Source organism: Gorilla gorilla, chromosome 22, assembly GCF_029281585.2.
Source record: "Gorilla gorilla gorilla isolate KB3781 chromosome 22, NHGRI_mGorGor1-v2.1_pri, whole genome shotgun sequence".
NCBI classification, from domain to species: domain Eukaryota; kingdom Metazoa; phylum Chordata; class Mammalia; order Primates; family Hominidae; genus Gorilla; species Gorilla gorilla.
In genome coordinates, this window is record NC_073246.2 from 25,262,739 (window position 1) to 25,406,917 (window position 144,179).

General features: G+C 34.9%; 1 long non-coding RNA gene and 2 pseudogenes across 1 annotated transcript; 1 reads left to right on the top strand and 2 right to left on the bottom strand.

Annotated features, from left to right (window-relative positions):
* Nucleotides 1-47,881: 47,881 nt before the first annotated feature.
* Nucleotides 47,882-71,982, bottom strand: LOC101126304 (uncharacterized). Its single transcript, XR_008674770.2, has 5 exons — nt 71,714-71,982; nt 58,777-58,913; nt 58,157-58,256; nt 50,177-50,332; nt 47,882-48,389 (listed from the first exon to the last, which is right to left on the bottom strand). It is a non-coding gene; the product is annotated as an uncharacterized lncRNA (long non-coding RNA).
* A 6,594-nt stretch (nt 71,983-78,576) lies between these two features.
* On the top strand, nt 78,577-79,313 carry LOC101126901 (elongation factor 1-alpha 1-like; annotated as a pseudogene).
* A 21,128-nt stretch (nt 79,314-100,441) lies between these two features.
* LOC101126537 (tubulin alpha-1A chain-like) lies at nt 100,442-101,919 on the bottom strand (annotated as a pseudogene).
* Between the last annotated feature and the right edge of the window lie 42,260 nt (nt 101,920-144,179).

The following is a 144,179-nucleotide window of genomic DNA, read 5'->3' on the forward strand; positions in this document are numbered from 1 at the left end:
CTTCATAAAATTAAAATCTGGTATTTTTTTTACTCCTATAAAAATATAAAAAGTTATTTTATCTTATTTTTAAAGAGTTGGCATGATAAATTTAAAAGCTTGAATAAAAACAAATCAATAATTTTTTTCAGTTCCATAAAATGCTGAGACAGGAATTTTTTTTTAGTTATGTTGAGATAAAAATCAAATAATAAAGAATTTAAAAAAGGTTGCAATAAAGAAAAAAAGAATGGAGAAGACCCAAGAAATGCTGACTATACATCTTGGATAGATGCCATTAGCTCTTCTATTCTCTGTTGCTCTTAAATGCTGACTGTGTAAACTGAGGAATTTGATATAGGAGAAATTATTTTAAACAGTCTTCCATTTTAACACGTGGCAAACCTATAGTATGTTTTCATGTTGAATATCTAATATAATTCTAATTATGATCATTAACCCTTATGAAATAAAAATAAATTAGATTACCATTAAAATACATTCTTTCAAAAATAACTTCTTCATACTATGTATTTTAGTAGTGCTTACTAGTTCTTTAACAGGACCTCATGGTTTAAATTTTAAAAGGTCTCAAAATTTTAATACAGTCCCAAATTTTAAATGCATTTTGAAAACAAAAGGAAAAAACATAGCTCGAATATTGGAAAGTTATGGGCTGTAAAGTTGTTTAAAAGATTCAGAAAAACAAAGATGAATTGTATATATTTATATTTACAAAAAATTTATGTTTTCTATGAATAACAAACACATATTGGTCATCAAACATAGGAGAAACCTGTACAAGGAAATCAAATTGTATCTGACGGATAAAATCAAGTTTTGGAAATCATCCATGGATCATGTGAAATTCATTAATATGTCTCCATTTCAAATGACACTTCATGTATGATACAGGCTTTATTGTCTGAAATAGTCTCATGGAGTCAACGTTATTACTAGTCTCTTAATGATCATATGAAAATTCTTCAATAATTCATTACTTTCCATTTTTAAATCAGTTTATTTGGGATATCTGTAATAAGAATTTATTCAGAAGTTGAATAAAATAAGTCTCTTTAACTCTTTACATTTGAAAAGTTCTGCAGACAGGCAATATGCAATTAGTAATAAGCATATGTTCGAGGACAGAGTTTCACCCAGAAGAAAAAAGTAGCAGCAGACAACAACAACAAAAAATTCGTATGCAAATGTATTTGCGGAGAGACACTTCACATATGAAAAAATCTTTGGGCACAGTTAAACTCTAAATATGATAATGATGATAGCAAAGATGTTCTATTTTCCTTACCATCTTTTCATTTGAATAAAATGTTCAAATTTCAGACTCATACATTTCTTCAGGCATGAGATAACTATTCTGTAAGAGGCATTGACCCCTTTATATTCTTCAGATAGTCATGTTTCTCATCAAGTAATGCTAAAAGAAGATTGTTTCTCTACTCTCTCAATTAAAATCAATAAACGTGCTTCCTGGAGGATCTTCCTTTCTAATTCTCTACCCTGCTAAAAACAGTCTATGAGAGTATAAAAACTCAGAGATTTTTTTCATCTTTTGCTGCTTACTGCTTTAACTTACCATCTTAAAAGTGTTAAAAATAACAAAAGAGAGAACTCAGAGCTTAGTCTTGGAAATAGAGGAATATTTGTGTTATTTCATATAGTTGTAATTTAGTGAGATGCCATTTTTCTCTTATTTTTTTTCCATTCATTCAAGACATATTTATGGAGAACCCTTTCACGAGGCAGGAATATATAATCACTGGGTAGTCAAAGCAACTTCAATTCTTTGATGGTCTTGCTGTCTAGATGGTAAAATAATGAAAACAGCGTAGAATTTTTGATGCAATGGCAGCAGTAGGCCATTGTAGAGACTTAAGTTCTGATTTCCATATTATCCTTTAAATATAAACAAAACTTAAGGTATAACAAATATCATTTTATATTAGATTTATTGATCAGAATTTGAGTGCCTTTTAACAACTACGAGTTCTCCATTTTCAACATGGAAACATCCATTAAGTTGTTGAGGTGTTTTTAAATATTTCTTTCCACTCATATTTTTGTTACCATGACCTCTCAACTGGATTATTTAAATTACTTCATTTTTTCCTCTAATTCACTCCTTTCGTTTCTGCCTCCGATTATTTCAATCTCACAGCTAGATTTAACATTTTAGAGCAGTGCTTTCCGATAAAATCTCTGTGATGATAAAAATGTTCTACATCTGCACTATACAATATGGTAGCCACATATTGTTATGGAGCCCTGGACATGTAGCTAAGGCAACTGAGGGCATAATTTTACTTATATTCAATTTTAATAAATGTAAAAGTAAATAGCTAATTTTGCTAGTAGCTAATATATTGAATGGCACTACTGCAGAACAAAAATCTAATTATTTCCATTCATGCTCATAAGTCTTCTAATCCTCTCAGTGTGATGTCATACTCTTCAACATGAATGAAAATCAATATCAATATTGATCTTTGCTTATTTGCTAACCTCATATATACTCCTTCTCCCTTCATTCCATGAAATCTATTGGATAGTTAGACTTAATTAGTTTAGTATATTTGACCATACACTTTTCTATCACTTAATGATGTACATGTCATTCTCTCTACGTATATGGTTCCACTTTTATCACAATAGAACTGTAGGGCCAGAAATTGGATACTGTAGAGTAGAAAAATTTCAATGATTTATGAAGATGAGAAGAAACTCACTGTATTAGTTTTCTGTGGATTACAAGCAAGTCACACATTCTGAATGTACTCAAGGAAAACTATGCTAAAGAGACTGCCAGTGAGCTACTTTAGCTCATTCTAGTTCACATTCTGCTCTCCGGTCCCAATGTTTCACAATCAAATGCAAAATATATTCACCTTATCCCCAAATTCCCAAAAGTCTTATTTTATTTCAGCATCAGTACAAGGTTAAAAATTCAATCGTCTACATCTGGTCCAGTTATATATAGATGATGCTCCTGGTTGTAATTTATTAAGTACAGCTCACGGGGTACAATTCCTCTCTATTGTGAACCTGTGAAGTAAAACAGCCAAATTGGCTACCAAAACACATCCAGCATACAATTGTGGAACAAGAATAGGATGCCAACTATAGACATTGCAGGTCAAAAGGTAAGAAATACAAGGTAAAGGAAGGGTCACTGGTCCATGACAGGTTTGAAATACAGCTGTGCTAACTCTACCTGTAGTTCCTTGATTAGATTTCAGTTCTTAGGAAAAATATTGTTCATGGCTTTCAGCTATGTTCTTTACATTTTTAGTTCCAGTCATCAAATAGTCCTTCCTTTTTTATAAAATTTAGCACGTTTATTTCTTAGTTTTATCAGTCACCTTCCTTCCAATCTGTAGAGTTTTTGGTGTCTGGAAATGTCCTTTAATTATGTATATTCTGTTTCCTTTTGGTCCAAGCTAGTGGTGTTTGTACTGAACTGAATTTCTAAGGAAGTCTATGAGTCCTCCATAGACTTCCCTGGAATTTACTCCGTTAGACAAAAAGTTATGGCCACAGATCATTCTGAGATAATTTTTCTGTACCTTGGCCTATTGCTGGGATAACTGAGGGACACCACTCTTAAATTACCTAGAGACTCTCTAATTTGATTAAGACGATCTGTAAGTCACACCCTTAATGTTTTGAAAGTCCCTTTGTGCAATTGACTACCCTGATCTTTCGATCTTTCTGAGGTTTTAGGAAAACAGTGTACAGGCATACGATCTTGCCCTCATTCTTTTCTCTAAAGTATGCTTTCCTGATAATGAGTGAATCTCTGAATTTTAATGTATTTTGCTATTTGGAGTAGCTAATAATTTCAAAATCATCCAATCCTGATCCCTTTTTTTTTTTTTTAAAGCAAGTCTTTCTTCTATTTCTTACTTCTTGCACTTTGAGCAGAAAGAAGTAATCAAGCCCCAACTTCAACATTTTGTTTGAAAATCTCCTTAGCTGTATGAACAAATTAATTACTTACAAGTTCTACTTTCCTCATAAGTGCAGGCGAAAAATTTTGTAAATATTCTGCTACTACATGGCACAGATATTTCTTCCTCCAGTTTCAATAACATGTTGATTTCCTTCCAAGCTCTCACCAGCAGCACTTTAGCATTCAGATCTCTGCTAACAGTCTGTTCATGGTGATTTAAACTTTCTCTGTCTTGCTCTTTCAGATTGTTCTAGTCTTGACCCCCTGCCTGGTCCCAAAGCCACTCTCACATTTTAGACGTCTCTTCCAGCAGCACCCTACTCTCAGATACCAACATCTGCATTACTTTTTTATTGGTTAGGAGCAAGTTCCGGGTTTTACCCACCGGAATTATACAAGGGAATTATACAAAGGTTTGATTCATCAGGGGTTACTTTAGGAAGTGTCTACCACAGCTATGTTCATGTTTGTATCAATCCCAATGAAAGACATGTTAGTGGGAATATATTTGAGAAATAGATAGTATCAAAAAATTATACTGCACATTACCATTCTCACACGTGTGAAGTACATAAACAATGAGAAGAAATTATGCTAATCTGTTCACTGGAGCACTTGATGCACAAACTAAGGATCATATAAACTCTGATGTGCTTTGCAATGTTTGATGGTAAACAGCCAATTGCTTTTTAATTTATAAAAGGATTTTATACTAATATAAAAGTAGTTTATCTTTATGGAGCTTATCAACCTTAGCAAATACTGATTTTTTTTTCTATACAATGAAGTAAAAATAAAGGGAAGAAAATGATTTCTATGTAAATGTAGAATATGTTGTAAAATATTCTTTGAGGATAAGATATTTTGAATTAAATTCAGTTATTTAAATATTCACAGAACATCTATTATGGGCCAATTACTGTGCTAAAGAAACCGTGTTGTTTGAGTTATAGCATTATCTTCTAGAATCTGATAGTCAAATCAAGGAAATGTGAAAAACTATAATATTACGAGTAAGAAAAATGTTACAAATTAGGCAAGCAAAAAATGTAGTGGGCATGGGACCAGAATTAGAAAGCAAAACACATTCTTTCTCTTCTGTAAAAAAAATTTTAAAAAAATGCTTTTTGTGGAAATAGAAACTGCCTGATATAATTAAGACCCACAGGAACTGCATGAGTACTTGAGAGAAGCAACTTCTCAGAGGTAATAAAGCTCCATTAAATCACTGACCTGAGACTTCTGAGAGGGCACTTAACAGGGAATGAGTCTATAGCATGTATCATCTATCTATCTATCTATCTATCTATCTATCTATCTATCTATCTATCTATCTATCTATCTATCTGTCTATCTATCCATCCATCCATCTATCAACTGTCATCTATCTAACGATCTATCATGTATCTATCTGTCATCTATCTATCTATCGATCTGTTATCTATGATGTGAATTGTATAATTGCTAGGTAATTGACCCCAAAAAAAATCTTCTAGAATAGACTGTCTATCTCTTCTTAAAACAAAATCAATACACGGAGAAACCATATTCTAGGTCTTATCAGCTGTACTTTTATTCGTTTGCTTATAATCCAATAGCATTTTGTTGAGCAGAAAAGCCATACAGAATCCACTCCAACTTATTGTGGTAGAGGGGAACAGGAAGAAAGAAAAGCGGAGAGGGGCCAAAATGTCAGAAAAAAGAAAATGGATGCTGAAAGTAGAAGCTTGATTTCATTCAAGTCCCAAAACAAATTTTACATTGTAAATATAAAAGCAAACAATTTCTTGACGTTAGTAAAATACCAGACAATTCAATATGTTTTTCATATATTGTTTTTTAAATATCACATTAACACTGTTTAATACATACTACTTTTATTACCCTCATTTTATAAAGAAATAAATAGAGGCTTACAGAGTTTAAATAATTTGTTAAAGGTTGTACATCAGGTAAAAGACGAAGTAGACCTTCAATTCACCCGATTTGGCTACTTAGAGCTCATTACAGAGTATATCTTTTAGATGCAGACCAAGATTAATTGGATTCTTTGTTATACTATCTCTGGAAGAGGGTCTAGAATTTTAATCGGCATCAAGATATGATTGATTCTCTGTAGTAGATAACTTTGGCTTCAAATAAAAAGCCAGAAAACAGTAGAGCTTACCAGAACCATTATCATTAAAAATGAACTTTAGCATTTACCCAAGTGCCACCCTATACTTAGAATTTACCCAAGGCCCCCCTTATACTTTAGTTCAGGGGAAAAAAGATTATTGTATTGACTACCTAAAAAAGGATATAAAAGTATAAAAATACATTTGTTTAAAACACATATTTGAAATGTATTATACTGATGTTCTAAGGGATTGTAAACTATTTTTGACACCAAAAATTTCAAATGAAATGCATGCATATATTTCTTAGAAATACAATATATATAAATCCTAAGTCTACAAGTACTATAAATACTTAAATTGAAACAAACAATGAACTTTCTGTAAAAAATAAAACCTGCTTTTAATTAGAACATTTTATTAGTGCAAAATTAATCAGAACTAAGAAAATTTTTGAGATTAAAACATATTTAATTCTATTTGACAAACATACCATTCAGGAATAATTATTTTTCTGCAGATATTCATTTATTTGTTCATTTGGGAACGATTTAGGACATACTTACATAAAAAGGTCTACCTGATCTAATCCACATTAGTCAGTTATGTAATTAGTCTTCCATTGCAAAATAGATTTTGATGTGCATACCAGGGTTTTGTCTATAATTTGTATTACATTCTTTAGCTCCAATTGAAAATAGTAATGCATATCATAAAAAGATGTATAGGCTATAAATGCATTTTTATTGTTCTCACTCCAAAAATTTTCTACTACAAATCATCAAAATATTATTGTGTTCTACTTCCGTGTATATATATATATATTATTTTTTGGTAAACATTGACAATTCAAAGCAAAACTCCCTAAGATAGTACTGTGTTATATATTTTAGAAATGATCATTTCAATTTATGGGTTAAAAATGGTGCTCTGTATCAGTAGACAGACAATTTAGCCAGATATATCATATGTCTGAGTTTGGCAACTACATGTAAATTTAAGGTTTACAATTATATGTTTTATTATTTGGTCCATAATAATATTCATATTTACACCAAGTTTTGGGTATTTTCTTCCCAGGACTTATCAATATTAATAATTCAATGCATATTTAGTTAATTGAAAGTGAATATAAACCACAGTGTTATTTTTTACTATGGTTTACAGAAATAACAAAATTGGAAAATATATAAAATGTGAAAGTTTTCTATATGAAATATATTTTGTCATAAATTACCAAATAAATACTAATACAACATTTAAGTTGAATTATTACTGGGCTAGCCCAATGTATAGCTTAGTTGTACTGACAATATGCAACTCATGATGGGCAGTTCCAGCTTTGCGGTCACTTGTATCCCATTTTCAGATATTTCCCCTCTTCCAGGACACTGTAGCACTACTGACGCCATTTAACCAATATGTATAATTATCTGCTGCAGGTGACATGGCCTTGCTTCAGAACTAGGGTATTATATTATAGAACAGCTAAGTTTGCCATAAACTTCATGCAACATCTTTTCCTACTACAGATAACTCTAATATTATGGGACGTGCTGGGTCACATGGCCCAAGAGCCAAGCCATGTGCACCGCACTGTTGACCTTCTGCTGAGCCCTTTCTTGATCTGGGTGTCAATGAAACTAACAGCCTGCCATCTGAGCAGTAGGTTGAGATGTGGAATATGCTATCTCCAGGACCTGAAAATTCCTACCAGGTGTTATGCTTTCTTAGTAAGTGGAGGTATGCAGTGCAAGTATTTTTTCTTTATTCTGCAATAAATAAACCAGCATGCTCTGGATAACTAGATTCTTGAAACTATTGAAGTGCTGGGCAAGTGAATATTTATAAGTTTATCTCCAGATTTGGGAGGAATTTCCATCTTATAAAGGTCTCTCATGTGTTTGCCACATTTTCCTTTTATGAACCAATTATAATGTCAAAAATACAATGGACCAATATAATGTTCTGTAGAATGTCCAGATGGTTTCAGATCCCTTTGGTCTATATTAAGACAGAGGGCAGAGAAATTATCATAGCCTTTCGGCTAAACTGTTACCATTTTTGTTATCTTTTTGTTACATACCGCATACACACCACAGTGTTTGGAGGCTATTAATCCGGACTAGAAGATGACACATTAGAACCTACAGCTGCAACATGGACTCGCAAGCTTAATTAATTGAAAATCTGATGGAAACAAGCAATGTTGCATGTTTAAGTCAGTTGCACATTCCCCTGGGCTGTGATATTTCTTTCAGTTTACTCTCCTGGACAGGATAGGTAAAAGGCAATTCTATAGTCTTACTCTTGGCCATGTCTACTCCACAGACCTCAAAATTATGTGATCTAATTATCAAGTTTGTCCATTGCAACTATGCATTATATATATCTATGCTATGCTATACTACATTATATTATATATTAAAGTATATCTATTATATATATGCTATATTATATAGTATATAGTATATTACACACACATATATGTATCTATACACACACACACACACACACACAGAGCCCACATTGTATATATATATTGAATATAACTTATCAAAAATGCTTGGGACCAGAAGTGTTTGTTACATTTTGGATGTTTTCAGATTTTGGAATATTTGCATATACATAATATATGCATAATGTATGTCTTGGGAATGGGATTCAAGTCTAAACACAAAATCCAGTTATGTTTTACATACACATTATACACAAAGCCTAAGTGTAATTTTATGCAATAGTTTAAATATTTTGTGCATAAAACAAAGTTTTGACTGCAACGTGTCATATGAACTCAGGTGTGGAATTTTCCATTTCTCGCACATCATGTTGGTGCTCAAAAAGTTTTGTATTTTGGAGCATTTTCGATTTGGGAGCATTTTGGATTTCAGATTTTCCATTAGAGGTGTGTGTATGTATACACGTACATATACATGTGTGCGTGTGTGCATACATACACACACAAGTACATATATAAATGTATAATTGCAATGGACAAGCTTGATAATATCCACATATCTGTATCCTATCTATAATATGTATGTGTGCATGCACATTTGAAGTGGAAAGTGTTCCCTTGTCCCCCTCTTAGGGCTTGCGATAGGGGTGTGGCTCGCTTCTTTAGTGCCCCGCTGCTGAGACCTCCAGGGTAGCACACAGATGGGCAGGCTGTGGGGCTCCCATCCCACGGCATTGTCTAGGGGTGAATGTTTGCAGCTCCTGAAAGCCCAGTGGGCGTGTGTTACTGTGTGCTCTTTTAGTTTGCTGTCTATAGGTGGCTTGTGTTAACCAGCTCAATTAGACCCTCTACCTTGTCACAAGGACAGAGGGCTTTCTGTATCCTGAGTTCTTGCCCTGTTCTACGGGAAGAATCAGATCACTCGTGGGCTTGGAGAATGAGTGCAAGGTTTTATTGAGTGGAGGTAGCTCTCAGAAGATGAGGGAGCCAGAAGGGAGATGGTTTTCCCCTGGAGTCGCGCAGCTTGGCGGCCCAGGCTCTCTCCTGACTGCCCCAGTTGTTCTGCCCTTGGTGGTCTGCCGGCGCCTGTTGGTACTTTCCTCTCCAAGTCCATCTGCCCCTGTGTTCCTCCGCCGATGTGTTCCTCTTGACGTCCAGCTGCCTGTGTGTCTGCCTGCTAGAGCCTCAGGGTTTTTATAGGCACAGGATGGGGGTGTGGCAGGCCAGGGTGGTCTTTGGAAATGCAACATTTGGCCAGGAAAACAAAAAATGCCTGTCCTCACCTGGGTCCGTGGGGGTGGAGTCCTAGCCAGGGACCATGCCCTTCTCTACCCACCACTTCCCTGGCCCCTTCCATATCATTTAAAGGAACCATGCCCTTCCCAGCACTTCCCTTCCACATCACAATTAGGGTTGGATTCATTTATAATCTGGCATCCATATGCCCCAACTCTAAAAGATGCTGTGATAACACTCAGGTTCCTCAGTATCAGTGACTATTTATACTCTACGTCTAATAGTCACTGAAAAATTTGTGTTCTTAAATGGGTTAAATGGCTTAGGATCTTTGGAGAAAAAGGGACAGACTCATTACCAAACAGATTTGACATTCTGCTGCAGGTTCCTTTCTTAGGAAGACTTGGCCTTCATCCAGTCGTGTGGTTCTGAATCTTAACACTGCGTAAACCTCAGCACCTGGACAAGGGGCTGTGACATTTTATTAGAATGACTTCCCCAGGCTCGTGATCATTCATTCTAGATTTCTTTTGTTTACAACGATTGAGCAATACCCTTTTTGGTTGCCCATTGATATTGCCCCTCAGAATAATGTTGTAATAGCCATTCCCATTGCTCTTGCTGATTATATACATACCCTCCTGTTTGCAATATTTTGTAGCCTCCCATTGCATTAATGTGTCTGCTTTTTTCTTCATGGTTAAGTATTAACATGTGGCCTCTATTACTGCAGAATTTTATCATTACTTTTCTCTTAGGAATTCCAGTTCTGTAACAGTATCTCTAATGGGCAGTCATGTCCTACAGAGGACAGCCAAGGCTGAACTTTTAAATGAGTTATTTTAATTGAGTAATAAAAAATCAGACAAAACTACACTTTATGTTTGGAAAATCACTGAGTGGGGATACAAAGAGAAAATTGAAGAGAAATATTCTTTGTGGAGAAAAATTGGAAAATGTGCCTGATGTATTTAAGAAATAGCAAAAAGGACAATGTAGCTGGCATGAACAATCAAAAGAGTAGTAGGCATTGATGCTATACATATATATATATGTATATAGGTACACAAATACATATATTTATGTACATATGTTTCTGTGCATATATAAAGATATCTTTCTGAATCCAGATGCAATATAAAATTAAAGCTCTTACAATTGCTTTCAAAGTTCAACAAGGTCTCTACAGACATAAATACATATATTAAAAAATATATATACACACACATTTCTCATACAATAAATTTGTATTTTATATATAATATTGTATATTACAAGAAATTAACATATTATTACATGTTATGTATTTATTGTATATTATTATAAATGTATATGTTCCTGATAGTATACATATTATGTAAAAATATATATACTATGAGAAAAAATATATATGTAGACATTGTGAGAGCTTGAGAGCCATTGTAGGAACTTTGATTTTATGTTACATGAAGTGTAGAACAGTTCTAGAATTTTGATAAGGTAACTAACATCACTCTTTTTAAAATACTCTTGTCTCTTATTTTGAGATTATACTGTAGGAAGTGATCTGTGGATGTATTAACGTTAATTAAGAACCCAATACAGAAATAAATGAGAAATAACAGAATGTAACTTGAATGATAACGTTGGAGTGGATGATTAATGGTCAATAGTTGATTTGATGTCAATAAAAATAATAGGAATAGTAGCTCTATCCCCAAGTTAAAAAGTCTGAGAAAAGATTGGATGAGACACAACAATTGACTCTTAGGTATGATTTTTTTTCCTTTTTTTTATGGATCCTGAATTTGAAAAACAAAACAAAACAAAAAGCAACAAAGAATATTATTGGAACAATTAGGAAAGTTGAAATATGCACTGTATGTTACATAACACCATTGAATTAAGATTCAATTTCCTGAATCAGATATTTATTTCATGGTTACATATGATGAATGCCCTTGTTCTTAGGAGATGTTTGATGAAGCATTTCACAATGAAGTGTCACGGTATCTTTAATGAATTCTTAAATGCGTCAGCAAAAAATAAATAAATAAAATGGATGAGAAGAAAAGGTCGGTACTATTTAGAAATAGAGAAAAATAGAGCAGATGAAATTCACTGGTAGATTGAATTTATGCTGCAGGAGAAACAGCATTCAAGAAAAATGATAATGTTTTCAACTGAGCAATACAGAATAAAGTTTCCATCAATAAGATGTAAAAGGATGTGGGAGGAGATAGGTGTTGAAGGAAGAACAGTACTAGTGTGGTTTTGTAAAATTTAAGTTAAAGCTGCTGATTAAACATTGAATTAGTGACAATAAGTATGTAGTTATTTTTTATTTTTTTACTTTTTAATTTTAGATTTAGGAGATACATGTGCAGTTTCTCACATGGATGCATTGTGTAATGGTACCATTTAGGCTGCTAGTATACCCGTCACCAAGTCAGTGAACACTGTTCCTAATAGGTAATTTTCAACCTGTATTCCCATCTCATACTCTCCTGCCTTTTGGAGCCCTTGGCATTTATTTTTTCCATCTTCATGTCCCTGTGAATCAATTGCTTAGGTCCCCATAATAAGTGAGAACATGTAGTATTTGATTTTCTGTTTCTAAGTTATTTCACTTAGGATAATGGCCTCCAGCTCCATCCATGTTGCTACAGAGGATATAATTTTATTCTTTTTATTGCTGTATAGTATTCTATGATGTATGTTTACCACATTTTCTTTATTTAATCAGCCGTTGATGGACACGTAGGTTGATTCCATGTCTTTGCTACTGTGAATAGTGCTGAGATTATATATGGATGTAGGTGTCTCTTTTATATAATGATTTCTTTTGGGTAGATAGTCAGTAGTGGGATTGCTGGGTTGAATGGTTGTTATACTTTTAGTTATTTAAGGAATCTTTGTAGTTACTTCTGGAAGTTTTTAGTGAAGGTAAGTGTTCACAATTAAAAACAAAGATTTGGATATCATTTACATAGTGATGTTATTTTAGCACAGGCTACATGAAACCATAAACAGCTTAGAAGAAAATGAAAACACAAGAATAAAAACTATTTCCTCAGCTATGATGGTCATTTCTAATTGTAGAAATGAGGTAATAAAAGAAAATTTATGCTCATTTCTAATATTTTAATGACAGTATATTCAACTGTCATTTGTAAAATTTTTTATAAAGCCAAATATCTCTTTCCCATAAATGGAGCAGTAGATATGAAATGATAATGAATATTTCAAAATTATTAGGGCATTCAGTCAATATTCGAAACTGAGAATAGATATATCAAAACACAAATTAACACACCTATTTTCAGTTTCACCTCACACTATTTATCTTAGAACCACAGATATTAGATATAAAATGAAAATACCCTGAGAGAATCATGGCCCCAATTCCTACTAAGCATGTGGAATGTTTGATATAACTAGTGTATTATTTCTGATTACTGTTTTGAAACTTATCAATATTAGCAAGAAAAATAGTGGAAGTCACGGTTAAATGCAATGATTACTATAAACACATATACACATGGGTAAATAGTAATGTATATAGATTATCCTATTTATAAAGTGTATCTGGTTACTAACGCTTCCCAATTAAAGATGCTAAGAAATATTTATTGAACACTCATTATAAGCTACATTTTATTCTTGATATTTTAGTTTGAAATATGTCCAAGACATGTTTTCTACCTTTGAAAATCTTACAATCTAGGATGGGAAGCACATACCTCACTAACAATATCCATATACTAAATACAGTAATAAGAATATTCAAAGTCCTACAAAAATACAAGAAGAACATTTTATTCATTAGAATCGTTTATTCATTAGAATCATACATTGCATTCAACTGTTATGTCTCATCCATTATGTAAATGAATAAGAAGGGTAAAATCCTGCCCCTGTCAGAGACCTTGTGAATATACATTTGTGAATAGTAACTTCATTTCTATTACCTTTGTGTTTTAAATTGTAGCGTTCTTTCGAGAGGAATGAATACAAGCATTGAGCAATCAGCCGAACGCATGGGTAATCCTTTAAGTTCTGAAATCAAGACTCAGGGGCGAGGGCCCTGCTGCAGTTCTATAGAACAGCAATGTGTGTACATACCACCAGTGGCTGAATGACCTAGAGGGGTTCATGTACAGTTTTCTTTGCAGAATTCTCAGAGGGTTTTCAGCAAAGTTGTAACAACTGCGTAACCCAGACCTACATCTCCCCCTTTCTAGTAGATTCAAAGAAATCTCTATAATCAGTTCCTTGAAATTGGAAGTGAGCCCACTGTGAGAAAATTGATGAATGTTTGTTTACCTGCTGGGTGTAAAAATTGAAAAATATCAACCTAAGGAAGTATTTGTTTTGATCTTGTGTTGTGCTTGATGATTATGCAGCAACTGGAAACGGGCTATAGGGCAAGAAATCAGGAGGCAGCCACACACTCAGAAGTTCAGTGCTGGCCAACAGATATTTATTTGCTGCCAAAAGATTTCTGCTCACCAGAGAGCTGGGTGGTTCCAGGATATTTATATACCCTACAGCTGCAGCATGGTTTATAACTCAAATACTGGAGAATCTCCACATCTCTGTATCTCAGGGATACAAATAGAAACATGTTAAAGGAGGATGCTTTTGGACATTATCCTTTTTAAATTATGGCTTAAGCACAAAAAATGTTACAAAAATATGTTTGGGGGTGTGACAAGGAGATTGGAGGCTACTGCACACTTATTAAGTCACGAGACTTCAAGTATTCCAGAAAGCTTCATGTTTATTATTAGCCTATTGGCGTATGTTATGAAAAAGTTACATACTCTGTTTAAATATTGTATAACTCAGTTCTATCTCATTGTTACATATTCAAACATAGAAAGGAAAGTGTCTTTCAAGAGGTCAAAGAAAACAAAACTTCAAGAGGTCAAAGAAAACAAAAAATGTTAACTTAGAAAAGTAGACTACCAATTCTAGGGCAAGAAAAGTTACAAGCTTGAGTATGCTACAGGTGGGTTTTCAATGTATATGGAAGTAGTTTCCATGTCTCAAGCAATGAAAATAAATATAATTTAAAATAGACAGAGGTTTCACATGGCAGGGAGAAATTGAGTCCATCAAAACCATAAAAAGTGCAAACAGAAGATAAAAGGAATGCATGTGTGTCTAAGAGAACTGTGCCATTCAGCAGCCACTAAAACACTACCACTTAGGAACAAGGCAGAATGGACATAGAGATTTGTTCATTGCTATGTCAGTAGCACTTAAAATAGTATGTGGCTTACGTGTTGCTAAGTACATATTTGTGGAATATTTGAATTAATGAAGAAAGATGGGATGAGTGTTTACAGAGGAACATAAAAAAGAAACATTTTAATAATATAAAAAAGCTTTGTCTATTTGAAAGTAAATTAAACTTTAATACCAAGTTGAGTCTAGGGACATGTTAGATAAGGTACTTAAAGTTTGTTCGAGGTGCTGCTGAATCCCCCATCACCATCTATCTGGACAGAGACACAGAATTCACAATTACTCTGGACCTATGTTTCCTTACCTTAGTGCAAACCATTCTATTGAACTGCTGTTTTTATAACAATATCTTCTGTTCCTCTTAAAACTTACTGTGTATTTCATTCACTTAGAGTTTGGTTAACTAACTAATTAGATATAAACCATTATCACTATGTTGATATGACTGAGATTTAAAAATGTAATTAGCTCTCCCTGGCTTATATGTCCACAAACGATTTGATATAAAGATGGATAGATGGATGATTAATGATAGATAGAAAGATAAATTGATATAGATAGATAAATGATAGATATAAACATACAAGCAGACTCAAATATTTAGGGGTCTTCAAACTTGCAAAACTGAAATGAAGAATAAAGCTATCTCCAGCCCTCTAGGAGGCTATTTAGGAATAGCTTTATTAAAAGTTATTTTCAGATATTTTTATACTGAATTTATATCCACAGACACATAAAAAGTGATACTATGCTAATATTGATAGTAATGTAAAGTTCAAATTCTTTTCAGATCATTTTTACTCTGCACAATGAGCCTAGAATAAAAGAGAAACTCCAGAGTTAAAATGGATGTAAAGTTCTAGATCATAGTAAGATTAAAATACTTTTCCTATAATAGGCCATTATGCCAAGGGAATGGTCTTACTTATTGTTGCATAAGTGTCTTGAAAAGGACTTATGGCTATATTTCCTCTAGGGATTTCATCATTTCAGATTACAAAAATTCATTAATCTCCAAAGTCCTAAATATTGTCATTTTTGTAAATAAGTACTCACAGAGCATCCCAGATACTATGTCATAGCTTGACCAGAAATTAGAAGTCGTTTATATCTTTTTATTCTTACCCATTTAGTGGATCAATGAGAAAGTTCAGTGCCAAGAGATCAGCCATGTCAACAATGGCCCTAGAGTTAAGGGGGTTTCTCTCAGAATTATAACACCTACTTTCTAAATTTGGACCAGTATCTTTTCCATTCTAATAGTGGTTTTCAAACTTCTCTAAGACCACCAGAAAAAGAAATTAGTGGGATCAGGATTCTGGAGCTTCTGAGCCCTCTGGCCCTGGTTCCGCTGGACATGTTCATTCTATCCCATATCTAGCTTTTATGATAAATTTTGCTAAGAAAAGGTTTATGTTGCTAAAATCTTCAAAAATCTTATATACTAGTAATATGGTTTGGCTGTGTCCCCACCCACAACTTATCTTGAATTGTAATTCCCATGATCCCCAAGTGTTGTAGGAAGGACCCAGTAGGAGGTAATTGAATCATGGGGGTGAGTATTTCCTGTGCTGTTCTTGTGATAGTAAATAAGTCTCATGAAATTAGATGGCTTTATAAAGGGCATTTCCCCTGCGCACACCGTCTTGCCTGCCACCATGTAAGATGTGCCTTTGCTCCTTCTTTGCCTTCCACTATAATATTGAGGCCCCTTCAGCCATGTGGAACAGTAAGTACGTTACATTAAACATCTTTCTCTTTATGAATTACCCAGTCTCAGGTATTTCTTCAGAGCAGTATGAAAATTGATTAATACAAGTAAAAAACAAATAGTAAGTAAAATGAATAGTACTTAATATAATTCCTCCTTTTAAGACAGAAAACACCCCCTCAAGATGGATGCATAGATGAAACTAAATAATATCCCTAAAAATGGTGGCAAAAGTGTTTCCTGTTAACTATTAGAGTGAATCCTGAATATTTGACTCTAAAATTCTGTTTTTCATCAGTAAAAGAGATCAGTAGATTATATCAATTGGAAAAGATTTCACGAGAAAGCACATTGGAAAATAGTCTCAGGTGGTAGTGGCAGTCCAGATGAATATAAACCAAAAACATTGTAGTTGAGCTTCCAATGCAAAGAAGAAAGTAGCTGGTAAGCAGACTCCAAGCACTGTTTAAAAATTAAGCAAGAAAGAAGGTGTGAAACAAATGAGATCCAAAGTCTGTGAATATAAATAATTTAAGTGTCATGAGAAGAAACATGTTTTGTGTGATCTAGTGTTTCACTAGGGTTATGGATAACATAGGAAATGTATCACAAATCATACTTTTTATTTCCAGATGGTTTGGATTCTGATTCCTTGTGTAAATCATTTCCAAAATCTCTAGACCAGATTCCTACACCAAACACAAGCCTACCAGTTGTTCATTTGGTCCCTCATCCTTACTTAGTGGCTAATGCAGAACTACAAAATCTATGGAAAGCATAATCTACTCTTTATGACTCGATACTCACCCAAATTGTACCCGCTTGTTATTTTCACACAAGATGAAGCACAAGGTTCTATCTCCTTTAGAAATGGTTGTTCTAATTCAAGTCCACTTGCTCATGGGATTCTATAATATCATTCATTAGCCCAGTCTCTGGACAAGGATTCAGGAATCCTAAGGGCCATCGAATATTTTAATTGTGATATTAACTCATATAACTTCAGATAATTTATCAGTTATTTTTCTTAAAATCACTTATTTTTCCTGAGTATAAAATTTCATTGAAGAATTCCACCTGCAGCCATGACAAAGTCATTCGCACTAGATTGGTTACCGTAAATGTTAACTATAAAAACATAAGAGGAAATTATTTTTAGAGATTGAACAAGTTTCACTAGATTGTACTCTTTGTCAAAAGTATCTACTTGACATGAACCCCATGGTTATTCCTCAGTAGATATGGCATTCTCCCTGTCGGTCCTTTAGAGATGAAAGCAGAGATATAAACCCCAAATGGATGACCACTTTGCTGAGTTTGGGAGGCTGCTGCAGCTGATGGAATTTGTAGGGCAGAACATGTAGGGGAGGGATAGCAGTGGGTGATATACCTAACGCTAGATGACGAGTTAGTGGGTGCAGCACACCAGCATGGCACATGTATACGTATGTAACTAACCTGCACAATGTGCACATGTACCCTAAAACTTAAAGTATAATAATTAAAAAAATAAAAATAAAAATAAAATAAGAAGATGGAGCTGCATGAAGTGATAGGGTAGGATCCCAGGCTCTTCACAGAATATATGAGGGGTTCCTGGTTAAAGTAGGAACTATATCTGCAGAGTTGGAGACTCTAAAGGGATACAGGTATGCTAAAATTTTCCTCAGCTCCATGAAAATGTTTCTTTGTAAAGGAAACACAACAGCAGGGTTACCCACAGCAGCTCCAGCACATCCCTTACACAAAGGCAGTTGAAGCAATGCATTGCTGTTGTGTCCTAGATATTTAAGAATAATCTAAGACAAATATACCAACAAGAAAAAGGAAGTAAGAATAAGCCACATAATACATGTTAAATGACTAAAGAAAATATTTACAAATAGATAGCAATGCATCAGAATTATGAGACAATATGGTTAAATGGTATTAAAATTTATGAAATAGTGCATAGAATAAACAAGAATAAATCAATTATCAGAGAACATACTTGCAATGAGAGATGTTTTCCACAACAAAAACATTCAAAAAATATAATTTTTTTTAAAAAATATGAGCTACGGAGTTGATTTTAAAGCTCTATGTAATGTTCCAGACTGAGTTAGGCAGAATTTTAACAATTACCCCAACACTCCACTCCATGGTCTATACCACCTGTCCAATGTTCTACCCTTGAATATCGATGGATCTGTGATTTAATAAGATATGGCCGCATTATATGAGAAACGTAAAGGAATTTGCAAATGTAATTGAGATTTCTAAAACAGTTGGCTTCCAGGTTTTATCAAATGGTGATTATTTGGGGTGAGGCAAACCCAGTGGGTTGGAAGAAGAAGCATATTCCCTTTGTAGCATTTTAGAGAGGGATGTGGCAAGAAATTGGGAGTGGCCTCTAGCAGCTGAGTACTTCAGTTCTATACTTAAGGGACTGCTGCCGAAAATGACTTATCTAGAAAGAGGACAGAGACTCAGACAAGATTGCAGATCTGGCCGACACTTTGATTTCAGCCTGGTGAGATCCTGAGTCAACCCTGTGCAGGTGCCTGGCCTCCTGTCAGTCAGACAGCTATCTATGGAAAATATTCCTCCCCATGATGACTCAACTATTCTGGTATCCTCATATTCTTATATCGGAGCAGATCTGCACCAAGGAGAAGCAAGGCACAATCTAATCACCATTCAAGCAAAGTTTCTATGAGAAAACAGGAAGCATGCCAGAAGCTGCACCAACAGAATATTTCCCAGTTTAACATTTTAAATATCTCCTCTACAGAATAGATTATTGGAGCTTTTTTAAAAAAACTGAGATATCCAAAAGAATCACGTTACAAAGTTCAATTTTGCTAATATTCAAATCTAGTCCTTTGTAGAAAGACATTCAAAAACTCAAGTTACACTAAAAAAAAAAATGTATCAGAGCAGAAAAACAATTTATACCTAGATGTGAAAAAATTGTAACAAAGAATTTATAAGAAAGACAGTCTTTTGGGAAAATTGAAAAATCATAGAGTCAAATAAAAATTATAAAAACGGCAAAGTAAACAAACCATGAGATATCATTTCCACAGAGCAGAATAGAAAAAATGACTACAACCTGAAAGTATATACTTTCACACATATACAATATAAGTATGTCAATCACAGCTGTTTCAAATACTGAAAAGTCAGAACAATTCCCTAATACAGGTGATTACTATAGGAGAATCATTAAACATTGGAATTAATACATTCATGGAAAGACAGGCAACTATGTGTAGACAAACTAATAGAAAAAAATTTCCCCAAACATTGTTAATTGACAAAACAAGTCACTACAAAGTAAATTAAATGTAATTCAAAATAAAACATAAAAACCAAGTCTACTATGAGTATAAATATTTTGGAACTATATAAAAATAATGAAACAGCAAATTATTCATAGTTGTTAACTCTGAAAGACAGGGGTTTTTGTTTGTTTGTTTTTGTTGCTGTTATTGTTTTTGAGACAGAGTCTCTCTCTGTCGCCCAGGCTGGAGTGCAGCTGCATGATCTCAGCTCACTGCAACCTCTGCCTCCTGGGTTCAAGAGATTCCCCCGCGTCAGCCTCCCAAGTAACTGGGACTACAGGCGCCCACCACCACGCCTGGCTAATTTCTTGTATTTTAGTCGAGACGGGGTTTCACCATGTTGGCCAGGATGGTCTCAATCTCCTGACCTCGTGATCTGCCCACCTCAGCCTCCCAAAGTGCAGAGATTACAGACGTAAGCCCCTGCGCCTGGCCAAAGATGTGTGTTTTAATTCAGAATACTTCTTGATATATGCCTGGATCTTTTTCAACAAAATGCATTCCTATGTTACTTGAGTAAATTACAAAATTAAAATAATCTAGACATTTAAATTTGAAAATGTGCTTTTCAGCCATTTTGGAGATCAAATACTGTCAAATTGACGTTCCTTTGCAAATGAAAAACAACAGTAAACTCAAATGATGTCATAATGGGTGAAATAAAGCAACGTGGCCTGACAATTGTCATCGTTAACATTTATAGTTTCTTGTAAGAGTTGTGCTTATTTACTAGATAAACAAGACATATTTAAATAAATATGAAATAAATTATGCATATTGTAATTGTTGAACTGATTTGGAGTTTTATGCCCATATTATCTATGTATTTATCTTACTGTGTTATGAATCCTCATATTGATTACAACTACTTGAAGCAGGCCAGCTTCTTTATATAGGAGGTCTGTTAGTATAGGATTCGACAGGAAAATAATTATTATTAATTAACATACAAATAAAATATCAGAGGATGAAGTATCAAATCAGAAGACACAGTACTCAGATGTCAGTTGTCAAACAAACCTGGGAGGCTGATAATCACAGTTGAATTAAACAAGGAAGAGAAGGTGAAGTAAACGTTGTTAACCACAAACCAAAAGAATGCAGTGTAGGAATCCTGCTGACCAAGAGCCCGGGGATATTGGAAGAGAAACCAAGGCATAGGAAAACTGGGCAATACGACGAAATACAATCCCCAAATCTTAAAGAGCGAGGCATAAACAAAGTCCTAGTAATCCATACCAATAGAGACAAGAAGTCCTGGCCGGGAGTGGTGGCTCATGCCTGTAATCCCAGCGCTTTGGGAGGCTGAGGCGGGAGGATCATGAGGTCAGGAGATAGAGACCATCCTGGCTAACGCGGTGAAACCCCATGTCTACTAAAAATACAAAAAAATTAGCCGGTGTGGTGGCGGGCGCCTGTAGTCTCAGCTACTCGGGAGGCTGAGGCAGGAGAACGGCGTGAACCCGGGAGGCGGAGCTTGCAGTGAGCCGAGATCGCACCACTGCACTCCAGCCTGGGCTACAGAGCAAGACTCGTAAAAAAATAAAAAAAAATAAAAAAGTCCTATGTTGTCCATGTGGCCATTAACAGCAACAGAAGACAGTGTGTTGGTCACTCATTCCAGAGCAGTTGTTATCTGTTCCGTCCTGAACTTGTGTTCGCTTCTTGTGAGGACTCTCATAGATGATAGTTGTTTGGTGGAAGGTGGCTTGCAGTAGATTTCTGTGATTTCTGGCCTTTTAATTTTTTAAACTTTTATTTTAGATTTGGGGGTACATGTGAAGGTTTGCTACATAGGTAAACACATGTCACAGGGTTTTTCTACTGTTAGGCACTGGGCTTAATACCTGGCTGATGGGATTCCTGGCCTTTTAAAGTAGAAGCAGCAGCAGCTGATATTTCCTGAGAGTTTTGATCCTTGATCACTTGTGTCTTCTCTACAACATTGCCTACCAGAGCTTGGACCTGTAGGCCTGGTTCTAAATATGCTTTAAAAAAGAGTAAAAAAGTACCCATTTCTGTTTTTTCACAAACATATACATACGCACATGTGCATGCACACACACACACACACACCCACACACGCTTAGTGGAGAGAGCAAAAGAGAGAGGGCAAAAATAATCATTAATAAATTGCATTAGTTAAAAAAAATTCTTTCTATATTCCCACAGTACAAATCGTTAAATGAGTACTGGGAATGCTTTCTCACTTGCTAACATTAAAATTATGAAGGTATTTTAGAACTTTAAGTGCAAGACATTTTAGAAAATAATTTTCAGAATTCTCCAGTATTCTCCATACATAGTAAACTCGTTAAATATATTGAGTAAATAATTGTTTCAAGATATAAATACTTATATTATTTTGTTGTTGTAGTTTTCTCTTTTTGTAAGCCTATTGATCAGAATAAAATCACCTTACATCCAGTTCTTCAAATTTTAGGATTGGGAATATTTAGTGGCGTTCCAGTGCAGCGTTGAAATGTGCGTTGAAATTTAAGCTTTCTCAAAAAGAAGGAAATAACTATTTTCTCATCTATATATATCCCTTAAGTAGGAGATACCTCATTTCAGTAGCAAATTCTGAAGAAATACTGAATGTAAAATGCTATTTGTTAAATATGGAGAAACTGGACCCTGACAGGGAAAGTCTTATTTAAAACTTCAAAAATTTCAGCAATATTGACAGTGAAAGATATGAGCTAGACAGAATGTAAAATGGTTATCAACTAAAACACTTCAGGCTGCAAGCTGTGGCTTCAGAACAAGTTCAAATTGCTTTTCAAACTCTACATTGGCTTTTACTCTATGTGCTCTCAGCGCCTCAAACTATCTGAGCATCTGATAAGAAATAGAAGCACTACGCTGGTCTGTCCTGACTCCTGTGTACAATTTTTCATCAGAGAAAATAGCAACCCATCTTGTACATCCAGATTTGTTTTCCTTCTTCCGTGTAATCAAACTCAGAAAGTCAACTAAATAAACAAATGCCTTATTTTCTTTACATATTTTTTACTTCTACATTAAAATAATACTTCTTCATTTAAAAATGTTTCCCTGATCTTTGTAAAAGATTAAAATTTTAACTAAACTATAGATCAATTGAAGCCCAAAATACAAGTAAGTAAGGATCACAGCCACCTATATTGAGGAGAAAAAGAAAATGGGTGATGCTGAATATTGCAAAGTGCAAATTGGCAGTGTACTCTCCATTATCTTTGTTAATGGGGCAACGTGGTGGCCCAGTCATCTGGGCCATCTATAGTAAGTCCTCTAATGGTTTATTTCCTTTAGCCTGTGATATATTATTTTATTTTGTTCCCGTGTATGTATTCCTTTAATTATATTTTAACACTACATTATTAAAATAAATGTGCATTCCTTGAACACACACTGGGCATTGAGGAAGAAAGTCTGTACGTGAAAGGCTGTTGAATAGAAAGTGGAGGATATTCCACCACTAAAATTTTATTATTTTAATCCAGAATACAGATAATCAACTCTTGCATAAATATAAGATAATGGCATTACTTAATTGATGCATCTGTATATTAAATGACTTTATATGAACTGAGAAGAGGTATTTTGAATCTTATAAATGCCCTTCATGGCTTTCGATGAAACTATATTAGAAAGAAGGCACATCAACTGTAGCAGAATATATTTCACATATGAACACAGAAACACATGGATAAACAAAAATAATGAATAGCTCACAGTAGTAAAAAAAAATACTATGTCTTCAAAACACTTAAGGGTATACACATAGGCAGAGAAATGGAAACAGAATCAGTAGTAGAAGTAAAGAAGAGCTAAATCACTCAGTCTTGTATGCCATTTAAGATGTGTGAACTTTACAATAAAGCAATAGAATATAGAATAAATTATAGTTCAGTTAAGAATCATCAATGAATTTTCATTCCAAATAGTCAAAGTATGATCAGTAACCCAATATTAAGATTGTCTCAAATATCTCCTCTAAACTTATTTAGTAACTGCAAATGAACTTAAAAAAGTATTAACTAAGGAATAGAGTAACTGTACAATTATTTAACTATATGATCAAAATTAAAATGACAAGTAAGACTGAGGGGATCTTGTGCCTCTGGAGGTGTTACACTAAAAGAACAAAGTATCATTTATAAAATATTGTAGCCAAAAATTAATAACAAACTTAATCACGAGAAAACATTAGAAAATCCAAAATTAAGAAAAAGAGTTTTGTTTGTGTTTTTCAAAAATGTCACACGTATGAAAGACAAATGATAAGAACACTTTTCAGATTAAAAAAATACTAAACAGAATGACAACTAAATTTAGCAAAGGATACTAGACATGAACAGGTGCTGGGATAAACAATTACTTTAAAGGACATTCTTATTATTATAAAGCAACTGACATATTTAAAATAGAACTTTCAATGATTAGACGCTAACATTGAATCAAATATACATTTACTGACTTTTAAAATTATACTGTTATAAAAGAAAATGTTATTATTCTCAGAAAATACACAGCGAAGGCTGAGGGGTGACGATCCATGATGCATGCACTCTGCTCTAAAAGTTTTCATAACAAATAATATGGAGGAGGAAAGAGAAAGAGAATGATAAAGCAACTCAAGCACAGATGTTAAAATCTTGGAGAAAACAGTATATGGAAAATTTCACAATTTCTTTGCAAAATCTCCTTAAATTTAAAATTATTTCACAATAAAATATTTTAAATATTCTGAACAACAAACATAAAAGTTTCCTTCAAAGAGTTAAAATGTTATGATTTTATTTATTTATTATTTATTTATTTATTTATTGAGAGAGAGTCTCGCTCTGTTTCCAAGCTGGAGTGCAGTGGTGCAATCTTGGCTCATTGAAACCTCCATCTTCTGGGTTCAAGTGGTTCTTCTGCCTCAGCCTCCTGAGTAGCTGGAATTACAGGTACCTGCCACCATGCCCGGTTAATTTTTGTATTTTTAGTAGAGATGTACTTTCACCATGTTGGCCGGGCTGGTCTCAAACTCCTGACCTCAGGTGATCCGCCCCCCTTGGCTTCCCAAAGTGCTGAGATTACAAGTGTGAGCCAACACGCAAGGCCAAAATGTGATTATTTTAAAATATTACCCTGGGTGTAGTGAGGAGGACAAATTAGAAGAGATTTTATCTGATTACAGGCAGACCAGTTGTGAAGGTCTAGTAGTTATGTAGGCAAGTGATGACTGTGTCTTTTCATACTTCATTGAGAGCAGTGATGGATAGAGGCAGAAGAAAGAACTTGGTGATATACAAGCAATTGAAAAAGGGGGAGGGGTGTAAAGAAGGTATTGTGTAGATGGTACAATCAATGCAGTAGGGATCCAAGAAGGAATTAGGTTAGCTAGGAATGTGAAATGCCTATAGAACTATTACATAATAATATCTAATAGCCATTTACATATACTGATTTGTAACTCAGGGGACAAATAATAGTGGAAATATAGTTTGAGGTTCATATTTTGTCACCAACAGCATGCTTTATTCTGTGATAAACATTAGAGTTTTAGCATTTGTCCATGGAAAAAGTGGGAAGCAAATGATTATGGAAGACAAACAAAAGAAGAATTTCAAGAAGGAAGAGGTATTCAGATTTGTTATAAACACGGCAAAAGTCAGGTGAGATCAATGCATTACTTTGCTAGGATTGTTGTAAAGAAGTATGACAAACTGAATTGCTTAAACAATAGAAACTTAGCATTTCACAGTTCTGGAGGCTCAATGTCCAAGATCAAGGCATTGTCAAAAGGGTTGGTTCCTTTTAAGGGGGTCAAAGAAAGCTCAGTGTCAGGTCTATCTCCTGGGCTTACTGATATCCATCTTCTTCCTTGCCTCTTCACATCCTCCTCCATCCATGGGTATTTGGGTTCAAATTTTCTCTTTCTGTAAGAACACCAGTCATGCTGGACTAGGCACCCAAACTACTCTGGTATGAACTCATCTCAAATCATTACATCTGCAATGAACTTATTTACAAATAAATTCACTCTGCAAAGTACTGGAGATTAGAACATCAACCTGTGAATTTGGGGGATACAATCCAACTCATGAAAATCAGAAATAAAATATTTTTTGGGTTGACCAAGGAGGGTGATATGGTTTGTTTCTGTGTCCCCACACAAATCTCATGTTGAATTGTGATCCTGAGTGTTGGAAGAGAGGCCTGGTGGGAGGAGATTGAATCTTGGGGGTGGTTTCTAATGGTTTAGTGCCAATCCCCTAGTGCTGTTTCATAATAGAGTTCTCATGAGATCTAGTTGTTTAAATGTGTGTAGTGCTTCCTCTTCACTCTCTCTCTACTTCTCTATCATGTGAAGATTGTGCCTGCTTCCCCTCTGCTTTCTGCCATGACTGTAAGTTTCCTGAAGCCTTCCCAGCTATGCCTCCCACCTGTGGAACTGTAAGTAAATTAAATCCTTTTTTCTTTATAAATTACCCAGTCTCAGGTAGTTCTTTATAGCAGTGTGAGAATGGATTAATGCAGAACATTGGCACCGGAGAAGTGGGCCATTGCTATGAAGATACCTGAAAATGTGGAAGCAACTTTGGAACTGGGTAATGGGCTGAGTCTGGAACAGTTTGGAGGGATCAGAAGAAGACAGGAAGATGAGGGAAAGTTTGCAACTTCTAGAGACTTGTTGAATGGCTGTGACCAAATTGCTGATAGCGATACCAACAGTGAAGTCCAGGCTGAGGTGGTCTCATATGGAAATGAGAAACTTATTGGGAACTGGAGTAAAGGTTACTCTTGCTGTGCTTTAGCAAACAGACTGGTGGCATTGTGCCTATGCTCTAAAGATCTGTGGAACTTTGAGCTAGAGAGAGATAATTTAGGGTATCTGGCAGAAGAAATTTCCAAGCAACAAAGTTTTCAGGAGGCTGCCTGGCTGCTTCTAACAATGTGTACTCATATGCATTTGCAAAGAGAGTTTCTGAAACTGGAAATTATACTTAAAAGGGAAGCAGAGCATAAAAGCTTAGAAATTTGCAGCCTGATCATGTGGTAGAAAAGAAAATCCTATTTTCAGGGGAGCGATTAAAGCTGGCTGAAAAGATTTGCAAAAGTAAAGAGGAACTGAATGTTAATAGCAAGACAATGGGGAAAATGCCTCCAAAGCATTTCAGAGACCTTCCTGGCAGCCCCTCCCATCACAGGCCTAAAGGACTAGGAGAGAAAAATGGTTTTGTGGGGGCAGGCCCAGGGCCCTACTGCTCTATGCATCCTCAGGACACGCCACCTTGCATTCCAGTGACTCCATCTCTAGCCATGCCTTAGCTTGAGCCAAGGTACAGCTCAGGCTGTTGCTTCAGGGGTGCATACCCCAAGACTTGGTGGCTTCCATGTGGTGTTGGGCCTGCAGGTGCACAGAAGGCAAGAGTTGAGGTTTGGGAGCCTCTGCCTAGATTTCAGAGTTTGTATGGAAATACCTGAATGTCAAAGCAGAAGTCTGCTACAGGAGAAAAGCCATCATGAAGAATCTCTACCTGGGCAGTAAAAAGGGGAAATGTGGGACCGTAGCCCCCACACAGAGTCCCACTAGGGCACTGCCTAGTGGAGCTGTGCAAAGAGGACCACCATACTGTAGACTCCAGAATGGTAGATCCACTGACAGCTTGCACCATACTCCTGGAAAAACCATAGACACTCAATGCCAGCCTCTGAGAGCTGCCACGGTGGCTGTACCCTACAGAGCCACTGGGGCAGAGCTGTCCAAGGTCTTGGGAGCCTGCCTCTTCCATCCTTCCATCATCGTGGCCTGCATGTGAGACATGGAGTCAAAGGAGGTTATTCTGGAGCTTTAAAATGTAATGACTGCCCTGCTGGGTTTCGGACTTGCATGGGGCCTGTGACCCCTTTGGTTTGGCCAACGTCTCCCTTGTGGAATGGGAGTATTTACCCAATGCCTGTATCTCCATTTTGTCTTGGAAGTAACTAAGTTGTTTTTTATTTTATAGGCTCATAGGTGCAAGGGTCTTGCCTTGTCTCAGATGAGACTTTGGACAGTGGACCTTTGAGGTAATGCTGGAATGACTGAAGACAGTGGGGGATGGTTTGGAAAATGTGGTTGTGTTTTGAAATGTGAGGTGAGCATGAGATTTGGGAGGGCCCAAAGGTGGAATGATATGGTTTGACTCTGTGTCCCCACCCACATCTCACATTGAATTATGATTCTGAGTGTTGGAATTGGGGCCTGGTGGGAGGCGATTGGATCATGTGTGTGGTTTCTAATGGTTTAGCACCATCCCCCTAGTGCTGTCTTCTAACAGAGTTCTTACAAGATCTGGTTATTTAAACCATATAGTACTTTACTCTTCTCTCTCTCTCTCTCTCTTTCTCTCTTTTCTCTGCCATGCGAAGATTGTGCTTGCTTTTCCTTTGCTTTCTGTCATGATTGTAAGTTTTCTGGGGCCTCCCCAGCCATGCAGAACCATGAACCAATTAATCTTCTTTTCTTTATAAATTACCAAGTCTCAGGTAGTTATTTATAGCAATATGAGAACGGACTAATACAGAGGGCTTAACTGAAGTTCAAGTAAGAAGTTAACTGCATGTTAAGAGAAGCAATGAGGAAACACCAGCTATCAGGGTTGAGAAGAAAAAGTGAGGTGAGGGAATGAGGGCTACCAGCCATGCGGTGAGTTCCAGAAGTATGGCTGCTGTGGAAAAGACAAAGACCTAGAGAAACTTAATTTTTAAATTATGGAATGTAAAAGTAAAACAGAAGCTTGAATTCTTAAATTTCAGAATTTTCTTAAATTCTGAAAAGAAGCTTAAATTCTAAAAGAAGTCTCTAAGGCCAAATTATGAAAAACAGATAGTGAAGGTATTAAAAGAAAAAGAAATTTATAAGAAATTGGTTATCCATGAGCCCATGGGACTCAGAGAAGTCCAGGACCACCAATCCCATAGTAACAAGGAGATAGGGATAACAAATAACTTGTATCTTTACATATCTGTAGGTATTTTAAGTGAAAAAATGGGACATTATTTTGCAAACAATTCACATGTAAATAACATTGCTATGCATATAAATTATATAGATGTTATTATATTTTTATTATTATGGATAGCACTATAACATCTTGTATTATTAGGTACACTTTGTAATTCTTACTGGGAAATAACCAGTTTAGAGAATGAGTTATTTTTCTGGAGTCTGAATAGTAAAAGAAAATTTGATGCAATGTGTTGGATCACGTCCAAAGCTAGATATCAGTAAATTTTATCATAGATTTTGCCCTTGCATTGGATAATTCAGTTTTCTTATTTCTGAAATGCATAAACTAACCCCACCTTTATTAGGTGCATATAATCCTATGTAAATCAAACAAGATTAAGAAGACTTGTAATTCTGCATTCAAAAGTTAAAAGTATCTAATCCCAGCACTTTGTGAGGCTGAGGCGGGTGGATCACGAGGTCAGGAGATCGAGACCATCCTGGCTAACACGGTGAAACCCCGTCTCTATTAAAAAAAACATGCAAAAACTATTAGCCGGGCATGGTGGTGGGCACCTGCACTGCCAGCTACTCGGGAGGCTGAGGCAGGAGAATGGCGTGAACCCTGGAGGTAGAGATTGCAGTGAGCCAAGATGTCGCCACTGCACTCCAGGCTGCGCGACAGAGCGAGACTCAGTCTCAAAAAACAAAAAACAAAAACAAACAAAAAAGTTAAAAGTATCTCTAAAAGGTACTTTCAAAATCTATTTTTATTGTTCCATAATGAAAATAAAATGCATTTTCAAAAAATTTGGTCATAAACTTTTCACAATATAATACTAGCTATATTCTTTCTGTATTTCCTTTACAACAGAAAACTTTCTCTGGGATATGGATACCTCACACTTTTTCGTTGAGCATCAACATGAGTTTTTCTAACCACAGATTTCTAGATACATACCTGATACCCTGAAGTTCACAAGAAATCGGCAATCATTAATGATCCAGCTAAAGTAAGTGATTAAATTCCTATGGGAAAATATAACTTTTTTAAAACTTAAATTTAGTTAGCTGAAAAATGTCAAGCACAATTAAAATTGACATTTTATTTTATTGAGTATCACATATTTTAATGAGCTTGGGTCCTAAAATGGTTTTATCATCTCCTCTAGTTCTTTAATTCTGGCATTCACATTTATCTAGAACACAAATCAACAAGCATGATCAAAGCAAAACAAAACTCTGCACTTGTTACTCAGATCAGCTAAACAAATATGGTAAAGTAATCGATTTGAGATTTGCAAAAACTAAGTTCTTTGAGGTAGGTAAAATTTTAAATCTGTTTACTAAAAGGATCATGTGTGGAGAATAATCTATTTTGTTTTTTCTAAACATCTTCTATTATTTTTATTATTACTATAATCATATTTTAGTTTGGCACGCCCTGGCCTCCTTGCTGTCAACCACAGAAACCAAATATTAAATGCAACCTATTACCCTAAATAGGCAACCTAATATTATTATTATTATTATTACCATGATTATATTTTAGTTTAGCATTCCCTGGCCTCCTTGCTGTCAACCACAGAAACTAAATATTAAACTCAACCTATTACCCTAAATGGACAGCCTATTATACCTAAATACAGCCTAAATTACCTCTACATGCTTTTGAAGAGTCCATAATGTTGCTAGTTGTTATCTTTAATATCTTACAACAAAATAGTGAAGATAAAAATCTCAATGAATGTTCTTCATTTCACCCTCACCTGCTTTTGCTGGGACCTGGTTGTCCCCAATTCCTCACTCCCATAATTTTTACATTTTTGTCAGCTATTCCTTTATTTTAAACAGTATACTCAGGATTCATCCTTAAGAAAACATATAATTTCCCGAGCTCACATCTTCTGGTAAAGATACAGATCTACCTCTCATTTTCCCTTTTAGACTCTGCAGGTCTCTACAGTCATGGCTTTAAGGATTATCAATGCCTCCTAATAGTCACATCCTATATTCTAAACACTGATATTCCTCTAATGTCCTGTGCCATTAATCACATTATACAGCCCCTTCCATTTTATCCTCAGAACAGGGTTTCAGATAACCTAGATTCTCCTTTCTGACTCCTGTACTATCTAATCACAAGTCTCAGGACATATCAGTTAGTGACTTTTGTCTTCAATTTTCTCAGTAGTGAATTGAAGGATAGGTTTCATTTCTCATTCCTCTTGGGCAACAAAGTTACATAATGGGAAAATTACTGACACTGGAGCCACTCTGAAGTGGGTACAAATTCTTTCAGACAATTTATTACTATGTGAACATGATGAATTTACAGAATCACTCAGAAGCTGAGATTTCTCACTTATGGTAAAAGAATATCAATTCTTCAGATTTTGCAGCATACACTTTCTACTGTTGTGCTATGAGGCAAAAATAAAAGACCAGAAAGTTTTATAATCTTAATCTTAATCTCTTAGACGAGCATCATCTAACCATAACTGTGCATTAGGCCTTTATTTTCAGCTGAGAGCTTGATCACCCAGGATGTCCAGTGTAGTAGACACACCAGAGTTTATCAATATCCGTTTGTCCTTTTCTCCAGGCACGAAAAAGTTATACATGCTGCCCTCCTTGTGTAGGAAAGGGTCATGTGGCTAATTTGAACAAGCAATTGTAAATGCAAGCAACATACATTACTCACAGTTAGAAGAACTAAACTGCCAGTATGAGAGTCTCCAGCATTTTGTGTGGGTGTGTGCTGTCCAGAAAAGGCAGTACCAGATGACACATGGTTATGGCAAGGTGCAGCCTTTCTAATTTGATTCCTAAGTTGTCCTGTCGAACACAATTGCTTGGAGAATGGCTCAACTTTCTGTGAACTTTCTATGAGAAACAGAGAGAGAGAAATCCTTGTATTAAGGCAAGATTGAAACTCGCACACACACACAAAAATTCTAAGATATTCATTTTATTCAGTCAGCAGGATGCTGCCCCATTATTAGCAGCAGATTTTGGAGAATCTCAGTACCAAACACCTATTGAAATGTAATTTGAAAAATGTCTTAAAACTAGAGAAACAATAATATTTCAAAAATAAAATGATTGTATTTCTAAAGCGAATGTTATTGTTTGCCATTATTCTCTCAGGCATCATATTCAGATAAAGACACAAACATTTGCATTCCTTAGCCAACTTCCCACTATGATCCCAGGACCTCCTCCCTCCAAGACCTTTCTAAGTGTGCTGTCTTCTTCTCTCTCTCAGGTACAAAATGGTATTTTTAAGTAAACAACACTGAGTTTTTAACCACTTAGTTCTACTTTGTGTACTCAAAGAGTTAATTGCCCCATAAACATGATTTATATAATAAAATGCAGTGTAGAGTTACTGGAGGTGGTTGAAGGAGTGAAAGTGTTTAAAATTATCTTTAAAAACTCTTCACATGGTATTGGGCTCAACAGTGTACAGATCACATTAGAGGGAAGTGATCTATATGTTTTGACAATGTATGATATAAATCATGCTCTGTTATAAAAGCTGTGCCTTAAACGATTAATGTTGTCTAAAAAATGGTACTTGTGACTTTCTTGTTTAATACTGTTCAAAGTACCAACAGTAAGATCTACACTTCTAACTAGAGCATTTAGAGGCAAGTAAGTCCAGTTGGCTAATCTAACTCGGTTCATTTCCTGAGTTGTTTACTGGGTTTCAGCAACACAGATCCTTCTTCATGACCTCAAAGTTTCGTTTATATCTTTCTTCCAGCTTATCAAACATACCGTTTAACTTCCAAGGAAACACTTTTCCATCTCCTTCCCTTTGATTTTTCTCTCCTGATTCTTCAAAATAACTTCCGGCCTCTAATTGTATTGCATTTTCCTATAGAAACTAACATTGCTTCACTGTCCAGACCAGTCTCTTTAGTTTTTTTATACAGGTCTTATTTTAATTGTTTGTTTTTTCACTTGTTTCTTTGGAATTTTTATTTCCAGACAAGAATGTAAACTGCATGAAGGCAAGCATCACGTAAAAATAACTCCTTCTTGATTTTCCAAATCCCAAGGTGCTATTTGATATATAGCAGTAACTCAATAAGTATCTTTTGATTTGATGAATAAATGAGAAAAGTTAACATAAAATGTACAACAGTAATAATACTGTGGAGATAGTCTTCTAAGATAGGCTTCTGTGATTTTCACCTCCTAGGATTCATGAACTTGTGTATTTACCACTCTCTTTCAAGCTGGCTGCACCTATTGAGTTGCTTCTAATGAATAGAATATGGCAAAAATGATGGTGTTTTACTTCCATGCTTAAGCTATACATATATATATATATAGTTTATCTAAATACAGTGTTTATACATAAAATGTAGATGTATTGTTTTGTATACACACACATATATATACACACAATATACAAATATGTATCTATAGTGTGTATATATACATACACAATATACAAAACAATATATAAATGCTCTGACATAACAGTATGTCAGCACAGTGTGTGTGTGTGTGTGTGTGTGTGTATACACAGGACTGACAAACTCTTTTGCTGTTTTGTTGAAGCAAACTTTCATGTTAAAACAAGCTGCTCATGTAACATAAATAAGGCTGACCTATGTTCAGCAGCCAAAAATATTACAAATATTATTAAAAAATCAAAACTCTGATGTCCTCAGTCCAACACCTCCTGAGTAAGTAAATCCTGCCAACAGACACTTGGGCGAACTTAGGAGTTACTTCCTCCCTATTTGCACCTTCAGATGCAACCCCAGCCCTGACCCCCACCTTGATTGCAGCCTTGAAACAGAGGACACAGCTAAGCCACAACTGGTCTCACAACCTACAGAAACTCTGAGATAATAAAAGTGCATTATTTTTAGTCTTTACATTTTTGGATATTATTCTGTGCTGTTTTAGGTAACAGATAGATTTTGGCTGTTGGAGAGTCTGCAAGGGAGCAAGTTTGACTATTATGAAGAAGAAAACATTACAGTAGAAAAGGTATAGAAAGAAAAATAAAGATTGGAGAAGATGAATCTGTGCAAAAAAGGCCAGGTAATTTTTGCTTGTAATTATCCATTCCCTATGTCATGCAGCTTTATATTTCTTGAACTTAAGATCAGTAACATTTTCTAGTCTGTGACACATAAATTTCTGCTTTCTTGAGCTAGTCTTGCTAGGTTATTATTTATTAAAATCAAATTTAAAAATTACTAAAACAACGGGCATCATTATACAATTGAAAAAACAGGCAATGTTTAAGTAACTAATTAAGGGAAAGAATATAAAACGTGGGTACTGAGGATGTGTGATCCTTGACGGTTAAGATATAAGTTTGGAGAAATTCAGAAGCAGAAGATGTATTTAAGGGGAAAAAAGAAGCATGATAGCGAACACATGAAATTTAGAGTGACGAGGGAGTGGTTCTTGGTGAGGAGACAAGGAAGTGAGTCTAATTATTTAACTTACAGGATAAATAAAATCAATGCAGTGGTAATTTGGTTGATTAAGCATCATTTTCCATTTTAATGTTCTATGTATCTCAAATTATCTATGTATTAGTTAGACTCATTTGCATGAATGGGAAGAAATCTCAAAATGACTTAGCTTAAAAATAAAGGAACAAGAACTTTCTAAGACATTGAACTTAGTATCAAACAATTTTACTAAAATGAAGCTGAGAGACAGAAGTGGGCATCAGGGACACTGTAACTCGAGGCTTGAGTAATCAGAACCGTATCTCACGCATCGTCTCTCTGAGTTTCTTCTCATATTAGTTTGATGTTAACTGCAGACGTTCTCCATGGGGTAGGAAATGCATCTACCAACAAGATTATAATTTTGTATCCCATACCTTCTGACATTGCTAGTAAGAATATTATGTACTCAAACTCAAGTCAAAATGCCATGACAGACACATATTGACCCAGACTGAGGTATATATATATATATATATATATATATATATATATATATATACACACACACATATATAACATAAATATATAACATATTTATAATCATATAAGTATATAACATATTTATAATCATATAAGTATATAACATATTGATAATCATATAAGTATCTAACATATTGATAATCATATAAGTATCTAACATATTGATAATCATATAAGTATCTAACATATTGATAATCATATAAGTATCTAACATATTGATAATCATATAAGTATCTAACATATTGATAATCATATAAGTATCTAACATATTGATAATCATATAAGTATCTAACATATTGATAATCATATAAGTATCTAACATATTGATAATCATATAAGTATCTAATATATTGATAATCATATAAGTATCTAATATATTGATAATCATATAAATATCTAATATATTTATAATTATATAACTATGTAAATATATAATATATTTATAATTCTATAATTCTATAAATATATTATATATTTATATTATTATTATAAATATATTATAAATATTTTATATTATAAATATATTATAATTATTTATATTTATATAAATATAATTATATTATATATTATATATATAATTATATTATAAATATATAATATATTTATATAAGTATAAATATATAATATATTTATATAAGTATAAATATATAATATATTTATATAAGTATAAATATATAATATATTTATATAAGTATAAATATATAATATATTTATATAAGTATAAATATATAATATATTTATATAAGTATAAATATATAATATATTTATATAAGTATAAATATATAATATATTTATATAAGTATAAATATATAATATATTTATATAAGTATAATAATACTTTTATATTATATTATATATAATATATATATAATAATAATAAATATATATTATATATTTATACTTATATAAATATATTATATATTTATACTTATATAAATATATTATATATTTATACTTATATAAATATATTATATATTTATACTTATATAAATATATTATATATTTATACTTATATAAATATATTATATATTTATACTTATATAAATATATTATATATTTATACTTATATAAATATATTATATATTTATACTTATATAAATATATTATATATTTATACTTATATAAATATATTATATATTTATACTTATATAAATATATTATATATTTATAATTATATAAATATATTATATATTTAAGATTATATAATATATTATATATTTATGATTATATAAATGTATTATATATTTATGATTATATAAATATATTATATATTTATAATTATATAAATAATATATTTATAATTACATAAATATATTATATATTTATAATTACATAAATGTATTATATATTTATAATTATATAAATGTATTATATATTTATAATTATATAAATGTATTATATAATTATATAAATATATCTAATATATATTTATAATTATATAAATATATCTAATATACGTTTATAATTATATAGATATATCTAATATATGTTTATAATTATATAGATATATCTAATATATGTTTATAATTATATAGATATATCTAATATATATTTATAATTATATAGATATATCTAATATATGTTTATAATTATATAGATATATCTAATATATGTTTATAATTATATAGATATATCTAATATATATTTATAATTATACAGATATATCTAATATATATTTATAATTATATAGATATATCTAATATATATTTATAATTATATAGATATATCTAATATATATTTATAATTATATAAATGTATCTAATATATTTATAATTATGTAAATGTATCTAATATATATTTATATTTATAGAAATATATAATACATATAATTATATAAATATATATAATATATATATTTTTTGAGACAGAGTCTCACTCTATCACTAGGCTGGAGTGCAGTGGTGATCTCGGCTCACGGCAACCTCTGCCTCCCAGGTTCAAGTGATTCTCCTGCCTCAGCCTACTGAGTAGCTGGGACTACAGCCTCACGCCACCATGCCCAGCTAATTTTTGTATTTTTACTAGAGATGGGGTTTCACCATGTTGGCCAGGATGGTCTCTATCTCTTGACCTCGTGATCCACCCGCCTTGGCCTCCCAAAGTGCTGGGATTACAGGAGTGAGACACCACGCCTGGCCGGTTTACATATTTTGACCAGTTAGCTGTCCCATTATGTGAACACAACACTGGTGATGGCCATGTGGACTGAGGACATAAGAGTTCATACAAATGGGGAATTCTGTGTTAGAAATAACACTAAAAGCATAGGCAACAAAAGGTAAAACATAGATGAATTGGACTTTATCAGACTTTCATGTTTCAAAAAACACTATCAAGAAGGTGAAAAGACAACCTATACAATAGAAGAAAATATTTGTAAATCATATTAGACTCATATATGCACTTTGGGAGAGAGAGCCAGGCAGGAAGGCTGCTTGAGGCCAGGAGTTAAGAGACCATCCTGGGCAACATAGTGAGACCCTGTCTCTAAAAAAAAAAATAAAAAAAAAAAAATTTGAAAACCACATTGTCATTTAGTGACTTAATATGACAAATGTATGCTTATTTTTTTTGTAGCACTCCTTTTCATTTTCAGTTATACCCTCTCATTAATGTTAAATTGTATTATTACCTAACTTAATAATTAAGACTGAAGTTATGCACACTTATTGGCAATTAATATTGTATATCAAGCCACAGGTGTGCTTGGAAAAATATATATTGCTTTCAAATTCATAAGTAATATGTCTTATATTTTCAGGTGCTCTAGTTTTAGCTTACGCTTTTATTGTTGAACATGTGTCAACAAATACCTAGTAAGAATATACTTAAATTTTCTAGTTATCCAATTTTGAAATTATTGTTTATTTCATCTCATTACTCTAAATATAGAGTAAAAACAAAATACACAGCGTCGCATTAAACAGTTCTAAGAAATAACTATCATTTTGATTTGCTTCTTTTTTTCCCTTAGGATAAAACAAAAGGACAATTTATATCTTGAATTGCCCTCAAAATAATCTTAATCTGAGAAGTAAAATGATTAAATGTTTAAAGAAAAACAAAAAGTATTATACAGAATATTTAATTTGACTTGATAAACACTATGAAGAACATTCATATACTTTAATAAGTAATGCTTATTTATTTGGAGAATATAAAATAATCAGTGGTATTAGTACGAGAATTTCAATGGACATCAAAAATCTGACAAAATGTTTATCCTCTTTTGTGAGGTAAACAACCAAATGTATTTTAAGAATCTGAGAAAAACGAATGGAACCTGTGTAAAATGGCTTATGAATTGGTCTTGTACATTAAATGCCACCCAATTGCTTGCACTGCTCATTCCAAAGGCATTGAAGAGTTTCATTCCTATCAGAAATAATAGAAGTTGTTGTAGCCAGGGAGGAAAATGAAACCCCAGATGACTGAGTCGGCTGCAGAATGAAAGTTACAATCTGATTCTTCTTATTGTTTTCCTAGAAAGAAATTGGTACAGGTAACTGGCATACCAGAAATTTCTAGAAAAAGTTGGATATTTGGAGTGAAAATATATAAATGAGTGCAACTCATGATTATTTGGAGAGGAAAATAAACTATTACAAAAAATTGCAATTAAATAAATGCATATTATACATATCACAGCCTTATATTTTTGGTTCTTTATTCTTACGCTCCATACATAAAATGTTTTAAGATGCAGAAATAATTATTACATTACTTTTTATTTAATTACATATTGTTTTTCAGTAAGATACAAATATAATCCTATTTTTGTTATCAAGCTATTTAAAATGTGTTTTTTGTTTTGCTTTTTAGTTTCCTCCTCTGACAAAATTAAACACTGTGGGGAAAGAAGTAGTTGTTCTCCATTTTTCCCTTGTGCTTAGATATGGTGCTGGGCATATATTTCTTTCCAGTTAACAGGATGAGAAATTGTTATGGCAGTGACAACTTTTTATTTTGTGACCAAAAATTACCTACCAACAGAAAGCTATACTGTGTCCCTAAATTATAATTTATTTGAGGAATAGGAGGATGTTGGTATGAAGAGAAATTCTAATTAGTGAATGTAATTGAATGTGATTAATCTATATTAATTTCAGCATCCAGAATAAGCTATTGTTTAATTAACTTCTTATACATATAAGTTAAATTTTATTACATCAATTGTAATTACAAAAATATACATATAAATAACTACATAGGAATAAATTGCAATCAAAACAAAGTTTTTTTTTTCAAAAATGTCTTTTATGAGTCACAGAAAGTCAAGACAAGCCAGTAGGATTTAAATAAAGTCTCATGTCGAAATTTTTATAAATTGACATACAGAAAGGTTGTGTCTCATCACTGGTATGCTAGTAAAATTTAACTGTCTTTCTGAGGAAACAAAACCTATTATTGTAATGTTTGCTGATTTTGTGATACAACTATTTCCACTGTTGACAATTTCAAACTCGCAACATGGCACCACTGATAAGGGAGTTGGGAAAGAATGTCCATGGTAGTCTCTTGTAAGCCAATGCACGCCAGTAGCTCCATCATTATTTTATTATGATGAAATGATAGCAATTGATTCAATTAGAGATTAGCTACATAGAGTTACTAAATACAAGATAACCACAAAGTAGAATAAGAATAAATCTCTGATGACCCAAGCATAACACTAATACATAGAAAATCAGAAACACAGTATCAATGTTAATTAATTCCAAAGATCACTCAGAAAACAAAGTGTCACTCACAGGCTTTGATTCCCAATTATATACAGATAACTGGAGCTCAGTGTACAATTATATGTAAAGTTGGGTACAACAATTAAATAGTCCGCTGTGTACAAATAAAATACATCATCAAAATTAACTGAAGATTAGTTAGAAAAATAAGTATATTAGCAGAGTTTGAAAACACTGAACAAGCTTCAGAAATTATCTCTCAAAAATGGTCAATGTTTTTAAAATTATAAAAAATAGATTATTAAGTTTCAAAGTGTAGAAATGAATGACCGCCATGATCTTTCATTATCTGACCCTTTCCTTCCTGTCCAGACTCTCCCCTAGCAGACTCCCTTACGACGCCTCTAGCCATGTACCATCTTGGCTCTGCCATATACCCTCCTGTCTCATCTTACAATGTGTCAAATTCTGCTCTGCCATGTACCCTCCTGGCTCTTCTTACAATGTGTTGACTTCCTTTGAATTTCAGCAACTTGAGCCTTCTTGCAGTTGTTACCAAAATACCAGGAGTTCAGTCTAGGTCCTGCTGTTCACTGCACAGAAAACCAATGACTGAGAGGATGAGCATTGCCAAAAAAGAAGGCTTTAATCAGGTGATGCAGCTGAGGAGATGAGAGATCAGTCTAGAACCCATCTTCCTGAGTGAATACAATTAGGGGTTTATATAGCAGGGAAGAAATGTAACTGTGTGGGGAACGTAGGGAGGATAAGGAACAATCATGATGAATGAGGGTCCGGGCATCTTATCATCTGAATGCAATAATCTGGTTAGTTTCAGGTTTTCGTATACTTTTTTAGAGGCCTTTGGGATCCTTTCCTGGGGAAGGAACTCAGATAAAAGAAACGTAAGTTTCAAGCTTAAAGCCCAGAAGGGTCAATTTCTATGTTCATCCAACAGAAATGTGTATGAAAAAACTGGGTGGGTTTAATAGTGTTTTGGTATCCACACTTCTATCATTGAGACACTATTCACCTTCTCTAACACCTCACCTATATTAATGTACTCCAAAGCACTTATTTTTCTGAAATTGTATTATTTACTTTTTGGGCAGATATTCATAATGTGTCACTTAATACATCGTAAGTTCCATGAAAGCAAGTGAATTAGTTTTTATTATTATTATTATTATTGTTGTTTAAGGAACTATTACAAACAGTGGCTTAAAACAATGAAAATTTATTATCTCAGTTTCCTTGAGTAAGGATTCTGGGCGGGGTTCTCTGCTTATAGTCTCAACCAAGCTAAAATAAAAATGTCAGCCGAGCTATGATCTCATCAGAGAGTCTAAGCATTCAGTTGTAAGCTCACTGTGTTTTAGCAGAATCCACTTCCTTATGTTAGTGAATGAACCAAACATAGGTCGGCCTCCGTGGTCCAGCAAAGCGAAATACTGACATCCAAACTGCACCACAACAATCAGGCATTTATTGCAGGGCACCAAGCAAGGACAATCAGGCAGCTCATGTTTAAGACCCAGACTCCCGGCTGGCTTACAAGCAAGGGTTTTCAAAGCCGGGGGAAATTTTCAGGAGTGCAGAAGTTACAGTCTAAATTAATACATGGAGTTTATACATTGGTTTGGCCTAAGAAAAGGTGTGATATATTGAAGCAGAAGCTTACAGGTCTTAGGCAAATTTGAAGATTTTCTGATTTGCAATTGGTTAATGAAAAGAAGCTTTGTTTAAAAATTTGGGGTCAGCAGAAAAAGGGTTAGCTCTGGCTTGTGGATGTGACTTCCTCCAGGCCCCTCAGGAAGAACAGTAGAAAAAAGAATTGTGATCAGAGCTCAATCCTCAATTCTCCCTTACCTGAGGTCTACATGCCAACAGGTCTTTTTGTTGGGGGGTCCAGGTTTCTGAAAAACAATTCAAGGGCATATGTTAAGATATTATCTTTAGTTTCTATAAGGAAATAACCTCCCATGATTCTAACTTCTTTGCTATTTTTTTTTTTTTTTTTTTTGAGACAGAGTCTTGCTCTTCTTGCCCAGGCTGGAGTGCAATGGCACCACCTCGGCTCACTGCAACCTCCACCTCTTGGGTTCAAGCAATTCTCCTGCCTCAGCCTTCCGAGTAGCTGGGATTACAAGTGCCCACCACCACTCTCAGCTAATTTTTGAATTTTTAGTAGAGACGGGGTTTCACCATGTTGGCCAGGCTGGTCTCAAACTCCTGATCTCAGGTGATTCACCTGCCTCAGCCTCCCAAAGTACTGGGATTACAGGCGTGAGCCACTGTGCCTGGCATGCTTTGCTATTTTTTAAGCTACTATTCCTCTATGTTTATCAAGTTGCTCATTTACTTTGCAGAGCTAGCTAGATGCCTGGAATTTCCCTTGATGGAACTAAAGATTTTTCTTTATTTTCTTGCTGGGGGGACTGCAGCCCCCAAGAGAGTTTTTTGCTCCATATCACTTGCAGTTAAAGGACAGTGGTTCCTGGTTTCTCATTAGTTGTCAACTGGAGCCATACTCAGATCCTGGAGCCCACTCACCATTCTGTGCAACAAGGCGCTCTCCAGAGGTGGGACTTTGCTTCAAGGCCAGGTGGATACTCTCTGTAGTCTGCTAATACAGAATCTTATACAGTCATGCATTGCTTAACTTAATGATGAGGATATGGTCTGAGAAATGCATTGTTAGGTGATTTTATGATGCAAAAATTGTAGAGTATACTCAAACAAATTTAGATGGGCTAACATACTATGCACCTAGGCTATATGGTAGAGCTTATTGCTTGTAAGTTACTGTATTAAATACTGTTACTGTATTGAATACTGCAGACAATTGTAACACCGTGGTAAGTATTTGTATATCTAAACACAGAAAAGGTACAATAAAAATATGGTATTATAATCTTAAAGGACCACCATTGTATATGTGGTCAATGTCTGACCAAAATGTTGTTATGCTGTGCATGACTGTACAAGGTAATGTAATCATTGAATTGACCATCTGTAATATAATTAAACTATATTTGCTTTGTCTCTGATTCCTGGCAAAGAGATCCTAAAACCCTTGGAATTTCCTGAGTGAGAACAGTATGTTTTGCATGTTAATGAGATGACTCTTTGGAATAAGGGCTAGATAACTTCAGGATGGGGGCTGGAGTCATCAGTTCATCAATGTGAAAAACCAACCCAGAGATTAGAGGGTTAGAAATTGTTTTCTTTTTGTTTTGTTTTGTTTTGTCCTCTTCTCGCTCTCTCTTTTATATATATATATTTTTTTATTTTTTAGTCAAATGGAGTCTCTCTCTGTTTTCCAGGCAGGAGTGCAATGCTGCAATCATAGCTCACTGTAGCTTCAAACTTCTCAGCTCAGGTGATCCTCCTACCTCAGCCCCCTAAGTAGCTGAGACTACAGGAGCACACTCAGCTAATTTCTGTATTCTTCTTTTTCTTTCTTTCTTTCTTTATTTTGAGATGAGGTTTCACTATGTTGTCGGACTGGACTTGAACTCCTAGTAACCACAAGTGATACTTCCACCTCAGCTTCCTGAGTCTCTAGGATTATAGGCATGAGCCAGGGCACAGAGCTCAAGGGTTAGATTATACCTACTTGAAACTATGAAACTTGTCATGAAACCATGAAAAAAAAAAAAAAACTCTAAATAGAAAGATTTGGGTAAGCGTGCAGGTTGGTGAACACATTTACCTACTGGGAGTCTGACACACTCCAGCTACCCTGGGGAGTGAAGTTTCTGTGTGCTCAGGACCCTTCTGGATGTCACCTTATGTACCACATTATTAGTTTGTTCATTTGCATCCTTTAGAGTAAAGCTGTAATTATTATAGTGCCTTTCTAAGTTTTGTGTGTTAATCAAACAAATTGTCAAATCTGAGCTCAGGTTTTGAAAACTCCCAAATTTGCAGTAGGCCTGGAAGAAGTACGGGTTCCTTGGAATTCCTACTTGCAGCAGGCATCTAAGATGTTGGAAGTCTTGTGGAACTGAGCTTTTAACTAGTAGGGTCTATGCTAACTCTGGGTAGTTAGTGGCAGAATTGAATTCCATCGTAGTATACTCGATTTATGTCAACATTTGGAAAAGTGGATGTTATATGAGAAAACCAAGCACAATCTCATCACTTTTGCTATATAAAGTAACCAAATTAAAGGGGTGAATATTCTTTCATGTCTATGGGTCTCACCCACAGCTTATGGGAATTTGATTTTACCGAGCTTATACAACAGATTGAGGGGTAGCATAAAAACTACCTTAGAGTTCTTCCAACCACAGCAATGATGTCAGGTACCTAGTGTCTAAAATAATACTTTACATATGTCCAGTATTGATTTGCTTCTTGACAGTTAAGTTTTTTCATTGGGTTTACTGTGTATACAAGCTAAAAACTTATTTCAAAAGATTTAAAATATTGAAGTCATTTTAATGTTAAATAATAGAAGTAGGCAATATCCATTTTTTCTTTTTTTCAGACGAAGTCTCACTCTGTCACTCAGGCTGGAGTGCAGTGGTGTGATCACAGCTCACTGCAACCTCCACCTCCTAGGTTCAAGCTATTCTCCTGCCTCAGCCGCCAGAATAGCTGGGATGAGAGGTGCTACTAAGAATGCTTGTTCCCCGGTGCAGTAAAGAAATAACACTTGAACATATATTTAATTTCCTCAGCAAAGCCCTTTTTTTTTTTTTTTTTTTTTTTTTTTACTTTCTGCAGACAGGGTACACTTGCCAGCAGTTTTGCCACGAGAGTACACCAAACAAAGGAGACAGGGTCGTTTATAACCTGACACGTCAACCCTACTGCTGTGTCCAGTTTCCATTGGCTGGAACGGGACCTCACATTCTGTATTTGTCCCGATTGGCTAGCAACTTAGAACTTTTAAAAGAGGCAAAGGCAGAGGAGAACAAAGGAAGGAGGAAGTAACTTGTGGAATGCTGAGAAAGGTAAAAACACCTTCAAATAAGGAAGAGGAACAAGCTATAACCTAATACTTGCTTGGACCAGTATAAGCATGCCAGGGCCGTTACTTAGGCTAAATTGTGGGAGCTAAGAGCATAAAGTACACTGATTTCTTTATTATGGCTAGCAGATATTTAAGAATATTAGCACAGGTCTTTGAATAAATTTTGCTTCTAAGGGAAGTTACTAATTATTCCTAATTAGATGGGGAGGAAAGTCTTTGATGAGGAACCTCTACTTTACTTTTTATAGTGCCCATCACCACCCCTGGGTAATTTTTGTATTTTTAGTAGAGATGCAGTTTCACCACGCTGGCCAGGCTGTTCTCGAATTCCTGACCTCAAGTGATCCATCCACCTCAGTCTCACAAAGCTCTGGGATTATAAGCATGAGCCACCATGCCTGGCCAATGTCCATGTTTAGATTGAAAAAGTCCTTCCTCTATGTCACATTTTAGACGTTGGTTCTATAAAGGTGATAAAAGAATCATCTAGCTGTTTATAAAATCATTTTGGAATTTTATAGTTGAAAAATGCTTTGTTTCTATAAGCTGTCAACTTGTAAACATAAGGACCAGAAAATATCATGTATAAATTTCAAATGCCTATTTTCTGTATGTATTAGTTTGTTCTCACACTTTCAATAAAGACATACCAGAGACTGGATAATTTATAAAGGAAAGGTTTAATTGACTCAGAGTTCAGCATGGCTGAGGAAGCCTCAGGAAACTTACAGTCATGGCAGAAAGGGAAGCAAACACGTCCTTCTTCACATGGTGGCAGGAGAGAGAAGAATGAGTGCCCAGTGAAGGGGGAAGCCCCTTATAAAACCATCAGATATCGTGAGAACTTACTATCATGAGAACAGAATGGGAGAAACTGCCCCCATGGTTCAATTATTTCAATCTGGTCCCTCCTACAAAATGTGGAGATAATGGGAACTACAGTTCCAGGTGAGATTTGGGTGGGGACAAATCCAAACCATATAATTCTGCCCTGGACATGCCCAAATCTCATGTCCTCACATTTCAAAACATAATTACACCCTTCCAACACTCCCCCACATCTTAACTCATTCCAGAATTAACTCAGAAGTCCAAATCCAAAATTTCGTCTGAGACAGAGCAAGTCCCTTCTGCCTATGAGTTTGCAAAATCAAAAGCAAGTTAGTTACTTTCTAGATAAAATGAGGGTACAGGCATTGGGTAAATACACCCATCCCAAATGGGAGAAGTTGGTCAAAACAAAGGGGCTACAGGCCCCATAAAGTTCCAAAATCCAATAGGGGAGTCATTAAACATTAAAGGTCAAAATGATCTCCTTTGACACAATGTCTCACATCCAGGGCATGCTGATGCAAGAGGTGGGCTCCCACAGCCTTGGGCTGTTCTGCTTCTGTGGCTTTGCAGGGTCCAGCACTACTCCAGGCTGCTTTCATAGCTGACATTGAGTGTCAGCAGCTTTTTGAGGTGCATGGTGAGAGCTATCAGTTGATCTACCATTCTGGGGTCTAAAAGATGGTGGCCCTCTTCTTACAGCTCCACTAGGCATTCCTCACTGGGGAAACTTTATGGGGACTCCAACCTAACATTTCCCTTCCACACTGCCCTGGCAGAGGTGCTCCATGGGGGCCCTGCACCTGCAGCGAATCTCTGCCTGAACATCCAGGCATTTCCATATATCCTCTGAAATCTAGGCAGAGGTTCCCAAATCTCAATTCTTGTATTCTGCACACCCACAGGCTCAATAACATGTGGAAGCTGCCAAGGATCAGAGCTTGCACCCTCTGAAGTAACAGCCTGAGCTGTACCTTGGCCCCTTTTAGCCATGACTGGAGCTGAAGCAGTGGGGGTGCAGGGCACCATATCCTGAGGCTGCATGGAGAAGAGAGCCCTCCAAAACAGTTTTCTCTCCTAGGTCTTTGGGCCTGTGATGGAGGGACTGCCATGAAGGTCTCTTACATGCCCTGGAAACATTTTCCCCATTGTCTTGGTGATTAATATTTGACTCCTAAGTATTTATGCAGATTTCTGCAGCAGGCTTGAATTTCTCTCAAGAAAAAATGGGTTTTTCTTTTCTATTACATTGTCAGGCTGCAACTTTTTCAAACTGTTATGCTCTGCTTTCTCTTGAACACTTTGCTGCTTAGAAACTTATTCCACCAGATACCCCAAATCATCTCTCTCAAGTTCAAAGTTCCACAGATCTCTGGGGCAAGGGCAAAATGCTGTCAGTCCCTTTGCATAGCAAGAGTGACTTTTACTCCAGTTCCCCACAAGTTCCCCATCTCCATCTGAGACTGCCTCAGCCTGGATTTCATTGCCCGTATCACTATCAGCGTTTTGGTCAAAGCCATTCAACAAGTTTGTAGGAAATTCCAAAGTTTCCCACATCTTCCTGTCTTCTGAGCCCTCCAAGTCTCTGGGAATTTCCATACTTCCGCACATTTTCCTGTCTTTTTCTGAGGCCTCCAAACTGTTCCAGCCTCTGCCTGTTACCTAGTTCCAAATTTACTTCCACATTTTTGAGTATCTTTATAGTAGCACCCCATTCTTGGTAACAATTTACTGTATTAGGCCATTCTCTTGGTGCTTAAAAACCTACTTGAGACTGGGCAATTTATAAAGGGTAGAAGTTTAATTGACTCACACTTCCACATGGTTAGGGAAGCCACAGGAAACTTACAATTATGGTGGATGGGGAAGCAAACATGTCCTTCTTCACATGGTGGCAGGAGAGAGAATAATGAGTACCCAGTGAAGCAGGAAGCCCCTTATAAAACCATCAGGTCTCATGAGAACTAACTCACTGTCATGAGAACAGGATGGGGAAAACTGCTCTGATTATTTAATTATTTTCACCTGGTCCCTCCAATAACACGTGGGGATAATAGGAACCATAACTCAAGATGAGATTTGGGTGGGGACACAGCCAAACCATATCATTATACTATGCAAATTCTCCTCTTCTAGTTATTGTTGTATTTCAAAGACCTCAGAAAGTCTATGGGTTGGAAGGTGTGTCATTTTGTTTTCCTTTTTAAGGTAAATCAAAGAGCTACTGAGGCACTATTTACCTGAAATGGAACAGCCTTTGCATGCAGTCTCAACTTCAAAGTTAACAAATAAATATAAATTTTAAAAGCCCTAAAAGATGGATATTTAACTATTAACTAAACATGTTTAATAGTTATCATGGGGGAAAATTCACATTATGTATTATATGTGTAATATGTAAACACACACACTATATATAATTTCCTTTTTATTGTCATTATTTTCTGGTCAAGCAATCTTCTACCCTCTTTTTAAGACACCACAAGTTAATGATTGATAATTTGGGAGAGAACACCACTGAGTGTTTTTCAGGTTGTGAATCAGCTTTAAACCTAAGGTACTGCTCTGAACATGTGGCCACTGACCCTGGGGCTTAACCATAACTCAACTTTTGCTGAGCTTCAAACACTAGTTCTAGTGACAAATGGAACAAATTCTACAAACTGCTTCACACAAATAATGCTTTTGGATTGCTTGTTGTGCTCATTTGCAGAGCTGAGAGAACCATTTTTCTTCTAATCCTTATGGACAAAAAATGCATTAGTCTTTCCACTTCTAATCCAATCCGTGCCATATTTCCTCTTGTGAGTAAATGGTTTTGTGGAGTCACTGCTGGTCATTGTAACCCCTGGCTTATGAAAGCTTCTGTGCTATTCAGAACTTCTTTATTCTTCTGTAACCTTCAATATAGCATTTTGTCTGTCTGTAAATAACAGTTAGATAGTTCAGGATAAAGATGTCTTAATGTTATCATTACTTGACTTTATATAGCTATTTAAACATAATGTAATATGTGCATAACTATATATAAAAAATAAAATGTCAAGGATGTTAAAAACAGATATAATATGTAAATAAAATAAATATCATAATTTTTAAGAAGAAACGTAGTATATGCTTTAAAGATGTACTACTAGGCAATTTGATTCCTGCCTGTGTCCATACACTTAACAATTATAAAATGTATCCTCACTGAAAACCTTCACCTAGTACTGCATTTATCAAACCGTATGTACTTTCAAAATTTATACCAATTAACACCATACAAAATAGTTATTTCTATTAATGTCATTTTACAGATGAAAAAGCTGAGATACTGAGTGACTTTTAACATAAGCTATAACATCATAAAATTTCAATTTCTCCATTTGCATAGAATATGTGTGTTTAACAAAACTTTTCAATATATATATATTTTACATGACATTTTAAAATTCGTTCTAATAAATTACAATGTGCATAATATTGTCTTGATCATGGTTTGTGCTCAAAGTAAGTGGTTGATTATTTAAGGAATTCAAGTAGAAAATGTATAGCTGTGTTTAAGGACTGTGAAAGATTAGAAAGTTTTTACCCTACGAGAAATCTAAGTAGGTGTCTTTTCAAAATTGTATGAATTACAGTAGAAGATAAAAGACTCCTGAATCAGATACAAAGAAGAGTTTTTTATTATCGACAATCAGCATAGCTAGAGTACTGGCATTTCTGCACCAGTTTCTGAGACCCAGTTTTCATAGGGTAATGTGAAGAGGGATAGTTAACAACCTGCATAAGCAGTAAGCTTCCTTACTGCAGAAAAATCCTGAGTTTATATATGCCCATTATTTTTAACTGTGCAGTTAGAATGTTTATTTTTTGCTCTTCAGAAGTAGATACTCTGTATTTTCTAAGGCTCTTATACAAACACTTTTAAAACATAGTTTGGAAAAAGATACAAATGTGTCCTCATTTGTAAGATAATGCATAAATGTAAAACACCACCAAGACTTTTCTCCCTAACATTCTTTTTAAAAGAATTTACCCTATACTGCACTGATTTGGTTACTGTATATTTTTTAGATAGCCAAATATTTTTATTAGTTTTCAAAGTAGATGTCTCCTACTCACTACCTACCTGTGAACCCGTCTCTACAGCAGTAGAAGTATGAATGGTACATCTGTTCAAACAAGAGAAATGACATAAAAAACTACATAGGTTGTATATCTTGTGTGTCATTCTCCAGGTCCCATGCTGGTTTTAAGCATAACCATATCAGCTTAATATAAAACCATGGACTTCCTAAAATTAGAGAACTTAAAACAATGGAGACGAAGCTAAATGAAAGAGACCCTGGATTATTAACTATGTGTAGCTTTAATGAAGGTTGGATAGAAAACAACTATTGCTAAAAGCCTAAGTCAACAGGATTTACACAGGTTGATAACAGAAGATATGTATACTGTATATCAATCCATTGTCTTGAAAACATTATACTCAAATGAATTTAGTTGAAAGAATATACTTATAAGTTTGTCATCGTTAAGGAAACCAACAGATGGCACAACACCCAGAGACTAGTACCAGTGTTAATCCACTACTCCCCTTAGGTCTAGAGTATCAAAATAAATGAGGTAGATAACATTGCAGCCCTGTATTTTTCATCTTTCATGGTTTCACCACCTTTTCCTATGTTACTAGGCAGTTCATCTTAATAGAAAAGTAGGGTCTACCTTCCAGGCCTTTGATTTTTAGTTTGGCCATGTGATTTGCTTTGACCAGTTGTTAGCCCATGTGATGCATGCAGAAATCCAACAACACATTTGAGTGTTTGAACTTCCAGATTTGCTCTTCTGCCATCCCTGTGAGAGTATTCCTGAGCCAGCCAGCTGGAGGGAAAAACAGGAGGAGCAGGGCTGAGTCGCACCAGTCATACACACGTGGCCATCTTATATCATCTTTAATGCTATTTCATCTAAGTCTGAAAGTGGAGAAGTCTTGAGAAAAGGGAATTGTGCAAAGAGAGATAAGGAACATGGAAACTGAGGGAATCTAAAAAGGTAAACAAGAATTTTGTCCCAATAGAGATTCTTAGTTAAAGACAATTTGTATATTTATGTCCAATATTTTCTCCCATATTGTCATTACTGAAAAATTCTGTATCATATCTTAGATTCGAATAGTCAATTGTTTTTGCTTCAATCATTGAAAAATGGCATGCCATTAATTGGTCAATTCAAATTCTTCACTTAAGGAAAGTAGAAAACAGAGAAAGTGATTTACAACTTAGTTACAATCACAATCACAAGATGACAGGATCAATCAGCTGATTCTGTCATCTTCTCCTGGGTGGTAGCACTTTTCCTATGAGGTCATTATCTTGGAATCAACAGTATCTATTTCTGAATTCCAAAGAATAAGATAATTAAATGTACCTTTAATTCAAATAAAAGACAAACTGTTTTTCAATCATTGTTTAGTAAACTAAGTTTCTTTGAATGAACTATGGTTTATTTTTGTTGAAATATGTACAAAGGTTAAATATGTGATGTTTCCATATTAATCACCTATTATTTTATAACTTCTCTATTATAAGAAATAAGGTCTTGCTCTTAGTTGTCTATGCATTTGAAGTCTGTGCAACTTCCTTCTTTAATATTGGACAGGCCGGGTGCGGTGGCTCACGTCTGCAATCCCAGCACTTTTGGAGGCCAAAGCGCGAGGTCAGGAGTTCAAGACCAGCCTGGCCAACATAGTGAAACCCCATCTCTACTAAAAATACAAAAAATTAGCCAGGTATGGTAGCGGCTACCTGTAATCCCAGCTACTCAGGAGGCTGAGGCAGGAGAATAGCTTGAACCAAGAGGCGGAGGTTGCAGTGAGCCGAGATTGAGCCACTGCACTCCAGCCTCGACAACAGTGCAAGACTCTGTCTCAAAAAACAAAACAAAAAAATACTGGACAAAAGATAATGTACAATAGCAGTCCCTTGACCTTATTTTTTAAATAAAAAATAGAAGATTGTAGCTTAGCTAGGGAAACAGTATAATTGCAAGGTAGCAAGTGTGTTAGCTCAGCCTTCACATTCTCTGGTCACAGAATACAGATTGCAAATTTTAAATTTAATCTGGGAATGTACCTTGAACAACTGTGAAAAACTATCTTGGAATGTGCCTTGCAGATAAACCCCTTTATTCAAGGGAAACTAGTCTACTGGCCTGTGTCCATAATTTGATTGATTTTGCTCCTCTGTTTCTCCAGACCCACACAGATGTTCTATTTCTTCACTATTTAAAAGTCTTTTTTGTTGGACTCCACATTTCTGTGATTGTAATGGGAAATACAGCTGTCTTCTGGTTCAACCCCTCAGACTCTAATCATAGTTTTAATGATGAAAATATATGTAACCAAATTGCATATATAGGTAACCAAATGGTTACCAACATGTAACCATTATTGGTGCTATTGTGAAAATCACATGTCAAAATAATTTACTATCACTTCAAAATACTCCATAGACAGAGTAATTTGAAAAGTAAGTCTATTTTGTTATAATGAGTCAGCCACAAATACTGAGTTAGCTTAGCACTAAAAAATGGGATAATCTTGATTACATTCCTTCCATAGTGTAGTGTATGCACCTGTATGTATATTGTCCATTTTCTTCATACTTTTTGTGTCATAAGCACAAGGGACAATAGGAATTTGATGATTTCATGACCTGATCTAAGCCATTATGATTACTTGAGCCATGCGTTGCAAAAATTAATGTTGAAAAATGAGATCATTTATAAGATGAAACTATGATGTAGCTTTGAAAATATAAAGCAATTTTATAAGTTCAGTATAGTTTTCAAAAAGTAATTTTACACTCAAGAGATCTGAATCTTTCTAATTGTAAAGTGAGTAAAGGAGCAAAAATAAAACATGTTCACATTCTTTTGAAGAAACCTCCACAATAGACCATTGTATGTAATGATTCCTTAGCCAAAGGCAAATTTCTTCGAATTTCTTCCTTTGGCCTCTACAATATACATAACACATACACATTGCCAGATTTTTAAAAAATTAGAAAGGATTAAAGGAATTAAATAATTAAGTTATTTAAATATATAAATATAGCAACAAAGGCTATCATATCATTATAAACTGAATATTATAAAATGAATATTAAAAGTTAACACAATTCCTTTTTATTTTAAAGTCATAAGACACATACCTAGATAACATGTGCATCAAAAGAAATTCCAGATGAAATTTACAACTCTCAAAAGTAATGAAAACCATGATGGTTTATGGTAAAACTATTGGTAAAAGCCAAGTTTCACTCAGTTTATAAACTAAAGTGTCTTCATAATCAAACAGAAAAATTAAAGTAATTTTATATTCAAATTAAGATGTTAGAGAAAAAAATTCCCAATTAGCTAAAAGTAATTTAGAAAATTTAAGTGAAGATTTAAAGTAAAATTAATAGATTAGAGAAATGAAGGTTAAAATATATATGAATGCCATATTTGCCATATTTTGAGCACCCAGTAATTGTTTCTGGTTCCTAATGAAATAAGAGAGTTCCCTGACCCCCTTGCAGGACTTGTGACAAAGGTGTGGCTCCTTTGCTTGTCTGTCATTCACTCAAACCCCTTACAGAAGGGGGAGCATGCAGAGGGGCAGGTGCAGTAGACAGGGAGCAAGCTTCTGGGCTCTGGCCCCACTATAGCATCTAGGGGTGTGTTACAATTAATGCCCTTTTAGCAGTTGCTGTCTGAGGATGGCTAGGAATTAAACCAGCTCAGTGGAGAGTCAGGGTGACAGCCTTAACATCCTGCCCTCTTGGTACCGGGGTCCTTGTCTGGCATCCAGGAAGAATCAAGTCACTCGGACGTGAAGGATGGTGAATGCGAGGATTTTATTGAGTGGTGGAAGTGGCTCTCAGTGGGATGGATGGGGAGCTGGAGAGGAGATGGAGTGGGAAGATGATCTTGCCTGGAGTTCAGTCATCCCACAGCTGAGCTCCTCTCCAACCGTCCCCAGCCGAACTCCTCCCTACGTTCAGACACTCCTCCTCTTCTCTCCTTCTCTGGTGTGCTGCTCTGCCACTCTGCTGCTCCTCTACTCCTCTGTTTGTGGAGCTTGGGGTTTATATGGGCACAGGATAACGGTGTGGCGGGCCAGAATTGTCTTGGAAAAGGCAATATTTGAGCGTGAAAACAGGAATGTCTGTTCCCATTTAGGGCCACGGGTTTCCAAGCTTGATGGTGGGGTTTTTCCTGGGCACCACCCTTTTTCTACCCAGTATTTCCCTGCATCCTGTCTGTATCGCTACCATTTCCTTTTTGTTTTTCTCCTTTGTGTGTGTGTGTGTGTGTGTGTGTGTGTGTGTGTGTGTCTCCATGTTTATTCTTTCCTTTTGTCCTAATTTTTTTCTTTTTCTAATCATGTAAACTCCTGGAAAATTACTTAAAATTGTAATTCAGGGATGTGTCAAAATAATAAAAAAATTAGCAATATAGTTTGAGGATGAAAGTGTCAGTGATGAGAATGAAAGTTCTGTAAGCATAGAAATTATTTAAAATGAATGAGGAAATTCAAGTATAATATGTAATTAAGATTATTACCATCTCACTGAAAGCATTTGTAATATGTAATTATCAAAAAATTATGAATAGTTACTGGGAAAAAATACAGAGCATTACAGAGAAAAAAAATACAAGATACACATACCCTAAATTTACACAATGGAAAAATGAAAAGAAGAAATTCTACAAAATCTAAAAAAGAAAAAAAGTTTGTGCTTTATTTATGGAAACAAAAGTAAATAAAGAACACTTTCATGTTGTATTAGTCTTCTAGTGTTTCATAACAGATTGTCACAAAGCTAATGGCTTAAAACAATGTATAGTTTTTTAAACTTCCATTTCCATTTCACGATCAAAAACAAGAGGTCCTCTTTGCAGTCTTCTAAATAGGCTCTATTACAGCATGGTGAGCTTACTTCCCCAAAGGTAAAAAGGAAGATTGTCTCTGGTACAAGAGGTAGCTCTGTGCATAGATACTGTAACCTAAGCACAGGAGAGACACCAATCTCCTTCACAGTATTCTATTACTAGAAACAAGTCACAGATTCCTTCCACATTGAAGGGCAAGGACTTATACAGACCTTGAATATGGGGACAACTCTAAGGTCTATCCAATATACCTAGTAAATAAATACCCTTGGATTGGGTTAAACAATCCACTACTATAAAATTTTCTGAGGATTGCCAAAGAAATAGTATTTAAATAAAAGAAGAAAAATGTGTTCTGATATTGTGTTAGTAAAATAGCACTAAACACAAAAGGCATAAAAAAAGGGAGGGGGGGAATCACGAAGCGGGCTACACACTGTGAGACTGAACTGGTTGTTAGAAAAATAGAAGTATGTCAGAAATAAAATAGGGTTCATTTTAACTCATGAATTTGAATCTCCATTTATATGTCACTTCCTAAATATTGTATCTTGTATCACTTGATCCCCTAGCTTTTCTATACTTTCTAGTTCTTCTTTTTGATATGTCCATTATACATATAATTAGTTGATTAATATTTGTATTCTAGCCTTAACTGCAGTTCCATGACAGGAGGTATTCAAACAGTCACTATTATCCAGAAATATATCTAGTATGTAACAAAAGCTTAATAAATCTTTTGCAAATTAAAATTAAAACAGGCTGGGCACAGTGGCTCACGCCTGTAATCCCAGCAGTTTGGGAGGCCAAGGACGGCAGATCACAAGGTCAGGAGTTCAAGACCAGCCTGGCCAATATGATGAAACCGTGTCTCTACTAAAAATACAAAAATTAGCCAGGCGTGGTGGCAGGTGCCTGTAGTCCCAGTTATTTGGGAGGCTGAGGCAGAAGAATCACTTGAACCCGGGAGGCGGAGGTTGTAGTGGGCCAAGATCACGCCACTGCACTCCAGCCTGGGTGACAGAGGGAGACTCAGTCTGGGGGAAAAAAAAATTAAACAGATTACAGAATAAAATACAGTGACAGGAAATAATTAGAATATCAAAAAATAAGCTATTGAGACTCTTCTTCTTAATAAGCTTAGTAATAATGAAAATAAATATTATTTCTATAAGTAGAATTTCAGACATTTTTAGTTTAATAAATATAAGAAAACAAAAGAATTTGAACTAATATATTTCAGGAGAGTTTGATTAAAGCTATTATATTAAAGTTAGGCTGGAAATTTCAGACGTTCAAACACGTATTTTTTCTTTAATCAAGGCTTTCTAGCTGCATCTACTCTATTCAATATATATTTGCACATTCTTAAGAGATCTTCAATTAAGCTTACAAAAATAAGAATTTACATTTGCAGCATGATTTACTTTTCAGGGTTGATCTTTTAAAATTTGTACAAATTTAATATATTATAAATATTGCAATTTTTTCTAACACTGACAAAATATAATTGATATCATGAAACATCCATTTAAATTACTCAAATATGTCAACAGGCAAAAATACATTTAGTAACCACTACATGTATAGAGAATAAAAATTCCAGTTTGGATGTGATGTTATACGTCAGTATGTAAACCCACGCTTTAAATAGACCATTTTGTTCTTTAAAAAAATTATCTGTAGTTTTCTCTGTGGAACCGATAATATTAGAGAGAATTTCTCATAACAGGGAAAAGGGGAGGAAGTAAAAAGGAAGAAAAGAAGGAAGGAAGAAATTAAGGAAAACAAAAGAGAAAAAAGAGATAACAAAAGAAAGAAAAAACACAAGTATCCTACACAAGTATACAGCTCATTGTACTCTAGTGAGATGAGTGAATTATAGATACAATAACATAATAAAAATTTTTGGTGTTTATTTGCAAAGCAAATGCTGCCTTTCTCTATATCAGCTTACGTTGGATATCTTATTAACCTAATCAAAAGTCAGTATAACAGAAGAGTAGAAAGGACTACTGAAATGTGACTGAGATAAAAATTATTTAAATGTAAATAAATAATAATTAGGGTGTAGTGAATGAAGAATGAGGTGAATGACGAAAGGAGCATTAAAAAGAATAAAATATGGGCCAGGCACGGTGGTTCACGCCTGTAATCCCAGCACTTTGGGAGGCTGAGGCGGGTGGATCACAAGGTCAGGAGATTGAGACCATCCTGGCTAACATGATGAAACCCCGTCTCTATTAAAAATACAAAAAAATTAGCCAGGCGTGGTGGTGGGCACCTGTAGTCCCAGCTACTCGGGAGGCTGAGGCAGGAGAATGGCGTGAACCTGGGAGGCGGAGCTTGCGGTGAACCGAGATCACACCAGTGCCCTCCAGCCTGGGCAACAGAGCGAGACTCCACCTCAAAAATAAATAAATAAATAAATAAATAATAAAAAATAAAGAATAAAATATGATGAATATAACTCATTGAAATATAACTCGAATCCTCAAATAGCGTTAATATAGCAAAAAAGTCAAAATACAATAGAATGCATAATAGTTTCAAATTAAGACTAAGTTGATTGAAGACAGTAAAAGAAATGTGGAGAGCAGTAAGAGAAATTAAAGAACAAGAGAAATAAAGCATGAAGGAAATGAAAGCACAGATCACGAAGGAAGAAATGAAAAGGGAAGTAAAATACGGCAATGACAATAAAAATATTAATGAAGAAAATATGGGTATGTCATAATGGAAAAAAAATTAGAAAGAACAATCTGCAAAGTATTGATGCCTCTGTAAGGAAGCATGAAATGGGGAGTTGGAATATTGTAAACGTCTTTTTATCTCCTTCTTTTTACCTAGGCTGAGTGTTGCAGAGTTCTAGCTGAAGGCAGTTGGCTTTCCCAAGAAAGTGAGACATCTTGGAAAGGCTGACTCTGACCTGCAGTGACCATATATCAGTTCCATATGACAGAATGTCTCCTTCCAATGGATGTTGATCACCTTGTCACCTGTTGCCTAAATGACCTTGTCTATTGTCCATTATTTTGATGTATCCAGAGGGGCAACAAATCACTCTCCTAGCTGCACAATCATTCTCCTGGTAAATGTATTAGGCTTACCAAAGAAACGTACAAAATCCCATCTGAGAATGGTCAGTTTTCCAAGCTGAACTACATCATGAAGTAAACCTCAAGATCAAAAAAGTGATCGAAATTACTTTTTTTTTTTTTTTTTTTTTTGAGACGGAGTCTCCCTCTGTTGCCAAGGCTGGAGTGCCGTGGCGCGGTCTTAGCTAACTGAAAGCTCCGCCTCCTGGATTCACGCCATTCTCCTGCCTCAGCCTCCCAACTCCGCTGGTATTACCACAGGTCTTGATATAACTCAGCCTTTGGAGGCATCACTCAGGATGGTAACAGACATGGCTAGCCTTGGAGATACTTCTCATTTTAAAATCGCTTGCCAGCTTTTGGAATGGAACTTATACCATCAGCTCTCCTGACTCTCAGGTCTTCAGAACAGGCTAGAACTATACATTGTTTCTCTAGCTTGTCAACTGCAGATCTTGGGACTTCTCAGCCTCCACAATCATATGAGCCAATGCTTTATCACAAATAAATTCATGTGTGTGTTTGTGTATATATATATTTATTTATATCCTACTAGTTATATTTCTTTGGAGAATCCTAATATATGCTAACATATTATGGATGCCAAAAGACTTCTTTCAAGGCATGTTATGTTCAAATATAAATAAAAAATCTTTAAATATACCTTTACCTTTGATATCTTGGGAAGTTCCTTAGATCAGAAGATGTTTTCTTGAAAGTCAAAGTAATTACACATCTTGCAAATGCTAGATCATGGTTGATGCGTCAGTCTGGAAAAAGAAACTTGCTTGTCTGTTATTACCAAATATAAATAAATAAATAAAAACCTCAGCATCTTCTGTCAGGTTATAAATGTCACCTTGTGATAACATTGCCTGTTCCTTTGCAGGAACCCTTCTGCATTTATACATTGTTTCACACACAATACAAAATGTCATAGGCCTGATTGGATTATCAGCTCATATAAAATAAAATAATATTTTATACTATATATAGTTAATATAATATATTAATAACTAGCACTTCTTTTGTGTATTTCTTTTTTCTTTGTCCCTTTAATGTGCTGAAGTGATTAAAAATATTATTACCATGTGTCATCAACTTTATAAGAATTACTTATAAGCCTAGGCCTCAAATTATCCTTTTCTGTATGACAATTTCCATGTAAAAAACCCAAATATAATTGTAGGACAAACTTCATTAAACAATACAATAAATATTCAGAATAATTCAATAGTCAAATCTCATAACAACACAGAAACTTTACCATACATTTTACCTCTGACTTACATAATTCACACTGATAACACCACCAAATGTCATTGGAACAGCTGAACTGGAACACAGAAAATGCTTCCTTTTGTGTAAAAATGCCCTTTTCTCTTGCACCATTTTAATCCATTTGGTTCACTAAGTTAGTCAGCAGCCTATAAAAAGAGGTTGGGTAGGTTATTCCAGAAGGAGGGAGTAACATCAGTTACCTGCAATCCCACATTCAGTAATTATCAATGGTCATTACTATCTAATGTAGAACTGACTCAATCAAGTAAATATGGTCATATTGAATACTGATATACAGGGCTGGAAAACTATGAATGAAATTGCTAAGGGATTTCTCAATCGCTGTCATTCTGCACTAATGTAGAAATCAATAACTGATTTATTTTATCATCTTGCCTTTTATAACCCTCAGTGTTACCTCACAGAATTCTGGTTAGATAAATCTTATTGTAGACTTAAATAACATATCTAAAATTTGAGTATGATTTTAAATATTCTTTCTAATTTTCATTTCACATATACAATATAAATTTAACAATTTCTCAAAATCCTTAATAAGAAAATGTTGACACATTATATGTTATAAAAAATTATGTAATTACTTCTAATATCTCATTTATTCAAATGAAAAGTTTACCCTAAATGTGGTCAATAGAATCATGGTTCTGTGATTATGTGTTTCTGTAAAGGAAAAAAAAGTTTTTCTAATTCCATATTTTGAAGAATTATTCATGGATGCCACAATATAATATTTGAAATTTGATTTGAAATAATCATTGGGGCATTGAAGTGACATAAAGCACAATTTCAATAAATTGATACTTTCTGAAGGGGTTAAAGAGGTTCACATATAATTTATCTATTTTATAGATATTTTGCCATCACTTCATAATAAAAGCAAAAACAAACAAAACAAAAATGATGTGGTTAGTTTACCATCCAGTAAAGAAACATTATTTCTCAGCTAATGTCTCAAACTACAAGATATTGACATTAAATAATAAAATTTTATACATCTATTTTTCCATTTTATTAGTAGCAAACTTTTTGTTAAAAATCTTAAAAAAAGCAATATAAGCAAGTACATAAATACATATGTTCTCCATGTAGCAATTTGCCACTAAAATGTATCTTCTTAGTAGAATATATGTTCAAAATTAAAATACTCTTTTTTTCACCTTTTTAACCCTGTTTTGAAAATGAGTTATGTAAAGGTAACTGGAATGGCTAAACTATGTCCCCAGCATTTGTATGTTGAAATCCTCACCTCTCATGTATTAGAAAGTGACTGTATTTGAAGATACGGCCTTTAAAGAGGTAATTAAGTTATAATAGGGTCATTAGGGTGGGTGCTAATATAATAAGTCTGGTTTCCATACAAGAGGAGGAGATTAGGACAGAGACAGCGAAACATCAGAAGTGCACACACAGATTATCTGATTACACAATGAAGTCTGCCCTCTGCAAGCCAAGGAGAGAGGTCTCAGGTGAAACCAAATTTGTCACCATCTTGATCTTAGACTTCCAGCTTGCAGAACAATGAGAAAATCAATTTCTGTTGTTTAAGCCACACAACCTGGGGTATTTTATTATGACATTTAGAGCAAACAAACACGGTAACTTTTCCTAATTTTTTTTTCTCCTTCACATAATCAACTTTTCTATTAATATGTGTAGTTGTCTGCTAGGACTGCCATAACAAAATACCTGAGACTAGGTGATGTAAATAACAGAAATTTATTTTTTTACAGTTCTTGAGGCTGGAAGTCAAAGTTAAGGTATCAGCAGGTTGATTTTCTCCTGAGGTCTCTCTTCCTGAATTGCAGAAAGCATCTGCCAGATGTGTCCTCAGAGGGTCTTTTGTTTGTGTGCGCATCTCTGGTGTCTCTTTCTCTTCCTATAAAAACACTAGTAATATTGAATCAGGGCCTCACCCTTAGGACCTCATTTAAGTTTAGTTACCTTGTTAAAGACCATATATCTAAATATAGTCACTTTAGGTTAGGGCTTCAACTTATGAATTTGGAAGTCAGCACAATTGAATCCACAAAATATGCATATGAAATGGGTACTTTATATGTTTATTTGATTATAAACATACATTTTTGTATTCAGGAAATGAGAGATGGTCAAAAATTTGCATAAAAATGTCTGATTATTACTATTCCTCCAAAATCTTTTTACTGTATTATGAGTAACCATTCTGTAGATAGACTTCATTCTACTGTCATTTCAAAATGCAGTGCCAGCTTTTTTAACTCTCCTCAACATAATATCTGCCTTTTATAAGATTCAAAACCATTAATATCACGCCTTTATTATACGATGGATTATTTTCTAGCCCCTCTTTCTGACAGTACCCCCCCACTCACTATGAACATTTTTGTTTTTTAACTGTAAAAAAAAAATCAAGCATGAATTTTATTGAAAAGTGCCTCCCATTTGAGTCTCATGGGCTGTGAAATATAGTTTGGATACAAGGACGAAGATAAATAGTTTTCATTTTTAGCCTACAGAAAATAATTTGTTCTGCTCTGGGAACTAGTAAATCTAAAAATCACCCTGACATAAATTCTCTCTTCTTTTAATAACAACGAGCATTTAAGTGGATGGGTGAATTCCTTTGGACTCCATGTGATTTATCAAAACAAATCTTATTAAAAATGTAATGGTTCAGACAATATTTAATATTAGTCATTCATTTAGGATTAAACACTGTATCTAGGACAGGCTTTTAAAATGAAAACAAAATGTAAACATCATTCATAAATAATTGCCGAATCTTGAATATTTATTCTCTCAATTATTATTATGTATATTTCTTTGTTCTTTAATTTTAAACTGAGAGAATATGTTTAATTACTCTGTGGAAAGGTAGGCCTATAAAGTTTTAGTGTTGAACCCTTTTTATTATACCCTATAATTGGCTTGTTTAGTTTAAAATTGATGTGAAAATAAGATGTTACCACGACAGGTGTGTATTAAAGGTGAAATGACTGGTAGGTACCCTTGCATTACTAACATTAACTATACTGATCTAATCATATTACTAATTCTTACACATATTTTTACTTATTTATTTTACAACAATATGTTCGAATCGTAAAGACATAGTTAATATGACTATATTTAGGAAAATATACTAATGTAACTTTTAATCATAAAGTTTTGAATTTTTAATGACTTTAGTTAATGCTTCTGTCATCTCTCAATTTGACCACCGCAAAACTTTATGAGATCCACATATATATGTCAGTAATCAACTTTGCAGCCAGAACATATTTTTAAATAAATATCTGATTATGTTGCTTTCTAATATAAAACATAGTTTTTACTTTTCTTAAAACAATAAAAATGAACTTCATCTGCCTACCCTTCATCAGGCATTCCCTCTGCCTTTCTATACTTCTCTTTAACCTGCCATTTTAAGTTACTCCCATTAACCTGAGTGTCTTTGCACAGCTGATTACTAACAGAACATCTACACGTACTTTTTCCATTCGTATCTTAATATTTTCATTCCAGATATCATCTGTACAGATTGTATATTGTAATATAAATGTCAATTATTCAGAGACATTTTGAGACATTTTGTTTCTTTCCCCCAAACTTCCAGGAACCTCATAGTTCTCTCTTCCTTTATAATATTATATTCAAATAAATGTTTAATGTCTACATCTTCCCTAGCTTTTAATTTCTAAGAATATAAGGAGTAAGTCTTTTTGTTCACATTATATTCCACATACATAAAAATTCTAAAAATGGGAGGTCAAGGCAGGTAGATCGTTTGAGCTCAGGAGTCCCAGACCAGCCTGGGCAATGTAATAAAACTCCATCTCTGCAAAAATACAAAAGAAATTAGCCAGGCATGTTGGCGTGCACCTGTAGTCCCACTACTTGAGAAGCTGAAGTGGGAGGATCACCCAAGCCTAGGAGCTCAAGACTGAGGTGAGCCGAGCCATAATCATGCCACTGCACTCCAGCACAGGTGATAGACTAAGACCTTGTCTAAAAAAAAAAAATCTTAAAATATTAGTTACTCAGTGAATGTTTATTAAACAAATGAATAAAAGCAAGAGAAGAGGATACTTTGGAAACAGTAGACTGTGTTTCCAAGATCGGCTCCTCCATAAAAATAATGTAATGAGAACATTAGCAAAACATTTAAAACAAATTTAAAACAAACTGTTTTCAAGACTCTAAAATTAACTGAAAATTTGCAAAATTTCAGGAGGACTTATTCAAGAAAAATAGTGAAACTCAATGAGAACAGTGAGCTTTTTCGTAGCTCACATTGCCTCATTTTCATCCCACTCTTCATAATGGTACCCTCAAAAATCAATAACCTCAGCCTGGCGCGGAGGCTCACACCTGCAATCCCAGCACTTTGGGAGGCAGAGGCAGGAGAATCACAAGGTGAGGAGATGGAGACAATCTTGGCTAACATGGTGAAACCCTGTCTCTATTAAAAATACAAAAATTAGCTGGGTGTGCTGGCGCACACCTGTAATCTCAGCTACTCGGGCTGCAACAGGAGAATCGATTGAACCTGGGACGCAGAGGTTGCAGTGAGCCGAGATCATGCCTCTGCAATCCAGCCTGGCCACAGAGTGAGACCCCATATCAAAAATAATAATAATAATAATTCCCTCACAACCAATGTACTTGTAAAAACGGCCACTGTAGTACCACTTAGAGGGGTCTGACAAGTTTGGAGCTCCTAAAAGCCCCACGTCCAGAAAATTCTCTTTATCTGACTAGACTCACAGTCCTATCAATACAAATACCCATAAACCCAGGCTGATATGGTTTGGCTCTGTGTCCCCACCCAAATCTCATCTTCAATTGTAATAATCCCCATGTGGCTAGGGCAGGATCAGGTTGAGATAATTGAACCATTGGGGCAGTTTCCCCCATGCTGATCTCATGATAGTGAATGAGTTCCCATGAGATCTGATGGTTTTATAAGGGGCTAGCCCCGTCATTCAGCACTCATTCTCTCTCCTGCCGCCCTGTCAAGAGGTGCCTTCTGCCGTGATTATAAGTTTCCTGAGACCTTCCCAGCCATACAGAACTGTGAGTCAATTAAACCTCATTTCTTTATAAATTACCCAGTCTTGGGCAATTCTTTATAGCAGTGTGAGCACAGATTAATACAGTAAATTGTACCAAGGGAGTGGGGCACTACTATAAGGATACCTGAAAATCAGGAAGCAACTTTGCAACTACAAAATGGGCACAGGTTGGAACAGTTTGGAGGGCTCAGAAGAAGATAAAAAAATGTGGGAAGATTTGGAACTTCATAGAGACTTGGAGGGCTCCAAAGACAGGAAGATATAGAAAAGTTTGGAACTTCCTAGAGACTTATTGAATGGCTTTCACTAAAATGCTGATAATGATATGGACAATGAAGTCTAGGCTGAGGTGGTCTTACATGGAGATGAGGAATTTGTTGGGGACTAGAGGTAAGGTCACTTTTGCTATGCTTAAGCAAAGTGACTCATGGCTTTTTGCCCCTGCCCTTGAGATCTATGGAACTCTGAACTTGAGAGAGAGATGATTTACGGTATCTGGGAGAAGAAATTTCGAAGCAGCAATGCATTCAAGAGGTGACAGAGCATAAAAGTCTGGAAAATTTGCACCTTGACAATGTGGTAGAAAAGAAAATCTCATTTTCTGGGGAGAAATTCAAGCTAATTACAGAAATTTCATAAGTAATGAGAAGCAAAATGCCCATTGCCAAAACAATGGAGAAAATGCCCCAGGGCATGTCAGAGACCTCCCTGGTAGTGCCCCCCATCACAGGCCAAGAGGCCCAGGAGGGAAAAATGGTTTCCTGGGCAAGGTCCAGAGTCCCCTGCTGTATGCAGCCACAGGACTTGGTGCCCTGTGTCCCAGCCACTTCAGCATGGCTAAAAGGGGCCAAGGTACAGCTCAGCCCATTGCTTCAGAGGGTGCAAGCCCCAAGCCTTGTCAGCTTCCATGTGGTATTGATCCTGGGGGTGCACAGAAGTCAAGAAATGAGGCTTACGAATCTCCTCCTAGATTTCAGAGGATGTATGGAAACACCTGGATGTCCAGGCAAAAGTTTACTGCAGGATAGGGCTCTCATGGATAAACTATGCTAGGGCAATGTGGAAGGGAAGTGTGGGGTTGGAGTCCCACTATAAAGTCCTCACTGGGACACTGCCTAATGGAGCTGTGAGAGGAGGGTCACAGTCTTCCAGACCCAGAATGGTAGATAAACTCACAGCTTGCACTGTGTGCCTAGAAAAGCCACAGATACTCAATGACAGCCTGTGAAAGCAGCCTGGAGTGGTGCTATATACTGTAAAGCCACAGGGACAGAGCTCCCCAAGGCCATGGGAGCCTATCTCCTGCATCGGTGCAGCCTGGATGTGAGATATAGAGCCAAAGGAGACCATTTTGAAGCTTTAAGATTTGGCTGCCCTACTGGATTTCGGACTTGCATGGAGTCTGTAGCCCTTTTGTTTTGTCCAATTTCTCCCATTTGAAATGGGTGTATTTACTCAATGTCTGTACCACCACTGTATCTAGGAAGTAACTAACTTGCTTTTGATTTTACAGGCTTATAGGCAGAAGGCATTCATTCTCTGATTTTAGGTTTCCTGAGGCTTCCCCAGCCATGAAGAACTGTGAGTCAATTAAATCTCTTTTCTTTATAAATTACCAAGTCTTGGGTATTTCCTCATACCGGATTGAGAACAGACTAAAAGCAGGCTTTTGTCAAAAATAATTAAGCAGCAAATGTTTAAATTTGAAGCTTCCTGAGGCACCAACACATGCAACACAAGCTAAAGGTTAATCAAATGACTAAAAGCACAGTGTGGACAATAAGATGTCCATAGAGGGCTTTAAAAAGTTCTGACATATTCCTGGGAATCTAGAAGTTCACACCCATTTGTAGGGCTGTGCCAAACCAAGAGAAGACTAAAGGAGTGCTAAATATCTGACTTCTGGCTGACTAACCTTTATGTCTGCCTAAGTAAGAACTGAGGGCTAAAACAAAGACAAACACTGCCATACAGTTGAAGGTATGCCTTAACACACACACACAGAGTACCCTGGCAAAATCTGGTGGATTTGCTGGTTCAAGACATTTGAGAAAACCTCTGCTCACTCATTACCTAACCACTAAGTTAATCAAGAAAAGACTTCAGTGGCCACACACAACAAAGCATACAGAGTTTATGGTCCAGGAAAAATCACCAAACAGCCAGCAGCAGAAACAACACGTAGCAACACATCCTAGGAGGGGAAATGGTAATCTGCTTCCCATATAAGCACAAATATTTTATAGATGTTCAGTTTTCAACAAAAGCTACAAGACATGTAAAAAAGAAAAAAAAAACGAAAGTAATGCCCACATGCAGGAAATAAACTAAAGAAAAATATTTAATAGAAACTGTTCCCTTGGGCTTGGACAAAAATAATGAATAAAATCAAAAAAAAAAAAAAAAACAAAAATTGTTTTCAATGAAACCCAGACATTGGAATCACTAGAAAATACTTTTAAGTCAGCTATCATAACTATATTAACAGAATAAAGAAAAACCATACCCAAAAAATTAAAATAGAAAAACAATATCTCACTAAAAAGAAAATACTTAGACATAAAAATTGTAAATGCACACAAAACTGAAATTCTGGCATGGAAACATACAATAACTAAAATTTAAAAATTCACTATAGTGGAATAACAAAATACTACACATGGCAAAAGAAAGAATCAGTGAGCTTAAAGATAGGTCAATTGAGACTATTCATTCTGAAAAATAGAAAAAATGAATGAATAAAAATAAACAGAGATTTATAGACCTATGAGACACCAGTAAGCATGCCAACATAAGCATAAAGAGAGTTCCAGAAGGAGAAGAAATACAGAATATGTGGTTTTTCATGGCTATTATTTATACAGACTTGGTGGCTTAAAAACAACAGAAATTTGTTCTCTCCCACTTTTAAAGATCAAAGGTCTGAAATAATTTCACTAAAGAGAAATCAACATGTCAGCAGAAAAACACTCCCTATGGAGGCTCCAGAAGATAATCAGTTCCTCCCTCTTGCTGCTTCTCATGGTTTCTGGCATTCTTTGAGTTCTAACTACATCACTTTAATCTCTGCCTCCATTATTCTATTTCTTCCTCCTCTTCTGGTTCTGAGAGGTGACAGCATGATGGCAGTCCTCAGAGCCCTCGCTTGCTCTTGGCACCTCCTCTGCCTGGGCTCCCACTTTGGCGGCACTTGAGGAGCCCTTCAGCCCACCGCTGCACTGTGGGAGCCCCTTTCTGGGCTGGCCAAGGCTGGAGCCCACTCCCTCAGCTTGCAAGGAGGTGTGGAGGGAGAGGCGTGAGTGGAACCAGGGCTGCGTGCAGCGCTCGTGGGCCAGCTGGAGTTCCGGGTGGGCGTGGGCTTGGTGGGCCCGCACTCGGAGCAGCCAGCCAGCCCTGCTGGCCCCGGGCAATAAGGGACTTAGCACCCGGGCCAGTGGCTGTGGAGGGTGTACTGGGTCCCCCAGCAGTGCCAGCCCACCAGCGCTGTGCTCGATTTCTCACCCAACCTTAGCTGCCTTCCGGCGGGGCAGGGCTCAGGACCTGCAGCCCGCCATGCCTGAGCCTCCCACCCCTTCATGGGCTCCTGTGTGGCCCAAGCCTCCCCAACAAGCACCATCCCCTGCTCCACTGTGCCCAGTCCCATCGACCACCCAAGGGCTGAGGAATGCCAGTGCACGGTGAGGAACTGGCAGACAGCTCCACCTGCAGCCCTGGTGTGGGATCCACTGGGTGAAGCCAGCTGGGCTCCTGAGTCTGGTGGGGACTTGGAGAGTCTTTATATCTAGCTCAGGGATTGTAAACACACCAATCAGCACCCTGCGTCTAGCTCAAGGTTTGTGAGTGCACCAATCGACACTCTGTATCTAGCTGTTCTGGTGGGGCCTTGGAGAACCTTTATGTCTAGCTCCGGGATTGTAAATACACCAATCGGCACTCTGTATCTAGCTCAAGGTTTGTAAATACACCAATCAGCACCCTGTGTTTAGCTCAAGGTTTGTGAGTGCATCAATCGACACTCTGTATCTAGCTGCTCTGGTGGGGCCTTGGAGAACCTGTGTGTTGAAACTCTGTATCTAACTAATCTGTTGGGGAGGTGGAGAACTTTTGTATCTAGCTCAGGGATTGTAAATGCACCAATCAGGGCCCTGTCAAAACAGGCCACTTGGCTCTACCAATCAGCAGGATGTGGGTGGGCCAGATAAGAGAATAAAAGCAGGCTGCCCTAGCCAGCAGTGGCAACCTGCTGGGGTCCCTTTCCACACTGTGGAAGCTTTGTTCTTTCGCTCTTTGCAATAAATCTTGCTACTGCTCACGCTTTGGGTCCACGCTGCTTTTATGAGCTTTAACACTCACCGCGAAGATCTGCAGCTTCACTCCTGAGCCCAGCAAGACCACGAGCCCACCGGGAGGAATGAACAGCTCCAGACGCGCTACCTTGAGAGCTGTAACACTCACTGCGAAGGTCTACAGCTTCACTCCTGAGCCAGCGAGATCACGAACCCACCAGAAGGAAGAAACTCCGAACACATCTGAACATCAGAAGGGACAGACTCCAGACGCGCCACCTTAAGAGCTGTAACACTCACCGCTAGGGTCCGCGGCTTCATTCTTGAAGTCAGTGAGACCAAGAACCCACCAATTCCGGACCCAGTTCTATCAACTCTCCCTCTACCTCTCTCTTATAAGGATACTCGTCCTTGCATTTAATACCCATCTGTATAATGTAGGATAACATTCCATATCAAGGTCCTTAATTATATTCACAAGTGCTCTCTTTTCCTTACAAGATAACATTTAAAAGTTTCAGGGAGGATGACCTAATTTTGGGTGTATGTTATTCAGCCAACTACACAGCGAAAGAGGAAGAATGAACATTGGAAGAAATATTGATTGAAAACTTTCTAATCTTGATGAAAATGTTAATTTATAAATACATGAAGCTTAAGAAATTTTAAGTAGTATAAACTTAAAGATATATAACACCTATTCTCCACACCTATTAAACAAATGAAAGCCAAAAAACAGAGAATCTTGGAAGTATTAAGAGGGTAGTGACTTATCATATACAATTGTCCCCTGACAATATTAATAGCAGACCTCGGAAAAGAAATCAAGAAGGCCAGAACGTTATATTCAATGTGATAAAAAACAAGACTGCCAATCAAGAGTTCTATATGAAACAAATAACCCTTCATAAGTGAATAGATAAAAAACAGATGATCTATCATTAGCACACCTGACCTACAGGGGATACTAAAAGAAGTCATTAAGTATGAAATAAAAGGTACTAGAGAGCAACTCAAATTTGTACAAAAAACAGTAAGAACTGATAAAGATATCATTTTTATGGGGTTGTAATGTACACAAATGAAATTTTCTTGATAATCACAAAGGAGAGGGTGATAATGATGTTATATCGGAATAGAATTTAGTACACTATTAAAATTAAGTTGATATTTATCCAAGCTAAATTGCTTTAAATTAAAATGTTAATCCCCAGGATCACATCTAAGAAAATTACTAAAACAAATATAGTAAACGACATCCTAATAAAATTTAAGTGATACCTTAGAAAATAACTATTTAATCCAAAGAAGATAATGATAGAGAAATACCTAAGTCATGTAAGAATCTAATAGCAAAATGTCAGGCATAAATTCTATATTATTGGTAATTACGTTACATGTAAACAAACTGAATGTACATATTGTCTGCAAGATTTAAAGACACAATAAGTAGAAAGTACTTATGTACCTTCTAATGGAAAAAAAAATGTCATATAACCAGGAATCAGAAGAGTTAATGATTAGTTATAACAATGAGAAAAAGACTTTCAGACAAAAATTTTTCTTAGAGAAAAAATTGGACATTTTTTACTGATAAAAGTGTAAAACTATTAGGAGAATGTAACAATTAAAAATATATATGCACCTAACAACGATGTTCTAAATTACATTTAAAAACCTACAGAATTAATGAGAGAAATATACAATCTCAACCATAATATTTAGACTTAAATATTCTACTATTGACAATACATAGAACAAGGAGACAGAAAATCTACATAAATTGGAGGCTTGAACGACACAAAAAAAATCAACCAATTCTAACCAATATCTATGGAATGTACTATGCAACAACAGCAGAATACACATTTTTTTCCATTGTCCATAAAATATTTTCTTGGAGAGACTATATGTTCAGATATAAAATAAACCTCAAAATATTTGAATGGCTTAAATCATACAAAATATATTATCTACACATAATAGAATAAAATTAACAATTAATAACAAAAGTACATTTGGAAAATTTAACAATATGTACAAATAGTGTGGTGCTGTCCTAAATAACCAATTTAAAAAAGAAAAAAATCACAAGGGAGATTATCAGATGAATAAATACAAAATCACAATATACCAAAAGTGAAGGCATGCAGCTATAGGAGTACCAATGGAAAAATATATAGCTGTAAATAACCATATTAAATAAAAAAAGAAAAGATCTCAAATCAATAACCTGAATTACCACCTTAATAAACTAGAAAAAGCACAAAAAATGTAACCCAAAGTAGGCAGAAGAAAATAATAAAGCTTACAGTGGAAGTAGATTATTAATAAAGGATAGGAGAAATGAGCAATTATCAAAAGTTTTTTTCCTGAAAAAGTCAACCAGGATGACAAGACTTTATCTGGACTGATCAGATAGAGAGCATGATGGAAAAAGTACGCAAAACGTTTAAATAAGCAATAAGAAAATTATAAGAAAATACTATAAAAAACTATATCCCATTAAAGTAGACAAATTCCTAAGAAAACATAAGCTATCAAAAGTCATTTAAGAAGGAATAGAAAATTCAAATAAATATGCAATAAGTAAGGATACTGAATTAGTAATCAATTTTCAACCAATGGAATCCCATGCCTAGCCAGCTTCAAAGATGAATTCCATCGAACTTTTAAACATAAATAAACATCAATTCTCCACAAACTTAACTGAATATAGAAGAGAATTGACTACTTTGTAACTCATTTTATGAGGCCAAAATTACTCTGTTGCCTAAACCAGACAGGCTTCACAAGAAATGAAAATTACACAACACATTTATGGATACACACTCCCAAATGATCAAGAAAAAACTAGCAAATCAAACTCGGCAATATATGAAAAGAATCGTGCCCTGTGACCACAAATTATGCTAAGAATGCAATGTTAATTTAACATTTAAAAATCAATGAGTGTAATACCTTATGTTAATAGAATAAAGGAGAAAAATCATATGATCATCTCTATATTTAAAACAATATTGGACAAAAACCAACAATATTTGCACAGTATTTATTAGAAATGACAAATGAGTTCAATAAGGCTGTAGCCACATGATCTATATACAAAAATAAATTGCATTACTATATTCTAGCAATTAACAATCCAAAATAAAATGAAGAATACAATTTCATTTCTGTGAAAAATGTCATTAGAATTTTGAAAGGAATTGCATTGACTCTGCAGATCACTGTGGGTATTTTGGACTTTCTACAGTTGAAAAAAAATAAAACACTCGGGAGTAAATTTTACAAGTCTTGTGGGTGTAAGACTTGTAAACTGAGAACCACAAAATATTACTGAAAATATTAAAGCAGACTTAAATATATGAAAAGTAATCCGTGTTTACGTATCAGAAAAAAATTTGTTAAAATGGCAGTAGTTCCCAAATTAATATGCCAAAATTCTTACCAAAATTCCAGTATCTTTTTTTGTTGTTGTTGCATAAATGTGTGTGTGTGTTTGTATTAGTCAGGGTTCTCTAGAGGGACAGAATAGGACATACGTACATGTGAAAGGGATTTTATTAAGGAGAATTGACTCACATGATCACAAGGTGAAGTCCCACTACAGTTTGTCTGCAAGCTGAAGAGCAAGGAAGCCAGCAGCGGCTCAGTCCAAGTCCCAAAACCTTAAAAGTAGGAAAACGGTCAGTGCAGCCTTCAGTCTGTGGCCAAAGGCCCGAGATCCCCTTGCAAACCGCTGGTGTAAGTTCAAAGAGTGCAAAGGCCAAAGAACCTGGGGTCTGATGTTTAAAGGCAGGAAGCATCCAGCACAGGAGAAACACAAAAGCAGGAAGACCCCCACCCAGTCTGCTTCTTCCACCTTCTGCCTGCTTTTTCTAGCCAGCTGGTGGCCTATTGGATGGTGCCCACCCACATTGTGAATGCGTCTTTCTGAGTGTGGGTTTTCCTCTCCGAGTCCACTGACTCAAATGTTAATCCCTTCTGGCAACACCCAGAAACAATATTTTGCATCCTTCAATCCAAACAAGTTAACACTTAATATTAATTACACTTAATGTGTAATGATATAAAACCTTCCATTTAAGGTCAGTTAATTTTTAACAAGGGTGTCAAAACATTTCTGTAGGGAAAAAAGCATCTTTTCAAAAAATTGTGCTGTGAAAACTGGGTATCACATGGAAAAGAATAAAGTTGCAATCCTATCTCAAATCATATATAAATCTAACTCTCAATATTTCAAAGAATTAAATCTAAGGGTGAAAACACTAAATCTTTTACAAGACATGTAGCAGTAAGTCTTTACATCTTTAGTTAGGCAATTGTTACTTAGATGAGACATAAAAGGTGTACGCAGCAAAATAGAAAACACATGAACCTGACTTTTGTCTAAAAATAAAATATGCTTATATATTTATTAAACATAATTCAGTTTCTCTTAAAATATGAACAAATTACTTCACATTCCACATTTAACTTCTGCACCATTTTTAGAGGGATTTTTTTAAATCCCAGGTTAGTATATCAAGATATTTAAAATTTTGCCTATGAAGAAACATGGTAAACACTTCCACGATCAAAAACAATGGAATCTTCAGCAAAAGATTAGTCTATTTAATGTAAACAAAAACTATTTTATAGGTCTAAATTAAAGAGAAATTGAAATAAAGAAAAATATTCATCTTGTATTATTAATTTTTATTTTTTATCAGTTTTTATTCTACTGAAGAATATGGATTGTCTTGTTTTAGGAAACATCTTAGGATGACTCCTTTAATCATTTTTATTTTTTAATCCTTCTTTATCGGTGAGATACCTGACTTTCAAATAGTTGTTCTGGGATTCCTCCTGACTCCCAAGTAACTCCTTAGGGAATGTCCTCAATGATCAGATGGTAAAAGGGGAGGCTATGACCAGGAAATATTCTGGGTTTTCTACCTACACTCAAATGAGAACATCTGTCCTTTATCAGCTTCGAAAACGTTTGAAAACATGTAGTAGCATAAAGTACTTTCATATGAAGAATTTAGGATAGGATAAAATACAGAGGGCAAGTTTTTCAGTTTCGTGAATCAGGAAACCATAACATGAGTATACATCTTTATTTTATTATCTAAACATAGCTAATGTTGTCTACTTTTGTTTGTTTGTAATTTGATTCTTTACCAGACTAGATCTTTTTCCTCTCAGTTATAAGTAGGCTTCATGTGCATACATCTCTGGATCTGCAAGAACAAAATTTTAGTGTTTGAATTCATTTTAGCAATCCTAATCTCAGATCCAACTTTCATGTTGATGCCTTTAGAAATAAAACAAATAAACTTTTCATTTCTCAAGTACAGAAGAGTCCAGTTTTCTTCATACGTTGAATGTGATGGACAATATGGGCTGAAGAGTTTGCCAGAGGAAGAAACATGTTTGGTCTTGGAATTAACATGTATAATATTACAGTACACTCTAGATTATCCATTAAATCAAAATCATTGTGATATCATCCTGACCCAAATGGAATATTGGGAAGCTTCTGTTTCAGAACTAATTTTTCTGAGGAGTTTTCCGGATCATCCATTGCTTTGTTCCCTTACTGGAATGGATAAAAAGCTATAAAGCATCATTTTTCTAGGAAATTATTGGAAATGAATTGATCTATTGCTTCTAGACAAGAAAATCATGTTAATCTAAAACAAAATGTGCTTTTCAGTGGAGATGATCCAAAGAGAAATTAAGATGATTAATTCAAGGCAAGAACAAGTCTGATGGCTGATTAGATTCCTGGCTGAATGTAGTGAAAACCTTCTTGATAATCATTAAGTGATAGGAGCAACAAGGACCATGTTTGATCACAGAAATATAGAAGATGGCATCAGAAGCTACAAGGATATCTACTATCCTTTGTTCATCCCAGTATCTGGCTTAGTTTATCAAGATTTTGTACAAATGTTCTGTTAGAGTACCTACTTAAACACTTACAAAATGGCAAGAGTCATCACTAGCAGCTAGAATCTAGATAGTTTTATTTGATAATTTATTTATAAGGATTTAAGAATCAGTTCATTCGGCCGAGCGCCGTGGCTCACGCCTGTAATCCCAGCACTTCGGGAGGCTGACGTGGGCGGACCATGAGGTCAGGAGATCAAGACCATCCTGGCTAACACGGTGAAACCCCGTCTCCACTAAAAATACAAAAAATTAGCCGGGTATGGTGGCGGGTGCCTGTAGTCCCCGCTACTCGGGAGGCTGAGGCAGGAGAATGGTGTCAACCCGGGAGGCGGAGCTTGCAGTGAGCCGAGATCACACCACTGCACTCCAGCCTGGGCCACAGAGCGAGACTCCATCTCCAAAAAAAAAAAAAAAAAAAAGGATCAGTTCATTCTAAACTTTGTACTGACAAATTGGAATGATTCTCAAACCAAGTACCAGGAAACTGAGATGACATAAAATTTTTCTAGAAAGTGAAAGTTACTGCTGAGTCTAAAATTTCACCTACTCCAATTCTGAACTTAAATGCCAGCCACAGTTTCCAGTTATTTCTACATCAAATTGGATATTTTTTTTACTCTCAGTGACTTCAGAACAGACTTCTTATGATTCATCACATAGGTAATATATGTTAGCATTGTTTCATCTGACCATATCATGCATCAATTAAAACAGTAGGCAATATTACATACTAAATGATAGTCATTTTTTATGTTTTATGTTTTTGTTTCTATGTTGGATATTTTCCTTTTGTATTATAATATTTTTCCCAGTTAGAAACAATGGTTTTAACTTTTATTTTTAAAAATTCAAATTTTCAATCAATAGGTAAATTCCAATTGAAAAATCAAACAATGCGTAACCTTTATTTCATGTATATTCCTAATAGAATATTAAGTATTGATAATTAGTGAATAGGAGCTGTGGTATTAACATGGACACAACTAGGCTGTTGAAATCCTGCCTGTTATTTATTTGTAAATAAACAATTAAAACCTGCCAGTGCTGTCGAAAATTTTCAATTTTTTTTCCCCTTGTTCAGGGGACAAACTACATTCATGAGTTTGGTGATGTGACTTCTCAAATGAAAGCTGGCTAAAAAAAGTTTATTTCAAATGAAAATTTTCTACTAAATACGCTGATGGAACAATGGAAGTAAAGCACATTCCCACAAAGAGAGATGGAAACTGCTCCATAACTTGTAATGAGAACTGTGTGGGTGCTGTAAATTGAATTTGAACCATGGGAACTTTTGTCTGACATTGAAAAGAATCTGAAATTAAACAGGATAATAAAAATTTGTCTAAGCATATTTTGGCAACTATTTCAGCAGCACTTATTTCTGGGCAGCTTTTGTGGGTCATTCGGCAATATCATTCTCTATAGGTTTTCAATGAATTGCTCTTAGTAAATTGGATGTCAGCGATTTTATTTTGGAAAACTTCTTTATACTTCAATGATGCTTTGAACTTTTAATTTATGACCCAAATTGTATAATAGGAGGTAGTCTAAGCAGAGTGTTGCCAGGAAAAGCTATTTCCAATAATACAGCTGAGAAGATATTCTGAAAAATCCTTCTGTTATGAAACACTGCAGATTGGCTATTAAAAATTGATTTACATCATTTTAAATATATGTCCTTGATGGAAGCAAACTAAAGGGAATATTCAAAGCTAAAAATAAAACAGGCAAAATCAAGGAAGCTAATGGTCTCCAATGCTAATAAATACCCTGAGAATCCAAAGACCTTAATATGTTGAAGGCAGTCTTGAGAAAATAAGGGAGAGCCTTGGATAAACACACAATGAGGTGTAGAGTCTAAAACTTCTACATCTATTCTGTCCAAAATGATTTACATATTCACTGAGATAAAGAACTAGAAAAATAAAATTCACTTCTTAAAAGAAATAACAAGGAGATGTCTCTGTTTCTCCATGGTTTAAAGTGTTGGAAAAAACTCTCTCCAAAATCTCACAAGTACAATGAGCTCCTCAGGGAGTGCTGTGGTCACTAGTTACATCATTATATACTCCCTTAATAAAAGATGCATATTTAATTCTCTACCATTAAAAACTTTAGTCTACAATTTAAACTCTTTCCAAATAAATTTCTATTTCCATATGCTTTCATCACTAAATCCTGCCCAAATTTGAAAAAGCAATAAACATTACAGAAACTTCTCCCAAAAACTGGGAAAAAGAAAGCTCTTCCCAACTTATTATTGTATAAGGCCTTAATACCAAAATTTAATAAGGAACAGAAAGTAAAGTGATAATCTGTTTTTTTCAGTGAACATAAAAACAAAATCCTAAACAAAAATTTTTAGAAAATCAACTCCTACAACATAAAAAACCAATAGAGAAACCAAACAAAAATATTTATATTGACCAGGATTTATGTAGGAATGCAGTGGTAGATAAACTTTCAACCACATTATCAAAACAAAAAGGTAAAAAAAAAATAGTATGATCTTAATAGATGCAGAAAAAAATCTAAAATCTAAAATAAAAAATGTAGCATCTGTCCATTAATATAAACCTTCTCAAACAAGAAAAGAGCAGGGATACTCTCTCAAAGGCTATTTACAGACAGAAACACAAACAATGTGAGGAGTAAATAAAACACATTAATAAAAAATATTGAATGCTTATCATCTGGGATCATAGATTGAACAAAGATGACTGCTATAACACTTTTGTTTATTATGGTACTGAAACGCAAAACCATTGCATTATATCAAGAAAATATAAGGTTAAGTAGTATTATATAAGGAGGAAATATTTGAATTTTGATGGAAAAAAATAAACTTTTATTTTTCAAAATAATTTGATGACCTGCATAGAACACAAAAGGTTTTCTGAAAAACAGCAATACAAATAAACAGGGTATCTAAACTCAATTTGCTTAGTTTAGGCCTGAAAAAAGAATCTCAATTACATTTTTATATCTGTCAGTAAAATTAAAAAAATATAATTAAAATATATTAAAGTTAAACATGTAAACGGAAACAAGGATATTTAGATATGAATATAACAATGATATAAACTTTACCCAGAGAAAAATTTAATTCTCAATGAAGATTATTAGAAAAGATCTAGTTATGTAAAGATAATTTGCTTATGGGTGTGAAAGACCCATTACTGTAAAGATATCAATTCTCTGTTTATTGATAAATTGAATGCAATTTAAAAATTTTTACGTGGTGTTTACTTATAAAGAACATTGACAAGCTGAACCTGAATGTTATAGAAAAGCAAAATAATAATGCTACCAAGACACTCCTGAGGACAAGTAAGCAGGGTGGCCTGTCATTCTAGTTATCAATCTGTTATAAAAACTGCAGTGATTAAAATACTGTGTCGTGAACATCATCATTTTTAAAAAGATCTAAGGTAGTTATTAGTGAACCCAGAAATTCAATATTACTTAGGTTATGTGAGAAGTAGAGTGTGTTTCAAAAGCCTAATTCTAACGTTGGCATAATAAATTCATATTCCAATGCAGCAGTAAGGAGTTGATGCCACCTTTCAGCTGCTGGAACAATGTCAGTGGATGCCTGCTAAAATTCAAATCTTAAATAAGGTCAAATGTTTCACCACATACTATCAAAATGTCAAGATTTTAATTGAAAGTTACTCATTATAGCAAGAATCTATAAGATCTCATGTTAAATAAAATGAGAAAATTAACAGATAATAAAACTAAGATGACAGAAATATTTAAATGATCACAAAAGAAATTTAACACAGCCATTATTAACTGTTTCAACAAGCAATTACAAATACATTTGAAACAAATGGAAAGAAAAAGAAAGTATGGCACAGAAATAGAAAGACACATGAAAAAAATAGAAGATTAAATATGTGGAAACTTTAAAACTGAAAAATTCAGTAGACAAAATAAAAATATATTTAAGTGTACTTGTATACTGAATATTGCAATATTAAAAAAAATCTAAATAAATAGCACCACAAAGTTTATACATTGGAAGAATTATGGTGAAGATGTAAATTCTACCCAAATTGAGAGAAATGTTCATTGCAATTCCTCTGAAAATGCCTGTAAGACTTTTCCAGACAAAAGTTAGTACTGTAAAAGTTTTATTGTAAAAGTTATATAGAAATAAGAGGAAATGAAAATAGCTAAAGCAACACTATAGATAATAAAATGAGTAGACTCACTCTAGTCAATACGAAAACTTAACTATGTAGCTACTGTACTCATGACGGTATGGTTTTGAGAAGTAGAGATACAACAAAGATAAACAAAACAGAATGGAGTACCCAGAAATAATTTCCAAACAAGGACAGCCACCCGAGTTTTCACAAAGGTACAAAACAATTCCTGGAGTAAGGATGGTACTTTTAACGAAGGTGCTGAAGCCACTGGCAATTTATAAGGGAAATAAAAAACCATACCCTACATTAACATTACATAAAAATCAATCATAGACTTAAATATTAAATATGCCTTGGTTCAAGGGATAGAAAGTCACCAGTAAGGATGGCAATGCCAGTGGAACCAAGCTGCTTGAGGCTCTGGACTGCATCCTACCACAAACTTGTCCAACTGACAAGCCCTTGGTGGTATTGGTACTTTTCCTGTTGGCCAAGTGGAGACTGGTGTTCTTAAACCTGGTATGGTGGTCACCTTTGCTCCAGTCAATGTTACAACTGAAGTAAAATCTGTCGAAACGCACCATGAAGCTTTGAGTGAAGCTCTTCCTAGGGACAATGTGGGCCTCAATGTCAAGAAAGTGTCTGGCAAGGATGCTCGTCCTGGCAACGTTGCTGGTGACAGCAAAAATGACCCACCAATCGAAGCAGCTGGCTTCACTGCTCAGGTGATTATCCTGAACCATCCAGGCCAGTTCAGCACTGGCTATGCCCCTGTGCTGGACTGCCACACAGCTCACATTGCATGCAAGTTTGCTGAGCTGAAGGAAAAGATTGATATCTGTTCTGGTAAAAAGCTGGAAGACGGCCCTAAATTCTTGAAGTCTGGTGATGCTGCCATCATTGATATGGTTCCTGGCGAGCACATGTGTGTTGAGAGCTTCTCAGACTATCCACTTCTGGGTCACTTTGCTGCTCATGATATGAGACAGACAATTGCCGTGGGTGTCATCAAAGGATTGGACAAGAAGGCTGCTGGAGCTGGCAAGGTCACCAAGTCTGCACAGAAAGCTGAGAAGGATAAATGAATATTATGCATAATACTTGCCGCCCCGGTCTTAATCAGTGGTGGAAGAACAGCCTCAGAACTGTTTGTTTCAATTGGCCATTTAAGTTTAGTAGTAAATGACTGGTTAATGATAACGATGCATCGTGAAACCTTCAGAAGGAAAGGAGAATGTTTTGTGGACCACTTTGGTTTTCTTTTTTGGGTGTGGCAGGTTTAAAGTATTAGTTTTTAAAATAAGTACTTTTTAATGGAAACAATTTGACCAAAAATTTATCACAGAATTTTGAGACCCATTAAAAAAGTTCAATGAGAAAAAATTTACTATTAGACTTTTAGGATATAACATAGGGAAAAACCTTTACAATCTACAGTTTTTAAAAAAGTTTTTATATGTAACACCAGGAACAAGATCAGTTAATAAAAAAATAAATTGACTTCATCAAAATTAAAATATTTTTGTGCGTGCGTTATTTTGTAAAGAGAATGAAAAGACAAGCTACAGACGGAGAAAGTATTATAAAAGCACATATCCGAAAAAGGACTTATATCTGGAATATGTAAAGAACTCTCAAAATGCAACAATAAAAAATCCAATTACAAAATGTCCAAAGATACATAGAGACAATTCACTGAAAACAACATTCGTATGATAAATAAGCACATCAAAAGATATCCAACATCACTAGCCATTAGGGAAATGCAAATTAAGACTACAAAGTGATATTACTACACACCTATTAGAACAGCAAAAATTTTAAAAAATTGACGTGACAATACCAAATCTTGGTGAGGATACAAAGAAACTGAATGTCTCATATACTGTTGGTAGAAATGTAAAATGGAACAGCCGCTTTTAGCAGTAGCTTAAAAAGTGGTTTGGAAATTTTGTAAAAAAACTAAACATATGCTTATCATATGATACAGCAATTGCACTCCTAGCCATTTAAGCCAGGGAGCTGAAAATGTGTGTCTATGCAAATATCTCTACACAAATATTTATAGTACCTTTATTTATAACAGCCCCAAACTGGAAACAACCAAAGTGCTCCCTTATGGACAAGTGGTTAAATAAACTTGGTACATCCATATAATAGAGTATGATTTAGCAACAAATAGTAACCGACTGCTGATGCAATCAACAGCTTGAACGAATCTTGAGGCCATCATGCTGACTGAAAACAGCTAATCTTAAAAAGGTCACATAGTATGTAAAACTTCTTACATAACAATAAAAAGTGGCCAAATCATAGAAAAGAAAAAACAAATTAGTGGTTGCTGAAAGGTAGAGTTAGGGCCTATGAGAAGATGGTGAACGGGACTGTAAAGAAATAGCACGAGGGGAATATTTATGATAATGGGAGAGTTCTATGGCTTGACTGTGGTGATGTTTACACCAGCCTACACGTGTGATTGCACCATGTAGAGCTACACTCATACATTGTACCAATGTTCGCTGATAGTCATTGTTGATTTTATTTTCGTATACTTGATATGCCATCTATATATTATTTTGTTTGCCTTCCAAGCAACAACATGGTCAAATAAACATTGTGGATATAATTTATAGAAAAATAACTTAGGTTACTACTTTTACAATTCTATAGTTACCACTGCTATTGGACCAAAGGCCTAGTAAAAAAATATAAGGTGAAGTATACAACTATGCAATATGAAGAACCTCCCTACCTGGTAGGAGGTGGGCTGTTGATTGCTGACATGGTCTTCTACAAGTCTAATGTAACTTAAGGCAGTAGCTCCTTCACTGATTGTGCATTCTTCACTGTCTGAACTAATTCTATTCAAATGCGGGCAGGTTTGTATAAGAATGGCAACAGAAATCCAGATAAAGTCACGTGTTGTCTTTTCTGTTTTATGTCCTCCTTTGCACTGCTTTTTGGCTAATGAAGCTATAAACCAAATGAGAGTAACCTTGAAATATGTCTTCATCATCCATGCCAGTTTTTACCTTTGGGATCTAGTCCATCTACATGGAAAGATTTAGCTAAAGGTACAGTCTGGCTAAAAACATCCTGAGATGCATATTTTCTTTGCAATTTTTTATTTAGGTGAAACTGACAATATAAAAATTAACCATGTCAAAGTGAACAATTAAATGGCATTTAGCACCAATCAAATTAAACAATTAAACGGCATTCGCTCTGTTGTAAAACTACCTCTTCTATCTAGTTTCAAAAAATCTTCATCGTTACAAAATAAACCTTCATATTCATTAAATAGTTGCTTCCCCACCTCCTCCAGCTCCTGGAAAGCACCAATCTGCATTTTGTGCTGTTGTAAACATATCTGTAAATGTATTTGTTTGAATACCTGATTTTAATTTTGTGGGGATATATATGAAGGCGTGGAATTTTGGGGTTATTTGGTAATTCTGTGTTCAACTTTTTGTTTTGTTTTGTTTGATTTTAGAGAGCGAGGTCGTGATCTGTCACCCAGGCCGGAGCAAGCTCCATAGTGTAATCATAACTCACTGTACCCTCAAACTTCTGGGCTCAAGGGATCCTCCCATTTCAGCCTTCCAAATAGCATGTGCCACCATGGCCAACTAATTTTTGTTTTTAATTATGTTTTGTAGAGACGAGGCTCTTGCTTTGTGGCTCAGGCTGGTCTCGAACTCCTGGGCTCAAATGATCCTTCTGCCTGGGACTCCCAAAATGTTGTAATTACAGGTGTAAGCCACCGCTCCCAGCTGTGTTTAACTTTTTGAGGACCAACTTTATCCGATAAGGGTTGCACCGTTTTACATTCCCATCAGCAACACATAAGATGTCCAATTGTTCCACATCCTTCCCAGACTATTATTCTAAGTATTTTTTTTGTCTGTCTCTTTGTTTTTTGATAGCTATCTCAGTGGGTTGAAGTGGCACCTTATTTTAGTTCTGATTTACATTTCCCTAATGTCTAATGATGCTGAGCATCTTTTTATGTGCTTGCTGGTCATTTGTACGGCTTCTTTGGAGAACACTTGTTCAAATTCTTTGCCTATTTTTTTTAAATGGACTGTATTTGAGTTGTTATGAACTCAATATATATGCTGAATATCTTATCAGATGTAAGTTTTTCTAAAGTTTTTTCCATAATAGAGCTTGGCTCTGTACTTTCTTCATTGTTTCCTTAAATGCACACAGTTTAAAATTTGATAAAGTCTAAATTATCTTTTTTTGTTATTGTTTGTGCTTTTGTTGTCTGGGCTCTAATTGTGAAATAACTGTTTTAAAGAAGTCTCTTCCTGTTTTAATGAAATAATTAAGAGTTCAGTATATTTTAAGACTCAATTTCATGTTAGCTTCTATAATTTTACAGGTAAAATTTTAGCTACCTTTTTGTATCATAGACAAGTCATGGTCCATTTTCAAATATAATATGTCAAAATGTTTATGAGTGCAAATGCAAATAAATTATTAATACAATTCTTATGCTCATTAAATATGGTTACTTTGTACCTAGAATATTCTGGAATATCTCCCTTTAGACCATGAATCTGTGGTTTTGAGAATTAATTTAAAATATTTTCAAAAACCTTTGAATCTGTAAAAGAACAATTTTCAAATTGGAAGGCACATGAGGTAGCAGAAAGATTGAGGAGCAGAGATGATCAGAATTCTTCATTCCAAGCCTCCTTCAGTGATTTGCTATTTGACCTCAGGCAATTTACTTATTTACACGGAGTTATCATTTTTCTAAATCAATAACTGGTATTTGGAAACCATACCTAATTATCTTAAAGAGAGTTTTTTTCCACAATAAAAAGACACATTGAAAAGTTTAAAAAGAGTAATAATTAGCACAGGTTAAATCAAGGGAAGATTTGCTGTCATTTGTCTGATATTGAAACAGCAGGAGATAAAAAGTGGGTGTCAAAATACAAAGAAAAAATTAATACCAATAATTTTGAGTTATCTTTTCCAATTTGGTTAATTCAAAAGGAAGAATTACAATGGTATCTTGATTATTTTGTGAATTTTACAAACAAGTTCAACTTGCTCCCATATCAGTTGCTATTTATGGTGCAAAACAAAAGTGTGAAATGTTATTTTGCAGGTGAAGGATGGAGCACTATAGTGTGGCTCCATGACATTGTATTCTTATTGCCGAAAGCCTTCATGACAATTTGATGATGTTAAATTGTTACCTTCTTACTCTAGCTATTGACTTGAATTGATATTTGATCTCTTTATAAAGAAGAAAATAAAGTATAACTTTAAAATCGTATTTTGTTTTGAAATCTAACACACTCCTTGAAATCTAACACAATCACACAACAGAAATGGATTCGTGAGTGACATACATTATTCAGCTATCAAACAATCACCAACAGTCACCTCAAGATAAGCTTAATAGGTCATTGCAGTTACCTTTATAATATTAGAAACATTTAGTAAAGAATATTAACTAGGTGACCCAAAATATACTGTCTTTTTTGGTTTCTTCTGCAATATATGACTAATTCATTGTAACATTATCTTATCATAGCAATAATTTTTTATGCATGCCCCTTAGTCATATTCCTGATACTGTTTAAAATTAATAATTTTCTTTCTTGTCTATAGAATATTCAGTTTTTCATTGTTCACTTAAAATTTAATTTTTTTCTCCAGAACAACAGAAAACCTATTTTGGGAAAATAGATATTTCTTCTTGCATTTGATTTAGCTTCAGAATTAAATAATATGTTATAATCAAAGTGATTTCGAAGGCTAAGAAGGTATTATGGAAAGTGCTCTGGAAAGCTTACTAGAAACAAATGTTCTCAATGAACTAAAGATGAGGAGGATGGATGATCCCATACCAGCACACTGTGATAATTTTTAACTGACTTTGTGAGTAATCTATTCTGAACCACACATAAAAGAATAAAGCATTTTGTTCCCTACTTTTGTCATTCCTTGGTTAATGTTTTTACAGAGAGAAAATGCAAATCAAAGTTACCTAGGTTTTTTGTATTGCAGCTGTCTTTAAATTAATTTTTTAAAATATCTTCACACACTTACCTATAAAACTATAGAAAAATAATAGGGTTAGATGGATAATGGGTAAATGAGATTATTATAAATTATCTTTAATAATGAACCAATACTGCCATCTATCGCTTCCAACACAAGCCCATTACACATAAAATTAATGTGCACTAGAATGAGGATGTATGCCTTTAAGTCATTTTATATAGCTGAAATATCACAAATTTCATAGGCTAAAGTTACACTTCAGAATGTATTAGGTTATATACAGCACATATTTTTTACATTACATTGATTATATTTATTATCTTTTAGGACATAGCTTCCATTTATCAGAATTTCTACCCCTTCTACAAAGTTTTATATCCTCCATATACGGTGTGAGTGTAGGGTCATACTAAGTGTCGGATGTTTGAATCCTGAGTAGAAGCTATGGGCGTTGTATATAAATGGTATTCAGCTAAAAAATTAAATAAAGCAATCTGCATATATGTAATTTATGCAACCATACTGAGAATTTCCATGCTCAGTTTTATACAAAACTTGCTGTAAGAAACGAAAGTGAAAAAAAAGTCCAAAATCCTTCTGCCAAGAAGATATTCTTTCAGCAATTCTCCAACTTGCAGTATTGCTCTGGGCTTCATTTTGCCTCATATTTTAGTCTACAAGAAGCAAGTGATTATATGTAAAGTGAATCTGGCTTTCAGAGATCTAGTTACCTGCCTGGACCCATTCATAATAAAGTCATAGATACAAGAAAATAATTGAATGACATCCCGAATATGTTAAACAACAACAAAAAGCAATGAAAACATCAATCCAGAATTCCACACCAGCAAAAACCTTCTTTAAAAAAAGAAAGTGAATTTGAGACATTTTTGAAAAACATGGTGGCTCACACCTGTAGTGCAAGCACTTTGGGAGGTCAAGGCAAGAGGCTCATTTGAGGTCAGGAGCTCAAGACCAGCCTGGGCAACATTGGGAGACCTAATCTCTATAAATAATTTTTAAAAATAGCCAGGCATGGTAATGCACACCTGTGGTCCCACTATTGGAGATGCTGAGGCAGGAGAATCACCTGAGCCAGGGAGTTTGAGGCTGTGGTGAGCCATGATTGCACCACTGCACTCCAGACTGGGCAACAGAGTAAGACCTCATCTCAAAGACAAGAAGAAAAATAAAAAGAAACACTCAGAAGATTTACTCTACAGGAAATACTAAGGAAGGAAAATGATCCAAATTGAAATATATTACAGCAAGAAGGATGTGCATCAGAAAGGAATATTTTAACAGGTGACTGTTTAAGTACCAATTGTAACTATATCATGTAGGAATTTTTCCATTGGTGTTATTATGGTTTAATGTATATCCAATAAATTTCACCAGTTTTAGTTTACAGTTTCATGAGTTTTGGCAAATGAGTGCAGTCAGATAATCACCACAATAATCAACAATATACACCAATTCCATTATTGGAGAGATTTCTCTAAATGTCCTTTGTGGCTGTAGCCAGCCTCTTCATTAACCCAGCATTCATTGTTTCAGGCCCCAATAATTTTACAGAGACCATATAAATAAAATCACATGCTATAAAGGATTTGGGTATCACTTATTTATGCATTATGATGTTGTGTATATCAATAGTTTGTACTTTTTGTCAAACTATTTAGTATTAGTATTTCTGTCAAACTAGTAGTACTACTGTTTAGTAGTATTCTATTGTAAGCAAAAACCATTTTTTGTTTGTTTGTTTGTTTTTATTTCTCAGTTGAGGTACATTTGTTTTGCTTCCAGTATTGGTATATTAAAAATAAATCTGGTATAAATATTCTGATATAGGTTTCTTAGTAAGCTTAGTATTTTGTTTCACTTGGAGAGTTATCTAGGAGTGGGATTATAGAGTCATATCGCAAGTGTATGCTTGATGCTCTAAGAAGAGTCCCACATTGCTTTCCAAAATAACTGTAACATTCTGCATATTCAGCAATAGTGCATGAGAATTTCTGAACTTTGTGTTCTTATCAACACTTCTCGTTGTCAGTTTGTTTGTTTAGACATTTTAATAGGGGTCTTTTGATACATTTGTCCAGTTTTTCTTTTGCGATACCTTATGACAAATGATGTTGAACATCTATTCTTTTACTTATTTGCCATCTGCATATCTTATTTGATGAAGTACTTGTTCAGATTTTTTTTTTTTTTTTTTAAGATGGAGTCTCACACCGTCACCGAGGCTGGAGTGCAATGCCGCAATCTTGGCTCACTGTAACCTCCATCTCCCAGGTTCAAGCAATCCTCCTGCCTCAGCCTCCTGAGTAGCTGGGACTACAGGCATGTGCCACCACACCCAGCTATTTTTTTGTATTTTTAGTAGAGATGGGGTTTCACTATGTTGGCCAGACTGGTCTCGAACTCCTGACCTCCTGATCCACACACCTCAGCCTCACAAAGTGCTGGGATTACAGGCGTGAGCCACCATGCCCGGCCCAGATTTTTATCCATTGTTTAAATGGGTTGTTTGTTTTCATATTGCTTGCAGGTTTTAGTTTTTGTTTTTTATTCTGGATACAGATCCTTTATATAATTTGCAAACATTTCTTCCCAAAATGTAGCTTCCCCCTTCTTTCTCCCAACACTATATTTCAGATAACAGAAGTTGTAAATTTTTATAAAGACCAATTTATCAATTTTTTTCTCTTATAATATATGCTTTTGGTATCATGTCTAAGGAATCATTGCTTATGCCAAGGTCCCAAAGACTTTCTTGTATGCTTAATTCTACAAGATTTTAAGCTTAAAAACATTGTCTTACATTAGATCTAAAATTGGTTTCAAGTTTTTTATAGGAAGTGAGGTATAAATGAGGTATATATGGGGTATAAAAAGAGGCTGTTATATATATGTATATATAGATTAAAACATATCTTTATATATACAAATATAAAAACATTTGTGTGTATATAAGTTGCATATAAATATATAACTATATATACAAATATGTATAATCAACATGTATTTATTATAGAATATGTTATAAATGACATACTGTATATGTTGTATATATAGTTAATATATTTATATAACTTTTATATAATTATAATGTTATATAGTTACATAACTTTTATATAATTATATGTTATATATTGACATATAGTTATATATAATTATATAAAGTTATATAAATATGTAGCTATATGTGAATATACAACATATACAATATTTCACGTATAACACATATTCTATAATAAAAATATCCCTTTATATATGTGGTTATCCATTAGTTCCAGCACAATTTATTGAAACATTTTGTTTTTATACTTAATTATTTTTGCATATTTGTTGAAAATCACTGACTATATTTAGCATTTCTATTGCTTGACTCTCTCTTCTCTTCTACAAATTTGCATGTCCATAAATTCTTCAATATCATGCTATCTTGGTTACTGTAGTTTTGAAATCTGATAATGATTTGTCTTGAAGTCAGAAAATGTAAGAAACCTAACTTTGTTCTTCATCTTCATCTGTGTTTCTACCTGAAATTAAAAATCAGCTTCTCCAACACTAAAAATATCCTTCTAGTACTTTTTTTGTTGGTTTTTTAGTTGCGGTGATTTTGTATATGACATCGAGAATTGACATCTTAATAATAATGTTGTCTGCTAATCAATAAACATGAAATATTTTGTTTTATAATTTACAACATAGACATTGCACATATGTTGGAAGATTTACACCTAAAAGTATTTTATGAGTTTTGTAGTGCAATTGTATGTGCTACTTAATTTTTGAATTTGTTCAAGCTTCTCCTCCTGAAAATGGTCTCTGTTTTTCTTTGTCTCTGTCTATGTTATTTGTCATAAAGAAGGGAACTATAAAACACAGACTTAAAACCCTTAGAAGCACGTTGCTCAAGCTGGGCACAGAGACTGGTGAGTTTTGGATTCACATCACGTAGGTGCTGGTTTAGACAAACTGTGCTGTGAGTCCCTGAGAAATAATAGTGGATGAAGTTCCCCTTTGTCCTTTTGTATGACTTGAGAGCTTGGCTTTTGTGACGAAGTGAGAACACCCTCTCTTAGTCCCTGCCAGCAAGATGGGTTATTGTCAGATTACATCATGTGGCCAGTCTAAAAGGACTGAGAACTCAAGACCCATAGATTATTCAGACCCACTCTCTTTGCTCCAAATATGCCAAATTCTCAGGGGAGTTTGTCTTAATAAGAAGTCCCCTCCATGAGGCGCTTGTGTCATCTCAAACTTTGTTGCCTGGTTACTGCTGGGAAAGCCAATCCCACAAGTGCCTGCCTGGTGTCTCAGGTTGGTGGGCCTGGGACTGGAGGCAACTCCATGTGTCCACATACTCATGTGTTCACAATTTCATGAGGAGGTGGGAGACGTCACTCAAAAACATCATCCTTAACTGCCCTTGGCAGCAAAGATCTTTTGCTATCTTAGCCTATCTCTGGGAGTAAATTTTGGGGGGATAATTCGGGCGACATCATCTGCTGTCACTTTAAAAACATCACTTACATCCACAGTTTTCCACACCTGGAAAGTTGTCTTTGAGACTTTCTAGGAAGAAAGTATTTTTGCCTTGAGTCACCTATGCAATAAATAATTTGGCTATATTTTAAAAGAAAACTTCTCAAAAAGCTCTCGTCTTAAACAGCTATCTTTATTGATAACTATGCAAAGATACAAACTAAGTATAGCAACCAATCTTAGAGACTCATTTGACAAGAATAAAAGGCAGAAATCAAATTTAAAACAAAATTATAATCCTATAAAGCAGAAGACTTTTTGAATCTCTGGGCCTCTAATATAAAACAGTCCTCTGAGTTCAGCTCCATTTCCTCAAACAATCTAAAAATTTAGTTTTATACTCAGAAAGAAAAACTGAAAATCCATCACCTGACATAAAACAAGGAAATTGAAGACAATGCAGTTGAATGAATGGGTCATTTCCTTGCTATCATTCACGCTATAACCCTATTTATAAGGGAATTAAAGCAACGATCATTGTCTTCCAAATTGAGTCTCTACAAAACCAGGGATGTACATATAAAAGCAACTCAAAGCCCTCCCATTGTTTTTGCCAATCTTAGAACCTTCCCTTTTTGCCTCTAGATGTTTATGAATACTGTGAAAAGTCCAGACATTGGAAACTGAACTCTGAACTGTTAATTAAAGTTGTATCATATGCTTTTTGTACCTCAGTGGAGTATTCCATACAAACCTGCTAGGGATACATACAACCCATTCTGGAGACTACTGTCTTATATGTCATATAAAAATATTTCCAACCTATATTCATTCTCATCTTATACCAGCAAACATGAAGATAGAAATAAATGTTTTTTCTAGATATTATATATATTTTATACTATACATTTATTATATATTTTATGTATGTTATATATTATATGAATATATAATAGAAAATATATGTAATTACGTATAACATATAATTATATATAATATAGAGTTTAACATATACTCTACATAATATATAATATATCCTATATATTATAATTTCTAGAAAAAACAATCTACATTTATATATAATATATAATGTGCATAAATATACAATATATAATGTGCATAAATATACAATATACATGTATATATAATGTATATATAATTATATAATATACAATAAAATACATGATATACTATATATAACTATATATTATATTATACTAAATATAATAGTATATACTATATACTATATAACAGTATATATTATATTTTATATTATTGTATATTTTATATATATAATTTCTAGAAGAAACATTTATTTCCATCTTCACATTTGCTGGGGCAAGATGAGAATGAATATAGGCTGGGCATATTTTTATTTATGCCATATTTATTTCTATCTCTCTCTGTATCTATTTATTTATTTATTAGGGAAAGAATGTGACAGGAAAAATCCTTGAGATATTCATTTGAGTTTTGGTCTTTCTATGGCGGACTACTCCATCTGCTTAAAAGCCAGTAGGCAAAACATATATATATTCCCTTGTGTTAGAAAAGGTTTAGGTTGCAAGATGCAAAGAAGAATGCGTCTGAAGAAAATTTATTTATTCCTTTCTTTGAACGCAGGAACTTAGAAACTTCATAATAGATTAGCCATAAAGGAGGGTTGAGGAAATGTCCTGGAGTCCTGCAAGTCTAGAAATGAGTGCCTCTCAGCAGGTCCCTTGGGTGTTACATTTTATTACATGCAGAGTGTGACTATGTTTCATCAGCTCAGTGGCTATAACCCTGAAGTCAGATTTACTCCACTCATTCTTGTTTATTGCAGGACCTTCCTACATGCTCTCATTGTTTTCTCCTGGATCTAACAGAGTCTACTTGAACCGTAGGCAGGGATGGGTCTTCTGAAACATAAGGTAGTGAAACCGAGTATTTCCCTGATCCCTTCTCAGGACTCGCAACAGGGGTGCCTTGCTTACTCAGCCTGCTGCTGTCAGCTCCTAGCAGGAGGGAGTGTGTGAGCGAAAGAGGTGGGAACTGGTGTGCAGGAGTGCTGGAACGGGCTGGCTGCCTCTGCACCAGTGGGATCAAACTCCACTCACTCGGACTCACTACGTTCCACCCATCGTGGAGTGGGTGAGTGGGTGCAAGAGCCGGAGTGAGTGCTTGTGGGTGCAGGCAGGAGCAAACTCTGCCGCGCAGCAGCATCCAGGCGGGGTGCCTGTTACTCCCAAAGCCCCAGAGGCCTGTTAACAGTGCTGTTTTAGCTCTGCCATCTGCAGATGGCTCAAGTGTTAACCGCTCAGTGGGCCTCTGCCATTTCGCGTTTGGTGGCTGCCTTCTTCCAGCAAGGACAAAGGACCGGTGTGACAGCCTTTTGCATCCACACCCATGACTCTTGAGCTCTTGTCCGTCATCCAGGAAAAATGAGGTCACAAAAAACGAATTGAAGGATGGCGAATGTGGGGGTGTTATTGCCAAGGTAAGTGGATATCAGCAGGAAGGGGAGCTGAAAAGCGGAGGAGGAGGGGGTGTAGGTAATCTTCCCCCAAAGTTTAGCGTCTCTGGTCACACTCTTCTCCGGAGTTACATCGTCAAGCTGTCCCTCTGAGGTCAAGCCTTTTGCCTCCATAATCCGGCCATAGTCCCCAGTGTCCAATTGCTTCTCCCCTACGCCCGCTGAGTGTGTGGTCTTTATAGGCACAAGACAGGGTGGGGCAGGGCCATGGGTGGTTTAGGAAAAGGCAACATTTGAGCAGGAAAACAGGGATAGAAATTTTCACTTTGGGCTACCGTCTCAGGCTTTTTGGCTTGAGGGTGGGGCTTTGCCAGGGAACTGCCCCTGTCTGCCTAGAACTTCTCTGCTCCCTGTCCCTATCAGTAGCTTACAAATTACTTCATTTAAAACCTTCCAAAAATGTTATACCTAACTCAGAGCAAAATTACCCCCCTGGTTCCCTTTCTGACTTCATTTCCCATCACTGCCACCCGCTGCTCTCTCCACACCTCCCATGCTGGCCTCATCCTTATGGTTTTTCCACAATAAGGGTAATTAGTTTTAGGTGCTTTCACCTCCTCATCTGTCTGGCTCCAGCATTCTCCCCTTAGATCCTGTTCCATATGCTCTCTTATTTCCTTATGGCCACTGTTCAAATGTCACCACAGCAGATAATCTTTCCTTGATTACTCTGCTTAAAGTACATTCTCACCCCAGTAGCTCTGTTTCCTGCTTTAAAGCACCCATCCAAGATGTCATATATATTTAACAATTGCAACCTACAGCTAGAATACAAGTCCCAAGAGGAAATAATTTTGTTTTGTTCACCAATTTACCTTCAACACCAATATCTTGTAAATCTGTGGTCCCAGTAAACATTTAAGCTTCAGTTAGACTAATCCAGCTGTAAAATAGTTTCAGTGGTGATATGTAATTTTTTACTATGCACTTCTAAAATCTATAGTGATAGCAAAATACTATTTTGACAATGCAACATTGAAATTTTGCAAGACTGTTCAGAACATATCAATTGCATAAACATGAGAATTAATTTTATTACATTTAATATTTTACATTTAATATTTTATAGTTTTAGTTGCAACACTGTTTTAGTGTCTTTTTTGCTCTACAATATATTAATAAATAATTTAAAGTAGGATTTTCATAATATATTTTTAAACACATATTTTGTTTTACTATTTAAGAGAAAAGTTAAAAAAAGGACAAAACAAAACAAGCATAGCATATATTTTCTATTTGTTTTCTTTCAACTCCCTAATACATTTGCATTGTATTAAATGAAATACATGATTTCTATAAAGCCATCTGATATTATTATAGGAGGGAGCTAGATGATAAGAGACAAGTACTTAAGGTTTTACAATCTTACAAAATATTCATTTAATGACCGTTATGTATAACACTGTCAACCTGGATATTTAGACCATTCACCCCACATACCCTGTGTGTCTCTGCTAAGCATCACATCCCCTAAACTGAGATAGTTAAGTGCTACATAATAAGTGCATGTTTGCAAAAGCTGTTAAAAGGAGCATAAAACCAAAATCAAACCCCAAACTTAGTGGGAGACACAAGTACTGGAAAAGCAGAAAACATGGATTTTATTATTTAATACACAGAGACCTATTAGCACTACATCAGAACTTTGAATTTCAAGAGGAGAGAAATTGTCTTCTTTTGTGTAATTTGTTTCTGCATGTATTAGTTTGTTCTCAGGCTGTTAATAAAGACATATCCTGACACTGAGTAATTTACAAAGGAAAAAGGTTTAATTGACTAACAGTTCCACAAAGCTGGGGAGGCCTTACAATTAAGACAGAAGGCGATTGAGGAGCAAAGTCACGTCTTACATGGTGGCAGGCAAGAGAGCTTGTGGAGGGGAACTCTCCTTTATGAAACCATCAGATTTCATAAGGCTTATTCACTATCACGAGAACAGCACAGGAAAGACCCATCACGATGATTCAGTTACCTCCCATGGGGTCCCTACATGACACGTGGGAATTATAGGAGCTACAATTCAAGATGGGATTTGGGTTGGGGACACAGCCAAACCACATCACTGCAGAGAGCCAATTTCTAATTTTTCCATATATTCTATTTTTCTCATATGGTTGGGTTTGGAATAGTAATAAAAATAATACATATATCTAGATCATAAAACATGCTCTATGTAAAATTATTTACAGACTCATAAGGCATGCAAAACTTTTAACTTGCATACAAAAGACACAAATATGGTGATTCAGTGACCACTATAAATATATTTATGTAAGCATGGTTATGATAGATATGTAGACAGAATAATAAAAGGTAAATTGGAGTATAGAAATCATTAACAGATGCCAGACTTGGTGGCTCACACTTGTAATCCCAGCACTTTGGGAGGGTGAGGCGGGCAGATCATGAGGTCAGGAGACCGCGACCATCCTGGCTAACATGGTAAAACCCTTGTCTCTACTAAAAATAAAAAAAAATAGCCAGGGGTGGTGGCATGTGCCTGAAGTCCCAGCTACTTGGGAGGCTGAGGCAGGAAAATAGCTTGAACCCAGGAGGCGGAGGTTGCAGTGAGCCAGGATCATGCCACTGCACTGCAGCCTGGGTGACAGAGTATGACTCTGTCTCAAAAAAGAAAAAAAAAAGAAAAGAAAAGAATTTATTAGACGAATATAGGAAAATTATAATTAACAAAATGTACTTCTTATTTACAAGGTTTTAGATTCATTGCCCGATAGTTTAGTATTTGTTAATCTGGTAAAATACATAATTGGGTATGGGTGAAGCAGCTATAAAAGAGACTCCCCAAACACAGTATTTTAATCTAGTTTTATCTCTTACTTAACAATATGGCTGATCTGGTGGGCTTGATGGTGTCAGAAACCAAGTCTCCATACATTTTTGAGTTTTCCCATTCCCACATTTCCACATGCTATTGCTTGGTGACATCCAGCCGTCAGATTAAAATAAAAAAAAAAAAAAGGAAAGAGAGGGAAAGCTCCTCATATTCTTTGAAGTAAATTATTCTGCAAATATTCTGCTTATATTTCATTGGCCCAAACTTAGTCACATCATGCCACCTTGAGGTCATCTGAAGTACTAGGCTGAGAAGAAAATAATTTGCATGACTTAATATTTGCTATTGGTTAGCTCCCACACCTGACCCAAAAATCTTCATACAAGGTGTTGGGGAAAGGATTAGAGAGCCAGCCTTGTCTCCAAGTCCTCTATACAGCAGGGTCATTTTCACAACCAGTGTTAGTTAATCTATGGTAGAATTTTGATTACAGAAGCAATAAACACAATCACAGAACATTTTTTCTCGTGTTGTTGCTTTTTCCATCCAGTTCTAGTAAATTTTCAAGCTCAATTTGCACATGCTTTGTCTTTCAAAATATCCCAGGGCAGCACTTTGGGAGGCCGAGGTGGGCGGATCACAAGGGCAGAAGATCGAGACCATCCTGGCTAACATAGTGAAACCCTGTCTCTACTAAAAACACACAGAAAAATTAGCCGGGTGTGGTAGCGGGCGCCTGTAGTCCCAGCTACTAGGGAGGCTGAGGCAGGAGAATGGCGTGAACCCGGGAGGTGGAGCTTACAGTGAGCCGAGATCGCGCCACTGCACACCTGCCTGGGCGACAGAGCGAAACTCCGTCTCAAAAAAAAAAAAAAAAAAAAAAAAAAAAATATATATATATATATATATATATATATATATATATATATCCCAAGGAACATTCTTACCATAACTTAACAAGGATCTGAGTAATATCTAAGTCCTTTTTCCTACCTAATCTTTAATCTACTAGTGGGGATGTCATTTAGATTTTGGATTGTTTATTGTTTTTTGCTTTTGTTTTTGTAGTATGTTAACACATGTTTGTACCAATATTTCTCTTGGATATAATAAATAATAGGTGACTTTAGCAAGGAACTCCAACATTAGAGTTCATGTTTTCCTTCTGTAATAATATAGTTTTTTTTAAAGGAAAACATCAAAATGTTGAGGTGTTGAAGACCTCGGTTTCCCCCATGTCTAGCTGTACTATCCCTAGGATGGATTACCTGTAGAGATGAAGACACCTAGCCACTAAGCCAACATTCCAGCTTTTAATAAAGGAGAAAAAGAGAAGGATGACACATCTTTCTTACTAAGGGCCAGCCTACAGTGACATGCATCTCCTCTCCTCAATCATTGCCTAGATGCTTGCAGTGTATCCACCCTAACTGTAATAAACATTGGGCAGCTGTGAACAGCTATGAAACATGAGAAAAATCATATTGTTATGAAATAAAGGAGTAAAGGTATTAAAGGTACAACACAAAGCTGAGGAATGTACAGAGTTTTAATAAGTCAAAAGTTAAATAAGAGACTAGCTTGAATCAAAATGAATTTTAAATCCAGTAGGCTATATTGTTGGTCTTCACCATGGGAACAAGGACACCACTAACAAACTACAGATCACTTTAATTTTCTTGAAAACCATTTGCAAATCAAATTCAGAGGAAAATGGTTACTTAAATATATAATTGACTTGTATTTTAGGGAATCAGATTTGGCATTTAACTATATATTTACACAAACATAAAGTATGGCACACAACAAAAGAGTATGACAAAAATCTCAAGTGAAGCAAATGAACTGCTGTATCTGTAATTGAGTTTGCCTAAGAAATCTTCCACTCACTCTTCTTCTGTAGCAAGGCCCTTTTTAATATCCTGCAACAGCTGATTGCCTGATTAATGTCCCATAAAATGCATAACTTGCTATTATGAATGACCTGGATTTTGGCAGGAAAAAGGATAGACAATATTATAAGTGAAACACGAGCTATAAATTATCTTTTGCTAGCATTGAATGCAATTTTAGACTTGCAAACATTCATAACCAAAACCTTTCCTTTTGAATGTTTCAAAAGGATTTTTTCATAGTTTAAGCATGGATCAGAATGTGCTGTTTATAATGGACTCCGAAAGATTACATTTGCTTGATAAAACAGTAACACAATAGAAATTGTTTCACTTTTCACTTACTGAAACAAGTGCTTGACACATGATAAACATTCTATACGCATTAGCTATTGTATCTTACAAGATCTGTTAAACAGAATCAGGTTATTTTCTGAAAGGATAGAATTAGATCATACTTTCTACTTGACATGAATTACTTACAAAATAATTTTAATGTCTATCTTGCCACATTTGTAAAAGTTTTATTTATTTAAGCAAATTAAGCAAAAAAAGCTTAACGTCTGCTATGTAGCTTTCAGTGTAATTAATATAGTCATTGACCCACAATAGTGAATTTACAATTTTCAAAAAAGACATTTCGTTTAGTGAGAAGAGATACGGCTTCTCTGGAACCTGACTACCTCAGTTGGAATTCTGGCTCATCTTCTCACTAATGGTGTGACCTTGGTCACGTTAATACGCATTTCTGTGTCTTCTTTCCTTGTTGGGAAAATGGGAATATAATTAGTAAATACCTCCTTGTGATAGTGCATATAATGTATTTAGAAGAGAGTTTTGTACAGAATAAGAGTTCAATTAAGTGAAGCCAACTATTATCGTTACTTATTGTTGTTTCCGTTACTATTATTTCCTTAAAGATTTATCAAAACAATAAACAAAAGGAAAACATGAAAACATGCCTCTTTAAGTCTAGTAATAGCTTTATGCAGTTTATTTTTACTTCTGAGAAAATAAAATATTCCCCCTAAATGTACTTCTTATTAGTCAAAGGCTATCTGTTTAAAATCAAAGTCTTGGCAAACTTGATGTGACAGTTGCCTAACTTGTCAAAACTATTTACTTTTCTTTTTCCTTTTTTTTTTTATTGAGCATATAAATGTGACAGAGGGAGCAGGCATGAGAAAGTAGATCATGTATCATTTCCTTAAAAGGAGAGTAATCATAAAATAACAACATTCCCTCCAAAAAGGAAAAGGGCTATTGTTGTCATGACAGGCCAATAGAGATTATATGAAAAACCATTTCTTGGCCAGGCGCGGTGCCTCACACCTGTAATCCTAGCACTTTGGGAGGCCGAGGCGGGCAGATTGCCTGAGCTCAGAAGTTCAAGACCAGCCTGGGCAACACGGTGAAACCCTGTCTCTACCAAAATACAAAAAATTAGCCAGGCGTGGTGGCACATGCCTGTAGTCCCAGCTACTTGAGAGGCTGAGGCAGAGAATCGCTTGAACCCAGGAGGCAGAGGCTGCAGTGAGCTGAGATCACGTCACTGCACTCCAGCCTGGGTGACAGAGCGAGATTCCATCTCCAAACAAACAACAACAACAAAAACAAACAAAAAAAAAAGCCAAAACAAACAAACAAACAAAACACATTTCTCCATTCAATATGTAAACATATCACCCTGAGTCTCCTTTCTCACTTGTGAAAACTGACATTCAGATCTCTGTGATGTTTTCACAGAGTATGTGACAGTGGTAGACACAGTTGTACTGCCAAATTGGCCAAAGAGTTTTGTTTTGTCTTTTGACAGATTCTTGCTCTGTCACCCAGGCTGAAGTGCAGTGTGCCATCTCAGCTTCCACAACTTCTGCCTCCCAAGTTCAAGCAATTCTCGTGTCTCAGCCTCCCAAGTAGCTGGGATTACAGGTGTATGCCCCCATGCCTGGCTAATTTTCCCGTATTTTTAGTAGAGACAGGGGTTTCACCATGTTGGCCAGGCTGGTTTCAAACTCCTGGCCAAATGATTCAGCCGCCAGAGCCTCCCAAAGTGTGGGAATTACATGTATGAGCCACTGTGCCTTGCTCCAAAGAGAGTTTTTAACAACAGTAGTAAAATATCTGTTGACATTTTTAAGAAGTGAGGCAATATTTTTTCTATTATTCCCCTTAAGTATTAAGAGTACATTAAAAAATCTTTTTGCTGCATTACTATACTTAGCCAGATAATTATTTAATAATAATAGCCATAGTTTCTTGAAGAAAAAAGATTCTATTCTCTTCACTTAGCTGCATCTTTATATTTTAACAACAAATAACAAGTGTATAAAGCTTACCAACTTCTCTATATGAAATAATGAAAAACATATTTTTCTCCTAGTTATTCTACTTAATACATAAGATTATCCATTGCAATATGGAGAAAATAAAAATCTAATATTTATAATAATCACATCACATAAAGTCAACTTTAATCCATGAGTTGTCAACATGATGATCAAAATTATGTTAATATATTATTGTAGAGTATTGCAACTCAATAAGAAATTATAAGTGCATTGATTTTCCTTCTTACAAGGGAAAGATTAGGGCACTATCAATCAACAGTTCTTAGTTTTTTTATTATTCTCACCCTTACAATTTAAGACTCAACATTTTTCTGAGCAAAATGGAGTCAAAATATTACTAAACTCATTTATATAAACCCTTCATATTAGACTTTTTTGTGTGAAAATACATGTTAGCTTTAGCATTCAGGCATTAAAAAATAGAAAGTAAAAAAGACACTCAAAATATATATTTACTTATCCTATTTAAATAGGTTACTACAAATATTTTCCTTTATTACTGAAAATGTAAAAATGTTAATTTTCACAATTAAATTATATGGCTCCTTATATTATCATAGATTTTTTCCTATCACATAAAGTGAACTTCAGTTTATTGTATATTTGTTGATTGATAAAGCCCTCAGGAAATATGCTTTATAAGGCATACTGTATTAAAACTCAAGTCTTCATAAAAACAGAGAGAGATTATATTTCTGTGGTCAACTTGACTGTGATCCGTAAATCTACAGAAAAATGTAAGAAGGAAATTACTCTTGTGTTCTTTTGAATTTGCTTTAATTTACCACATTTTCTAATTAGAACAATGTAGCTCAATATTTTGTTTATTGTCATATCTGCCAGAAATCTCAGACCAAAATAATGCTCAAATTGAACAAATCATCATTTTTAAAATATTGCTCTTTTTGGTTTTTGTTATTTTTGTTATTGTCTTGCTTCTACTTGATAGTGGTATTTCTGTTTCAAATGTGTGTGCCATCAGAAGCCCATTTTGGAAGAATGAATGTATTCAGAGTAATATATACACATGTATAAATACGTTCAGGCACACATATATATGTATGCATACATATTTGTGTATGTATGTATACATATATATTAAGAGATTAGATAGATGATTAGATACATATATTAATATTGATGTTACAGATTAGACATAAGAAAGCTTTTTCCTGCAAAGGACTATATGTATTTTATTTTATTATTTATTTATTTATTTGAGACAGGGTCTCAGTCTTACGCCCAGGCTGGAGTGCATTGATGTTATCTCGGCTCACTGCAGCTTCCACCTCCCAGGCTCAGGTGATTCTCTTGCCTCAGCCTCCAGAGTACAGGTGTGTGCCTGGCTGTAATTACACACCTGGCTAATTTTTGTACTTTTTCAGTAGAGATGGGGTTTTGCCATGTTGGTCTGTCTGGTCTCAAGTTCCTGGCCTCATTGATCTGCCTGCCTTGGGCTCCCGAAGTGTTGAGATTACAGGCATGAGCCACCATTCCTGACCAGCTATATGTATTTTAAATGGCTCGTGGATTTGTCATAACTGCTCAACTTTGCCACTGTACTAGGTAAGCAATCATGGGTAATGTGTAAACAAAAGAGCATGGCTGTGTTTCAGTAAAGCTTTATTTATGAAAACAGGCAGCAAGCCAGATTTGGCCTAGAGGATGTTGTTTGCAGACCCTGGATATAGATGATAGATTGAGTTACATAATGGATAGGGATATATAACAGATCCTATGTACTCATAAAATACTATCCTTATTAATATACATTCATCTTCTATTCTGATCTTTCTCATATTTTATGTTTGTCAAAACATAAAATAACTATATATTCAAATCCAGTGAACAGTGGTATGAATTCTCATTACTTATAGGGGCTACATTAATCTCTTCATGAAACTAAAACATATCCTGTGTAATTGAATAATATTCATATTTATTTATTTTATTCATTTTTTATTCTAAAGGCTTTACTTTGAGACATGAAGAAAAAATTGTACAGGTACACATGGAAAAGACATGATCACTGCTGAGTGAAAACGATCTAACCAAAAAGCCTGAATGCCTGTCAGCTGATGTTGAAGCTGAAATTCTGGGCGTATTAACATGCTGGAGGGCTGAAGGCAATGGATAATTAGTATTCCTCTCCTTCCTTCTCACCCTCTTCTTCAACAGAATCCACACTAACCACTTCATAATCCTTCTTAAGGACAACCATGTCCTCGTGGGCCTCGGAAAACGCTCCTTCCTCCATCCCTTCACCCATGGAATAGTGAACAAAGGAACTTGGCATACATCAGGTAAAACTTGGGGTCCAGGTGAGCCCACACCTCAGCAATGGCTGTGATGTTGCTCAGTGTGCATACAGCTCTCTGTCCTTTGGCTGGGTCTCCAACAGGTACCACAGTGGGAAGTTGGTAACTAATGCCAACCTTGAAGCTAGAGGGACAGCAATCCACAAACTGGATCCAGCATTTGTTTTTGATGATGTCAGTGGCAGCACTGAAGTCTTTGGGAACCATGTCACCAGTGTACAATAGGCTGCAAGTTATGTATTTACCATGGTGTGGATCACATCTTACCATCTGGTTGGCTGGCTCAAAATAAGCATTGGTGACCTCTACTACAGAAAACCGTTCATGGTAGGCTTTTTCAGCAGAGATGACAGGGGCACACATGGCCAGAGGGAAGTGGATGTGGGTATATGGCACTAGATTGGTCTGGAATTCTGTCAGATCAATATTCAGGGCTCCATCAAATCTGAGGGAAGCAGTGATAGAGGACACAATCTGGCCAATGAGATGGTTAAGGTTAGTGTAGTTTGGACACTCAATATTGAGCTTTCCAAAAGTCATCCAAATCACTTTTGGAAAACTGATTAAATTATAGAAAGGGTCAAGGTGATTTTTCAACCTTTCCTATATGAACTATATCATTGGATAACCAAATGGTAGATGTCATAGATGGCCTCACTGTCTACTATGAAGGCACAGTCTGAGTGATCCAGGGTGGTGTGGGTGGTGAGGATGGAGTCGTAGAGCTCAACTACTGCTATGGAAACTTGGAGGATGGGGGGTTGCTGAGTAAATGGAGAACTGCAGCTTGGACTTCTTGTTATAATCAACAGAAAGACGTATGTCTTTCTATCAGCAGGGAGTTGAACCCAGAACCAGTCTGTTCACCAAAACTGTGGAAAACTAAGAAGCCCTAAAGACCTGTGCACTGATCAGCCAGCTTGTGAACTCAGTCCAAGATGAGGTCAACGATCTCCTTGTCAATGATGTAGTGGCCTTATGCATAGCGATTGGCAGCATCTTCCTTGTCTGGGATGAGCTTCTCAGGGTGGAAGAGGTGGCTAGTAGGTGTCAGGGTAAACTGTGTTAATAAATGTGGGTTCCAGGTCTACAAACACGGTCCTGGGCACATGCTTTTCAGTGCCTGTCTCACTGAAGAAGGTGTTAAAGGGGTCACCTCCCCCTCAAATTGTCTTGTCTTGTCACTTGGCATCTGGCCATGGTGCTGGATGCCATGTTCCAGGCAGTAGAGTTACCAGCTGGAGCTGCCAGTCTGGACACCAGGCTGGCCAATGTGGATGAAGATGCACTCACACATAGTGGCTAAGAGTTAGGAGGCTAAAGCGACAGGAGCAGATAATGGGTCCAATGACCAATCCCAACAAGCTAAGAGTCAAGGTAAGTAATGCACTCAGTAATATTTATATTTAAACATCCCCTTTAGAATTTGCACATAAAAATGATCAAGGTAAAACTAATGTAAATTTAAATAAGTCTAGCTATAAAAGATTATGATTAAGACAAAATGTTGAAGTCATGAAATGTATATGAAAAATACAACCGTAGTTGGAAGTAATATAACATTCTGGTAGTTTTGAAGGGGATCACAAGGAAATCTGGTGTCATCTGTCATAAGGCTTGAACTATTGCTTATTGCTAGCCTTTCAGTTGCTCCAAGAAGGCGTTGACATGTCATTTTAACCTTTACATAATGGTGACAAAACTTTGGTATTAAGTTTTGAAATGTCATCTTAAACTAATTAATTTATGGCTGTCCGTAGCAGTGGACACATAATGTAACATACTGTTTAAATGTAGTAAAAAGATGACAATGAATAGGTGTTTCTCTTTCATAAATACAATGAAAATATATAAACTTCCATACTATTTCAATGAATTTATTATTAACTTTATTTCCAAACATTACACTGTATGGTACATTATAGTTTGTTAATACCTATTTTTGTGTCAGTTTTATTTTTTTCATAAATGATTTTTTCCTTCAACTCTGTCTCTGTATTTTTCGATAACCTTTTCTTTCTTATCATTGTCTCAATTTCAAAAGGTCAAACATTGGACTTATTTAATTTTTTATTATATGAAACTTTTTAATTTCACTTTTAAAAGAAAAATATTTTGAGCTCTAACTTGGGAAACACTTTCAAAACTCCTGCATAGTTTCATGAAACTTGAAATTATTGTTTTTAAAAATAGTCACTATGAAATTATTTCTTTCTAATATAGCTAATTCTCAGCTTCTACGTGGAACCCTTGGGGCTACAATGGGGGACCACATTAACATAAATCCCAATCTTGCAGATTTCTATTAAAAATAATTTCAAATGGTTCTCTATTTTATTCTATTAATTTAGAAATGTTTTCTAAGCAAAATCTGTCACATACCTATTATTTTCAGTGACTGTAGTATAAAACTGGCTTGGAAGTCACATTAATGAAAACTTTACGATTACCTCATCTGAGCTATTTATTTCCAAAAAAAAGTTTACAATACACATGACAAGTATTTCACAAACAGCATCACATACATGGGCATTTTTAGTTTAAAAAAGATGAAAATAATATTGGCTAACATTTCTTGAGCTCCTACCATGTACTAGGCACTGTTCTAAAGTGTTAGTTAATTATATCATTACAGTTCAGGATTATAACTAAATCTTTATTTTTTAATGAACCATTGGTAAACTTACCTACTTAAAGCTATCTGTTGAGAAACATTCAAACCATATTTAAGTTCACTTGGCAATTAACTTGTAATCATAAATGAGTAAAATCTTTTAAAATAAGGAATATATTTTATTTTAAAACCACCTTAAAAATAGATGGGAAGACATTGAGGAGCAATTTTTGTTTGACCTTTAATGGATGAATAGCTGAAAACCTAGAAAACAAAAATAAAATAAAGTCAGCAAGGCTGACAGGAAAGCATGAGAGAAAGCCACACTGATCTACATGTCACACTTAGAATACTTGACCCTACAAACAATAGATAAATAAAATCAATTTACCCAAAATGTATACTTTGAGAAGATTAATACAATTTATAATCTTCTAGTCAGACTGATCAGGAACAAGGAAAGAAGATACAAATCATCAATGTAGAAATAATATAAATTGGAGAACAGAGAAATGCAAAACAAAATAACAAAACTCTTGTTAGTAATCATAATTGAGATGACAGTGTTAGTATTGTTATTCTGAGACAGTTGTATGTACAATGAGAAATCAAGCAAATGAGTAATTACAGGATATTCTCATTCTATCATCTCTTGTATTTTGAGAGCCAGAATTATCAAGGCATATGAACTGCAACAAAGAGGTAATATAGAAGAAGTCTTGCAAAAATCTTATAATTTTGAATTGGAAATGAAGATGGAAATATCAGTATGGCCTCACAGCTTTTATCTGTGTAACTTTGTCTTTATCTATTAATCCTAAATCCCCTGAAAAGAACTAGAAAATATAATAAACTCAGATTGTAGTACTGTCCAATTTAAAAGATAATGTGTTTTGGGGAGAAATGGATGTGTTCATGCCTGTGGAAGAAAATGTACAAGATTGAGTACAGACCATCTTGATAAAACAGATAGCAAGGAAGCTATCAATGACCGCTAGGATCATGCCTGAAGAATTCAAGAGCCAACCTGCTGATGTTTTGCTCATCATAGATGAGACAAATTGAACTTCAATAAGGATAAGAGGCACAATGAATTGAAACTCATCATAAATCCATGAGTTTATATAAATGTGAAAACTAATAATTGATCAACTGCTGAAAAAACAGTGATCCAAATCACTTTTGGAAAACTGATTAAATGACAGAAAGGATCGAGATGATTTTTCCACCTTTCCTGTATGAACTGTATCATTGGATAATCAAATAGTAGATGACAGGTAGTATTCCTTTGCAAAATTATTACACCTGAAAAAATAAAATGATAGAATTAAATTGCAACCACTTTTTAACACCAAATGGAAGATGAAATGAACAATTAGCAGGCAATAAATGGCTGGGAGAAAAATAAAAATAAAAGCCAGAAGGCAGATATACTGAGCCTCTTGTTAAAGGAAATCATCTAAAGACTTTAATCAAATCTTTTTCTGAAATATGTTAAAGTGTACCATGAGTTTATAATCAGCCTGACTCAGATTCAGGAAAACTTTCCAAAGCAAACTTTACAGTTTCTTAAAAAAAAAAAAAAAAGAAGTAAAAGGAAAAGAAAAGGATGGAGATTTAGACACAGCAAAAATGGGGAAAACTGTATTCTGGTGTCTCAGGATACACATTTGCTTGACAAAACATAAAGAAATTCAAGGACTTGATTATGTATCAGGATAGTGGTTAACTATTGAGATAAAGAGCAGTTAGTGGTCTGGGCCACAAAGGGAGTCTTTTGGAATGGGTGGGAAAGTTATATTTCTTAACCTATACAGGGAATACAAGTAAGGGCAACTTATAATAATACACTAAGCCAAATAAAGAAAATTCAGAGGTAGTTGTTTAACTGAATTATCACAAAATTCAAAATCATCAATTTTAAGATAAAAGTTCTTTTATTGTATTCTTTCTTTTGTTAGATTTGTTAATAATGGCATAGGTTTCTTAAGACTAAATGTAAAATTATTGACAATTTGATTTTTTCCATCCAAGAACTTCATCCTACTTCATTTATCATATTAGTTCATTTTCCAGAAACTGGGGCAGTAAATCATATTCCCTCAAGATATTCTACATATAAGCACAGATCTTAAAGAATACATGGCTTTAGCAATTGAACAATCAAATGGATTTAGAAAAAAAAAACATGGAAATAGTCAACTTAAATTTAGTTAAATTTAGTGTCCGTTCTTCTACTAAGGTTTCAAAACAATAGGGGAAAATGAAGACAGCTTCAACATAAATTCTGTGATAATGATATGCCATTTTTGGCAGAGTAATTTGTATTGTTAATTAAGTCCCTAATGTATGACTTTTATATGCAATTACTAACTGGTTAGGAAACAATCAATGAGAGCATTACCTACCAATTAGTGTTCTTTCTCATTAAATATTTAATTGCTCAGTGGAACTAAACATCACATGTCCTTGTCCATGTAAGTTGAGGAAGATGAAAGATAAAGCAACATATCTGAGTAAAATGTCATCTCTCACATCCAAATTGCTTCCCTTTTATTTTTCAAATGATCTCTTAAACACCTTTCATTACATGGCTAGCCTGTGGTATTTTTCTATCAGTTTTATCAGTATAGTTAGGGAATATTTCCCAGAGAATGGTTACAGAAATATGAAACTTCTCATTATGCAGTCACCAATTTTCATGTGAAAATTGTGATTCCAAAACTATGTTCCCTTACCTAAGGTAAATCTTGGTTCCCACAAATAACCAAAATCTTATTTCAATCACTTGCTGAAAACATTGAATGATACAAAAACATCTACTCTTGCCCATTTGAAAGTGAAGAGTAGGAGAATAAAAGTCATTTATATGAAGATTTAACAAAAGTTAAAAGGTGAGCAAACCTTTTCTTTAAGGAGGCACTTAGTATTTTTGTCTTTGGTAACTTCCCATTCTGTCACAACTATTCAACTCTGCCATTGTGCGAAAGTTGCCGTAAACAATATGTTAACAAATTTGGAGGACTCTTTTCAATAAAATTTTATGTACTTATAGAAAACAAATGGCTGGCCAGATTTAGTCCGAGGGCTTTAGATTATCTGCCTCTGGTATAGAAGTAAAACTCAACTCCTGTCTTTTATGTATTAATTTATTCATTCATTTAACACATATTTATTCCGTATTCATTAAATATTCTGGTGATTGACTGGCAATAAACAGATAATGAGTAAATATGTGTCAAGTCAAGTGGCAATAAATTGTATGAGGAAAATTAAAGCAATAAATTGGGGAGATGGTGCCAAGGCATGGCTGGAAGATGGGGGCACGCTATATGGTGGCCAGTGTAGATTTCACTGATAGGTGACATATAGCAGAAACACCTGAAGGATAAAGTGAGTGTGAAACATTATCTGAGGAAGAAGATTATCAGAACCATATGCATAAAGGCCATGAGTTAGCAACATATATATTATGGTGGAGACACAAGAAGACAACTAACAGCTTAGAGCAGAAAGAGAAAGGGTGAGAGTATAATATGAAACCAGTATAGTAGGTGGGTGGCATTTGGGGAACACATAACATAGTCTCTTTATGGTATTCTAATAACTCTTCACTTCCATCCTGAGAAGATGAAAATCTATTAGAGTAACATGAGGTGACGTGATGTGACTTGTATGTTTCAAGTGAATCACCCTGGTTGCTTTGTTGAGAATAGAATGTAGAGAGGCAAACCTGGAGGCAAGAAGTCGTAGTAGGTATTGTAGCCATCTAGGTTAGAGGTCATGGCGACTTCAGAGCAGTACCTGCAAAAATGGTGAAAAGTGGCATAAGCAATGTCTTAAAATAATGTGGTTTCCTGGGAATGGAATCAGAATTCAATTACTATTAAACTGAAATCTGAGAAATGTAAGCATGTTGTTTCACAAATTGTCTTTTACTACAAAAATAGCTTTTTCACCTTAAAATACTCTGATTAATTTCTATATATGTGAATGATCTCAAATAACAAAAAATGATCAACATTCGCAAAAGTATAAGCATTATATGTGTAATATATTTTATTGAATTTAGGCTTGAACATACTCTGGCCACAATCTTTTCAGAATATGAGGAAAAGTGACAAGGGAAAAAGTCTTATCTTGGCCACGGATTTCACAGAACAAAAACTAAAGAAATGTGACTGCCGTTTCTCCTACCAGATTTGAGCAGTGCTTTGACTACATTATTGGAAAAATTCAATCCTGATTAAAACTTCTTTAGATATTTTGCAAAATTCTTTAAATGGCTATGTTGACATTTTTCTTGAATTGAGGTCATCTTTTAAAATATATTAGAGATACTGAGTCACCTCTAACAATCAAGAATTAACTTGATGTTTTTCAAACTGAGTGCCATTACATAGGTGACTACCTGTAATAAATGTTAATGCCTCAACTACAGACTTCGCTAAAAAGAAAACCTACAATATTTGGAATGTCTTAAATGAATAATAATTTAATATATTAGCATTAGATCTGCACATTTCTAGCATTCATCTAAAGAAAGCAATAAAAGAAATGTGTAGGAGGATTTTACCTAAATTATAAGAAAGTCTCCCAAACCTACCTATAAAATAGTTGTTTACTTAAAATATCTTTAGAAATAGTGATTGACATTTTCTATATGCTAATGGGTAGATGTTTCTCATTACTTTCATCTAAAGAGATGTCAGTTTTATGTTTTATGGAACAATATTTTTAAAATACTAATATTAACTTATAAAATGGCAATTTTAGTAGAAACTAAAGGATTATTGTCTTTAAAAATATTGATAGGAATATGATTGTGTTAAAATATTTTGTGTTCAGAATATGAGTAATACGTTTATTAAAAATAAACGTTAATCAACTAGAGTCAATTAAATTACTTCCAGAAAAGTTGTTTTTGATAGTGTTTTACTCAACACCATAGAAAAATATTTGGAGAGAAAATAACATTATGTATAACTATAAATTAATGAGGTCTATTTCTTTACCATATATAATGAGATTTTTTGGTTTTCTATATGCCTAACTTTTTGACTGATGTTAGGTCAGATTTTAAAAAGCACAATTTAAGAGCTCAGGCCTCACAGAGCTTAGAGAAAGAGTCATAGCAGTAATAATACAGTATGAGAGAGGACGTAGATAGGAAAAGATAACTTGTGTTTCTGAAGGAGACTCAAGAAAGCGGAGACTGATGCAGTTTAGAAGCTGTGTGAAAATTTTTATCAAGGAAATAGGACTTGTTCTGCTCTTTAAAAGATGTGGAATATTGAGGTGGCATTTTTAGTTTTAGGGAGTTACTATGGACAAATTATAATTCTTTAAATGCAACATGCCTGAAATGAAGAGATGTACTCTGTTGGATTCAGGATTGCTCGTAGTCCTTTCTGTATTAGTTACTGAGATGCTGGAAGAGGGCGTTGGAGGAAAGACAAACACGGAAGGGCAAGAAAATGCAAGTGATAGGGTCTGATCAAAAGCAATTCTCATTTTCTGGAGAGGAAGGAATAGGAAGGAATAATGACAATATCATTGTGAATCCTTGTTCTTTTATTTAGATTAATTTCTTTACCAATGCAATTATTTTATTCACAATTTATAGTTTATGTGAATGATATAATCATAAAAATATATAACATTGTTTCTAATTATATGTATTGCCTCTGTATCTACAAAATTTGGTAAAAGCTAATTTTCTCAGAGGACAGAGAGAGAAAAACAGAGAGAAGAAAGAGAACTAAGGGAACATTCTGAAATGACTTTAATGGTTAAACAGCTAGTTTCTTGAGGTTAAAATAATCTTGATAAATAATCATTAATTTTTCTGTCACTCTTTTTAACCCTGAAGAATATCTTAATTGGTTAATAGCTTAACTCTGCCAAGCCTCTCATCTTAAAAGCAGAAATTTAGTGAAAAGGCAAAGTTTATGAAATACTTATTTTTTTAAAATGTAGGGGGGAAAAAATGGCAGGCTGTGGGAGGCTAAGGCGGGACGATTCCTTGAGACCAGGAATTCCAGGCTGTAATTCATGTAGTAAGCCATGATCACAGCCTGCGTGACAGAGTGAGACCCTATCTCTGAAAAAATTTTAAAAAAAGACAAGGTTGGGTGTGATCTGTTGAGTACAAGCCATTGACGCCTTACATTGATTTAGTAAATAAAATTGAACATATAATTCACTGGTAGTAAGAATAGTGTTAATTTCTGCAAAGATGTTTAATACCTAATCTCCAGCAAAAGGGAATTTACAGGAGTGATTAATATAAAGATCCTGAGATGGGGAGAATATTCTGGACTATCTGGATAGGACCAATGTAATCACAAAAGTCTTTATGAGAGAAATAGGAAATCAGAAAAGGAGATAACAAAGACAGAGCAGAGGTGTTAGTGATGCTGTTGCTGCCTAAAAGGGCCATAAAGCGAAGGGTTAGAAGGTGCCGCCCCTGAAAAACGTAAGCATATTCTTCATTGAATCTCCAGTTTGAACATGACCCTGCTCACACCTTGATTTTAACACTGTGAGATGCCTGTTGGACTTCAGGTCTCCAGAACTGTAAGATAATGATTTGTGTTAAGCTACTAAATTTGTGACAATTTTCACAGCAGCAATAGGAAACCAATACAGTGCTAATCAAATACTTAAGTTATATTTTGATATGTTGCATTAGCAGTAGTATTTGAAGGAAATGAAAAATGTGTTTTACTGTAGAATACATCGTAGAGCTCAGAGATGAACTGGAGAAATGCCTATTTTTTTCTCAAAGGCCTCTAATCAGAGAAAAGATTAAGTAGAAGTAAGATCAGATAGCTAACAAGTTCTAGAATGGTTGAAAAAGACCTCACTCAAACTCTTATATACTCTTAGCTACCACACGTTCTTCATTCTTTTTTAATCTAAACCTCTAAAGTGGGTTCTCCATACTTATGTACATTTGAATATGTTTATTGTTTTTTAATTGACAGCCTTGCAGTTTTACCTTGCACCTAGATCTCAATTGAGTTTGCGCAAATAGCAAAAATCTCCATATTTCTTATGATTTCTTATAAGATATCCATTTTTACCTTTTTCCCAAATTGAAAGCAGGTGAGAAAATATTTTAAAACTTTGATATTTTATGAGAAACATAGAAAGGGTTATTTTTGAGCCTCTCCAGTTGCAATAGGAAGATTTTCCTGTAAGAACTGGAACACTAACATATTCTAACCATTGAAGTAAGTACTTCACTGGCAATGCCAAAGAAGTCAGTTACTGAATGATTTTTAAATGAAACATTTGATGAATTTATTATTGTATTGAACATGACTTCAAAATGTGCTATACTGCCTGAGGGTTTTGTAGATGTTATAATTCACTTTAGTTCTTTGTATTCCTATATTAAGATCACAGACTTTGCAATAAATAAGACTTTATATCAAAACAGCTCCCAATATTATAGTAAGCATGAGTCAAATATAAGAAAATAAACAGAGTAAGAACAGGAAGTAGCAACGATGCTTGAATTTGTCATCTGCATTGATTTATGGAGTTACTTGTATAAGGGTATCAACAGTTTAGCAAAAACTAAACCAATGCAGGAAGGTAAGAGTGTCAACAGTTTTCTGGCACACTTGAGGCAGGTTTTCATGCACAGCTTTAAATATGATGTACAATATTCTGAATATTATATGCAGTGATACTTAAATATGAGAAAAACATCAATTCTCCATATAAATTATTAAACCACGTAGAATTTAGTAAACTTTTCAGATGGTTGGCACAAATATTTTACTTTATCATATAGATTATATAAATATTTTAAAATGTTATCTATTTTAAGATTCTGGAATTGAAAAGAGATATTGACTATTGCCTTAAGATGAAGATAATTATCTAATTATGACTTTAATATTCATGTTCATAAAACCAATTACTTTCAATGTATCAACCAAGTATCTGATGGTTATTATAGGTAATGGATCTAATGATTGCTCTTCTGATAATGGCAATATCATAGTATTTTTAATTATCATTTAACATAATAATTACCACAATATTGTGGGCTGAACAATTGATAAATACATAAATTTTTTCATTAATTTATATTTACATTTTTATGCTATTTATCATTCTGAAATACTTTTGTTCAGTCTTGAGATTATGTTAGTAAAGAGACATTACAATGAACAAATTAATTTAATATTCTTCCAGGCCGGGTGCGGTGGCTCACACCTGTAATCCCGTCACTTTGGGAGGCCGAGGTGGGCCGATCATGAGGTCAGGAGATCAAGACCATCCTGGCTAGCACGGTGAAACCCTGTCTCTACTAAAAATACAAAAAATTTAGCTGAGTGTGGGGGCAGGCGCCTCTAGTCCCAGCTACTTGGGAGGCTGAGGCAGGAGAATGGCATGAACCCAGGAGGTGGAGCTTGCAGTGAGCCAAGATCATGCCACTGCACTCCAGCCTGGGCGACAGAGCAAGACTCCGTCTCAAAAAAAAAGAAAAAAAAATTCTTCCAATACTAGCAATATAACTGGTAATTTATATTGGCTTCTGATTTTCTTAAAAATTCAGAAAGTACCTGGCAAGATAAAGAAAATCCCTTGAGCTTGGTTTCACTAGCATTAATTTTCATAGTGAGGCCACAAAGCAAGAATCCCAACACCCAACTTTTTGCTGCTCCTCAGACATTCTGATGACTGGTAGTGAAATTGCCAGGAAGCACTTTATGAGCACATGTCTGATTCACTTTGAATTTATTGTTTGTTTTGTTTTCCTTTCTTTTTATTTCCTTATGTTTATTGCGTTAGTTCTATTTTCCCTCATAACCCTCCTAGTTGGGCATGTCAAAAAGATTAAGAAAGACAGTTCATTTGTATCATTTGCTGTTTATAGTCACAGCCACACATTGCATTGAACAACATCCCATAGTTCATTTAAGAAGCCATATGAAATAAACCTGATTAAAGACTACAGAGAAAATGCAAACAGGATTGGGGCAGTCTTCATTATTTTACTATAATCTTGTTTGTGATTTGTTTTCACTCTTGTTCACTAAGTGTCATGTGTACCAGAGGAAAATTATAAAGGAAACAAATAACTAATTATTAGGCAGGAAAAAAAAAGACAGAAAAAAAATTCAGTCAACTACGCATGTTCTCTTCAAACAAATTCTACTTTGCAGCAATCTGATGTTGTCTATTTTATATTTGGTCATACACTCCTTTTGAATTCTGTAGATTACTTATAATAACTGAATTTCCTGGGAGCACTTTAAATAAGACTCTTCAAGTTTGAGCACTTTACCCAGCAGGCTGATTTGACAGAAAGTGCCAATTACAGGTACTAGAGAAACAGATGGGAAGTATTTGCCTCAATAAATAAATAAATAAACACTTTAATAATATGGGTTAAAATAGGGGAAGAGTGATAGCTTTGGAATTAGTTTGAATCATGTGCACACTTTAAAAAAATATTACTGATATTACAATTAGAGCAAAAAGATTAGAGGATGTAGAAAAGAAGTTTTTTTTTTTTTTTTTTTTTTTTTTTTTTTTTTTTTTTGAGATGGAGTCTCTCTCACTCTGTTGCCAGGCTGGACTGCAGTGGCAAAATCTCGGCTCACTGCAATCTCTGCCTCCTGGGTTCAAGTGATTCTCCTGCCTCAGTCTCCTGAGTAGCTGGGATTACAGGCACGTGCCACCACGCCTGGCTAATTTTTGTATTTTTAGTAGAGACGGGGTTTCACCATGTTGGCCAGACTGGGTCTCAATCTCTTGACCTTGTGATCTGCTGACCTCAGCCTCCCAAAGTGCTGGCATTACAGGTGTAAGCCACCATGCCCAGCCAAAAAGAAGTTTTAACACATATGAAAAATCTACAACAAAAGGAAAAGTCTAAATTAAATAAGGAAATAATAACGATAATATTTTTAAAGCATTTATTTATTTTTAAAATTTATATCTTTCATACAAATGCAGTATGATCATCAGTCACCTAATGAGTTTACAATTACTAATATTGTTCCCATTAAGGTAGAAAAGTGTAGAAAAATATGTAGAAAATATTTATCCAAAATCTATTCCCAGAGGGAAAATGCAAAAAAATTACATAAAATAGAAAATATAGGATTATTAATTCATATGAGATAAGATACTTAATATATACTTTCTACCACCCTGTTCATGGAATAGTAATACTATGTAATTATGTATATCACAACTTATAATAGTGTAACCTGAATGGTGACTACACACGTCTGTGGATAAAAACCAATTTATATTACTCTTATATCACAGCCTTCCTTTTTTTTTAGACGGAGTCTTGCTCCTCTGTCACTCAAGCTGGAGTGCAGTGGTACGATCTCGGCTCACTGCAACCACCTCCTCCCGGGTTCAAGTGATTCTCCTGCCTCAGCCTCCCGAGTAGCTGGGATTACAGGCACCCACCACTACGCCTGGCTAATTTTTTTGTATTTTTAGTAGAGACAGAGTTTCACCATGCTAGCCAGGATGGTCTTGATCCCCTGACCTCATGATCCTCCCGCCTCGGCTTCCCAAAGTGCTGGGATTACAGGTGTGAGCCACCATGCCCGGCCAGACCGCCTTACATTTGTTATATTTTACAATGTATGTTTAGAAAACTAATATATTGAGACAATTTGTATTCACAGTAAAATATTTGAAAACTATAAATATTCTTTGTACCAGAGTCTCTGCTATAAGTTCAGATAAATTTAGCCTCTTTTGACAATATTGATGGAGTGTAGTTGGACACAAAATAGTCTAATCTCCATCTGAACACACTTAATAGAGGAGAAAATGCAGTTGTGAGTTATTCCTATTTGAGAAAAAAATACTTTCTAAGAAATGAATCAATTTATAATAACAATATAGATAACAAATAGGTAGCAAAATAGTGATATTTGAATTAAAAAAACGAGGGCTTGTCTAAAATACAAAATATGTTTCATAAAATTAAGATTTTTGTATTCAAGATGATTTAATTACTAATCAGGTTAACAAAACAATTACCTTAAATAGAAGAATTGAAAAGAATGTATTTTAAAGGATTACACAAAGATGTATGAGCAGTGAACAATTTTGTGGAAATAATGAGAGGGGCTAAAGGATGTAAGAAAACAAATAATGAAGTATTAAATAAAAAATACTTTTTGGCTGGGTCCAGTGGCTTATGCCTACAATCCCAGCACTTTGGGAGGCCAAGGTGGGAGGATTGCTTAGAGCCCACACGTTTGAGACCAGCCTGAGCAACATAGGGAGACCCCATCTCTGCAAAAAATAAAATAATTATGTTTTGGTGTATGGTGGCAGGTGCCTATAGTCACAGCTAGTTGGGAGGCTGAGGCAGGAGGATTGCTTGGGCCCAGGAGGTAGAGTCTACAGTGATCTGTGAGTATAATTTTAAAGTATGTGATGAATTAGGGAAATATTTTATAAATGTTTATGGACTGCAGTGCCCCTTCGAATGTTGGGACCATTATTGCACTTGCTCATGGGGCTAAAATCAGCAGTCATTCAGAAAACCAAGCAAGCAAACAAACAAACATCGCAGCAATTTAGGTAAAGAATGCAATTTCACCAACCTGATGAAGAGAATTTATACAAAACTCACTAGCTTAACTCCCAGCTGTCAATCAATACCAATTTGCCAATGTGTGGGTGAACGATTTTGTAAATGGTCCTCTGCCGCCCAGCTCACGTTTCATGGAACAGACAGATTATCTTCTTTGCGCTCTTCCTAAATTCAAATTCATGGACTAAAATATGTGTATATTTTCTGTTGTTTAAATAGGCTAAGTTTTAAGGAGGCTTACTACTGCAGTACTGCTTTTGTAAGAGAGTGCCAAGCAGCTGGGGAAACACGATACAAGAGGCATTGCTTTTGGAGAAAAGAAAAAGGCAGAAGCTGGAAGACCCTTGGGGTTAGTATTAGAAGAAGCCTAAAAGGCTTGAGAAAATTATCAGTAATGGCTTAACAGAAAGTAAAAAAAGAAAATGGAATCTGGAGGAAAGGAAACACTTTGTAGGTAGCAGCTATAAATAGAAAATAGAAACGTACAAAATAAATGTGGTGATCTAGCTAAGAGGATTTTCAGGAAGATTACTGAAAATAATACCTAATGTTTGATTGACTGTAAAAAAAAATGTGAGAGGAGAAAGATCAACTAAGAAAAGTTAAAACTAATGGAGCCAGGATTTGTTGTATTAAAAAAATAAAAACACTTTCTCATTTCAAGTCTCTCCAGAGGGAAAATTATACTTAAATTAAGAACATCTCTCAGGCTTAAGATCAAATCCATAGGAGGTTTAAAAGAGTATTTATGAATGCATCATAGCAAGCCACCTCATAAAAACCTGCAGACCAGAAAAAAACAAACCAAAGATCCTCTAAGTATCTTATAGATGTATCTTGTAGGTTCACTTTCTTAAAACAGTAAGTCTCAGAATCCTAACAGTCATTGGTTGCAGGGAGTTCATACAATCTTGAAGGCATGTGTGGGTTTTGCTTTTATTAAATAGAGTGAATGATAAATGGATATACATAAAGGTCAGAAATATTGTAAGGCATTGTTTCAGCTTGGACAAAAGGAACAGAGACATTACTACTTGTAAAGAGGATATTGACATAAAATTATTAATATAACGAATTTAGATGAGAGATGTTAAGGGGTGTTATTGTTAGAGTAGGAAGATAGGCAGATGTGAGCAGGGCAGCAGAGCTCCCCCAACCCCTCTCCCCCACCATAAATGTCAGGCAACCATCAGGTGATGGTCAGGCGGTTGTTAAACTGTCTCTCTAAATAATAATGGGTCACAGCCAGCGCCAGGGAATGGCAGTCTCCCAATAGTTAGAAAATACTGGAAGCTGGTGATCAGCACCTTCCCAATAAGAACTCAGGAGCTGGATACGTGGGCTCAAGCATGCGCACTAAGGGGCAAAATGCTGGAGTTTAACTGGTTATATGACCTTCCCCTGGTAACACTTGACTGGTAAGTGAAAATGCCTCAAATGAGCACGTGCATAACTTGAGTAAACACACTGTGTGTGTGCCCCTTTCAAGTGCCAGCAGGCCACTGCACATGCGAACGCTAGGAAACTTTGAGGGAGGAGAGAGGTAATCCCCCGCCCCAAAACGTGCCAACATATAAAACCTGAAGTCAACGGTTGAACAGCGGATTTGGAGCTCTCAAGTTGCCCTTTTGTCCCTCTTCCAAGTGTAATTCATTTTGTTTATGTCCAAATACGTTTTAATAAATTCTCCTGCTAAAAAACATGTCTCCGGCCGAGCGCGGTGGCTCTCGCGTGTAATCCCAGCACTTGCGGAGGCTGAGGCAGAAGGATCACGAGGTCAGGAGTTGCAGATCAGCCTGGCCAACATGGTAAAACCCTGTCTCTACTAAAAATACAGAAATTAGGCCAGGCGCGGTGGCTCACGCCTGTAACCCCAGCACTTCGGAAGGCAGAGACGGGCGGATCAGGAGGTCAGGAGATTGAGACCATCCTGGCTAACATGGTGAAACCCCGTCTCTACTAAAAATACAAAAAATTAGCCAGGTGTGGTGGCGGGCGCCTGTAGTCCCAGCTACTCGGGAGGCCAAGGCAGGAGAATGGCGTGAACCCAGGAGGCGGAGCTTGCAGTGAGCCGAGATCGCGCCGCTGCACTCCAGCCTGGGCGACAGAGCGAGACTCCATCTCAATACTACTACTACTACTACTACTACTACTACTACTACTACTACTACTACTACTACTACTACTACTACTAATAATAATAATACAGAAATTAGCCGGGTATGGTGGTGGGCGCCTGTAATCCCAGCTACTCAGGAGGCTGAGACAGGAGAATTGCCTGAACCCGGGAGGCAGAGGTTGCAGTGAGCCAAGATCGCGCCACTACACCCCAGTCTTGGTGACAGAGCAAGAGTCTGTCAGGGGCGGCGGGAGGGTAACCATGCCTTGGCTGGGCGCGATGGCTCACGCCTGTAATCTCAGTCAGCACTTTGGCAGGCTGAGGCAGGTGGATCACCTGAAGTAAGGAGTTCAAGACCAGCCTGGGCAACATGGTGAAACCCCGTCTCTACTAAAAATACAAGAATTAGCAAGTCATGGTGGCAGGCACCTATAATCCCAGCTACTCAGGACGCTGAGGCAGGAGACTCACTGGAGCTTGGGAGGCGGAGGTTGCATTGAGCTGAGATCACCTTACAATATTTCTGACCTTTACGTATATCAATTTATCATTCACTCTATTTAATAAAAGCAAAACCCACACATGCCTTCAAGATAGTATGGATTCCCTGCAGCAATGATAGGATTCTGAGACTTACTCTTCAACAAAGTGAACCTACAAGATACACACATAAGATACTTACAGGATCTTTGGTTTGTTTTTTCCGGTCTGCAGGTTTTTATGAGGTGGCTTGCTGTGATGTATTCATAAATATTCTTTTAAACCTCCTATGGATTTGATCTTAAGCCTAAGACCTGTTCTTAATTTAAGTATAATTCAATTTCAAAAAGAGTCAACAAAGATTCTTGGAAAGTTTTTCATTAAAACACCTTGAACCCACCTGCTTTTGCCATCCTCTCGCTCATAGAATGCTCACAAAATATGGCTGTACCAGGTGTGATCTGCTCCAGCCGGAATCTCAGTTTTTGTTTTGTGCAAGGGGATTTATGCTTTGGTCTCTTTGTTCATTGTTTCATATATATTGTAAAGTCTAGGAGGAAAATCTGTACCTTCACCAATAACACCCTCATGACGCTTCCCTTTGCTGGACTTGAATGTCTTTGTAACTCACCTTCATGAAATCATTCCTAAACTTTTTAAAAAAAATTTCTCCATTAGCTTGGGGAAGGGAAAAAAAGGAAATCTCAAAACATTCTTCCCCTAAGCTTATCAATTACCTTCTTCAAATTCAACCAATTCTATTCTCCAGGGAATTTCTGCCAATGTCTCATCTTCCTCTGACATAGGCTCTTGAGGTCATTTTGAATATCAATTAACTTACTTTTAGCAAATTCTGTCTAGAGGGTCTACAGGACTTCTGTACAATAGGACTTAGTGAAAGTTCCATGTGCAATTTTAAAATTGTTAGTCACATGAAAAAACTGAAAGAGAATTAAGTGAAATTAATTTTAGAAATTTGTTTTATTTAATTCATAATACCTAAAGTATTGTATTCCCACGTTCAATCAATATGAAACATTATTAATGATATACTTTACACTCTCTTGTGTTTAATTTACACTTACAGTGTGTAACTTGCTAGTCTTTAGTTAGACTAGTCACATTTCAAGGGCTGTATAGCTACAAGTGACTAGTGGCTACCATGTTTAACGGGAGGTTTACAAAGACTTCCTCAGGTTATGGGTTGTTGGTGGTGGGGGCTTATTTCTTATATTCTCAGGTTTCAGGTAACTACCATTCAAAATCCTGATGAACATGTAATGCATAATTGAAGGTACGAATCAGTCATCATTTCCACTTATTTCAAACTTCATCAACAAAAGAAACAATATTAATGCTGCCTTAAGTACACAGAGTGGATCAGATCAATCCCTATATTAACTGACCCTCCACTTGATCCCTTGAAAATGTGAAAGTAAATCAGGAGCAAAATGTCCTTACTTCATGCCAAGAAGGTTACAAGTAAATAGATCCCAGCATATTTTGTATCATTTAATTACAGTAATTGATGCCTTCCTGAAGTATATCATGTTATCTGTCAATGTATTCATGAAGCACTCCCATCTCATTTGCAAACCATCTCTTGCCCAGATGGCTAAGCACATCTAATTATCTTGAATAATAATTTTAGATGTCAGAGTTTTCTGACCTTTATAAAAATTAAGCATACTCATCTTGGTTCTCCCTACTGAAAATACTCTGAATATATAGTTATATATAGGCTTAAGATAATAAGTTTATTATAATTACATATTTGCTCAGTGTAAGAGGACTATTTAAGTTATATTATTTTACCCAAATCATTTTATTAAAAAAAACCTGGGGTACATGAAGTCTATTAGTCAACTGTAAACTGTAAATAACCTGAAATATTAATGCTTTGATCATTTTTAATTTTGATGCAAAACACTATATGTCATTTTATATGTATTTGTAGTTTTCTTGTGTTCATAATTTTCTCATATTTTAAGAATATTTGTGTTTCTATTTCAGTTTTCAATCATTACTCATATTTGTTGTTACAAATATTTACAATCCTTAAGTGTCTACTAAAATCACTAAATGTTTACTTTGTACATATGAAACTTGTAAAGTGCTGCAACTAGTTAGGTATCAACTGGGGACTTGATTGTTATGTGATGAAAATTTTAAAAGTAGATTACACAGAAATTTCTTATTTTTTAAAGATTTTCTTCAATCAGTCAATTATCTATCATCAATCCCTTCTAATTATATATATAGCTGAATGTCTATATACACATATATAGCTGATTGTATATATACGCACATGTATATATACAAGTGCGTATATATACACACATATACACATATAATACATATATAATGCTTTGGTCACTCTATAGCTCAGCCATAATAAAATTATATTTAAGAAATGTGCTAATTCATTCATCAATATTCAATATCACGTATGTGTGTATGTATACATTGCATATATAATACATATACACATATATGGGTATATATACATTCAACTATACATAGAGACTGAGTAAGTGAGAGAAGTATGTGAAAACATATTCATCAGTTTTTGGGGGGCAAGATGATAATATTGATTAAGTGATTTTTTTGTTCATTTACATTTTACTTTTCTTAAAAAAATCAAGAAAATGATACAAACTATCTCAAATAATATTCTTTTATGATATAGTATCAGATGAGTTAACATATTCCCTATAGTTATACATTTATCTTATTCAAATTAATTTTTTATTAAATATACAAACCTGAAGACATAATTGATGACAAATATTATTTGCTTATTTCCTTATGGATGTTTGGATATCTGCATTCTGTTTGTGATACAATGCATTTTACTTGGTTCCTTGATGTCAACCAATTCAGAAATTGAACTAACATGCAGAAAAGGTAGATTTTTGATTAATCTACTTAATTGATAAATTACATTAAAAACAATATTAACAAAAAATATGGCCAATTTGTTTGAAGACAGTTGTAATGAATACATAGGAGTGGAAGGTAAATAAACTTCAGATTTACAATCAGGAATTCTAGATGGCCATAAGCTGCTTACTGGACACAGGTGGCTGTTTTCTCAGGAGAGCATTTCATAATAGGTTTTAAATGAGGAAATGGGAATCATTAGTTTTAGATACTTTTGAAATCTCACAAGTGTGAAACCTTCATACATCGTAACTGAAATAATGAGAAGTGATTAATAAATGTCATTGACTTAAATGAGTTGCCAGATGCATCTGATTCTCAAGTGAGCAGGAAAAATAAAATGCAAAAAAGCCTCATAAAATGTGTCATAACAGTTTGTGATAATTTATGTTAAAACACAGAGATGATTCCCATTTCCAAACATAATGTAATTTTAGAAACCAAAGTTATTTATTTGTAGAATATAATCAAATTATATGTTTTAACATTTGAAAAATTGTATTTTTCTTCTGCCCCAAAGTAAAATTAGAAAAAAAGAAGACAAAAATATGGATAACATGTAAAAATCTCTCATTTGAGTTAACAAGGAATAGAATGGATTATATATGTACGCCATTTAAAATAAGTAGACTAAAAAATAATCCATTAAGAGAAGTTCATCTGTTCGGTGAGGATGTTTTTAAAATATTAATTTATCCAGCTACTCGGGAGGCTGACGCAGGAGAATGGCGTGAACCCGGGAGGCGAATCTTGCAGTGAGCCAACATTGTGCCACTGCAGTCCAGCCTGGGCGACAGAGCGAGACTCTGTCTCAGAAAAAACAAAAAACAACAAAAAAAAAACCAAGTAATTTATTAGATTTTATTTTAAAAACTAAGAAGCAACTTAGTTAATAAGCTATGCCATGATACATGTCATTGGACATTTAGCAAAGTTAAATTTTAGAAAATCATGTTAAAAAAGCAAATTTTTCTTTTTCTATGAGAAACTTAATTTCTGGCAATAATTCAATACTTTAATCGTTTCTTATGAATCTTTTTTAAATTCATAGAAATTATATAGCCCATCCATAACAAAATTATATTTAAGAAATTATATAGCCCATCCATAATAGAATTATATTTAAGAAATGTGCAAATTCATTCATTTTGCAAATCAGATAAATTTTAGCCTCATGCCAAATAAATACTGAGTTTACGTTCTTTAATATAAAGAAGGTTGTAGCATTTAAAATATCACCAAATATATACATATTATATATATTATATAATATGTATATATAATATATAACGTATATAATTATATATTATATATTATATGTATAATATATAATATATAAAAATGTATATTATATATAATATATAATTATATACTACATTATATTATATATAATACATAATATATTATATAATATATAATATATAATATATTATATATTATATAATAATATGTCATATAATATAATATATAATAATATATAATATAAAATTATATATTATAATATAATATATAAAATTATATATTATAATATAATATATAATTATATATTATATAAGATAATACATATAATAATATATTATATATAATAAAAATAAAATATTATATATTATATATAATAATATATTATATTATACAATATATAATAATATATATAATAATATATTATATTATACAAGATATATTATAATATATTATATTATATATTATTATATGTTATATTATATTATATATAATATAATATAGCATATAATAATATATAATATAATATAATATATAATACAATATATATTACATAATATATTATATAAAGTTATATAATATATATTACATAATATATAAAGATATATTATATATTATATAAAGATATATAATATAAAATATAAACATTGAGTCCATGTTCTTTAATATAAAAAAGGTTGTAGCGTTTAAAATATCACCAAAGATTTTATTTTATTTTTTATTGTTGGTGCTAATGGAGGTTTTCTAATTATATCTGTCTTCCATTCCTAAAGATTCTGATTTATAGGTCTAGGGGAGTGATCTGGGCATTAGAATATTTTATATGCTCTATGGTTTATTTAAAGTGCGATGAGTTTGAGATGCACTCTGTTACTTGGTATTAATAAATATCTCCTTGCTTAAAAACAACCTCCTTTTATTCATTCATCATATGTGCATGTATGTATTTCTGCATACCTTTAGAATGCATTAAGTACAAGGCGCTGTGTACTGTGAATAGCATAAAGTGAAATAAAATACCTTCTTCTTCAATAATAGTTTTAAAACTAGCAGGAATTATAAAATTCTTTGGTAATTCTATCTACTCTAAGTGTTAAATATGAATAACTCTGAAATCTATTTTTTCACAACAAAACTGGCTTTTAAAATTTTATTTACTGATTAATTCATGAGTATGTAACTGAAATATTCTACCAGCGCCCTGAACTCAAAATGCCTTAAGCAAAACTGATGATCATCTTTCCTAAATTACTTATTCCTTCTGATTTCTCTATCTCTTTCAAAGGAGTGAATAAACTCTTCTTTTATTTCTTCCTTTGGGCTGGCTGGAATATAATGATAGCTGAAGCTAGAGGAGCTGCTTTGAATGAACTGGTGTTTAACCGAAACAATGCACCAAGAAGAAGCTGTATTCTCTATACTTTTCAGCAACATGCCACCTAGTTTCTCATTTTTAAAGTAAATCATCTAAAAATCCCATTTAACCAAATTATTTGTTTTTTGTTTTCACTCTAATTTAAGCATAATCGGGACCAGTATTTATTGAGTGTTTTTTGTATTTTTGGCACAATTCTTTACCTACAATTAATCTTCTTAATTTGCCTACCAGCATACTACGTGCCAAGCAAAAATTCCATGCAAATTTCTATAACCATGAACCTTAGATTTTAGTCGAAAAAGATGGAAAATAAATAATAAACTTATGTCAGATAATGAAACATAGAATATAATTTTTATTTGTATGACCTTATGATAGATTATATATGTGCATTTATATATAATTATATATAAGTATATATTTATATATACTTATATATAAATGCATGTATATAATTGCATATGGTAGTATTATATATATTTTCAAGCAATTCTATACTTTTACTGTTTAAATAAACTTAATTTGATGCTGTAGAAAGAAATGTGGGTTAAACCTCAGTTGTCAAGTTAAACCTCAATTGTAAGGTGGATGCAAAGGTGGATTTGCTGAAACCTATTTGCATATGGAGTACCATGACCGAAATGTGTCCCCCAAGAAGCAAGTGTTGGAAACTTAATCCCCAATGCAATGCTATCTGGAATTTGGCCTAATGAAATATGTCTAGGTCATAAGAGCTCCACCTTCATAAATGGATTAGTACTACTTTTAAAAGGGTTTAAGTCTTTGAGTTTAATCACTTTCTCTCATGTGTTCCTTCTGTCTTGTCCTTCTTCTTTCTACCATGAGATGATGCAGCAATGAAGGCCCTCACCAAATGTGGGCCTCTTGACCTATTACTCCCGACCTCCAGAACTGTAAGAAGTAAATCTCTGGTTTTACTTCTTTTGTGTGTGTGTGTGTGTGTGTGTGTGTTTGTTTGTTTAAGACAGGGTCTCACTTGGTCGCCCAGACTGGAGCGCAGTGGCACAAACAAGGCCCACTACAGCCTCCACCTTCTGGGCTCAAGCGATCCTCCCTCCTTAGCCCCCCAGGTAGTTAGGACTACAGGCATGTACACCACACCTTGCTAATTTTTGTATTTTTTGTAAAAACTGTTTCACCATGTTGCCCAGACTAGCCTTGAACTCGTGAGCTCAAGCCAGCCTCCAGCCTCTGCATCCCAAAGTGTTGGAATTACAGGTGTGAGCTACTGCACCCTTACGTTTGTTTGTTTGTTTAATAAATTAACCAGTCTCAGGTATACTATCACAGCACAAAATGGGCCAAGACAGAAAATTGGTACTGAAGAATGAGGCTGTTGGTATAACAAATACCTAGATACACGGAAGTGGTATTGGAATTTCTAGCCTCTAATGAATAGAGGCTAGAAGAATTTAGAGGAGCAGGCTAGAAAAAGTCTAGACTGCCACAAATGAAGCATTAAGGGTGATTCTGGTGAGAGCTCAGGAGAAGAGAAAAATTGTAAGAAAATTCTGGAATTTCTTAGATATTAAGTAGTAATGATCAGAATGCTGGTAGATACACAGATAGGAAAGGACATTCTAAAGATGTTTCAGTTAGAACCAAGGAACAAGGTATTGGAAACTGGAATAAAAGCCATCATTATATAGTTGCAAGGAACTTGGTGAGATTGTGCTCCTGCCCTAGGGTGTTATGGAAGGCAGAACTTAAGAGTGATGAACAAGGGTATCTGGTAGAAGAAATATCTACATAGCCAAGCACCCAAGGTGCTGCCTGGCCTGTTTTGTCCACTTGAAGTAAAATGAGAGAAGAAAGACATGACTTAAAGATGGAATTGATAATTGAAAGAAAATTAGAAAGAAATAATTTTGGAAATGTTTAGCATCGCCATGTCAAGAATGAAAAGGCATATTTTGGATAACAAACTTTATGTATGGCCAAGCAATCCTTTGCCAAAGTGCCACAGATCGAAGAGATCCAGATAATGTTCATCAAAACAATGAGGGAAAAATCTCAAAGGCATTTCAGAAATCTTCAAGGCCTCTCATCACAGGCCCAAAGCGTGACCTTGAGGTCAGGGTTTCCAGAGAGGTGCCCATGGGACCTCAGCATTTGCTGCCCTGCACCACCTCCAGTGTCTGCTCCCTGCATATTGGCACAATGCTCCTCAGTTGCCATTGCCACAGCTCACGTGGGCCCAGGTGCAGCTTGGGCAGGCACTCCAGAGGGTGCAGGCAACGAGCCTTGACAGCATCAGAGTTTTGCTAATTCTGCAGGCACACAGAGTTTGGGAGCTGTGGGGCTTTGATAGTCTTCACTTACATTTCTTGCTTTCTTTTTGTTAAGGCTACTCAAGTGAAGCAGTAGAAGTAGACAAGGAACAAAAATATCTGTAACTCGGTGTGGTCAATTGGTTGTAAATAACCCTGCACTCAGACCAGCTGTCTCCATCTAAATTTTAATGTATGTTGCAGACAGCCTGGTGGCGTAGGCAGAAACTTGCCACAGGAGCAGAGCTGCCACAGAGAGTAGTGCCTAGTGGATCCATGGGAACCAGGCCAACATAGTCTCCAATAGTCTCATCCAGCTCCTAATGGGGCTGTGGGAGTGGGACCAGCACTAAGACCCCAGAACTGTAGAGCTACAAGCATGCAATGATAGCCAGAGAGAGCCGCTGGCAGGAGATTCCAACTCAGAGAGAGCTGTGGCATGGGCTGAGCCACAAGGGTGAGCCTGCTTGAGGCTTTGGGGGCCAAACTCTCTTGAGTCTACCCAGAATGTGGGATACGTAGTCAAGGAAAATTATTCTGAAGACTTATGGTTCAATCCTGTTTGGCCTATTGGATTTGGGACTTGCTTAGGACTTGTTACCTCTTTCTTCTTGCTAATTTTCCCCTTTTGAAATGGGAACGTGTTTTGCTATTGTATTTTTGAAAGTAGACAACTTGTTTTAATTTTACAGACTCACAGCTGGAGAAAATTTGTCTCCAAGATGAATCATGTTTTGAATCTCTCTCATGTCAGATTTAGATAACTGTTTGGACTATGGACCTCTTAGTTGATGCTGGAAAGTGTTAAGATTTTGGGGACTATTACGGTGAAATAAATGTATTTTGCATGTGAGAAAGACATTAATTTTGGGGGCTGTGGTGGAGAGCTATGGCTTGAATGTGTCCCCTAAGAAGCATGTGTTGGAAACTTAATCCCCAATGCAACAGTGTTGGAAAGTTGGGCGTAAGAAAAGATGTTTATGTCATAAGGGCTCCACCCACATGAATGCATTATTACTGATTGTTAAAAGGCTTGAGGCTGCAAGTTTGATCTCTCTCATACACAAGCATATGTGGTTTCTTGCTCTTCTGTCTTCCACCGTGGGATGGCTCAGTGAGAAGACTCTAACCAGATGTAGGCCCCCTTGAATTTGAACTTCTCAGCCTCTAGAGCTGTAAGAAATAAATCACTGCTTTTTAAATAAATTATCCAGTTTCAGATATTCTTTTATAGCAGCAAAAAATGGACTATGACATGGAGCTTTAAGAGACATCTGATAAAAATAAAATTTAAGTGAAAACGTGGGCAGATAGGATGAGAACCTGTCCCGTGAAAAAACCCTGCATAGTCACTAGGTGAGAGAAGAAATTCAGAACACCATGTCTTCACTCTATACGTGTACATCCTAGAGATGAAGAATTATAGATTAAAAAACCAAAATTACTATTTAATTATTTTGTATAACAAAATGAGACACTACCATCAGTTTTTGAGACACTTATATCTATGTCAACCAAAAAGCAAATCCCAATTTTTCTTCCCCATACAACAGACCATCACATAAACTCTGCCCTGTGAGGGCCCAGGCAATCTAATTACAGCATTGCAGCTATCACAGCTAAGCCAAGTATCTCAGGAGAAAAAAAGCTACCTGTTTCTAGCCACACAATTAAGCCATGTAAACACGTGTCATACTTTGTGTCCAAGCAGTGATAGTACCAGTTACTTAGAGATGAATAACTGGTGCTTGGGACCGGAGCAGTCCTGAGAGAAGAATACCACTCATCAGTCCCAAAGAAATGGCAGAGGAGGAACCATGGCTGGAAAAGCAGACGCTATAGTGGAAGACAACCTTTTAGGCTTCCTCAAAAGCCTGGAGTTGGGGTATCTTGCTGGTAATTGAAATTCATATGTAAAATGTTGGAAAAAAGAATAAAGTTAATTTGAGTGTGTTCTATTTTTTCCACATAAACTTGCAAGTTAGACCTACAGTTTTTGCTTATGTATCAATGTTATAATATGCTACTTTAACACTAGTGCTAGTATATTAATCCTATGAGTTCAACTGTGTAATTTTCATTTTTTTGCTGTGTTTTATAGGATTTTATGTAGTTTAATGTTTTCCTCCATGTCTGAAATAAAATTTTAAAAAATGTGCTTGATAGTTTAGAGTGCTTTCATTAAATTTTTCTCTTAATTGCTGTTCATATTTCTTCTTTGATAGATATGCTTACGTTTCGTCTAAAAGTTTTATATTTTAGCACATTTGAAGATTGGCTTGGCTCTTCTGGGTCTTTAGATATCCATATAAATTTTTTAATGAATTCATCAGTTTCTTCAAATAAGCAAACCAGGATTTTAATAGGAATTGTATTGAATCTGTGAATCAATTTGGAAAGTATTGCCATTTTAGCAATATTAGATTTCCAATCCATGAACATTGAATGTCACTTCACTTATTCAGGTCCTTAATTTCTTTCAAATATGCTTTGGAATTTCCAGTGTATATGTTTATCCTAAGTATTTCTTCTTTTTAATTATATTGTAAACACGTTTTTTCAAACTTTACTTTTGGATTTTTCATTGATAGTTTACACAAGTTATTTTTGAATATTGATCTTGTTTCTGGCATGCTTGCTAAACTTCTTTAATAGTTTTAATTTATTTTTTGCCTATACATGTAAATCCCCAGAGATTTTCTTTTTTTTTTTTTTTTTTGAGATGGAGTCTCGCTCTGTTGTCCAGGCTGGAGTGCAGTGGCACCATCTCGGCTCAGTGCAAGCTCTGCCTCCTGGGTTCATGCCATTCTCCTGCCTCAGGCTCCAGAGTAGCTGGGACTACAGGTGCACACCACCACGCCCGGCTAATTTCTTTTTGTATTTTCAGTAGAGACGGGGTTTCACCGTGTTAGCCAGGATGGCTACGATTTCCTGACCTTGTGATCCGCCCACCTTGGCCTCCCAAAGTGCTGGGTTTACAGGCGTGAGCCACCGCACCCAGCCAAGATTTTCTATAAACAAGACAATGTCATTTGTGGAAAGAGCTTTCCTTCTTTCTTTGTTATCTTGATGTCCTTTATTTCATTTTCTTACCTAATTGCCCTGAGTAAAACATTCATTAAAATGTTGAAGACAAGTGGCAAGCGTGGACAGCACTTTCTTGTTCCTAAACTTAGGGGAAAACATTTCAGTCTTTCACCCTTAAGAGTGATGTTATCTGTGGGTTTTGGTAATTGACCTCTCTCTCAGTTATGTTTTGTGCTCTACTTCAGGTGGAACTTGTCCCACTTCATTGTTGGGGTTCCATGTCTGGTATGCTTTGGCTCTATGTCCCCACTCAAATCTCACCTTGAATTGTAATAATCCCCATGCGTCATGGGAAGAATCCAATGGGAGTTAATTGAATCATTGCGGCAGGTTTGCCCCGTGCTGTTCTGGTGATAGTGAATAAGTCTCACGAGATCTGATGGTTTTATAAAGCGGAGTTCCCCTGCACACACTCTCTCTTGCCCACTGCCGTATAAGATGTCCCTTTGCTTTTCCCTCTTCTTCCACCATGATTGGGAGGCCTTCCTAGCCATGTGGAACTGTGAGTCAATTAAACATCTTTCCTTCATAAATTACCCACACTTGGGCATGTCTTTATTAAGCAGTGTGAGAACAGACTAATACAATGTCCTTGATTGTCCTGTTGATATCACATGAAACCTTCATACATGTGATTCATATCAGTTTATATTTCTTCCTGTTCTACTCCACAATATCCCATTCATCCACAGCCACTCTTCAACACATCTGCACACCTCTTTCAGGGACAGGAAAATTTTATCTGCTTTCTGCCACCATTTGCAGGCTGGAAGTAAGTGTAGGTTGTGGCAGTTGGATGTAGGAGCACCCTTATATGAGGACAGATTAATAAATATTTTCTTTTAGTAGTAATATTTTGTTTTATTCTCTCATGATTGAATCTACCATGCTGCCATGTTTACTTTGATATGGCGTGTTTTACCCTTGAGACATATATTCTCAGGAACTGGCTGTATCCACTGCTATATGCTGAAAGGATGGCACAAAATGTTTACTTGAACATCATATTTCTCAAAGGGGATTAATTTAACTCTCTTACCCAAGAGTCTGCACACAAAGGAAAAGGGAGGGCCCAGGGCAACACACACTGTTCAGCCCTCTTCATTTTTACCAGTTTAAATAGCATCATTTAAATCTGGAGATGGGGTTAGGAGAAGATGAAAACAAGTACCTAAGCTGTAACTTCCTGCACACACACGCACACGCACACACACACTATATATATATTTGAATTAGCTTTTAAATTCATTTTATATTTCAATGGATTTAAAAGCTAAGAACTTACTGTGTGTTTTCCTCTCTTCTTTGGTGTCATTCTAACGCCTTCCCTGGGAGGTAGTTATCTGCCTTAATGATGGAATACAGGAAGATGGGGTAGAAACAATATCAATAACACTTCATCTCTCTCTCTCTCTCTGTCTCTCCTCTCTCTCTCTCACACACACACACATGCACACACACATCTCCATTCACACTTACTTTCATAAATATTTTAAGGTCAATCTTGTCTCTGGTCCTGGAATATGAGACAAACACTAAATTTTCGTTTAGTTGTGATTGAAATCTAAGTTTACAGTTACTTTTTAATAATTTGTTTATATTATTTACCCTGAAACTTAAGGTAGCTTTTTATAAGATAAAGAATCTCCAGAAATACCACCACTACATTTGGGCATTTATGCCTAGAACCAACTATGAAGCAAAATAATTTCTATGGTATCTGACTCACTCTGAGGTTTATGGAAATTTTTTCTTCTACTTATTTTTATCTATATTATCAACTCACACCTGAAATGATGTGAAGTCACCCTGTTTGAGAATGAAATTTCTTGAAGACAATTTTCCCACAGGATATTTCAACATGGAATCGTCTGAGCAACTATATGAATATAACTATTACTTTGAGTGATGAAATGCCTGATAGGAGCAAAAAGTATCACAAAAATATAACCAGCAGAGAGAGAGAGAGAGGGAGAAAACAACCCTGTCAAACACAAACGCAAACGCACATCCAAACAGTAAATCCAGATTTTGTTGAATGTAATTGTGGCCTCAATTGAAGTTGAACTCAGAATCCCTTACAACCTGTGAAGACGGAAGGTTGCCTTTATGAAGTATTTGTAAATACTTGGTAAAGCTAAAATTCATGTGAGTATTTTCTCAAAAGATGGAATTTCATCTAATAGCTGTATATTTTGGAAGACAAAAATACTAGTATCAGGATTGTCATTTTTATGTTGCCTGTCATGAACCATAAGGGAAATTCTCTTGCTTACTACTGATTAAAATAAAAGTCCTTTAAGACTGCAAATGTCTCTAGTAGAATACATCTGTACTTTGAGGAAAAAAGAAGTATATTTACATTGTATATATATATATTTTTTTACAGTGGAAGTATATTCTTTTTCCAAAGCATGTTATTTCAAGCCTGGGGCTGGAGAAAGTGTAACTGGATTAACTCTAACATTATTAGTTTTTATATTAAATTTTTAAAAATTAAACCTGTGTTTAATCCTTCTAATTTTATTTTTAATCAACCTATCCAAAAGATCTGGTTGAACATATGTCATGATTTGCTCATTTTTGTTCTACAATCTTTATTCCTTATAGTTCTTTCTATAATTTCTAAAGTGAACCTCCTTTCCCACTGGTCTTGCTGTCGGAATCCAACATCATGATAATTACAGAATGAGTATTCAATGCATACTTATTGGTGACAAAATTCAATGAGATAACATTGCCGCAATTTGTAGATAACTGTTTTCCTACCACATTATTATGGTATTAATCTGGTAGATTTTACTGTGATTCTGACTTTAAATATAACTCAAATTAATAAATAACATTTTATTTCCACTATTACTAGGCATTAACAATTTTTTACAGATTTTATTTGCAACATCATCATTGCTCTGTTTATATTTTTTTTGAGGAAGAAGACACATTTATAAGTGCTTTGCAGCTAAAAACTATTAGAATCTATAAAAATTACCACACCACAAGATTAGATTAGCTAGAAAGAGGCAATCTGGCACTGGAATGAGGCATAATCACATAACTATATTTCATAAAGAAGATTTCTGCTAGGGTGTTGCCTGGGGCTTCCTTAGCATTTTCTTTGATTCAAGAACAGCTTTTTTTCCCCTCTAGAAAGCAAAAACATACATTTCTTCATAGGGCTATGGGATATTGGTTGCAATTTCCCTTTCCTAGAATTTCATTGTTGATGTTTCCGTATTCACCCTTTCAGTCACATACATGTGGATTTGGATGTGTAATATATGAATATAATTACATTAAATTAAATACATAACACACACATACATGCACACACACATCCACATATACACACGCAGGGGCGTATACCTTTACGTGAGATGCTTTCCAAAGACTAGCAGAACCTGTTGTTTTTTTTTTTAAATTATTCAGTCATGTTTCATTTTACTTTTCTGTCATGAAGAAATTTGATTAATCTTGACACTGACCCTTCACATAATGAAGTTCAAGTTTTTGAACTTCAACTATAAAAACATATTTTAAGAATGAATAGCAGTGCTGAGACACTCATATCTTCCCAGTGGCTCTTCCTGGCTTTATTATGTGATAATTATCTGTTTCTTAGGTAAACCTCACTTTCTTTAGACAGGCTAAAGGGATCATTTTTATTCTCTACACTTTTCTATCATGGTAGGAATAGGCTGAATAAGTGAATAAATGAACTAATGAATAAAAAAATGTGCATTAAGATCTCTGGTTTCAGAAAATGAATCAAGCTCAGTTAGGACCAGCAAAAATGTTTTAGTTAATCAAAATAAAATTAGAGCAAAAAAGTATCCAATTCAGAGAGTTTTTTATGTGTTCTTTACATTTGTTTGCTTTTTTTTTTTTTGCCTGCGTATATATGTGTTTGCTGTGTATATATGTGTTTGCTGTGTATATATATGTTTGGTGTGTTTTTAATCATTGTAGAGCACACAGTGGTGGTATTCACTGACACGCAATTCACAAGAAAGGTGAATAAAATGAATGATGAATATAATTAAGTTGTTATTCTAATGAAGAAACGTCAACATTATTTATTTCAAAGTAAAATAAACACGTTTTTAAAGAGCATACACAAATACAATAATATTATTTTTGTATCAACAAATTGTTTTTCAAACAGTACATTTTTTCCTGGTCATATCATAACTAATATGGACCTAATCACAGATGTATTTGAGAAAGGGTAGAAATTAAAATAAGACAATTTCCAAAAAAAAAAAAACAGTAAACCTCAGTGATTCCTTTGTGTGTTTTCTTGTATCTGGTCCAATCAAATATCGTATTGTTTTTCTGTTTTTCAGTCTGATTATACGGCTAACGCCCTGCCAGTAAATAAATAAATACAAGTACTCAGTATGCATATTTATGAGCAGATATCCGAAGTATTTGCATTTTGTTTTTATAAATCTGATTCAGAAAAATATAAATTGCTAAAATAAAAAGGGTCTATATATAGCTCTTCATTTGAAAGAAAGTACTACAAGTTTTGTTTTATAGTATTTTTCTGTTTAAAAAATATTATAAAAAATAAATTCCAAAAAACCCATTATTTTATTTCATAAGAAAAGAGTAACTGCATCGTTTTTACTAATGTTCATAAATGAGATTTTAAAACCAACAAAGTATCCTTCATGTAAAATATTTTCATATAAATAAAAGCTTTTGTCGTCAATGCTTTGCTCCACTGAAATGGATATTTTTATATTTCTGATTTAAATTGGAAGTAATTTAATTAAATATTGAAAAAATAAGAAAGACAAAGAAGGACAGAAAGAGACAGAGACCAGATAATCAGGAAACAGGGAGAAAGAAAGCCACATAGGTAATTAGAGATATTTCTGACTGGGCTTGCTTATCCAAATGACAAGAGTGATTTCAGCAATGGAATTCGAAGTGTTGACTGACTCAACTTCATAATTCATCTATTACTCTCCCAGAGGCCATTAGACTAGCAGTAAAATGACAAAGATATCTATGTGCTGATCAGTCTTCAAATACTGTAGTGCCTATGTTTTCTTACCTAGGAGCTTTGTGCAAGGTTGACAGTTACAGGCATTCTCTATGGCAACCATAGACTACCTCGGTATACTGAAGAGCTCTCAAATTCCATTTTTATTTCCTTTCAGAATCTGTAGTAAACCTGTTAACTCTGAAGAAGAGTTTAAACAGAAAGTTAGGTCACCAAGTAAACTAAATTAAAAAAAAAATTAATCCTCAAAGATTTAAGAGATGTCTAGGAAGTTTCCAATTAAGCATGTTCCCAAATCGTGAAACCTCTGATGGACCTGTAACATTTCCAGGTGCATGATGCACCTATTATCATGCATGTATGATTTTTCTGTTGATTATTGATGGAAGATGTGGATGTGTCTCACGCATCCTGCTTCTTCTATATATACAAAATACTGTGAATGTAGAATGGAGAAATTTATTCTAGAATGCAGTGTGGTCATTCCCACAGGTGACTTTACAGAAATAAAATCTACCCTGATTTTCTCAGAAATGATCAAGCCAAATTTGAGGCATATAAGCAGTCTTCAACATGAAACCTCCCTAAAACATCTTAATAATTGAAAATTCAGTATTTTAAGTGATTAGATGACAAACCATTTATTCTTTCTGCAAGTTCTTTCCAGGGTGTGTATGTGTGAGGGAAAGGTAGGTATCATTGGTATTTTCAGTTTAACAAATAGCAGTAATTATGCTGCCTACGATTTTATTGAGAACAATGAAATGATTTTAATAGATGAACAAGCAAGAGTTTTTAGAGAAAAGTGATCACTTTACACACAGGGTTTCCTTTAATCTTTCTAACATATGAATTAGCTAGCATTTTTATCTACATTTTCACATAATTTTATTTTCACATAAAAATGTAGATTGTTATTGACATTTTCACATAGCATTATGTTAATTCATATGGAAATTGAAATCTGGGAGTTTTAACTTCTTTTTTCTGTTTTTCATTATATTTCAACATATTCAAATTTTTGGTTCATTGGTGCTTTGCCACTTTCATTAATAATTTCCTCTGGTACAAGAAAAAAAACTTAGCAGGTAAAGGTGAGATAAACAGCAATAAAAATACAGGTTAAGAATAATTAAGAGTTGCCTAAGATCATCTAGTAACTAAGTAGCTTGCCAGGTTTCTGAAACTAGACAAGCAGGCTTACATGCTAACACACATAAATTCTACATCATATTGTTGCTAGCAAAATAAAAACTGAGTGGACACAATTTTTATTTTATTTTAGGGTATATCTGCTATAATGCATATATTAAAATGTTATCTTATAGTTGATAGGTCAAAAATTGACCTATTCATAATACGTATGTGTGTCTGTGTGTCTGTGTGTGTGTATGTGTGTGTGTGTGTGTGTATCTCATAGGAAAATAGGAAAACCAGTGAATGAAATTGTGGCTCTCAAAGTTATGGAGAGTGAGAATGTATAAGTCCCCCAAATCCCTTGCCTTTCTGGTAAAATGACTGAGGCATATTCTACACAGACTCTCAGTGGCGCCCAGAGGGATGAAGCCACAGCTGCTCTCACGAGGACCCTGCTTATTAACACATCTCTCATATTTTATCCCTTCCGTCTGCTACTTCCCACTCTTCTACAAGTGCTTCCTGGGATCCCTTCCTGAGTAAGCTATGTACATTTTATATATATATAAAAGGTATATGGGTATGTATGTAAAATGAGTATTAAAATATATAGGGCTCCTCTTCAAGGAATTGAGAATCAAAGTAACATAAAACCTCATTTGATAAAAAAGACATTAAGCAATTAGATTTTTCCTTTAAGTCGTAAACTGTTCCTCTGTCAAAGGGAAAGTAGGAAACACTAACTTGCCCTAAAACTAACGTAGACTCTGAAACCTAATGTTATAGTCTCTTCTCTTTGCTGACTACACAAGATAGTCAGAAAAGAAAAAGCAGAAAATATTAAATCCATGTAGCTAAACATAATATGCTTGGGGGTGGAGGGCAGAGAAAGAGCAGGAGGAGGACTGGTTATAAAAATAAGTAATGCCAAAGTGTGATTTTGCTCCTCACTGTGTCAAATATTCTAGGCTCTTTCCTGATATTTATTGTAAAAAAAATACTAAATGTAAATGTGTTGTTCAAGACCTGATTCCCATTAGGAAATGCAACACTCAAGCTACTTCATGATGATATGGAAGTAGCTTGCTCAGGAAGGGATCCCGGGAAGCACTGGTAGAGGAGTGGGAAGTAGCAGAGGGAAGGGATGAAATATGAGATGTGGTAATAAGCAGGGTCCTCGTGAGAGCAGCTGTGGCTTCATCCCTCTGGACACCACTGAGAGTCTGTGTAGAATATGCCTCAGTTATCTTACCAGAAAGGCAAGGGATTTGGGGGACTTATACATTCTCACTCTCCATAACTTTGAGAGCCACAATTTGATTCATCAATTTTCCTATGATCAACACAAGCAGGACCCCAACAGCATCTGCCACAGAGACTGTCACCTTTTCCCTCCCATCACCTGATTCTCCCACATCTACCTATCTCCAGCTGGGAATATACGTTGTGATGTAATGGAGAAGGATAATTTAATTGTAACAAACAAGGAAACTTTCTACAAAGAGCTTTTTCTTCTTTTACTTTTTTTAAAATAAATTTTATTGCGTATATTTAAGACATACATGTTGCTATGTAACAGATAGATAATAGATACATACTAAAATAGTTACTACAGTGAAACAAATTAACATATCCATCATTTACATAGTTACCATTACCCATTTTTTGGCTTGTTTTTTGTGTCAAGAGCAACCAAAATCTACTTATTTAGCAGGAATCCCAAATATAGTACAGTTTTTTAAAAATCTATAGTCCTGGCTGGCCACCGTTGCTCACTCTTGTAGTCCCAGCACTTTGGGAGGCCGAGGCGTGTGGATTGCTTGAAGCCAGGAGTTCGAGACCAACCTGGCCAACATGGTGAAACTCCATTGTCTACTAAAATTACAAAAATCAGCAGGGCATGGTGGCACATGCCTATAATCCCCACTGCCCGGGAGGCTGAGGTCGGAGAATCACTTGAACCCAAGAGATGGAGGTTGCAGTGAGCCGAGATCACACCACTGCACTCCAGCCTGGGTGACAGAGTGTGGCCCTGTCTCAAAAAACAAAAAACAAAAAACAAACAAACAAAAAAACTATAATCCTCATATTGTACATTAAATCTGTATATTTGTTCATTATACGTATCTGCTACCTTGCATCCTCTGATCTACATTTCCCTATTTCCCGCCCCCTTTCACCTACTCCTGGTAACCAATTTTATTCTGTATATCTGTACATTTGACCTTTTTTTAATATTCCATAGATAAATGAGAGCATACAATATTTTTCTTTCTGTGTTTGGCCTATTTGATTCATCTTTGTTAGGGCAAATAGCAGGAAATCTTTTTTTTCACTGTATTCCATAGTATCTGTATACCAAAATGTTTTTATCAATTCATGCATCTAGAGACTCTTCTGTTGTTTTTGTATGTTGGCTATTGTGAGTAATGATGCAATGGGCACAAGACTGCAGAAGTTTTTATGAAAATTAAATTAAATTTTATTTTCTTTGGATATAGACCCAGAAGAGGGATTACTGGGTCACATGTTAGTTCTATTTTTAATATCTTCAAGAACCTCCATACTGTTTTCTATAATGGTGACACCAATCTATATTCCCATTAAAAGAGTACGAGTCCCTTTTCTCCACACCATAAGAAACATTTGTTTTCTTTTGACTTTTTGATAATATCCATCCTAACAAGCATGAGGTAGTATTCCATAGTAGTTTGATTTACATTTCTCTGGTGATTAATGATGTTGAGTACCTAGTATATATGAAATATATATATATGAAATATATATATATATTTTCATATTTATATGAAAATATACTAGTGGATTCTTTTTATGTTTCTTTGGAGAAATGTTTATTATAGTCTTTTGCCTATTTTTAATTGATAATTTGTTTTTCCACTACTGAAATGTATGAGTTATTTATATATTTTGGATGTTAACCCCTTAGCAAATATATATGGTTTGCAAACACTTTTTCCCAATCCATAGGCTGAAGTTTCATTTTGATGATAGTTTCCTTTGATGTGCAGAAGATTTTTAGTTTGATTTAGTAGTCTCATGTATTTATGTTTGCTTTTTTAGTCTTACTTTTTGTTGTGATACTTAAAAAAAAAAAACAACCATCGTCAAGACTAATATCCAGGACCCTTTCTTCTATGTTCTCTTCTCATAGTTTTATAGTATCAGGTCTTATGTTGAGAGATTTTATCCAGGCCCAGTGGCATATTCAGTTGTTATACTGGAAGATTAGTCATTCAAACCCACTCACTTTTATGTATAAAAGTTGTTCTTAAATAAAGTTTCTACCCCATTATTCTATCTTATAAAAATATAATAATTGAAGTTTATTTTAAATGTGACTTAATCAATATTGTTGCACACATTATTATTAAGGAGGATCAAGTACATTGCTATCTGATGAATAGCAAAAAGGAAAATGACTTTAAATATAGATAAGCAACAAACAACAAAGAACCTTAACTAAATAGCACATAAAACCTCAACTATTATATGCACACAGGTACGTAAATACATATCAACACCCAAACACTGTTGACTCATTTTAGAAATATAATCTCAACATAACATAAAACCGAGTAAAAATAGATTAATATTATAGGAAGACTGAGCATCATAGACAAGAACTGAATCCTAGATTACTTGAAAAATGTAGTATTATGAAAACAGTTATACGATTTACAGAATGGTAGTTCGCCAATTGCTGTTGTCTCTTCCAGAAATATTTGTTCTGATTGTACAGCAGCTTGTTTAAATCCAAGTATCCAGTGGTACTCAATTAGTGACTTTCAAACTCCTTGTATATGATCCACTTTCACCAAAAATGGCCTGTTTCCTACAGAAGATTATTCTCTAGTATTAGGTCCTCAGGTACTGGGTTTGCTTTATGAATATGGACCAAAAATATTACATATTATTCATGATAAATTGGTTTTGTTTGTTTGGAAAGTTAAATAGTCAGAGAAACAAATGGCAGCATTCTTGCTTCCCAATCATTGTAGAATTTATCCAATAAGACAAGAGCATAGTGGCTTTGCCTGTAAACTTCAATTATCAGTACACCAACATTGGACCAACCCCCAGAGAGACCAAATATTTTACACTCTGACACGTGCTCCTCTTCTGGCAATCAGTTTTGGCTGACATAATGAAATACAGTTAATCCACGAACACGTGGAACCACAACAGTTAACTTGCTCAATCATGCCTGTAACAATTCAATTAGCAAATCCCCATGGACATTCTGTACCTCAGAAGAATTATCCAGGGATATTTTTACTATGCCTGTTTTCTAATCACATTGGCAAATCTAACTGTTTGTACAAGAGAATATCATTGCCCTTGCCAAGAGGAAGGGTCAAATTTATTAACAATCCTGTATGTCTACATTCATAAATTGTTATTTCATGTATGTGATAGTGATTATAGTTAAGCAAAGGCTTTAAATCTTTGCTAGAGAGTAATAGTCAAGATCGTATTCTTTTTGTCTACTCATCCCAGAATGAATCTGGCAGAAATTGCAAACAATTACCAGGTCAAAAACAAGCCAGATTTATAAATTAAGAAATGAGAGTCCACAGAAAGGTTAATATGAACATAATTATTCACAAAAGTCTAAGGTAACAAGTCAGTAAGTCAATGACTCATTGTGGTCTAGGCACATGAAACGGATACACAAAATGGAGGGTTACTTTAAAAACAATGCAGATCCCAATAATATAGTTCAACGCCTTCAAAACTATATAAGAAAAGGCAATTACCTGCAGCATTTATTTTTCCTGTTGACTAAACCCTATTGCAGAAATTACAATAGGTCTGTTTAATTTGTATTGCTGCCTTCAGAAAATAAATAACAATGTTAGAGACTAGTATTATTGGATATATATTGTTCATCAGCACAAGGAAGAATAGTTATTTCACATAAAATTGATCCATTTCACAAATTTTTCTTTTTTAATAGAAAGAGTAACTTAAGTTTCTGTTATCAATTTAGTATCCCACAACATTTCTGACTTTTATAAACAATAAAATTATATGTGTTCTTGTCACCCATTTATTTATCTTTCCCATATGTCGCAAAACATGTCTGGAGAGAAAGAAACAGCCACAATCAGAGTGGAGCTTGAAGAAAGTAGCAACTATTCTTTTATTCTGGATACTGTTAAGTCCTTAATTTTTAATTTTATTACCTTTAAAAAGCAAACATTTTATCTGATAAATAGACTGCTAATAGACATAAAGAGCCAGATTTCTAACTATCCAGTATTTCAAAATTTACTTCAAACATGTTCCCCAAATTCTTCATTTAGAGAACAGACTCAAGCATCATTTATACCTGCATGTTGAGAGATGAAATTAGAAACAATGTGACTCATATTATGTGGCTAAATTATTTTGGAGTGGAAATTACTTTAAACTCTAATTTCTTCTAATCAAATAGTCCAGTGCTTTGGCAGAGCACTCCATGCCATTTAATTTTTTCTTAGTGTTTTAAGATGCCATTGTTCTCTGACTTTCATTATCAAAGGAAATGCCTACCTTTCCCAAACTCTTACAGAATGATAAGAAGATACTCCTCATTTTGAACATTTTCTCCTGAGTCACAGGCCCTGCTTGACATTCTTCAAGGGCCCGGTGAATCTCCTCTGTTTACATGTGTGTGTGCTGTGTGTACGGGGTTGGAGGTGGGTAAGATGAACAGAGAGAGTGGGAGAGACAGAAATCTTCCCTAAGCATCTTTATCTGCAAATACTTATTCTTCTAAACCCTTTGTCACCTTCACTGCTTAGTAAGCTTCATAGTACATAAAATTTCAAGCTGGCTCTGTGTGTGTGTGTGTGTGTGTGTGAGTGTGTATGTGTGTGTATAATAATTCACTTTCTACATATATTTTGTTATTACTACCAGATTCAACTTTTAAATTTTCTTACGTTCTTAGGTTGTTCAAACAGCAGTTAGCACAATGAGTTTTTTTTTTTTTATCTTAGGTGCTTGGTAAATATGACTCAATTGAGTAATTTTTAGGAATGGTAATTTTTCTATCTGACTGTCGCAACCCCCTACTCTCATTTTTTCCATTTATGAAAAGAGATATTTAAGTAAGTGTTTTGTCGATCCCACCACACTGGTAACAGAGGACCCCGTAACATCAGCTGCACCATTCAGCACACTTAGGCATTATTTTCAAATAGAATCATAAAATAGGCATTCATGCTCCAGATTGTCCAGATAAGTAGTGGGATTGGAGGCTTATATGGACAACACAGTTTGAAGGATTGGGACAAGTTCCCTGAGGAAGAATAAAGCTGAAAGTTATAGTTAATCAAAGATGAAAGTGAAAATCCTTAGTGTTAACATTTCTAAAATCAAATCTTTGCATCACTGCTACTTTGGGTATGTGAGTTTTCACATAATTTTTGTTTACTAAGTGAATTGGAAATTAGGTTAGTTATTACTAACCTGATCATAAGTTATTACTAACTTAACCATTATTACTGCATAAAGTTTATGCACTAACTTAAGGACACATTGCTAGTACAGCTTTTTAAAAAACATTTTACCATTTTATTTTGAAAGGATTTTAGACTTATAGCAAAGTTGTAGTAATTTTACAGAAAGTGCTTGAATGGCATTCATCCCTCTTCCTCTCATGTTAATATCACATGTAAGAATTGTAAATCTAAGAAATGAGAAATGGTACAATACTATCCTCTAAACCACAAACTTATATTTGGATTCCATTATGATTTTCACTAATATGATTTTCTGACCCAGAATTTAATCCAGGATCACACAATACATTTAATGGTAATGTCTCTTATTTTCTTCAACTTGTGATAGTTTTTCAGTTCTTTTTTTTTTTGTCATTGACACATTTAAAAAATACTGATCAGGTAAGTTTGGAATGTCTCTCATTTTGTATTTGTCTGATATTTGGTTATCATTAGCTTGAGGTTATTCATTTTTGGCAAATAATGTTTATTCTTCTCCTCTTAGTGTATCATATCAGAAGGTACCTGATTTTGATACGCCTTATCTGTGGTAACCCATATTGCTTGGTTGATAGTGACTGCTAGATTTCTTCATCCTAAATATATTATTCTGACTTTTGTACTTTGAAAAAATGCAATATTCTATTCCTTCTTAAAGTTTTACCTACTGATTTTAGATCTATTGCTACATTTTGCCTTATAACTATTACTACTGTTGATGTTCACCTAGTGGTGATTCTATTTTTCCCTTATCTCTTCTACATTGATTAGCTGAAGTTATTCTGTAAAACAAACAAACAAAGACAAAAAACCCTTATTTATACCTATATTTTTTCTATTCTCATGCTGCTAATAAAGACATACCCGAGACTGGGTGATTTATAAAGAAAAGAGGCTTAATTGACTCACAGTTCCACATGGCTTGGGAGGCTTCACAATCATGGAAAAGCAAGAAATGCCTTACATGGTGGCAGGCAAGAGAGAGCTTGTGTATGGGAGCTCCCATTTATAAAACCATCAGATCTTGTGAGACTTATTTACTGCTACAAGAACAATATGGGGGAAACTGGCCCCATGATTCAATTATCTCCATCTGGCCCCACCCTTGACACTTGGAGATTATTACAATTTAAGGTGAGATTTGGGTGGGGACACGGCCAAACCATATCAATACCCATTTAGTTATTTATACCAGAAAATAAAGTCTGACCTCTATTTTGATGTATATCACTGACTTCTTTTTGGGCCTCACCTCCCTTCTCCTGTGGCTCCACATACAGACAGGCAGATAAGAAGGCACATGAGCTTGCACTTCCTGGAAATTCAAATCTTCTCTGTGGGAACTTTTTCTCAGTCTCACACCTTAGTATCATAATGACATAAGAGAGGCTAACTTTAATACCCATAGAATCTTAACACATATTATAAAGCTGAAAACATGTTAGAGAAACACCACATTGTAGTAGCCTGTCCAGTTTTCTTGAATCAATTATTTATACATTTATTTCATAAAATATAATGTATTTATTTATTTTCTTTTTAAACAGTTTTTATTTTTAATTATTATGGATACATAATAGTTGTATAAATTTATGGGGCACATGAAATATTTTGATTAGATACCCACTGAGAATTTTATTTGAATTTTTAACCCCATTACTTACATATATAAGATCTTCCAATAACGTGGTTTCATTCAACATTGTTTAATTATAACATTGATAAGAAACAACTTGATTCCTGATGGCTAAGGTCACTATCTGTGTGGAGTTTGCATGTTTTCTTTATGTCTGTGTAAGTTTTCTCTGGGTTTTCCAGTTTCCTTATACATCAAAAAGATGTGCTTTTTAGGCAAATTAATTTGTTTAAATTTTCCCCCTCTGAGTGTGTGAGTGGGTGTGTGAGTGTGCCCGGAAATGGAATGGCCAGCGTTGGTTCCTGCCTTTTTCCCAGAGCAGTCATGATAGGCTCCAGCAACTTGCCACCCTAAACTGGAATAATCATAGGAAAAAAAGAATAGAATGGACGAATACAATTTATTTCCAAATAAGTATTTTTAAGGCATACAATATGTGATGGTTAATATGAGTGTCAACTTGATTGGATTGAAGGATGCAAAGTATTGATCCTGGGTGTATCTTCAGGGTGTTGCCAGAGGAGATTAACATTTGAGTCCGCAGGCTGGGGAAGGCAGAACCACCCTTAATCTGGGTGGGCAAAATCTAATCAGCTGCCCATGCAGGCAGAATAAAACAAAGAATAAAAGGAAGAATATGAAAAGACTAGACTGGCTTAGCTTCCCAACCTACATCTTTCTCCTGTGCTGGATGTTTCCTGCCTTCAAACATCAGACTCCAAGTTCTTCAGCTTTGGGACTTGGACTGGCTTCTTGCAGTTGGCCCATTATAGGACTTTGTGAACGTGTGAGTTAATACTCCTTAATAAACACTTAATAAACTCATATATATATTTATATATATAATATATATGTATATCCTATTAGTTCTGTTCTTCTAGAGAACCCTGACTAATACACAATACTTATACAAATGCATAATAAACAATGTGGTATAAAAGCTCTCCACAAGCCCACCATATTTGTCCTTGTTGTTTTTGAACTGCCCAGTGATAGGAGGTGTTCCTTATGATTTTCCTTAGCAAATACTTATTCCTTGATCTAACTGGTAGCCACTACAACCTCCATCACTCACTTGTTCACCAAAAATTTGGTAAATAATACCAACTAAAGAAAAAATCAAGTTTGTAAGTAATTAAAATAAGTTGTATTGGAAGTGTTACTGTGGACTGTAGACTGAAGCTTCTAGCCTGGAAACAGCCCTTTCAAGAGATTCTTCCAGACTGTTCTGCCACAGTGTTTCAGCCTCCTGCATATATACAGGTGGTGGAGGTTCAGTAAATGCAATATTATGCAGAACTTGCTCTGAAGTTACAATACAGCAGAATCACAGCAAGGTTTGGGTCTGTTATAGATTACAGAGACATACGCACTCACCAAATCAGACATTATGCTATGTGTAGGAAAAGGCAAGGACTAGGGTTACTTGTGTTACAAGGAATATATTGATTAAGGCAAGAGATGCATGGAATTGTGTGTTGAATCTGGTTTTGTCTTCAAAGCATATTTTC